This window comes from Columba livia, chromosome Z, assembly GCF_036013475.1.
Source record: "Columba livia isolate bColLiv1 breed racing homer chromosome Z, bColLiv1.pat.W.v2, whole genome shotgun sequence".
In the NCBI taxonomy this organism is placed as follows: domain Eukaryota; kingdom Metazoa; phylum Chordata; class Aves; order Columbiformes; family Columbidae; genus Columba; species Columba livia.
This window is the reverse complement of record NC_088642.1, coordinates 13,592,004-13,716,036: the sequence shown is the minus strand read 5'-3', so window position 1 is coordinate 13,716,036 and position 124,033 is coordinate 13,592,004. Positions and strand designations below refer to the sequence as shown.

The following is a 124,033-nucleotide window of genomic DNA, read 5'->3' as shown; positions in this document are numbered from 1 at the left end:
TCAATGAAGTCAGGCCCACCCCAGGACTTTGAAAAGGCATGCAAGAGGAGCCCTGTGCAAGTTCAGGAACGGGGTGGGATCCCCAAAGTTGAGCCTTCATTGAATCATATGAAGCAGTATAGTAACAGCATAAAGATCATGACTGGGGATGCTGTTATGGGTAACAGCATCATTTAAATTGAGTGTCTTTTACACTCAAGTATTGAGTCTTTATAATTAGAGTAATCAATAACAAACCATGCTCCTAGAAATCTATGCTGATCAACAGCACTCATCGTTAATGTACATGGTACATTTTGATGACTGTTACACTAAACTAATTGTGTAGTAGTAGGACTAGCACAGTTAGATTAGTTCCACAGGCAGGAAAGACATCAAGGGCAAGAGGAGCTAATGGAGGAGTTCATCGTTTTGTTGCACCCAGGCGATGCTGCCGTTTGAAAGGGAATGGATGGAACAGGCATTACCATACCTCAGAATAGCCAGACCAGGGTTTTGATATTCTTGTAGCCACAAAAAAAGTGAATGTACATTTTAAGATCAGCTGTAATTGTCTAATTATCATTATTATTTTAAAAGAAAAACAAATACTTGAGCCATCACAAACTCATGTGGGGAGACTTAAGGCTTGATTCCAGTTTCATTTACAGTAGGATCAAATAACTGTAACTTCCCTGACTGTAGTGAAATTGCTCCTGATTCGCAGGAGTAAGTGGCATGAGATTAGTCTCAGGACCACTGCTGTACCTAAAACAGATTTTCTACCAAAGCAGAGATAATACCCATTTCAGACATTTTCAGAAAATCTGTTCCCACCCACTCAAAAAGTTTGAAATCTGACCTATAGAAGAAAGTAGACAAAGCAGAGAGAGTTGTAGAAGTAGTACAACTATTCTGCCAAACATTTTGCCTATAACTTTGTAGACTATGTATTACAAAAGCAATTTTAAGTGAATGATTATGAGCCCAGCAAACGTGTTTGTTTTCACAATACATTTCCATCTGCCTTTTGTGCCATAGTCATTCTAAGTTATTCTTCACGACTTAAAAGGTATAGCAATAAATAAAACAGCATTGCTAGAGATACCTAAAAAAAGATAAGACATTAAAAATAAATCAAAAACCCCCAACAACAGATAAACAGTAATTCACAGCATTAAATGGGCCTCAGGACCCACATTTAAAGGAACCCAAAGCAGTATTAAAAAAACCCTCATAAAAATTAAGAGTGCAAACATATACCTATTAAACAGAAATAACCTAACAATGTAAAATTGAAATAAATTATAAAAAAATAAAATGAGGTCATAGTTCACTACATTGTGAAACTTAATGTCAACCATAATGGTAAATCATGCTGACCAGCACATATATCCATTCTGGAGGCCTTCACACTGTCTTTAAATTCAGATTTGCAAAACTCTACAGTGTAACATGATTTTTTTTTAATTGGGGTAAAACTTCCGAGACTGAAAAATCTAAACTGTCTTAAATCACAGAACAGTGATGCTGTTCCTCTGCAAGCAGCCTAGAGAAGGAAAGGAAGGGGGAGAGGAAGGAAGAAAGGAAGAGTAAAAGAAAAGGTGAGGAAAGAAGAAGGGAAAGAAGAAAGGAAGAGTAAAAGAAGAGGAAATGAGAGAGGGAGGGGAAGGGAAGGGAAGGGAAGGGAAGGGAAGGGAAGGGAAGGGAAGGGAAGGGAAGGGAGGGAAGGGAAGGGAAGGGAAGGGAAGGGAAGGGAAGGGAAGGAAGGGAAGGGAAGGGAAGGGAAGGGAAGGGAAGGGAAGGGAAGGGAAGGGAAGGGAAGGGAAGGGAAGGGAAGGGAAGGGAAGGGAAGGGAAGGGAAGGGAAGGGAAGGGAAGGGAAGGGAAGGGAAGGGAAGGGAAGGAAGGGAAGGGAAGAAGAAGGGAAGGGAAGGGAAGGGAAGGGAAGGGAAGGGAAGGGAAGGGAAGGGAAGGAAGGGAAGGGAAGGGAAGGAAGGAAGGGAAGGGAAGGGAAGGGAAGGGAAGGGAAGGGAAGGGAAGGGAAGGGAAGGGAAGGGAAGGGAAGGAAGGGAAGGGAAGGGAAGGGAAGGAAAGGAAAGGAAAGGAAAGGAAAGGAAAGGAAAGGAAAGGAAAGGAAAGGAAAGGAAAGGAAAGGAAAGGAAAGGAAAGGAAAGGAAAGGAAAGGAAAGGAAAGGAAAGGAAAGGAAAGGAAAGGAAAGGAAAGGAAAGGAAAGGAAAGGAAAGGAAAGGAAAGGGGGACTTATTTTAGCTTATTGCTTATTCTATCTTATTTTAAGATCTTGTGAGGGTACAAGATGTAGGTTACACCTTTGTAAGTATTAGGAAAGCAACATTTCAAATCCCATTTTCTGTTGTGGTCAATCAATTCATTTTACCACCAGGGTGCCTTTCCACCCCTCCCACACCCCAAAAAAAGGTATTGGCAGTTGACTATTTTCAATAAATTTTACCTCAATATCCATTCTCACTAGAACCTTAAACAACATTAATCATTTATCTTACAAAACTACTAAAAAAATTGCCTTCGTCTGAAAAATTTTTCTTTGTATTTTCCTGTAAATTAAAACATTTGTTAAAAATTCATCTATTAAAAGTTCACGCAACACTAAAAAAAAGGTTTCTGTACATTTATCCCCATCTTAAATTAAACAAAAAAGGTAAGACAAAGGAAGTTTGAATACTGTACAGGCTTGCAGGTAACCTCTTTCATCACTCTGAATGTTTCACTAAGCATTGTAACTCTGATACTGGACACCATTTCAATCTTGCTTCCGCAGTACAAAAGAAGCTCTCAAAAAAATGCTCATCTTGCCTTATTGAGCTGTCCAGGTGCATCACTGAAGCTTTCACATGACTAACATAAGGAATTCATAGCACCAAGCCACTAGACCAGTCAGATAGGTTTCTAGTACCACACGTGCACACTCACACATCTTTACTGGTGTAACTATGATCCTACACAGATGTTTTATAAATTTGCTGTCTCAACATTAAAAAATAAGTGCATCAAGTTTCTTTGTACATTCAAGTCACTTTCTAAGGCAAATTGTCTACTGTATGTACTCCTGACCGCTTTGGTATTTTGCTTCAGTTAATCAGCAGTGGACATGGGTTTCACACATGTGGACTGGTCATTTCTGGCTGGAGTGAGTGGACTTTCACTGGGAGCATGCCTTAGACCAACAATTCTGCATGTTGAAAGAAAGATTTTAGACTTCATGCATATTTGGCCTATGATTGTTATGGTATGTCAGTATGCAGAGTTCAAAGTAAAGTGGAAAACTGCTGATGAACATTTAGGTTGTGTGTCCCTTCCTAGCCACATTCTATTTCTTTTTATTTTCCAGCTATTAGTGCTGCAAAATAAGGATCCCCTTGGGACAGCTCAGATTGATAAAAATTTCATTTTTATTTTCATGTAAGAGCATAAACAGACTGCAGGAAGCGATACATCTATTGCCATGAGACTAATGCAGATCTAATTATTTATTACTTTCTCCTCCTACCCATCCCTTTCTCTCTCTTTTTGTTTCTTTAGAGGGCAAATGCCTCTACCTGGTAGAAGTCAGTTGGGGTTGCTAGTGCATGGTTTCCAAATGTTCAGCGGAGGTGAAACTGGATCTGTATTTTCACAGTAATTTGAACCATACTATGGGAATACTGTTAATTTCCCTTAGCAATCAGCAAAGACTGAAAAAATATTAGTGACTTGCATCACCATGACACAGTATAACATTTGGCAGGTATATAGTTCAGCAGTTGAAATAGATGGGTCAAATTTTTAGAAAAGGTGTTTGCAAACTGAACAATTTCTGGAAACAAAGTTTTATCTTGTAGAGCATGGCCTCATTTTTACAGCTCAATCTTGCATGCAGGAAAAGATTCGTCTTGCATAACAACAGTGCTGCTGCTTGCCAGAACCATGATGTTGAGGTCCTGCTGTTTCTCATGGGTCTCTTGGTACCATTCCCTCATTACTTCAGAGTCATGGGTTGGGATTAAGGTCACCTGCAACACAAAACAGAAGAAGTCCTGAGGAATGGACAACAGAAACAGCTGATAAGGAAAAACATGTTTGTAAGAAGCCCCAGCCAACAAGAATGTTACTGTTTGGAAAACAGTGGGTCTTTATGCAACAAATACTTGAATATATGGATGGATTAAAAATAAATAAATAATCACATAGCTAAAATAAAATTACTGCAAAGAATAAGTTTATAAAAATAAAACCATGATTTTGTAAGGTGTTGAGATGCAGCTTTCCAGAGAAGCAGTAGTCTGTAATCTGCACTGATACTATTCAGATTATGACCAAATATTTTGTTTACTTATAGATCATGATGGAACGGCACATGAAGTTTCCAAGTGTACATGATTAGCATACAATCCATTAAACATTCACACTCTTTCCTGCTTACAAACAGCAATGTTTCCAAACTTGGATCATATACGATATAGTAACAAGATGAAACAGCCAAGTGGCCCTGTAAATCAGCTCCCAAGCATTCTATTCACCGGGAACAGGTCAGAAAGGCCACAAATGTGGGAGCAGCTGAGTACTGATGTCCTCACACATCACCAGTGAAACAAGCTGCCCAGCTTGGTGAGCCCATTCCTGGGCAGCTCTCGCCCACTCCAGAGGCATTCTTGCTTCCTGTAATTGCTTCCCAGAGAAGGTTACCTTTCCAGGTAGGGATACAACTGACGAGCCTACCTGCAGGTTACTCTCCCACTGTGCCTTGCCCTCCAGCAGGGAGTCCAGAACAGCCCTGCTCGGCTCCTCAGCTGCAGCATCGTTCCCGCTCACCACATAGTAGGATGACCGCACCCTCTTGAAAAACTCAACATCAACATTCTTGCTGTTGCTGTGGTTGGGAATGTACACCAGATCCAAATACACCGGAGGTCCTGGAGGGACTGCAGTAGATTTTGCCACCTTAGTATTCCCAGGTCCTTCAGAAATCAAACAGCAAAAGAAAATATCACAGTCTGGTTAAAAACATGCATTTATTAATTACCGTTATAACTGCTGAGGTGAGATGTGTCGAATTGTGGCATTACCCTTATACATCTAATGACAGGTTCCAGCTTTGTTGTGTCCCAATTAGAATAGTAATGGGAGGAAAAACCTGAAGAACTGTAACTATAGAATACAATAAAAACTCACTACCACATAACCAACAATTGACTAAATCTTTTCCAGTAATATACTACTATCACCCAACAATTACTGTGTAGGGCTGTTATTACTGAACTGTCATTCAATAAATGGTGGTATTATTTTCCAAGTTAAGAAGTACAGCCTTTCAGAAGTCTCAGGTATGCATGATTATAAAACCTAGGGCCACACAGCAAGCCATACAGATTAGAAGCAGTCCTGAGATTTGGAGTATCACCATATAGCAAGTCATGGTAGCTGTTGTGCTCAGACTGCTTCACATGTGCAACATGAAGATACTACACATGAGCAGAAAGAGGGGCAAAGAGGAACCTGGGAGGACAGGTTGTAAAGCAATTACTTCAGGAAACTGAGAACAAGTGTTTGTTTGCCTGCTGGATCCTTATTTGCATACACAATTTAGCAACTTATCACAAAATGTAGAGGGAAGCATGCTTTTGTTGTGGTACATAGTAGAGTACTTGTAAGAAAAGCTTCAGTCAAAAGGGAGTTCAAAATCCAACCAATAACTTTATCTAGGTGATCGCCATTTATGTTCTATTAGCCTTCTCATGTTGTTACAGAGGGTGAAGTTAGGTAAAAAATTATCTGACCAATACGCTCTATTTAGGGTCACATACTGTAAGGTCAGCAAAGTCCATTACAGTTGTCTAGCATGCCCTGCCATTCATCACAGGGCAATGTGCCAAATAAGCATCATGATATAATATTTCCTGAATTAGAGAGTTTTTACTATGGAATATATTACAAAATATTTTATCATCAAAACATCTGTGATGGATCTTTCTGCATTGTGGATACCAAGGCTGGATACAATATTAGACCTTACATTTCACACTTACATGTCATTATAAAACAGAGGCTTGTCTTCTGCTCTAGTGTATACCTTAGAAGCATGCCTTAAAGAAGCAGCATCTCATATAGAGCTAAAGTGATGAAGAAATGCACAGCATGAGGAATTACACTGCTGCTTTGAAATGTATCTGCTAACAGAGATATGAAAACAATGTTCGAGAAAGGGACAATGGACCACTCAAAATGGGGAAGCTAAAAACAGTTGAATGCTGGTTTGTTTGTACTGAATCCTAGACCTGGTCCTTGTAAAAAAGCTTACAACAGAACAACAGTCCTGACAACAGCAGAATCGAAGTATCCCCCAAACACTCTCTAACAAGATCTGCCAGGAAAGAGTGGTACAATGCCTTTTTCAGTAATCTAATTAATATTTTATTACTACTTAGAATACACAACAGTCATTCAAAATGACATTAACTTTCTTGATTTTCAGTCATCATTGATGGCCTAAGACTTTAACCGGATTATGTGATGAACATGGTTAGTTCACTGAAAATACCCTTTCTACTGTTATAATTTTTTAAATACTCCTTTTAAAAATTAATGCAGCAAAGTAATAAAAGCATCCAATGGCCGATAGTACTTTTGCCTTCCACGATATTAAACTGCATCAATTTTGTTAAGAGAATTGCACCTACTTATTTCTTAGGATAAATATATTGGTTCACTTTGCTACCAATTTCAATTAATCTAAAGTGATACTTTTAATTCTAGTAGCTGGTTAACAGTTTAGACAGCTAGTGTTAAGTTCTTTTTTCTTTATATGCTCTCTGAGCAAACTGACACATCAAGCTTCTTAGATTACAAAAGTTAATTTAATTAATTTCATGCATTTAAATATGGCCTTTACAGGCTGGATTTATATTTAAAGCCTGGACTTTCTTTAGGGATTTGCTACAAACCACATTCTCAGCTGCTATAAAGGCAAACTAACTTCGCTGCCTCAACTGAGAAAATCTTAACACTACGGAACTGCTATCTGTCTTTACCTGGGGTTGCAGTCTTTGCTGACTTGGATGTTGTTGTATTTGCTGCATTCTTAGTGTCTTTATCTTTCTCTTCCACTCGGGACTTTACTTCTGGAGTAGAGATATTTTTGGTTGCCTTCTCCACAGGCTCCTTCTTTTTTGAAGAAACTGTTTTGGAAATTTTGTCTAAAGATTCTTTCGTAGCTGGCTTTGGTGAAGCCCCTTGTTTTGATTTACCATCACTTTTTTTAACAGGGGAAGATGACTTGGTCTTAGTACCCTGCTTTTTCGTCTTTGTCTTTTCTTTGAGGTCCTTCTTCAAAGGTTTACCCAAATTCTGATCAACAGGCAGAGCCTCTGGATCAACCATGGAAACATCAGGGTGCCTAGGGGAAGGGCTGCGATCCTGCATTGGGACAGGTGGTGGGTCAATATGTTTGTACGTAATTGTCTTGTCTGTTGGAATGGTTTCTGACTCATCTTCAGAGTCAATGTTAGCATCTGCAGTGATGGAAGGACATTCCTCCGTCTCAGGGGGAACATCTGAATCAGTCTGAGATGGGGCGGACTCGCTCACAGATGTGGGAGGGGTTTCATCACACTGCCGCCCTTGCTGCTTTCCCCCAGAAGGTGGCTGGCCTCCCCCAGATTGAGTTAATGGCTTCTCTTGATCTTGAGACTGTTCTTCACTTGCAAACCACTCAAGAGGGTTTGGGTTGATAAATGAGGGTGAAAGTTCAGTTTTGGGATGTTTATATTCACAAGAGGACACAAGGCACAAGTCAACATCTTGGCGGGATTCTGCTAACGATTTTCCCGGAGTGAAATGTGCAGTTGTTTCATAGGAATAGCTAGTAGCTTTGGGTGACCTGGTGGCTCTCCCAGTTGTCTCAAATGAGTAATCTGTGACTTCAGGTGAACTGGAGACTTTCCCAGTTGTCTCATAGGAGTAAGCTACTGCCTCTGGTGACATGGTGGTTCTCCCAGTTGTCTCATAGCAGGGGCTAATGGCTTCTGGTGACTTAGTAGTTTTCCCTGTTGTCTCATAGGAGTAATCCATAGTATCAGGTGATCTGGTAGTTTTCCCAATTCTCTCATAGGAATAATCTGCGGCCTCAGGTGATTTGGTGCTTTTCCCAGTTATCTCATAGGCATAATCTGTGGCCTCAGATGATTTGATAGTTTTCCCTGTTGTCTCATAGGAATAATCCTTGGCTTCAGGTGACCTCGTGGTTTTCCCGGTCATCTCATAGGAATAATCCATGGCCTCCGGTGACCTCGTGGTTTTCCCTGTCATCTCATAAGAATAATCTGTGATCTCAGATGTCCTCATATCTTTTGTCATTTTTTCATAGGAATAATCTGTGACCTCAGGGGACCTGGTAGTTTTCCTAGTTGTCTCATAGGAATAAACTGTGGTCTGAAGCGACCTAGGAGATTTTCCATCTGCCTCATAGGAGTAGCTAATATCCTCTGGTGATCTAGTAGTTTTCTCTGTGGTCTCATACGAATAGCTAAGATCTTCTGGTGACCTGCTACTTTTCTCTGAATCTTCTTTTTCTGGGCTGAGTAAATGTTCTGGACTGTGCTTTGTTAGAGGTTCCTGGTAACCAAATGCTTTGACAGAGGACATTTGCAGTGACAATGAAGGTGTGTGACTAGCTGATACTGCTCCTGTGATTTCAGGAGGTGAATCTGGAAAACTAGGAGAGTACAGAGGAGAAGATTCCCTTGGAGTTAATGGAGATAGGTCAGACTTTGGTGACAGCTTTTCTCCTAGGCTCTGAACCTTTTCTGAGGTAAAAGAATGTAGTGACATATCCGTGGGAGGAACGGCACCTGAAAAAGTTTCCTCTGGCAGTGGTGAGGTTACCTGGGAAGGTGTATGAGCTGATGATGTTGAGGATGATGCTTCGATTTGAGAAACCGAAATAATTTCTGAAATATCTTTCTCCTGAGAGTAAGATGACTGCTCCACAGGGGAAATCTTCCGTGCATAAGTAGGTTCCTGTATATCTGAAGGACTATAATCTACTTCTGTTGGTCCATTTTCAGATATATGTTGCATACTAGTGCCTAAAGTAGGATATTCTGGAGATTGCCTGCTAAAGTCCATTGCTAAAGACTGCTCGGGGGACTCCTGACCAAATTCTACTGACATAGCTGACTGCTCAGGAGATCTGTGATCATGCACCAGTGTTCTTGATTTTGCGGTTTTAGGTGAGAAATCTGGTGGAGAAATTGACATGGGCCTTGGGCACTCCTCCTTAGACGGAGACATTTCTGTTTCCTGGAAAGTTGTTGGTGTTTGTACGACTGACACTGAAAGGGAATCATCAACTTCCGTAGAGTGTGGAGATCCAACCTCAGCATGCAAGGAAGGAGATACATCATCAGTAGTTGGCTCTGGAAATGAACTAGTAGCGACAGATGCTGTAGAGACAGAAGCTACCCCTTCTATATGGGAATATGTGTCTTCTGCTACAACCTCATCAACAGGAGTTGCAGACTTGTCAGAAACAGTGCCTTCAGAAATGGACATTTTGGTATCTTCTTTTAAAGAACCAAACTGACTGATATCTATTTGAGTAGGTGAGAGATCACCTGCAAACTTCCTTTCATCCAAGGCCAGTGAAGACTGCGAGCTGCTGGGCTCTGTATCCTCCATTTTCCTCTCTAGGCTGAAGCCTTCCTTAATTACCATAAACTCCATGCTTTTTTCATCTTGTTTTTCTTGAAAAAGGCCCACGGAGCTGGCTTCAGAAGCTGGGCTCATCTGAACAGGTGATTTTTCTTTTTCAGGTTTGCCCTCAGAAGGACTTTCATAATCTCTGGTGGGAAACTTTAAATCAGCACTCAAAAATGTATCATAAGCAGTCTCTGAACCGATGAGTGGTGGACTCCGTAGAGGTGAGAGAACCTTTTCAATAGGAGATTCTGAATCTGGCACAGGCTCATCCATAGGGCTTACTCTGGATTTTGCAGATTCATCTTTGACTTCAGTGAATTCAAAGCTAACAGGAGCTTCTGTTGACTTTTCACTGGTTTCAGAGGGAAGTTGACTGGACTTTTCATCAGTGGGAGACTGATAATAAGGTGTGTGGCCAGCACTACCAGCAGCAGATTGAGAAGGAGATGCTACCTCTAAGGTTTTATCTTCAGGGCTTGCACAGTGCTCTTCAGCAACTTCTTGATGCACATCAGGCAATGTAGAAATGGGGACAGGCTCAGATGAGACCTTGATCTCATTGGGAGTGAGCGAAAAGTTCACGCTACGTTCACTCAGTGGTGTTTTAGCAACAGGTGACGGAGGGGACAAGCTGTCAGCTGGACTCTTCTCTGGACTATGTTTTCCATCAGCACCTTCCTGATAGGGTTCTTTGATTTCCAGTTTAGCAGTGCTTTGGATTTCGCTTTCTTTCTGCCGGTATACATCTTGGAATGCAGATTTGCAGAATTTGTCTTCCTCTAATGAAGAGGGTGGTGAGATGGTAGAAGCTGAAGCATTATAATCTTTACCTTCTGTGGCTTCTGTTTTAGATCCTTCAGATAATCCATTAAATGCATCTGGAAGTGGAGACAGTTTAGGTCTGCCAAATTCTTGAGAGTACAGTGATGTCTCATACTTGGTAATGTTCACATACTCCTGAGAGGGTGACTCGCTTTCCTCATTGTTAGTTTCATCACTCATGACATCCCGGGGTGTTGACATCTCATCCATTGGAGTTGGTTCACTGGATATTTCAATGGTAGACTGTGTGTATCCTGAAGTAGCAGTGAATTCCTCGGGTTGATCTTCCCTATTTTCTTCATCAGAAACAGTGGCTTCACTTTCTGAGCCACCAGGTAATGTCTCATCATGGATAGAAGAGGCTGGTTCAACTGCTGGAGATTGAGGTTCTGAGCGTTTTGCTGGTGTAATTATAAGTAGGCCATATTTATCTTCAGCTTCACCAGCTTCTGCAGCTTTGTCTACCACAGCCATCACATAATCTTCTTCAGCTTCTATTTTTTCAGTTTCCTCTTCATCTCTGACATCTTCTGCTTTGTTTTCCTCCTCTTCTTCAGTCCCTTCAGTTTCTGCCTTTTCTATTGCTTCTTCCCTGTCTTCCTCAGCCCGTTCATCTGATGCCTCATAATATGCCTTTTCATCTTTAATGTTACCATCTGCTTCAGCCATTATTTCTTCGGACTTCTCATCGGCTTTTCTTGCTTTCTCCATATATGGCTTTGTGCTGTCCAGTGGTGTCTTTTCTTCTTCATCTTCACCATGTTCTTCAGCTTCTTCTGTCTCTGCCTTTTCCTCATAATCTCCTGCTTCAGATGATTCTTCTAAGCCAGTTCCTTCATCTTCAAACTTTTCATTGTCATCAGCCCTGTGCTTCTCCACAGGTTCCAATTCTTCAGGTGTCTGTTCACACTCACCCTCAGCTTCTGTGGTAGTTATGCCTTCATCGGAGGACTCAGCAGGTCCTTCATTATCAATTTTTCCTTTTTGTACTGTGCCAGTGAGTTTCAGTTCATCCTCTATAAGTGCAACTTGAGGCTTTGTTTCCTTTATTGTTTCTATTTCTTCAGCTTTTAATTCCTCAAAATCCTTGGTTAAATCCTCTGGTGAAGACATAAGGGATCTCTCTGCTTCGAGTTCCTTTCCACTGGCTGCAATTTCTGCAGCTGCTACAGCTGCTACAGTTGTGGCAGCGACTCCAGCTGCTGCAAGAGCAGCTTGTGCTCCACTGACTTTGATCTCTTTCTTCACTGTCTTAACTTTTCCTTTTTCCTTTGGCTTTCCTGCAGGTACTGCTTCTTTTTTAGCAGGTTCCTCCTTCTTTTGTGGTTTAGGTTTTGCTGCTGGCTTTTTGGCTTCAGTCAAAGGAGAAGGTGTCTTCTTTGTTTCTTTAGGAACCTTTTTGATATCCTTTTTGGTTTCTTTTTCCTCCTTCTTGATTTCCTTCTTCTCTTCCTTTTTAACTTCTTTTGGTGAAGCTTCTTTCTTTACTTCCTTCTTGGTTTCCTTCTTCTCCTCTTTTTTCACCTCTTTTTTAACATCTTTCTTGACATCTTCTTTTTTGGGCTTTTCTTCTTTTTTGATGGGTACTTTCTCCTCTTTTTTAGAAATCTCTTTTTTTGTTTTCTCTTTGTCCTCTTTCTTTTCTTCAGGTTTTGCTTTGACTTCCTTTTTCACTGGCTTCTCCTTTGACACTTTTGGTTTTACATCTGTACCTTGTTTTTCAGGAGTTTCAGATTTTGCTATTTGTTCTTCTTTACTTATTACATCTTTTTCTGCCACTATGGGTTTGGTCTCAACTTTTGTTGGTTTCTCTTTTTTCACTGGAACTTTTTCTTTGCTTTCCACCTTCTGAGGCTTCACAGGCTCTGTTATTTCTTCTTTAGATTCTTTTCTTACAAGCTTGCTTGGTGTTGTCTTTGCAGCAGGTTTGAGACTTTCCTTGCTGTCTGCTCGTTGTTTCAGCTTTGTTTGTTTCACAGCAGGACTAGCAGTGATCCCGGTTAGGTCTTTTTGTGTAACCATTGGTTGTTTAAGGAAGTCTAAGTGTTTGAGTTTTTCTAGTCCTTCTAGGATATTATATTGGGTGCTGTTTCCAGGAAACAGAACTCGGATTATTTTTTCTGCAGGATTAGCTGGGTGCCACACAATCAGAGATGAGACAGAGGTGAAGTAGGATAATGGAATGTCTAATTCTTGGCCATTTGGTAGCAGGAATTCAGCTTTATTTTTGTTAGTACCGCTCCACTGCTGCATAAAATATTGCATCTCTTTGCTATTTTTGACAGGATTAAGAACATACATCTCGAGCTTGCCAACTCCCAATTTCTGAAATAAAATGATGGGGTCAATAGTATTTCCTGCATTTCTCAAAAGAGGTTCTGGTTTCAAAGACAATTTATTTAAATACTGGAGAGTAAAACAGGCTTCTTCTACACTCCTTTTTACTTTAAGGCTAGGATCCAGATTCTTCAGGTTCTCAGGTACATTAAGGAATACAACTCCTAAATCAGGTGAGATCAGATTTTTCATCCAGTCACTGTTGGTAGTAGATCCTTGGGACTGTTCCTCTTCTAGTTCAGCTATCTTTCGCTGAAGCATGCTATTGATTCCTGGCAGGTTGTCATCTCCGATGTGAGTGAGCAGAATGGAATCTACCCTATCTAAGTGACGAATAAGTTTCCAAAAGCAAGACTTTCTTTCAGATCCTCCATTGATAAGAATGTTGAATCCATTCACTGCAAACAAAGCAGAGTCCCCTCTTCCCCCTGGGAAAATATAACAGCAGGGTTTGGAGAGTTTCAAGAAGCCTCCTGAGGTTGGAGGTTCCAAAATGTCGAAGGGTGATGGCACTTCTACTGATTCTGAAAGATACTCTGTGAATTCAGAGAGTCCTTCCATTTCAGGCAATATGGAGGCTGAGTTGAGTTTAATGTTAATAAAATCTTGAAGGTTGTGTCGGTCAAGGTTGGAATTTTTCCAGTCCCCTTCCTCAGGACAGAAAAGAGTTAGGCTGGCTTTGTTGGCAGGGTGTGTGGTGCTCAATAATTCACCAATCTAGAGTTATAAAACAAAAACACAAGAAGATGCACGTAAATTCATTTTTTTAATGACAATTAGTGTTAGGACATAATCTCTCCTGATCAGATTGATAAAAACTTTTTTTGCATTTGCCTCTGCATTGTTTACTATCCACCCTAGAAACTAAAGGAATCTGTTACCACAGCTAGTTTGTTGTTATTGTTTTTTTAATACAAAGCATGACCTTATTTCTGCTCCCTATTGCCCAAAGAATGACAGTACCCCAAGGTTCCCCCTTCCCTCATCCTCCCTTTACAGGAGAGTGGTACAAGCTTTTATACTGAGAAGGAATGAGGACTACAAGGCTAATGCTGTCAAAGCTCCCACTATCCCTACCAGTCTCCCTGCTGTCTCAATCCATCCAGAAGATGCCAGACAAGTATCTAAGGGACAAAGCACATTCTCTTAATGGGCAGAGAGTAACTGCGACCCAGAAGAGGCCAGCATCCTCCCGGGAGCAGCTGCCTTCCTCTTCTCTCATGGGATATATTCCACCACGCCATCGTTACTGCGTTTTTTTCTGCAGACTGGCTCCTGATATGCCAGCACAGCTCTCAGATTAACATGACTGGCTGCAGAACTGTTTTCCAGAACACTAAAAAATGAGTTATTGCTTCAGAAATGCAAACAGCTACAGGTTTTGCATTTCTGAGGCTATGAAGTACATGACTAAATAAAGAGCCAGAAAAATAAGTGTTAGGGTTAAAGGCTGAGGGAGCTGGATCTCTTTAGTTTGGAGAAGAGGAGACTAAGGTGGGGGTTTATTAATGTCTATAAGTATATAAAAGGTGAGTACCACGAGGATGGAGCCAGGCTCTTCTCAGTGGCAAACAATGATAGGACAAGGGGTAATGGGATCAAGCTGGAACACAAGAGGTTCCACTTAAATTTGAGAAGAAACTTCTTCTCAGTGAGGGTGACAGACACTGGAACAGGCTGCCCAGGGGGGTTGTGGAGTCTCCTTCCCTGGAGACATTCAAAACCCACCTGGACATGTTCCTGTGTGACCTCATCTGGGTGTTCCTGCTCTGGCAGGGGGATTGGACTGGATGATCTTCTGAGCCAGTTCCTTCCAATCCCAAACATACTGTGACTGTGAAATGGTCTTGCCATTACTTTGATTTAAAACTATGGACCACAATAGTTGAAGTCTAGAATAACTCCATCAATTTTGACAGTATTTGATAACATACTAATACCAAAACCAGCTTCTGAAATAAAGGCACAGAGAACAAGAAGTTCTATGCCATAGTATGAAGAGTTGTTGTTCTATTCCTGTATGAACTAAAAAAAAATAAATTTGATGGTCTCAGATTAGTAGACAAACAAACATAAAAAGGTATGTTATATTTTATAACTTGTCCCAGTTTCACAGATACTTTCATTTGATTTTTTTTACTGACAGTTAGGTTACATGTAGCCCATTTCTGTTCTATTTGCGCTTAACAAAGAGACCACCAAATGACATAAACTACTTCTTTAAAGGAGTAATTCAGACACAAAATGTCAGAACAAAGCATGCCAGCACAGCATCATGCAAAATACCCCAACATTCTTTGCAGACACTCAATTGTCAGTTCAAGCTGTAAGAAGAGTTTTCATAAAGATAATATAGATAATGCTACAGCTGAATAATTCTGAAGTCTTGGACCATGAGCTGAATCAGCAAAAGAAATGAATATATAAAAAATTAATGAGGTTTGATTGTGGTACAATTCATGGGGCCTCCACATGTGTATATCTCACTCCCTTTCTTGGTGTTACATAATTTATTTTCAGCATTTACCCAAAATAAAACTCAACAAAGATGCATTGGCTGTTATAAAAAAAAAATAAAAATCCAACCAATACCTAAATAAAGCAGAAAACAAAATTTTTCTATCTTCTTTTGTCAGCCCTACTTAACATAAAAAACGTCTGACAGGAGTACAAATAAATCTCACCCATATATCAGACATGGCTTTGTATGAAAAGGAGCAAAGGAGAAAAAAAAAGGAAAAAATACAAGGAGAAAAGGCAGGAAAGGATGAAAGATAAGGAAAATAAGAGAACCATTCCTGTTTTATTGAAGAAATAAGAAAAGAGGGGCAACACAGACCACAGTTCTGGAATGGATTTAGGATCTCAAGTATATTTCTTTTTCTGTGTCTCTGGTTAGGGTTGAAAACACATTATTAGAAAGAGAAAAAAGTAGTGAAAGATCACTTCCTCCAGATGAATAAATCCAAGTCTGTTGCATAAATAAGGATATAACATGAGTTACAGACTCTTTCTCACTTAGGGCAAATTTTCTGGCTAGATAAAAACATCATATGGTAATACACTGGGCTAATTAATATACTGGGCCTAGTTTTGAGGTTAGTCCTCTCCAGTTTATACTCTATCATATTTGGATTTCTGCTTAAAACTCCTAAATTCTTTATTTTCTACTAGAATTTGGCACTTCCAATGCAGACAGTGTTAAGCCACTGGCAGCACAGGCCAATGAAAAGTTGGAGAAAAATTATTGCAGACATAGATCACATCTGTTAGGAATAGCAAGCTCAGGAATACCCCAGAAAAGGCCTCAATATATTTCCATTTCAAATTCGAAGTCACTCTGGGAGTGAAGAAATGTATCTGCAAACCTGATTGTCTTTTCAAGCACTGGGAGATATCCGTTGAGGAATCCTCAAGTGTTAAAGGTGTCACAGCTGGTAAAGGCAAAGAGCAAGCTGGCTGCTCAGAGAAAACACAATATTTTTTTCCTATCCTGGATCAGAAAGGCTGAAAGAAAGGTTTTCCTCTGCTAGCTGTTGTTGCAGAGGCAGTGGAATGGTACATCTTCAGTCTTATGGCATGGAAGAAGTTGAAAACACATATTTGAAGCATTACCCGCAGGGAGTTCTTCAGGATAGAGGTGAATTTCTGAATTAGACTTCATAATACAACCCCACAAAGAGCATTTACTGATTTGTAAGTACATACCATGATCATAGTTCAGGTTTGATCTGGTGAAGTAAAAAGTGGCAGAGGCCAGAAATACAACTCTACGGAGTGCCTACATGTTTATGGAATTCATGTTGGAAAAGACCTTTAAGATCATCAAGTCCAACCATAAACCTAACACTGTCAAGTCCCCCAGGGTCAGGACAGGACAGGAATTCTTTACTGTGATGTCCGCTTACAAGACCACTAACCACCCTCTTCTAGCCTTTTTTCTATTTTTTTTACCAGTTTATAGACCACCTACAAATTTCTTGGTCACGAGACCCTTTAAACAATGTCACATACACAGACTGCAGTACACAGACTGCAGTATGGCATATGTGATCTTCCTTTGTTTTTGTGAAATCTTGTAGAAGCAGTGAGAGCCGAAGGCTTCAGAAACAAGAAGCTGGAAGCCAACATCTCCCAAGAGCCAGGGTGGCTGGTGACCCTGGTGCCAGCCGCAGAGACGAGCCAGTGAGCCTTACTCATCACCCACGGGAGTACGTCCTGCACACCCACCACTGCGGCAATACCTTGTCAGCTGTAACTCATGGCCAACCACCACCCCTGGCTGCTTTCCAGCCAACAGTTTTGTTTCCTAATTATAATGGCAGAGTTGGCCCCTAGTTTTGCATGTAGGCATAAATGTGTTACTCATTAGCCAGAGCTGCAAGGAACGTGGGTTTGCAATTTCATAGAAAAGTAGCTTTGCAAACTGCCAGTGAGTTTTAGACATTGTACATGTATCAGTGAGCAGGAATCTAGCTCCTTCCCCAACCCTACAACCATAGGCTGAAAAAGAGGCTTTGAGAAAAGGATCAAATGGATACAATAAGGTCAGCTGGAGCTCATGCAAACTTTGTTTTTTCAGTGCTGAACTTTAAGATCTCACCCCACTGACATGCTCCTAAATGATTTTAGAAACAAAATTCCTAGGGATGCAGCCATACAGTTTATTTAAATATATACCACATACAGCAGCCAAATTAAGTGTGACAGCTTGTTTACTAAGGGTTCCTGCCCTATGGGAGCTTTCAGACACAGTACATTAAGCAAGACAGCAAAATAACAAGTCACGAAACAAATGGCATTAAATACTGGTATACTTCATACTTATCTCTTTGGTACATAAAAATCACAGGATTTACAGATTTCACTGGCCAAATTTTAAGCACTACAATAAAGAAACATATCAGGTAGGTGGTGCAAAAAACCACAGCTATTCCAACAGGCAGCCTCTGTCTTATTTTATGTCACCTATTCGTTAGCTGCCACCAGGCAAGAACCTGATGTCAAGATCAATTTGACTGCTTTCTATGTGCACCTTAGATTAACAGCCTGTATATTTTAAACACAGCATTATTTCCTTCCCTTGTAAAAAAGCTCTCTGATTTTCTGTTTCTGGAAGTTACAATTTAATTGCTCAAATTAATATTTAATACTTTAGTTAAGCCGCTAAAATCAGATCTAAATTAAATTAAATAAATGTTCCAAAAGAAAGCCTAAAATGAAGAGAAAAAACCATCAGCATCCAGCTGCCAGCCCTAAATCTGACAACACAGAGACCCTTTTTAAGTCTTGTAGAAGCCTATGCCATCACATGACAATGGATGGAAGAAACTTTTCTGAACTCACCTCTTGATCTGTGAAAATCTCAATGAAGTTCTGAAAGGAGAATGACCCTGACTGAAGAATGAGTTCGCCTGTGTTTTCAAAGCATTGTCCAGTTAGTACAAGGAGCTTGTGTCTTGCAGCATCTGTGATCATTAAACGCACCTAGAATGAAGGAGAGAAACACATTAATAATGGAAGTAACCATGTGTTTCTGTATTCCACTGAGAATGTGTAGTTTATCTCTCCTAATTTAAAACATATTTTGCACCAGAGTCTCCAAGGACTGTCAAAACATTATCAAGTTTTAGTGTTGTTTACAAAAGACAATGAGAAAGGGTAAAAAGAAGGGACAAGAAGCAATTAGAGAGAAGGTCTGATGAATAAACCAGACTAATGACAAGGAAAACAGAGCAAGAAACAGAGCAGAGTAAAATTTGAATGCAAAAAACCCCATATTTTCAATGAACAAATACATTCATTGTACAACTCTTGCCGAATTTTAATATCACTGTATCAGGACAGCTTTGGAGAACTGTGTCCCATGTGCTAATGAGGGGCAATTGCATGTGTCAGACTCAGTTTTTGGAAGGGTGATCTTCTTTTCCTAGAGTACAGCATTATTTGCCATTCAGTTGCAAAAACATCACTGAAACATAACAGCCACAAAACACAGACAGAAGTGTCATATTTGAGCTGTCGTTCTTTTGTAACCTGGATCATCTACAAAGTTAAGGGACAATTCTGCCTCACGATAACCGTAAGCTTGAACTTCGAGTACTCAGTAAGTCACATGCACCATTTAAATCTTATGATGTCCCTAACTATGGACACCATAAGTTTTTGAGGTGTATGAGCCCGACACTGTTTTCAATATACAGTAGTAAGTAAAGTGGATGCCTGATGGCACAAATGAACTTGCTACTGAGAAATAACCTTCCACATTATGAAATAAGTCTTAACTACTTTAAAGTAGAAGCTCATTACTTTAATTGACCCTCACTACAGCTATAAATAATTCCAGGGGGAGATTTACTTGCATACTAAGAGAAATCCATATACTCAGAATACTTCTGTTGCCTGAATTCAACTTAAATTTAAGAACAAAACAAAACTAAAAACCTTTGTAAGATTCTGTACTGTTGCTTAAGTTTTTTGCAAATACTTCGAAAATCTTGTCCAACAACAAAATATCAATTCAGCCTCAGCTAAAGTGTAAATTTCGAGCACACTAATTTCTCTGTTTAAGGAGCAACTAAGCTAAATCAGAATAGTGATTCCAGAACAAGGCTATCCACACATATATTAAACTAAAAGAGTAGAGTCCATTTGGAACAACTCCACGTGATACTGCATATAAGCTCTATCTCCATGGAGATGACATAATCACCTCAGCTCTTCTAGCAAGCTATTCTTTCCATTTTTTATATTGATTGTTAAGCAATCAGTTGTTCTAAAGAGCTCCTGCTCACACCAGGGAGGCTGAGCCAGGGAGGCTCGACCTGAATCTCTGCTTAACAACTCATGTTTTCAGTACAAGTAGAAAAGAGGCACTGAATAGCATGTATCTGGAAAAAAAAATCCCAATTCTACCACATTTTCATTGTTACTTTATTGAATAAGCGACCCTGATACTGAGCAGCAGAAAGCTCCTTTAACTAAACACTAATGCTGGTCTGTCACTAATTGCGCTAAATAATTATAAATTCAGCAATATCCTTGCTGGATCAAGAAATCTATTTCTGTTTCAGACAAAAATATAGATAAGTGTAGCCAGCTGTCTGATGTGTGTCACTGAAATCTTGTCTCTCTTAGCTGTATTAAAACCATAAAAGAGCTGGCTTCCTCTTCTATGTTTTCTCTCATTGTTGGCAGCAGTGCTGGGCAGTCTGCCAGCTTATGTGTACATTCACCAGATTTTCCAACACTAAAATTATTTCCTGACTTGTGAATCACTGCTATGTGATTGTCACGTAGTTTCCCTTCAAACTATTTTATTAATCAATGATGAAATAGGTTCTGCAGAGCTAGCAAACTATGGCAAGAAGAAAAGTAAATAAATGCTTGCAGACTACAGAGCATAATATATGATACACATCAAAGACCTTCGAGAGACACATAAATTCTATGTCTGGGTATAATCAAGGCTTCCTGGAGGACTACCAGAAATTCATCTCCTGATTTCAAGACCACTCAGTTTCAGAAGAAATACTGCAAGGTGACGATTCTGTTCAGCTTTGCCCTTGGCTGAAGTCCCAGACTGTTTGAATGAAGTGAACAGAAAGATGTGGCCTCAGTCAAAGTTGAGGTAAAGATGGAGTGTGAGCAGAAACAGAAGCATCAGCAGATACACAGTTCTCTAGACTTCTGGATAGGTTCAAATTCCTCTTCTGCTGCAGTCAGGACTCCATGGTATATCACTGTCTCCCCAGATGCAACCTGGAAATCTCCTGATCTGTGAAACTAAGTTTTCTATTTGCCATAATGAGTAGAGCACATCTATTCCAACCTCTGATTTCATTTTCTTGCCTCTTTCTTATCATGTTTTTCTGGCTTGTGTCCAGTCAGAGTCTTGCTTAGCCAGTCAATTTAAATCTCAGATTGTAACTCTGGCCATGACCAGTTTGGCAAGATGAAAGCAAATAAAAGATTGTCTCCCACTGTCTAGCGAGAGGAAATTAACAGTAACCTAGCTAAACATTTTCCAGAGCCAAAGGAGTAAAGCCAGTGTTCAAAAGTCATTAATGGACCTCAGACTCTGTTCTTCCATGCAGTCATCCATCAAAGGTATGACAAGCAATAGCAACAGAAACAGCATGTCCCTACTTTTGGAAGGTTTTTTGGCTCTTCTCCTCCTCCACACACGAACACACTTTATAGCTTTTTAGCCTGAATGTCTGAGTGTATTAACAGCTACTACCCAGCTGGCCCCTTTGCTCCATACCAAGTACTTCTAATGCATTATAAGAGATTTTCATGCACATTATTTTAGTGAATGAGCTGCCATTAACTAAGCTGACTTATTTAAACTTTCACAACTTCAAAAATTTCATTTGTTTCAGTGTGCTTCCTCCTGTTTCTGTTTAATATCACTTAAGGCTGGTAACAAAACAGATTTTTCACAATGTATTACAAAGAGAGATGCTTCATTTCCCAACAGAGATCATACTATGTCAGTGCTCCCCAGCACTGGCTGGCAATGCAATTATCCCTGCTTTTTCAATCCTCAGTCTCACTAGTGAAATATGTCAGAATTGTCTTTGAGCTACACACTCAGCTCTTTGACTCTATGGAGTTCATGAGGAATTGTCACCCCTCTTTTGGGGCACTGTCCAGAGTCCACTGATCATGTCACATGCTTTTTGAAGAACAGATAGAGCCACCTAGAGCCACCACCACACATATGGCAATTCTTCCTGAAGACCTAAATTTGTCTCACAGCACCTGGTTTCTTTTCAGGCCCTTTTTCATGTGTAAAATAGTAATTAATGAACGAGCAGAAGGCAAGCATGTGCAGTTTCATCACAGCAGCCTCCACTTCATCAAGAAAGAAGTTTGGTGCACTTTGGGGAAAGGAATGCTTTTATCAGAGGTGTGTTTCCATCCTATGCCTCTGAGGTTTTATCAGGAGTCTGGAAAACTAGGGAGAAAATCAAGGGATGGCTGATGTTTCTGATGATATTTGCTCCTAACATGTCCTTTCATCCACAGTTATGACCTGTTTTCATCCTGCCCACATAATGGAGCTTTAATGACAGGTCCAGACTTACCTCAGTACTAACTGCTTCATCTGAGGGGTTGATCAGGACTACAGTTTCTAAGACATCACTTCTGTGGTGAAGAATCTTCTGACCTGCAAGCACAGAGAGAAAGAAGAGACAATAAATTAAGTTCAACCATAGTGTTTTAAAACAGCACTTTCCATCAGCTGTTTCTACATCCCGCTGTGTGACAGCTCTCTGGTTACCCAGAGAAGTGCACACTGGCCAAAGCAACTGCTGCACTGCTCATCTCTTCAGAAACACCCATGGCACATGATTATGCAGGCCAGGAACACCACTCCAGAAAGCTCAAGGTGAGGAAAACAGACTAGCTACAGCACTGGATCCTGTTTCTTCCCCTGGCAGCAAGAGTTACTGTAGCTCACCTTGGTCTCACAGAGCTGATGCGCGTCGGGGACTGGAGTAACTGTCATCAGGTGAGCGTCTGGACCTGTATTTCATGGGTGTATCTACACCACAGATCTGAGATTATGCCATCCTGTAACATGCCCAGGTGGTTTTAAATAAGCTTTTCCAGGAACTATCAGAGGATAATTGCAGCAGCAGGGAAATCAGCACGTGCTGCGAACCTCCCCTGCAAGAGCGCACTGAATACTTGGGCTGCACAGCGATGTTGCCCGTCACGCTAACAAGCACAGTTTGTGAGACCAGCTCCCCACCACCACCAGCACCATCCTGCATGGCACGAGTGTGCTCCCCATCACGCACCATGGGATTGCTCTGGAGCCAGGCAGCCCCTGTGCAGAACCCAGGTCTCTGGTTGCACCAAACCAACCAGATGAAAGCTGGGACCTACCCAGCCAAAACTTCCTTTTCAGCCTTCTGCTAATACTGATTAACACCAGGACACTGCAAGAAAATCCCTAGTGGGATGGTCAGACACTTGCCATTCTGCCCTGCTTCATCTTTCTCCTGCTTACAAAAGCTATAGCGAGCAATGTTAGGCAACAAGAGTGAATGGACATACAAAGTACAGCTGCCTCCTACATAAATAACATCTGGGCAATTTTGGAGAAGCCTCACAGCTAGCTTTCATACTCAGTATGTAGTCTGTCTCTTTACTTAATAGTGATATTCATGTGACTGGGAGTGGATGCCAGAAAAACACAACAGGACTCTTGATATTTTTGTCTTCTTATGGTAATTGGCAAGTTCTTATCAGGGTCTTTTTCTGTGAGAACTGCAGTGAGATTAATTAGCAGCCGTATTGTCATTCAGAAATCCAGACTGGTAATTAGTCCAAAAAAAACAGAAGAGCTGTCTCTTCTGAGCAAACTGCTCGTTGCAATATTAATCAATTAAAATAATTAATTAGACTTAAAAGGAACTACGAGGGACACAGAACAAGTCACCTATTTGCGAACTGAGGAAAAACTCCTCTGTAAAGAGACGCAAAATAAGGAGGCTGGGAATGGCCAGGCTAAAAGGAGCTCTGCATTCTTGGGAGAGGCAGACAGGCGGGAGCAGGCTGAGAGGGTGGGCAGCCAGCCTTTCCCACCACCCCGGGGCTCCCTCCCTGCTGCCCCCAGCCCCCCCAAAGGCAGCCCCCCACCAGGCAGCCAGCCCTGCCTGCGCCAGTGATGCCCTCCTCCTCCTGACCCACCAGGCTCGCAGCGTGCTTCATCTTTTGCTGTTGTTCTGGGGAAGCTCTGCATTTATAAGCGTAAGAGTTTGCAATCAAATAGTAGAAAGTGTATGAGAAGGAAAACATTTTCTCAAGTAAAATGTGAGATCAGGTTGTAGTTTACTGTCTTGTGTATGACGGTGCCTAGACTTGTGGATAATAATGTAATTTGTTTGAGGAAACCTGGTTTTCTTAACTTAAATTCTTTTTGCTATACTTGAAAGGAGACAGACTGTATATTAGGAAAGGGGAGGAGGGCCGGCCTCCGTCTGCAGCATTACCCTTTGTAAATCAATTTATTCTAATAGTGCTGCTTTCTTGCCTAACAAGAATGCATATATAAGGATACATTCGATAAAACATCCAGATGGCTCTGTTAATGCAGACTCCTTCAGAAAATGCTACATGATCTGATGTTTTAGTTATTTCCCTCAAATGAAGAGATTAGGCAGTTCATCAAATCTCCTCTTCAGTGTTGGGAAGGAAACAAAATAAATCATCACCTTCAGTTTCCACAGAAATTTCTCACTTAATAGTTGGTGACACGGAGCACAGACTTTGCTTCAGGCCAGACTAAGCCTCATATAAGATTAGATATTAACACATTAAACTCGGGTAGAAAATAAATGCAATTAGCCACATGCAAAGTTAGACAAAGATGCATAATGTCCACCTGACTCAGGGCACCCGCTTTGGACTTCACTGAAGCTGCTCCCAGTCGTGTATCTGAGTAGCTGGGAGGGATGTGACCTGAGGAGTCACAACTCTTGCTGACCAATAGGGTTTTACTTACACCCTATGCTCCCATGGGCCAGATGCCCATCTCCAGTGGTTGCGTTGTTTCATGCACCTTGAGATTGATCTCCAGAGGCAAGCATAGAGGTCTGCACCATGTTCATGATGCCTGTTTAGAGCTGTATGGGTGACTGCCTCCCTCTTGGACTTCCCATTATCAACATGTGTTATGGCTTATCAGAGGGTGGGGACCAAGCACTGGTAGGGTGTGGGTCACTACAAGGACTCCCATCCCACGTAAAACTTTGTACATTGGTGGCTATTTACTGCCATCTGTAACACAGTCCTGCATCACTCCTCAAGAAACAAAAAAATATTTCTATTATTAAAACTGTTTACAATTTTGTAAGAGCAGCACAGGCTTACCTAGAGTTCTTTCTTCAACTCTGAGAAAGGGTCTTTAACAAATGCAATCACTAAGGAAATGGTATTTTCCCAACAGGACAACATTGTATGGCAGAGCAGTAGTGTGCAACCTTTTTGCTCAACATTTCTGAGTACAGATGGCAGGGAAGGCTTGATATATTTTAATTCCTACTCAGGACAATAGCCTGTTGATTGATAAACACACATAGTCCCCGCTGCCTTTGCATCTGTGGCAAGCGAGAGATGGATGACTGAAAATATTACCAGCTAAGGATTTCATATATGTCAGCATATAGGAGGCCTTGGGAGCAAAGTAGGAGAAGAGAAAAGGAGTTTTACATTCTATTTCTATGCATCTAAGCACTAAAGGTCAAGGCATGGGCTAATCAGTCAATCTTTTACATTTAATTAAATTGGTAGAAGAAAATACACCTTTTGCAAAAAACGGAAGTAATAGATAGCCTAAGGAACACAACAAAAGTCTTGACCACTGAACAAGAAATCAGATGGAGTGTGGTCCTTGAGCTGCTAAGACTCTGAAAGACAGTATTGGGGTTTGTCAGTCACTATGCTGGAAAGCAATAACAGATGTTCAAGAATTGCTTCAACTACATCTGTTTCAGATTTATTAACACCATGTCTGATGAAGGTTATCAGAAGTTATCACATCCCTTGCACATGATATATTTAAAGCAATACATTCCTTTGGAAAAAAAAGGAGCTTTTCGCCTACCCAAGGTAAGTGCAGTAATCCATACTCTTTAAGTAAGTTCAAACTGCTCATTATTTTGCCTTATTTTTCTAGTGGGAACTTCAAATTTGTCCTTCAAAAAAGACATGTTAACCTTGTGTTCAGCATGGTTGTTTTATGTTATCAACAGAGTATTCAGAGTTGTAGATGACTGGTCATCTGGTGGTTGCTATTTCTTGTACTAGCAGAATAAATCTATATTTCCTTGTTTTCAATAGGAAGATCAATGGGCATAAATTGTCAAATAATGATATAAGTGTGACCTGCCCCAAACCTCCTCACTGTCAACCTAGAGGCACTACATTGCAACAACTCCTCCAGACCAAGGAGGAAGAATCAAGATCCCCCTCTACAGTAGATTACGACTTATGTGAAGAAATAATATGGAGCACTCCATCCCTTTCATCTTCTCTGTTGAGACTGGGCCACCAGAACATCTTAAGTTTCCTGCTGACCTAAATTGCATGCTGGAGAAACAGGTAAGTGTACAGCATTAAGCAAGGTAGTGGGTTTTACAGACAGTTGTCAAAGCAAATTGTGACATTTAAAAACTTGGAGTTCTCTATCTGTGAGTAAGAAGAAAATGTTTTGCAGACTTGATGAAGAAATGGCCACACAATGCCCAGGCACTGGACTGTGAGAGCAGAACTTCACAAAGCCCCTTCCAGACATGGTCTGAAATCCCTACAGGTGATGCTGGCGGTGCAGAAGATAATCAGTCAGTCTGGTAACTAGTTGACACGATGGGGAGTGCATAACACAAGCATAACTCCATTTATATCAGAGAAGATAGATTCACTGCCTCTAGGGTTCAGTTCAGCCCAATGACTTCCTAAATTTAAGATGGGTGCAAGGAAGGTATAGTCATTTTTTCCAACCAGAACTCATACATGTACAAATATTGGAATACTTTACACATTTCTGGGTGAAAATAAAATCCATACCTTCTAGGATGATGAGTTGGTGTGACAGCTGTGAACAAAAAGTCAGCTCTACTAACACTGCTGAGCCATCTGATGGTGACCAAGATTTGCAAGAGTGACACTGACTGCGAAGTGACTGTTTTCTTCGTACTTATTTAAACCTGCTTGCTCTAAACACAATGGTTAATTCAGATTCATATCTAATGTAACATGCTTTTTATAGAGAATGATGTGTCATCTCTGAAAATTTATGTTACTCTTTCTTGCATCTGATCTGCTGGAATGCTGAACTTCGTTGTGACTCTGCAGAAAGTATAAATCCTTGTTTCATCTTCTCCCCCTCCCTACATAAATGGAATTAATATTCAAGTTTCATATGGTTCAGCTGCAACCTGGTGACAGTCAAATGTTTTTCGCACTCACATCTGACTTGCAACAATCTATTAACTGCAAATCCTGAGAGGCAATGTCCTGCAGCATATTGCAATTTAGGATTTTTAAGTTCACATTTATTTAATGAAATACGGTTAGTTGTATATAATTTCATTCTAGTTCTTGGATACATCCTTATCTGTCAGATCTGATTTGGTTTTGTACTTCCAGGTAATAACAGAGCCCTGAAAATAGAAGGCTAGACAGATGAAGATGATGCAGCCTGAACAGTAACTTCAAGATTCAGCCTCCAGTTACTGTACATGAACTCGGTCTGCCAGCCCTTGGTCAGGACTTTTCTAAAGCAGAGAGGGAAAGCAAGCTGACCTGTTTGCACTATTATTCATCGCTGGATTCCCACCTTCCCCCTCAAACTTTGATCTCTAATACTTGCAGACTTATGAACTGAGCTGTGCTAGGAGCTGCTGCAAGAACTCCAATGATTGCAGGAGACTCCACTGCTTTGAGACCCATTCCCACTGAAACATCCCGAAGTATATTCAAGGCATTAAATCATGTTTTCACATAGCCTGCTTGATTAACAGACTAATTTTATTGACTTCTGACACTAAACAGTGATTTCTTGCAGTATTTGCCAACTTTGTGTGACATCTAATTTGTTCTCAAAACACAACCATTGATCAAGCAGAAGCAAACTGCTGGCCTTTCACTCCCATCTGCTCCTGACAGGGCAAATTGTTACCCTCAACTGTCATTCCTGACCTTCAGAAACAGTATTTTTTACATAATTCTCAATGCTTTACTATCCCAGGGCTCTATGAAGGACTGCTAGAGCACTAAAAATCTCTTCTGAACAAAGTAGTACTATTAAAAGTACCCTGAAAAAAAAAAAAGTTGTAGCAAATTAGTCTAAAGAACAACATCAATAAAAATGTATAGATTATATTTTAAATACCAACTCAAATAGGTATATCTGCCAAAAATGGGATAGACCACAAAAGCTGAACCAGGTTCCCTAGGGATTTCATTATTGATTTCACTGTGACTCTGGACAAGAGCGAAATGTAAAACCATGATTGCTGAAGACCTCAGTAAAATCAGAGTAAAAGGGATCAAGAAAGGACCTCCTGTTTATATACTGAACTTGCAACAGTAGTAGAACCTGACGCTCCTGATAAATGGGTCCACCTTTGACTTTGCTTAAGGAAAAATACATCCACTGGTCATTCAACAGCACCAATCTTTTTGTATTAGGAAGCAAAGCATTCCTCACTCGTCCTAGGATAACCAATTATTCCCAATACCTAAGATTTCGTATTTCTACTCAATACCCCAGTCAGCTGTTGTAGAGACAGTGGGTCCCTGGAAGCATCTTTGCTTTCTCGTTTGCTGCACAGTTGTCACTGTAATCAGACACAGGTGTCTCTGAACTCTGCCACTTCTACTTTGTCATTTACTATTCACATAGTGAATAAAGCTCAAATCCCACAAGCCATGTCCACTACTGTTTGGCAGCACTGTAATTTCAGTGAGAGGATGGCAAGCAAAGGACATAAATCTGAAATGGCATAGCTGGAATTACACTTTGCAGTCAGGAAAGTGCAAATTTATGACCCTACTCCAAGAAATAATCTCCTGTAATTGTAGGATGGGGCGTGGGCAAGGAAGTGTTTAGAGAGCAGGGCAGTTCAATATCTGGGCAGAAAAACAGAGAAGAATGGTGGCTGTTTACCAGATGGTCATGCAGTGTCCCAATGAGAACTGCCTTGTTCAATAGCCTGGCTGCAGTCAGCATGGCTTTGAGAAGCCAACACCCCACCCCACCCCATCCCATCCCTAGTGTCTGACACAGGCTCTCGCAATTCCTTTACCTGAAGTCACCACCTCACCCAGGAATCACCCTTTGAACCTTGAAATGACAGGTTTCAGAGACAACTAGAAGACTGCCACACTAATCAACATGGAATCTTCATATACAAAGTTATGTCTTATTCTTCAACTGTTTTGCCCTTAAAGTCTTTTTGCAAAAATTATGTAGTCTTTTCCACTATATTCAAGGCAATACATAGCACTTATTTATGTTCCACATAGCCAAACTTAAGAATATTCACTGTTCAGAGTGTTTTCCTGAATTGCATATTTTAGCCTTGTTTAGGAGTATTTCCACATATTGATTTTGTAGATTAAAACACTAGAGACACTGTGATCTCTGAACAACTACTTTAACAACTAATATTGTCTTTAGAACATATCTGATAGGTGTGAAAGGATTTTAACCCATAGAGATAATGAAAAGATTTCCAAAGTCATACAAAACCAGAAATCTGAAACTTTGGAAGCCAAGCAGAGTTCTAGACACACAGCCCTTTTGGTTCTGCAAGGCACATCACTACGTTGTGCATTAGAAAATACTAAATACTTAAAAAGCTAAGCAAAATGGATTATTTTTTTAGAAGGACATCCTAATGCACCTTTAACTACTTTTCACAACTGATTGCCTGGCTATTAAGTTATCTATATTATTTAACAAATAATAATGTTATCACTCCAGATCTTGAAACTCTAGCTACAGGTGGCAACAGAAAATGGAAACCAACACCCACTGAAATCCATGAGAAATCTGTCATGTACTATCTAACAAAAGCAAAGCATTTAATATTTTCCTTTCTTAGTTTTTATATTTCATCAGATTGATGCAGGCAAGTAGTCAGATGTGAGATTCTTTGTAAGCAGTTGTTTTGTGTTACACTTCTCCAGTACTAGTAATAATCTTAAAAAAAACAGTTAACAGCAAATTAATAAATTAATGGCTTGCATACTGTGGTCAAACCTATATTTTTTTTTTTTTTTTTACTCTAATCCTTTCATTGTCTCATTGTAGCTGCTCTCTTATCCTTAAGTTTCAAATGCATAGACAATGGCAAGGGTAGCTCCATGGTACGCTGCAGAACTAAACTGAGGATCTGGAGCTTTATTTTTCAGCTGCACAGCATGTTACCCTTATACTGCGTAGAAATTGGCAGCCAACACACGCCACGATGAGAGACTGCAGTGATGCAGAGCTGACTCATCGGTCCTGAAGGTCAGTGGAAGTCCTCATCTGAGCCTGCATTTGGGACAATTACTAACCAGGGATGAGAAACAGAACTGCGCAACATCAGACATCTTCCAGAAATTACCTTCTCTGTATAGAAATAACTAAATTTCTTCTTTTACTACTTGAAAACATCTCATCCCCAGAAACTAAAATAATCCTGAGCAAAGATGACCATTTCCCAATATAGCTTATTTGCAGCAGTCCCAACAATGTGATGTTTCAACTTTGCTTAGTTACTCAGAAAAAGAGTCTCTCTTTCCCTTCTCAACATGGTGTTAACTGTTAAACAGCCAAACTAAATCTTCTTTGGAAAAGTAAAACTTCTTTTTCAATACCTCTGTGGCTCATTACCTCACACTCCACTGTTTATCAAACAGCACCATATATCATAATTCACAGGACTGGTTAGAAGGTTAAATGTTCTTTTGTTTATAAAGTGCCCAGTACACTCACATTACAAACAAAACCATTTACGGTGCTGTTAAAGATGCTATGCAAATTTGTGAATCAAAGAAAAAAGGCTTGGGATGTTTTCCAAGAGCTGCATTTTTTGGAAAAAAAAAATATCAGATGTATTTTAATGATTTCTTATGACTGAGCATGATTTTTCCAACCTGCATTAAATAACATTGTATCTAATTCAAATCCAAGTGCACTCCATGGGAAAATTGCCACTGACCTCAATGAGGAGTGGAAAAGGTTCTCTGATTGTAAATACCAGCTGTTGAAAACAAGATAGGGAATGTCAGCATTACGGAATTTAAGCAAGTAGCCAAGATCCTTCCTGTATTTAAAGAAAACACGAGCTTAGTTCAACATACCTTACCTCCTTTCAAATGTTACCATTGCTTAAACCTCCTTTTAAGATCCTTCCATTTTACCTCCCTGTGTTGCAGTGCCTGGCTGTATCATCATGTCCTCACCATCTCAGCTGCCAGGGGAGGGAAGTTTGCTCATAGTTTCCCCTTTCCTCTGCAGCAGTTTCTGCAGATGCTTCCTTCCACTGCACTGCAACTCCCACCTTCATACGGAAAGTGCAGTACAGCAGCATCAGGGAAAAGCTGATGTAAATGCAAAATGTGCAGCAAAGGGATAAATACTGAAGAGAACATTTCAGAAAAAAATAATCAGAAGCCTGACTTTCCTCTTCTCAGACATCTCTACCTGAATACATTTTTATTTTGCTCCCTCCATTCATGGAGAAGTCTCTGAATTTTGATCATTTCAGAAGATCTGTGTTAATGTTTCCAAGTTGCCACAGACTACTTACTAATGGGTTTTCATCACCATAGCAGCTGAAGCCAAATGCAAGGCTCCAATTAAAACCCTCTGGGGGATATTTCTGGTCTTGGGGTCATTGCTGCATACACAACTTAGCATTAAGCTCGTCTGCCATCTCTGTCAAAAGTCAGACAAATCGATACAATCTAGAGGGGTTTCACACATAAGAAAATCGTTCTTTCCTTCAAGCAGATCTTCTTTGACATGTAGTTATTAAAATATTACCGTTTCTTAGTTTATATATATAATTTCTATCCTTCCTTCTAGTTCAATTCAGAGAATAATTTCATTGCCTTCACAGCCCATGAATAACGAATGACAGATCTGTTCCCAAGCACTACGGGCTGTTGCAGGGAGCCTGACACTCCAGAACAGACACTTAACTTTGCAGTACATAAAATCATTTATGGCTGAATCTTCCTGCAGTTTGGCAATCAGTAAGTTTTCTTGGGGGAAAAACCCAAATCACATAGCCTACCCTTGATATTTGTACTGTAACATTTGTTATGTACAATAAAATTCCAGATTTTTGCCAAAATACCTCCTTAAATATAATTTGGCTAGTTGTGGTATTTGGAGAACTGTGAAGGTCTTATTTCACAAGTAACATCACAGCTATATTTCTGTTTTCTGAACAAATCACACAATCATAATAGCTGTGTTAAAGTAGAAGAATTATATTTTTTAATATTTGCATTTTACTTTTGTGTGCTTTAGAAACTTCTCATTCTGCCAAATGCATTTTTACTATCAACTAATTTACCAGCTGTGAAATGTCCCTGAGCCTCTTCAACCACTGCAAAACCTAACAAGGTCCTCTATTTGTAAGCCTTTAATGAGAACCGGGTTTAAGCTTTTCCCCTGGCAACCATCTGGCTTCCCAGTCCCATGTGACAACTTGCCCAAAGTTGCTTTACATATAAAAAATGAAATAAACCCATGATGATAAGCAGTGTTGCTAACTGTTTTCTGAACTCAAATTCACTGTCCTGTTTCAGCCACAACCACTTTCCTGGTCTGAAAGAGCAGAATAACTGTCCTACCCGAAAGCAGAGATCTTGCTCTGCCAGGAGAGAGACTCGTTTGAAAGCTTCAAAACACCTTAACCCTCCAGTTCCTTACTGAGTGTGTCCAATTGTCTACCGTGATAGTTTTACACAAACTGCAAATGTAATATTAAATCAATTGCCTCCACGTACAATACCAGCAAGGAATACTAATTAGTCCCAGGTTTTACAAAGAAGAAAATGAGAAGGCATACCTGCTAGCTAGAAGTTTCAGCACAAAATGAACACTCTTTTGGCTTTCATTTCTGAAATTAAAACAAGCCATTAAGCAGTCCCTGAAGTTTTTTGCCTTAAATTTTCTGATTATGTGCCTAGGTAGAACCAATTGGACAATACTATAAGACTGAAAAAGTCAATGCTATCCTGTAATTAGAACAGGCTTGGAAATCAGAAACTAAATACAGCAAGCGTGAAAGCAAAAGCTGTTTCTCTAAATGATAAAAGTGGGCAGACTCCAGAGGCCAATCAAGAGCCTAACTTGCATACTTTTTGTTCTTTACTGTCCCTGTACACTCTCCCTGAACCAATTTCTGCATGGAAAACTAACTGAGGAATGGATCTAGTTCTGAAAACACTTATTTTAATCTTCGAGTATTTGAGTTACCATTTCTGATAATCCTTCTTACTCCTGGTCTTCTCCCTCGGAAGAAGCAGAGGCCCCTAGAAATAGTCCAGAGAGCCTCTGAGCTGGGGAGCTGAGGACTGCTCTTGCTGACCCACAATGTACTTAATGCTTACGCAGCCACCCGAATTTTTTACAGCTGAGCACAGAAGATGCAACTGGCGAAACAGCTTCTTCCTGTACATGCAAGAACAGCTGTGGAGAACTATGTCATCTCTATCTAGGCAAATGTCCACACAGCTCACAGGAAGTCCACTTCAATGCCCAGTGCACATCAAAACCAGTTGCTTTAAAGTGAAAGAAGGCGAAAGTTCACCCTGTCATGGAAAGGAAAAACATGTAAGTCAGTATGAGCTTTGCTTCAGGTTCTGTCTCTCACAGCTAAGTTTTCTTACCTTTTCCTAAACCCTCATTGGTATTTAGAAACCTCTAATCACCCGTTATGCCTCAAAAATACAAATCTCTGAAGATACATGATGTCACCCAGTGGGAACAGTCCTAAGATTTTGGCCTGGTCTTCTGTGAAATTGTTGGAGACCTTTAGCATACCATGATTACTTAACTGTAAGGTCTATTCTTCCCTTTATGGGCATGCTCAACTCCTATCAATGCTGATGAGTTATATGGACACAACAATGAAAGATTAAACTCCTCATTGTTTAAGAGGTAGTGATCAGCCCTGTGCTGCTTTAAGGAAAAACCTCATGGATATTGCAAGTGCTATGCGGAGTTAATCTCATTACACACTACTAATAGCATTTGTGGCAGTGTTTGCTTCTTAAATCAACCATAGGTGACCACCTGGTGCCCTGGAACTGGAAAGCTGCTTCCACAACACATGCACAGACCGGTCTCTGCTTAGGAGATTATTCTGTAAGCTGCTGTGAATCTGTTCTCCTGACACTTTCTCCCCCACTGCCAACAACATGTGGTTTTATTTTCGGTTTGAATATTTATGACTGAACAATAGAGCAGTTTGAATTAATTTTTAACTACACAAATCTTTAAAAAATTGTTTTAAAGAATCACGGATTCAAATACAAAGGTGTTTAGTTAGGAATGAATATATTGTGGTGCTTTTCAATGCAAACGTCACACAGGCTCGTCTTCTTGAGTTACGATATGATTGGCTTCACCTAGCACTTTCCAAAGGCAAAATTGCTGCATGGATGATTTAAAGTACTCTTCAAGACAGCAATCAGAGAAAATAAAGACAACTGTAACAGAGAAACTAGCACAATGAAACTCAAATATATTTTTAACTAGGTTGACTTAGTGCATACCAATTAATTTAGCAGAGTCATGTTGACTTAAACCAGCTAGTGACCTAGTCAACAAATCAGTTTTATGACAGAGTTGAACAGAAAGGCCACCAATCACTAAGCAACTGTTTGCAGGCACCAACTGAATAAGTAAAGGTTGTTTCATCATATAAATTTCATCATGCTAAGAAAAAAATTTACGATTGGCCACTCCTTTTTCCGTATCTAAAAGCTAGAAATTTACAGAAGTCAAACTTCAGAAAGAGACTTGTTCACACTAGGTTTGGGATCAAAATTAATTCCTCTGGCTTGCATCCAGGTGCGATGCTTTAGGGTACACACAGGAAGAATGGTGACCACCAACCTCTTAAACAAATTTCATCTTTCTAATTACTTTTGGCCATTAACACCAAGTAGCCTCCAGCGATGAATTGCCAAGATGAGACTTTAAAGATAATTGATACATTTACAAATATATCAAAACTGAAATCTTGCGGTGTGTTGGTGGAATATTATTAATAGAGCTGAAGTGTTGATAGGGACATAAGAGAAATGAGGGCCACAATTAAAATGGAAATACCAAAGAAAGAAATGTACCCTATTTTTATTCCGTATGTTTTAAAAGATGCATTGTATCCATATTCCACCAGTGGGTTTCATAACAATCGACACTGATAGTTTATCTAAAGTGTTAACTCTCAAGTGACACTGGGTGGATGATAGAGATGTAAAGGTCCTGTTTAATTCAGGGGAGCTAGAACAGTTCAGGCTTTCAAAGAGAGCCAACCCACTTTCTTATTTATAAAGGATGACCCTTCAAGTCTCTGGCCCCTGTCTCCAGCAGGCTCCAGGCTTTGCCTTTGTTTCTTGTGCACTGATTGCCCCTGGAAATGTGCTCCAGGAGTCCTCCAGTTTGGAGGCTCTCAGCTGTAGATTGTACTGCTGTACTGTTGCACTGTTGCAATTATCTTTATGCTGTGTTTCCCCAAATGAAACAACTGGAGAACACAAGAGCCAGGAAAAAAAAATAAAAAATAAGAAGTACAAACCAGGTCTTGGGAATTTCTTAAAAGAAGGTGACATGCAGAAAAACCAGATAACAGAGAAAAAAAATCTCAGGTCTCATATAATTGGGAATGACGGGTTGTGGTAAATTCAGTAGTTAGAATAAGGGCAGTTTTGTAGAAATTTTCTAAGTATAAATCATTTATCAAAAACCAGCATCTTCATTTTGATCTAGCTAGTCTCAAAAATTCCTTTAGGGTTTCCCTCCAAAAATTCTGCAGAATCTAGAGAGCAAAAGTGGGAATTTTATAGCAAGACTCCCTGAGATATTTATAAGTTTGAATACCATGCCCTTGGACATGCACACACACTAGGTGGTCCATTCCCAGATATCTTGAAGAACACCATGAGGAAAATCAAGAGAAAAGTGTTTTCCAGATTCAGATACAACTGTGTAATGTTGTGTGTAGTCTAAGAGCAGACGCCTACAGGGTAAATGAAGAAAGTCAAGTCCAAAAGTAGCATTAGAACAGTCAAGTGCTGCACAAATTCAGACTGAACTTGCCTCAAGCCACATTTGTCTTATGGAGAATGGTTCACAGTAGGTCTGGACATTTTGCATGTAGCTAGGCAAAATCACCTTTGCACAAAGCATGAGATTTCACCTTGTTCTAGTAAGAAAAAGAGCATTCTGTATTACCTACATTTCTTAACTCAGTTTCTGGAGAGTCCTGCTCAAAGTACACTCAGTTCAAAGGGTTTTTTTTTAATTTTCAACTGGTACATAAAATGACTCTCTTATTCAACTTGTAGCCCACACAGTGCCGCAAGATGTGCTCCATATCCCACACCCTCACTACCACACAGTGCTACCTAGACTGATGAAAACTTCACCCAGTCCTGAGAACCGTGTACCTTTTGAGTTTGAAACAGAACTGACACAGTGCAACACTGAAATAGCTGATTTATAAGCACCTGGAAAAAATAAATACTCAGCTATTATAAAACCAGCTGTTGGTTATAGTGGCTTTCAACACGCAAGCCTAGCAGTGTAGGCTAAATATACACTGCTACTCCATTTTTAATAAGTCATTTAGTAAAATTTCATTCATTTTTTATGAATGCTTAAGAAAAAAGTGGATATGACTGCTGGTAGGCATGGGGTAAGTGATAGTATCTTTACATACAGAGGTTATCTATTTCTTCCTATAGCTAAGAAAGACAAAAAGAAAAACATACATTCTTGTTCTTACAGTGGGACTGCACCACTGGGAACACTCAGCACTTATGCTAAGACTGCTCGTGTATGCCCACTGAAAGCAGAGAACCGGAAGACTCATTTACTGATCTGAAAGGCTTGGAGGTTTTAGAAACAAACCTAGGTCACCCTTGAGGAAAGCACATTATCACCCAGCTTGAGAAGGCCTTGTCACAACCTTAGGACAACTGACATCATGAATCCACAGGAGATTGTATCCCAGTTTTAAGACCTATCCTCTGTGATGGTGGGCACCGGGCTTGGCTGAGATCAGATGTGCCAAGGTGGGTAAGTTTCTTCCCCACCACTTCCAGGAAAACCTGGGAGGTCACAGCCATGCTTTCCAGTGCTTTAAGTAATCACTAACAGGGTAGGAATAAATCAGATGTAGATTTCAAAACAATGTCTCTGGCATCCTGTAGTTCCCAGCTTGAAGGTCTCAGAAAGATTCTCAGATTTCCAACAAGGTCTTCCTTTTCCTGTTTTCCACAAATATTGTGAGACAGTACATGTGCTTTTGCTTTTAATTTAGAAGATGATGGATCACAGGCTAGAGTCCAATCAAATTATAAGCACAGATATTTTCTGCTCTAAATATTACCCTGGCAATAATAATTCATACATTCATCAATAAAATCCTCATAATGTTACAATTGAGGGAAATATTTTACTTTTCATTTGCCAAAGAGTGAAAAAAAGAAATTAAAAAAAAAAAATCCAAGAAAATTGGTACATTTATTTACAAACTGTCCTTGGCTTGGTTGTTATGAAATAAAACACAAGTTTTTTGACAGAACTCTCTATACGATTTAATATATTTGTTGTTAGTGAATATTAAATCTTGATATGCAACTGTAAACACATCTCTGCTGTTCCCTCAGGTCAAAGCATGTGGACTTATATTTTATAGATGTATCATCAAGCCACAGCATGCTTGCTGTTATTTCAACATATTTATAAATTGTCCCATGCCACACTCCTTTGAATGCTGTAAATTGCTCCCATGATATTTTTAGTGATACTGAGAGTTCAGCTGGCATTGTAGTAATTCTTTTAGTGAATGAAACTCTCAGAAAGACTGTATAACATTCACCTAAGTGAAATCAGACAGTTCTTAATAATATTAAGGAATCATTTGTATTTTCAGACTATGTATCATTTTTCAAGCCACATGAGTTGTGTATGGAAGCTGTGTTGGGGGAATGATATATTAGTGACCATAAAATCAGTTAGTAGGTCTGACTTGAAGTTTTAATTATGCTAATACAGTTCTATCCATCCCATATAGAAATTCTTTTCTTCCTGTTGACTTCTATATATTAACATTCTTGTATATCAACACATCTATGAGTTGGTATTTCTTTCTCTTTTCTCTGAAGGCTGATCTATGCCAGTATTAATATGCCCACACTTTCCCCTTCTACTTCAAATATCTGAGCACTTATCACCTCACCATTGTCAGACTTACTATATATGCCATGCTACATCCAGGCACATATCCACTGTACCTATACACCCTCCTTTCTGTCATTTTAATCTCCAAGAAAAATACTTGTTGCTTATCTTAGCATTAGATAATATATTAAACAGTATGTTCTTTTCAATTACGGACTGCAGTACATATTCATAGCTTGTATGGCAGTAAATTCTAGACCTCTCTGAATAATGAAAAATCTTGATTCTTGTTCTGAACAACTAATTCCAGCATTTGCCTCTCTCCTGTTTGTAAACCCAAGGTCTGAACACCCATCAGAGGAACCACTGCCATTGACGTGTCCCAGAAAGAAACAGGAAAGCTGTAGGAAAACAGATTCCTCTGGGAAAGTTTGGTTCTCTCACCTTACTATGAGACTAAGGTAGCCCTCCACTTTATGCTGTGATATTTCATTTCCTTGGCATCACTGTCATTGCAAAATGTTGAATAAGTTTGTTCACTTGACCTTTTCTCCTTTCTGTCTTAATTGTAATTTTCAAGGAAAATCTCTTGTGAGTAGTAGGTGAACTGACACAAGTGTGCAATATAATAATATAAACGACTAACATCGAGCAGCGCGTGCGTCTCTTGAGGACAGTGTGCATTAGGTGCATCAAGGCAATGTACATGTCCATGACATCCTCTGGCTGCAGGTCCCTCAGGGAAGTGGACATGGGCAGTATCAGCACATCAGGCCGCAGATGTCACTACTAGTTACCTAAATATGTGTCCATGCCTCCGCTTTGCAGACTTTCCTCCCTGACCTCCCTCCCTGAACAGACTAGGGGAAGCAAAACTTTGTACAAATGTCCCTGATAATGCCAGTCTTGCACTGTATGGAAAACAATGCATTTCTGTTGATTTTTTTTTAAATGGAACTGAATTTTCACACCATGTTCAAGTTGGAAACTTTGGGGAAGGCAAAAAGAAGATGAGATTTGACACACTTCATCTACATCTGAAAAATCCTTCATCTAAGGAAAAATAAAAAAGACATTTTAGCCGAATGTAGATTTTATTGAAAGGGTATTTTCAATAAAAATACGCTTAACTAAAATCTGTGAGCAGCTTTGCACTCTTTAGTTTTAGTGACAGAAGTAAAAACTCTACTTTTGGTTTCCTTTCAGCACTCATTCCAGCTCACTTTCCTGGCTCCTGGGAGCTCTTACTTGCTTTATTCCTGACAAAACCCCTCCAGGCCATGGGGGTGGGGGTTAGTCCCTCTGTGCCGCATTTACATTTGGAGTGAGTGCTATGTTTCACAGCTGCAGCTGTCAGCCTACCCTTTCTGCTGTTATTTGCATTTCAAACAGAATCAATGGAAGCAATGAACTACAAAATAAATTGAAGTTCTGCACAGAAAACAAATGCCCTTTATTAATCCAACTCCGTTGCTAAAGTACTAAAACATGGAAAACTTGGTAAGATTGCACAGTCCCTAATGCTGAGCACCATTTCAGGGGAGATCAACAGTATTTATATGTCAAAAACTGCAATTTAAAAGGGAAGATTTTTCTACAGCTGGTGCTAACCTAGTTTTTAATAGGTAATCAGCTCTGTTGCCCATCTTAAACACATCAAAATGTTATTCCAAAACCAGTCCAACAGAAAAGAAGTTGAGGCTCAATAACTCTTCCTCTTCCACCAAGTATCTTAAGCTGCTCTACCAAATGTTTCACATGTTATAGAAGTCTGCATCTTCTAGCTGGAAATTAGATTTGCAATTCACAGTCTGCTACCTATCTCAGCCCTATTCCAATGTCCTGTAGGATATTTCTCACTCACAGTGATCCAGAACTCGAAAAAGTACTTTGGAGCCTAGAATCTGCACGTAGCACTGCAGGCAGTGTTATAAAATAGAGACTCCAGGGGGAGATAGAAAAAGGCTGCAAAATCAGAGAGAAGCTGCAACATCCCTATGCAAACTCCATAGACACTGTATGTAATTGCAGTTGGACACAACCCCAGCTATATGCTTCACTGTGGCATGGTAGCATGTCTGCAAGGCGTTCCTAGTGTGGGTCAGTCTGTGGGGAACAGAACCAAAGAGCACTCTCCCGTCTCTACCCCAACTAACCACTCTGGCCACTCCTGCTGTAAAGACAGCATTCAGTCATGCTCCTCATAACAGCCTCGAGTGTCGTTTAATCCATTTGTTCCTCCCTACTTTCAAACAGCACTGTGACGCACACCCCTCTGTACCTACAAATGATATATACCATTGCCTGTGAATATCAAAGAACATTTCTGGGGGAAAAAAAACAAAAAAGTATTCCCAGGGTACCAGGGTAGTGTGGGAGCACTGGGATTTGAAATGGCCATACTGAGCCTGTGGCTATGACATCAGACCTCTTAAGCTGATGGCTGGAACACTAATAACAGGAGTACTTTGTTTCTTAATGGACCTCTGGTTTCCTCAGTGCACCCTCAAGTGTGAATAGTTAGGTGTTACTCCTCCCCCCGACTCTTCTTCCCTTTTTTTAACTCTTCAGAGTAAAGTTAGGCCTAGACAAATCATCTTTGCAAAACATTGGCAGAACCCTTCTTGTCTGTGATGGGGAATCTTCAAAGAATAGCTAGATCCTGCAGGGAATCAGCTCATCTCTCTGTAGATGCTAGGATGCACTTACAGCTGTGGTGACTCAGCTAGACACAAAACCACAGACCTATCCACAAAGAATCTCTCGATATCTTGCAAAATAGTTTTTGTGTTACAAGCGAATTCCAACCCAGAATTAGTCTGTTTTCCACTTGCTTAGTATCTCCCTGGCTAATATATTTGCTAGTTTTTATCATAATTTTCTGAATGCTGAATAAAGTCATCACACATTTTGCTCCACAGCTGTACTTTGAATAAAGCAATGTTTGTATACTGGTTGTGTTTCTGTTTATAAAGTTGTTTAATGAACATTTTAATGAACATTTTGTTTTATAACTTGCTGTGCACAAGGGTCTTTGTTCCAGTTTTGGCTATTTTGTATGATTTGTAACAAAAATAGCAGAAGTACTACAGAATATAACATATTGTTCTTCTATACAGAGATAATTCGATGGTGTGTAGTTTTCATGCACTGTATATCACAGATGCTGGGAACAGGAAAACACCCTAAGTTACACAGAGTAAGGGCTGGTCCAGCTGGCCTTCAGACAACAGAGCATTTTCCACTGACTTCAGTGGGAGTTGGACAAACTTACTAGAGACAGAGAGCAATTAAAAACAACAGTCTATAAAATATGTTTTACAAGATAAAAAACAGGATTTTTCACAGTGCCAAAAATATTTTCACTTGCTAATTAGCAATTCCAAGCAAACTTAATGTTGACAGACTTTCAACGAATGAATACATTCCCCATGCACTACAATGTGAATTTTCCCATGGTTTCAAGAATAAGTTAATTGCGAGTTGGTGCTGGGTCTAATATTGTGAACTCAGGCATAAATTATTCATCCTCTCTCATATAGCTCTATATCCCATCTGTAAGTTAAATGGAAACTACCCCCACTCCCTGGCTCAGATTCCATCTAATGCAGATTGGCATAGTAACAGTGAATTCACTGTTATTCTGTGTTTAGCATGCACTTAGCAATAGGCCTAAGAAATCCTACTTGAGAATGTCTTTAGTAACCGAACAGCTCCTGTGGACTGAGTTTTGCAACATATGCATGCAGAACCAATCCCAGAATAAATTCTCCGGTTTATCTACCAGATGGATTAAGAGCTGCAGCAAATAGTACAAAGGAAAAAAAAAAAAAAAAGGTATTTCAGTATAATGCTTAAAACCAATTCAAATAAAGGCATTAGTCTAATTTTACTAATTTAGGTCCAAGTATCCATGGTTATGTGTGTCCTTTTTTATCATCTTATTCAAGCTTTTCTCAACAAAATCAGACTAAGGAGACAAATCAGAAGACAAAGGTAAAGTTTAACAAACTACATACTTCAAAGTATTGATTTTAAATCTCCGTAAAATGATTATGCTAAAGCATAAGTAAGTCCCTAAATCTTTGAGAGACAGGATCCAGGCAAACCTGTAAGTTCACTGAATGAGTAAGAAGCTCGGAAGAAGACCCAACCATGTACAGCTATTGTGATTTAAAAATGTTCTAAACATTTCAGTAGACAACCTCTTGTTTACATATCTATTAACCTCATCTTTTTATTGTGTCTTATGATAATGCTTAAAATGTATTTTTAAGAAATTTATTTGGGAAGGTGGTAACTATTTTAAATCATTACATTTTAACTCTCACAGGTGCTTACGTTTCTAAGTGTATGTGCAAATCACCACCCAGCTTGCCACCCTTCTGTGGTCCACAAAGAAACAGTACCTTCTAGTTTATGTTCTCTTCTGCTGTTGAAGACAAGTCCTATCATATTAGATACTTAACCAGTGACAACTTAAGGACAAGTGAAAGATGAAAAGAAGAGTTATTTCACTTCTGTCTCTCACCTCCCAGCATGTCTGATTCTATTCATGCCTGTCTTTTATGATCGCCTACTGTACAGCACACAGCTTATCAACTGACACAAAAAATAAATGCATAATAAATATTCTACAAGAGCAGAGAGAGGATTTTGCTAAATATAAATGAACTGCCTGGTCAGACTTCTACCCTCATCCCAAAGTGTAAATACTGTCATCTTCTGACATCTCTCAACTTCATGCAGTGCCATCTCAAGCACTACTAGCAACCAGTAATTAGTCTGATTCTCAGATGCCTTGAGTGTCAATAGAGAAAAAAAAGGCAAAAGTTCCTACACAGAGATATGTTAAAATCTACTGCTTCAGTTCTAATATTTACTAAATTGTTTGCAATGTTTTAATGTGCTGCTGTACTGGCAGCATACCAGAAGCATAAGGTTAAGCAGTTGCTTGAGGCATTGAAGAGAGATGGCTTGGCAGAAGCCTCAAACATCTCACATGCAGTATCAGTTCAAGCAGGAGGCATGAGGACGAGATGAAGAGAGTGATGTCTGGGAGGAGAAGAAATCCAATGCCAATGGAAAAGAAAAATAAAAAAGGGAAAACAGCATAAATGGATATTAACAGTATTTTTTTCCTTAGCTGTCCTATCAAAGGCTCAATGAACACTGACTGCAGAGTCAAAAGCTTCCAAATCTGACTTGCCCTAACAACCAGCAAAGGGCACCTGTCTTTGCTCTAGGGCATGGGGAATAGGACATAAGAAGGAAAAAGCTTCAGTTAAAGAATTTAAGACAATTTTTGATTTGAAATTTTTTGTGTGCTTTCAGATTTCCTGTCTTTTCCCACCTGACCTTAACAAAAAGTGAGGAGAAGAGGGTCTCCTACCTGGCTATTACTAATAGATAATATCTGATTTAGAGAAACAGGTACATTTAACATATTTTGAAGAGGACTGAGATAATAAAAACAGATCCAATATCATCCTGATAGTTTAAGCTTTCCTTTAAGTTTATATACTTTCAACTTGCAATGGAGCACACAATAATTCAAACCCTTGGATAGCGATAGTTTTTGTATTTCTAGACTGGGAACAGCCTGAAGGTTGCATTTTCCAAATAATTTGTCAAAATGGAAACATATTTTCACCCTTTGACATATATTTGGCTCACAATGTTAATCATTGACACAGATTTTATTGTTTCTAAATTTAAACTAGCAGGATTAAGATTTCTCACAGAAATCATGTCTTGGATTAAGAATATATTTGTAAGTATTATTCTGAAGGAGAATAAAACAAGTGAGATGAAATCACTAGGAATGTTATCAATTTTTATGGAAGCAAAATCTCATTTTTCACTCTGCTATTTTCCTACATTATATATCTTTGCTATTATCATTACTGTGAGAAATTTACCTGCACTGCTGCTCAGACTTCCAAAAAAAAAGGTGCTTAAGATCTCAGACAACCATCAAGACTGGATATAGTTAAAAATACTTCTCACTGTTTCTGTACTTTTTCTGTGGTTTTGCACAATGCAGATATGTCACTTGTTCACACTGTTCCTTCTCTTCTGCACTACAAGAGCTACAGAGTCTAAGATACCAGCACTGCATGGGACTTCAGAAATAGAAACACATTTTATCTGTAGCATGAATAAAACATAATTTACCATCAGCAACATTTCTGCTAAAAAGCCCCAAGCCTGATTGTCCCTGTGAGACTGGCCAGAAGAAAAGACCCTTCATGACATAGAATACCTTCCTGTAGAGAAAAGAGCATTGGTCAGCTATCTCTAGAGTACCACCTGCCACTATTTGAGATCTAGCATAGTTCTGGATTAATTCAGAGATGTGTGAGGATATGCTTCTCCTGGTCTCAAAAAGAGCCCAGGGAGAATTTGTGAAGGAGCCAATAGGGTCTGCAGCTGGAGTGTGAATTTTCCATGTGGACAGACCTCACGTGGGCACAAGCTCAAGGATGAACACTCTACTCATGCCACTGTTGCTGAGGAGCCTGAAGAGGTGTGGAAACAGCCTTACAGATAGTAAGAGACAGCAAGGCCTCCAAAGCCTTGACCTTCTGATCATGGATCTTTCACTGCCTCTGAAAAGGTCTTTTAAGTTACAAGGGAATAACATTTTAGTATATCAGAGTGCTGTTTAAACTAGCATTGCCATTTGGTTCTTACGAACTTGCGTCTCACACTCTCTTCTTGCAGATCGTCAAATTCACCCTGATCTCTTTAGCTGAAGATACATGATTAAGTACTGTCTGTCTAATTTCACTAGTTCTGTTTTAGTTATATTTCTAGTGTCCAAGTTGTTTTTTGTTTCTTCTACAAATGAAGAAAAAAAATTAAACTCTCATTTAAAATTATGTCCCTCCACTTAAAATTTTCATGTGAATCATCTAGTTCTGTCCTTTACAACAATCTGGTGGCCTTTTCTTTTATGAAAATTATATATTTCCTGTGTTTACAGGCTTAGAGTCTGACTAGATGGGAAACCCACAGAGGAAGTGGAGCGACATAAGGAAGTTATGAGAGAATCCAAGGCAGTGTTGAGAAAGGGTAACACAGGCAGAGGGCGCTGCAGACAGGGGATCCGCTCCACAGAAGAGGAACCAGGTTGGCAGCTGCCAGGGTAAGGATCCGGCACGCCTGGGAGTGCCAAGGGTTTCCAAGAGGACCAAGGACACACCATGGGCCTGGGGAGTGCCGGACTCCTGCATCCAGAATGAGGGCACACCTGGTTGCTCCATGGGGGGAACCACCTTCCCTGTATGTCTTTATTTCTGTTAGCATGCACTGTGCTGTGGTCCACATAACCATATGGGCCATGGGATCGATGTGACATAAGCAGAGTTACCTGTAGTTATAACAGCTTGTAGCAGCAGTGACTGGTCATAATTGATAATACATGGACCATCCTGAGTTCCTCTGATATTAATGACAATTTTCACAGCCTTCTTTTTACACAGATTCAGAATGAGCACAAAGGGAAAGCTTGGCTTCCCATCTCTTACATTTCATTAAAGAGGGAGGGAAAGAAAGATCAACATTGAAATAATTTTTAAGGCATCTTGTGTCAACTTTGGCATTTACATGGTTTATGAAAATTGTACATACAGGTATAAACTGCTAACTATTTATGTAGATTAAGCATTCCTGTGCAAGATTATTGGTAGCATGTATGGTCTCCCACTTGGGGACTTAGTCCCTGTTTCTGCATTTGATTTATTTTTTAACAAATTCAGATTTCTTTGTAATTAAACCAATTATTTAAAACTCTGAAGTATGTGATCGTGTCTAGATTTGCTGCAATTTATCCCTAATAATCGAGTTAGTACAGTAGAAGGAAGCTGTTAGCAAAGCAATGAGATAACAAAAAACCCCAACTATAAAGAAATTAAAAAATACTGTAATATCTCTACCTTCCAATATTATTGCACTGATGACTGGTCTGAAAAGGTTGTCTCACTAGTGAAATGCCACTCACCTAGTACAATTTTAAAGGTTTAAGTGTTGTAAGAATTCTCCTTTAGTAATCATTAAGCTAAAAATTATGTTTGAAGAGCACATGTAACATGGAGTATGTACTACACTGATTTTTCTTCATGGTAACACAAAAGCAATTTCCAGGTCTGATTCCAGTATAGGCTATTAATAAGTATTGCCTCCCGGGGAAAAGAGATATATTACTTTGGAAACAGCAAGATTTCCCTTGGGCTGATACAAGGGAAATAATTTTCGAAAGGTCTGGATTCAATAGAGCTTTTAAAAATAGTTTTCTCAAATAACAGTGAAATGAAGACAATACTAGATATGTTGCAGTTTGAGATAACCAACAAAACATTTTCCCTAGTAAGGAATAAGGCCCACTCATTGTGTCTCTGAGTAATACCCAGGAAAGGAAAGTTACCTCTAGTGTCCCTCATCATCTGCTTCTCCTCTTCTTCTCAGTCAGGATTAGCCCAGTTCTTTTCTAGGGCTGGCTGCAGGGTGGATGGACGTTCCAAGTCTAGTGATTTGGTGTGCTCTTGTTTTAAAAGCTATCTCAAAACAAACCTGGCACAAGAAACAAATCCATAATGTCCAGAGTGATTCTGGAGCTCTCTTCTTGCAGGCTTACCTGGATGATGTTTGACTAGAAAACATGGAAAAGTAGTGTGAAAACCTGGCTCCCATTTTGTTGACTTGTGGGATCTGTACTTATCACTGAGAGAGCAAGAAAGCAGCTGGTAGATGTGAAAACTGGGGGTCTCTGACTAACCCTATCTTAGGTAGCTGGCCATTCTAATTAAATGCTTGAGCCTGTCAGTAAATATAGCTATATGGCCAGGTATCACAGAAAGTCTGAGCAGACAGCAGCCCCTGCCACACACAGAGGTGACTGGGGGCATTTTGCTGGAAAGAGCACCCTTAAAGGCAGAAAAGGATGCATAAAATCCTCCTGTCTCTTTTCAGAGCTTCTGCTAGTAGCAGCACACCCACCCCCCCCAAAAAAAAAGGGGGGGAAAAAATGATGACATTTTGACATTAAAATATTGGAAAACTGGAATTGAAAGACATTCCTTCAGCCCATGTACTAGTAAATGATATGACAACAGTAAATTTCTGCCATTTTATTTTTTCATAGCCATGAGGGACATGCAGACATTTCATAGAAGGTGAGTAAAAGCCATCCAGTCTGTCTGTTTACCACTGATCTTCCCCTTGATATATTCCTCAGCCCCCATCGTGCCTCCCCTGAGAGCTGCTGTCACTAAGCCATCACTCCTGTGCCTCAGAGGACAGTATCTGCAGCCTCTGAGAGGCTGCACTGATGCTGCTCTATTCATCATCTGGCAGACAATGCTCTCACAGGCAATTCCATTAGCAATATCCATCTCAATGACAAAGTATGCCTTTTATGCGTCTGGTTTCCAACCACATAGATCTAAGTGTTTTGCTGGGCCCCTTTTTTTGACAATAGAAGTGACCAGCCTAGTGCAAGTTGTGTTTATTACTCATTTTTGTTCAAACAGTTGGGTTGTCGGAAAATTTACCTTAAAAAATGGCCTGTATCCTTTGACGACAATCACATTGCTTTTGCAGAACTGAGAGAACTAGTTATAAATATTCAATTTTCCACGTAAATTAAAAAAAAAAAAGAAATCTGAAGCTATATTTTAAAATATTTATCTTTGAAAATTAGGTAATAACTACTGAAAAGGGACATTTGCAAGCTACTGGAGATTTCCACTTATCTTTAAATTATTGTTTTTTTAAGGGAGAAAAGTAATCCAGTGAAAATTAAGTGAGCAATTTTTATGTGGATGCCTCCGGACACTATTAACATTCACAGTACAAAGTGTCACAATGCTTCATAATAAATTGATCTGAACAAAGCAGTAAATATGTACTGCCTTTATAATGGAGGAAGCATTTTGCGTTACCAATGTTTCTGAAACAAGCTGGCTGAACTGATTTTTTTCCCTAAACACATAGCCACAGGTTAAATAGTCAGCATTTTCCAGTGGTATCCTCCTATACAGCATCAGGCAAAATAACCCTGATTAAATTAATCAGTGTCTTCAGCTACTGTTGTGCTCATTATCAATCCTCTAACATTTTATGTTCTGAAGATATATTCTTAAGTGCAATAATTGTAGGCATTGGTTCATTAGCAAGTATGATCAACATGGGTTATCAAAAGCATTTTTCATGCATAACAAATAGAGCAAATTACTAAAATAATAAAAGAAATATCTAAGATCTACAGCAGGTCAATCTACATGATGTGATATTTCATTAACATAATTAGAAGCAGATTTATAATAACTTAATTTTCCACCTTCTTTAGTCTAAAGGAGACTAGATTCTCTGCTGCTTCCTGCAGAAAGCTTGTGCCCTGGCTGGCAAAATGTCAGGTGAAATTAGACTATGCAATGAAGAAAATGTTATTTTAGATGTGGTACACTCTCTTTAGAAATCTTGCTGATTGCACACAGGCTGTGTAATTACAGACACTCATGAATTGTACTTCATTAGAATGACAAAGTGTCGGCATTGGTGAGACTTTTAACTCACCCAGAATTAAATGAACACAACTCAAGTACAATTTTAGGATCATCATAATTAAAAAAAAAAAATGCAAGGAGAAGCTTAAAGGAATATGATACCAATATATCTGCATTTCCCTTCCCCTCCTCCCCCCCACCCCCGAGACTAAAATAACTCAGTATTTAATTTATTTTCTCTTGTTTTGGGAAGAGGAATTCTGTGAGTTTTAATGTTTTCTCTCGACAAAGAAATGTAAAGATTGCAATTAGGCGTCCATTGGAGGCTTCCACTGTCTTGTATGATAGGCAGAGTTGCATTAATTTTGGTTTTTGCATTTGAACCGTGAAACATTTTAAGTCCAGCACACTAAGTTTTCTGAGGGAGTTATACTAAAAGATGAACCCTTAATAGATGTTAATCAACTAACCTATGTCTGATGATAGTTCTAAGTTGTACAAATGCACAATTATTCCTTCTTAACTTAAGAAAAAGGTACTTATCTCTGGAGAACAGGAATAATTCCATAATGTTGGGGTTAATCCTGCCTTCACTGGAATCAAGAGCAAAATTCTGACTGATTTCCAAAAGGAGCAATTTTGGATGCAAGACTTTTCTTGCTACAAATTCCATTTATATTTGAAGACTACAGCAAAGAAAAGGAAGATTCATTTATGCTGAATTAGTCAAATCACCTGTATTCGCCAGTTTAAGCATAATTTTTAACTTGGTGATTGTGGTTCTTACTGCATTTTTTTTAAATGGCTACAGATTTACAAAGTTACATTACTGTGTAGTTCACAAGACATTAACCTCAAAAATGCAAATTTTAAAACAGTAATCTTTACAATATATAGTTTTATAAACATATATTAAATAATATCATATATGAGGAATATGTACAATAACATGAGTATCAAACTCAACCATGCAGAATACAAATTCCACAAAACTTAGAAAGGGAAATGTTTGTTTTCTGTACAAATTATATAATTTCTTCCTATTAGTTGATACCACAAAGTCATTCACCTTGACTTTTTCTGTTGAAAAGTTTTGATTCATGGTTTCTGTTTCAGGTCTGTTGTGAATCCTCACAAATGAACAGATCTTGCACATTCTTCCAACATCTTTCCTAAAGGGAAAACTGCTTCCCTTGCACACAGCACTAAAATTAATTTGAAAAATAAAAAGAAAAATCTGGGGGAAAAAATGATCAACAATGACCTGATCATGCAAGTTGTCCTCATGTGGCATTTGCTGGATGGCCACTGTAGACCTGGCTGCTCACACAGGTGTTGAAGAGGCTGGACCACTTCATACTCACCTCTCACATCAAATTTGGATAATCAGGATAAATTTTATGGAGCTGTATATGCATCTACAGCTGCATATTTCTGTTCAGGCTTGATCATTTTTAGGCAGTGCCTTAACCCACTTTACATTCTCCCTTTACACTGATGCGAGGGATGGGCAGTGGCCCCTGAACCCAACCCCCTCTATAAAACCTACATATCAAATGAGAATAGCAAGGCACAGGAACGCAGTCAAAACCAGAGAGAATACATGGTCTACCAGCGTTAATCCTTTTTAATATTCTGCTTCACACCAGAGAGGGTTTAATTGTTTCTTAAATGGCTCTAGGGCTTCTGAATGAGCAAACCTGTCTAATGGAGCAGACATTTATTTGAAAGAATCTTTGTAATAAATATTGATCTATCGTATCCATAGATCATTCTGGAAACACAGCAATCTCTCCTTGCCTAATTAAACTATGTTAATATGAAAATGCAGGCCAAGCCCATAAGGCACAACAGATCTACCAGAGTATGGAAATGCCCTGAAGTGGTGAGCTCTTGGAAGAGAGGCGGAGAGGAGCACGAATTCTGTCCGCATGCTAAGGAACTCCACCAGATCATAATCCAGACCAATACAATTTAAATACCCTTTCACAACTTCAGCCTCCAAGCCTTCTAACTAACCCTCAGCCATGAGATAAGCAGCCACACAGAGGCGCGGGTGGCACAGCAGAGGTGACAAAAGGTGAAAGACTAAAAGACTTCTCCTTGCCACTTCTCTTCCCTCAGGATTTGAAGGTTCTGTCAGTCACTAAAGTAAACTCAGAGGGTTAATCGAAATGTAATTTACTTCATATCCCCATGACATTTTAACTTCCACCCTGTAAGCATTCCTGGATTTAGGATTGGCAAGAATGTTTTAGTAACTGTAAGGCACACATTTCCACAGACACGTGGCAGCGCTTAGAAGCATTTCACTCTCACTTGACTTGGAGCTTTGTTAGACATGGCAGACAATATTTCACCAGCTTGGCTTACTCTTTGCTCAGACAATCAGCGTCCAAGAGGTTTAAGCCTAATGGAAGTCTGACAATTTATAGCTAACTCCAGCACTGCCCAGACTTGCAAGGAAACCATAGGACAGAATTGTCGGGCTTTATTTCTAGTGGCACCACAGCAACCCAGCAGTGCTGCATTTCGTTTTATGTAGAAGCGTGTTCCAAAGTGTAGACTGGCTTCCCACAACCACTTCCCTCCAATTGTCTATAGGTGGGATCTACAAGTCGCAATTCTGCAACAGCCCTTCAACATTTCCCTAGCATACAACGGGGTAGATCTGGAGGGATTCTTCCGTTTTCAGTAGAATTACTCATAATTTATACCTGTCAAAAGCAGAATTTCTCAAAGTGATGCAGTAATCACAATTTAAGACAAACTACTGGCTATGTTTTGGGCATTTTGAGGGTTTTTCTTTGTTGTGTGGGTTGTTTTTTTTTTTTTCATAAGTGGTAACAGACAGCTGCTCCCAGGGAGCATCCAAAGCCCTGCTACTTTGCCCACAATTACATCAACTGAAAAGTACTTGAATGTCCATTTACCTGTATTTGCATGTATCAAAAGGTTTTACCCATGCAGATGTATGCAGGTGTTCAGTGTCATAAAATGGTCCTCATATTGTTGTTTGGTTTTGTTTGGGTTTTTAATGAACTCAGAAATCTGAAGGAGTTACACAAATTGGTGAATGGCTAATCTCAGCTTTTCATCTTTAGTGTTATCAAGTTGAGTGATCCCTGTAGTGATTACTTTCTAACATCTGGCTGGTAGCTTATTTGAAGAGAGTTGGTGGCCTCATTTTGAATTCTAATGAAGACCATGCTGCATAAATCACTAATGTTATATTCCCTGCTGGCACACTTGGCAAAGCAGTCCTCGATGGGAAGCTAAAGCACGACAAAAGGAATTAAATGTCATTATGTCCCTGCAACTGAATAATCCAGATCAGGGATTGTCCACAGCATCTGAGTGTGACACTCATAGTCAGTCTTTATGTAGTTGAGGGACAGAGTTGAGGAATAAATTTCAGGTCTCTTGATTTAGGACACATCATGTGTTCTACAGTCACTTAGAAGGCTGTGATTTTTTTTGTTGTTGTTCATCCCTAAGAAAGGCAAAAGGCCACACAGGGATTTAACTTGTATGAACAGGTATTTTTAGACAGACAATACTGAAACGCTTTGTCAAACTACATGCTACTGTATTCCTATATTCCTAACAGACAGTCAGCACAGACTGAGACAGGGGAAAAACCTGAGATACACTAAACTTGACAAGTGAGTCTGAGTCTACTTGCATAGGTCTCAGGTCTTTTATTCCACTCTGTGCTCAAAATTCACCATGGAAGAAGAGGCACTGCCACATGTCTCGGTGTGATTATGTTGCAGCTTCAAAACAGAGGAAGCTCAGGTCTGTTGGAAACATCCTGAAAATACAGAGAATACACTATCTGTAAGGCTGATTTCGCCAGATGTATCTTACAGCGTGTGTTAATTTATGCAGCTATTTATGTAGCTATGTGTATAATGATCTTGCTTTTCCCTCTACTGGCTATGCAAAGTTAATGTAGTGTTATACATTATCATAAATGATCACTATCTGTGGTCTTCAAACTGAGACAGCTCTTGTCCTGCATCAGCTATACTCTGCTTTTCCTCCATTGACTATGAGACACCTGAAGTTTGTTGAGCTCATTTCACACTGAGGGATTCGTCTTTCGCATTCAACAGAGAGGAAGTGCCTGAAATTTAAACTCCAAGCGAAATCTCAGAGCAAAATAGAAGCATATGTCTCACATTAAGTACTACTACCCAAAAATACTACAGAAATATTCATTCTGACTTCAGCATGTGCTCGTCTACTGCACTGAAGTGAGTATGGACATTGAGAATGCCATCTACTGGCAAAATAAAGCACAAGGGAGCATAATTCTGTGGCAGGCAATTTCCAAATAAGGGAAAGGGTAAGAAAATATAATGTGGATTGTTAGTTCGTTTGGGTTGGGTTTTTGTTTTGTTTTGTTTTATTGCTTATTTCAAGTTTTTTAGATCAATTAACTGAATGATATGAAGTTGAATTTTGTGTAGAAATTTTAGTGGGAATTAGTTCTATTAGTTCTGAACCTGAAAAGTATAACTACAACTTAATTTTGTACTGGAAAAGGCTAATGTTTGAAAAAAAATAACTGTTTAAAAGATAGAAATAATGAGAAAGTATGAATAAAGATGCAAGACTGCAATTGTTCATACTTTCCTATGCTTTCTTTTATTTCATGGGATCTCAAAATTGACTCTCAAGAGTTCTTTAAATATTTAAATATAAATAAATATATAAATATATATAAAATATATAAATAAATATATAAATAAATAAATATAAAAAATAAATATAAAAAAAATAAATATAGACTATTCAGAGTCTAAACTTCTGAAACTAAAATCTGAAAAAGCATCAAACCCTGCAGTGAGTCTGTTTGTTATTGTGCTGTCAGCTACAGCAACCATGATTCTAAGCTTTACTCGGCCAATGTTGATTCAGTCACGAATATTAATCCCAGTGGAGAATATCTGTATTATTAACTCCACTTACAAAGTAACTGTTGTCCTGGTGGTATGGCAAGGCTGATCCACACAAGCTATATCTCTGCTGGTGTGAAAATATGTTGTCTTTTTTTCCCCCAGTGATCGTTGATGAAATTGTGTCCAGTTTACACCTAGCCAACAGCCAGGTAACCCAGTCTATCTAATGAAAAGCAGTTGGTTTAATATTGACCTAGTGTTCTCTGACAGCGTCCCGTCTTCGTAAGTAAGTCAAACATGGAATTGTACGGGGAGTAATATTTGGTGGGGGTTCAGCAAAGACTTTGGTCTAAATCTAAATTGATCATTTCCTAGATTAAGGTAACAATCACTGACAAAAAGACAGCAATCTGCTCAAAAGGAAGACCAGCAAAAAGTTAGAAGTGGCAGAAGTAACATCCAAGATATTTAATAGCAGAGAAAAAAAACAGAAGTAGGAGAAAAAACCACAAAACATCATTTGTGCATTTGTGAGCAGAGACATATCTGACCACAGCTTTTCCTAAACTTTTATCTCCAAAAAGTAAACATTCCTTTGTTGTTGCTGTGGTGTGACTCCAAGAAAGGCAGCAATCCTTGAAGTGCCAGTTCTGACAATATGCCATTCACATCTTACCATTAGATTACTGCCACTTACTGTGACATGTAGGTAGACTGCAGGAAGAACAGCATGTGGAAGGGAAGAAAAGTGTCATCTAGGATGAATCCAAGCTTCTCTGTAGTCTTGAAAACATCTGCTAATATCAAGACTCAGCATTTCAGTCATTTTAGGAAAGCAGAAGGAATAGGATACTATGTTTAAAATAAGCCAAAGAAACAAACAAACAAAAAAAAAATCAGAAAAATGGGAAAAATAGTTTTGGATTTTAGTGTCAGAACATAGAGTTTTTTGTTGTATGCTTTGTCAATGCAAAAACTGCCCTTGCAGGCACACCAAAGCTCTCTCTGAAAAATGGCAGTAGGGTCCTGCCAACTCAGAGCTGTGGCGAAGCTAAGGGCTGGTGTGATTAGACCCTTATAATGCTCTCCTGAGAGGCTTGTCGCTGAGATCATTCTGCTCCCAGGGACTAAAGTCTGGGGCTGCACTGTCCTTGTAGAGGCACCAGCTTGTCTGGAGTTGGTCATACTTAGCTGCCTTGCACCACCACTCTTTCACTTCCAATGATGAAAGCAAGCTTTTAGCATGGCCTCTTCTTTAAAAGTCATCCCTGCCTTTTTTGTGACTGCAAGTCAAGACAGTAAAGAAGAAGGTATTACTGTGCCAGGACCAGGACGTTGCATTGAGCTGAACATACCACACACACTACTACCCACCTGAAAAGAGGCAGGCACTGTGTTAAAAACTCAAAGCACTCTAGGAAGGGCTGAAAAGCATGGGAGGACACAGGTGATTTTGTAGATGCCCAGCTGCCTCCAACATAATCAGGGAAAAAGACTCAATTTAGGAATGGACTGAAAGTTTGAGGAGCATCAACTCTGCAAATCAAGTAAATCTCCAAGTTTCTTCCAGATTCTCTGCAACAAACTGGTTCTTTGGCTTGGGATTTGCTTTCAGTTCAAACCAACTTAATTACAAAGGGAGAACACAGGCCATTGATCAATCTTGAGGTCAAAACTATACCTTTTTTGGTAAGTACAGCTCTAATGCATCATTGTATTATGTCGTTCAGTAGACTGAACAATAAATCTATACTGTTTAAGGAAACCTGAATGCTTTCCATATCCTCTTTCCTGTCATTACTGTCTGTGAATGGTTGTGGAGCACCCACACCCATTAGCATAGCCCAGTAAATGAGTTTTCCCCACTCAACAGCTCCTCATAACAGAATAATACTATCAGACCCCCTTGTTCAACACAAAATGAGAATGTCAGCAAGGTCTCCCTCCATGTGATAATCCTCTACTTGACATACAGTGACATTATCCCACCAAAGCTGGAGACAAATTTTAATTCTTGCTGTAATTACAGGCTTTAATAGTTATAGAGGGTTGCTAGATGCAGAGCAACTATTCCCACTAGGGACTTTTCAGGAATACAATTGGTGCAGACAGACTATTTATGCATTTGAGATAGTGCTATGATCAAAGGAGCCCATTCTGACTTTTTAAAAGAGCTATTTAAATAATACACCATCTCCATTTGGATTTCTTTTTGGTGACTTCCATGTCTTCCATATGTTGTGTTGAAAGGTGGTATGTTTTTCATTTGACCCAGCAATACATGTTGTAGGACACAATAAAAGGCAAATTAAAAAAACCAAAGACACACACATTTCAAGCTTTTTTATAAATAGTAGATTGAAATATAATAAGAATGGCATCCTGTAATACAATTATTGAAAAAATGTACAGAAAGATTAAAATATATGAAGTTGCTAGGAAATGTTAAATGTACAAAAACCTATTTAGTATTGAAAAACATTTAAATCTTACAAGTCTTTTAGAATCTGAGCTTTGCAGTTACTATGATAAGTTTGAAAAACTCCGTAGTCCTAGACAAATTACTATAAAAAATGCCATTAAATTATTAGCTTGCGACAAGCATTAAATCCTATCCAGAGATACTCTGGAAGGCATTGCCTTCTATATCTATTTAAAGTACTGGTCACATAGGAAATATATTTTAATTCATATTTTTTCAGCTTGTCTAAACTCTGAGCAGGTTCTGGAAGACCAAGAAAACTTCAGGACACAGTCTGAGGTTAAGAAAGCATGTTGGGTGGCCGTCGTGCCCATGCCAGGATGTGCACTGGATGTTTCAGAATCACAAGATCAGAAGCAAGAGCCCTCTAGTTGGTGTGTTTTCTTAGAGGTCTGTCAAACTTCATCTTATTTCCCTGAAGCTCAGCAATGGTGCCAGCCAAAAAGCATGGCTTGAAAAAAAAAAAAACAAACCTAAAATCAAGGCTTCCCTCATCCCTGTTTTAATATTTTTTTCTAGTCTGCCTTGTCTGTCTCAGGTGTCTGGGGAAATTTTCATTATGCCAATTTCCTCAGATCTACAAGGATCCAGGAAACTTCAATCCTTTCATAAGGGTCTTTTGAAAGGACTCATCCAAGACTGGAGTCCTGTTCTTGTTAATGGATACACATATAGATATTAAGAAACAAGCCTTTCTAGAAGAGTGTACTGGATCTGACTGGGATCGACTTAACTTTCTTCACAGCCACCAGTAAGGTGTTGTTTTGGATCTGTGTCTAAAAGAGTGCTGCTAACACACCAGTGTTTTGTCCGTTGCTGAGCAGTGCTTGCACAGCATCCAGGCTTTCTTTCGCCCCACTCTGCCCACCAGTGAGTAGGCTGGGGGTGGACAAGAATTTCAGTGGAGACAGAGCTGGGACAGCTACAGCAAGTTGGCCAAAGGGATGTTCCATACTATATGATAACATGCTTGAGAACAAAACCTGGAGTACAGGAAGGAAGTAGGGGTTTTGTTTCCAAGGTGGATGTTCTTCAGAGACTGGCTGGGCGTTGCTCTGCCTGTGTGAGGTGGTAAGTGATTTCTTTTGCTTTGCTTGTTGTTTTTTTTTTTTTCTTCTTTCCTTCACTTATTAAGCCATCTTTATCTTGACCCATTAGTTTTCTTGCTTTTGCTCTTATGTCTCAGGGGTGGGAGGGGAACCCAGTCCACCATAAAGAACTTCAAAGACCTATAAAAGCTCATTTGTGATGTAGGACATGGAAGCCGAAGCTGGGATCAGTCTTTTCTCCAGAAGAGCTATAGAACTGTACTAGCTTCCAAAGGCTGCCTTTGGCAGGGGAGAGCTTACTTCCAAGTGAAAGTCTCTGTACCTCATTAGAATCACTTAGAGATTACACAGACTCAGAATACAGCTTATCTCATTGGAAGTGGGTTTTTTGGCTGGTTGGTTTGGATGGGGTTTTGTTTATTTGTTTTAAATAAAACCCTCAACATACCGGAGTTCTGATGGGCAGAATCTCCCACAAACAAGAGATTAGGACATATGCAGTTACTATGCATATCTCCCGCTATGCAAGAGATTAGGACATAGGGACAAAAGACAGTGACTCACCTCACCACTACAGAAAAGCTCTCAAGTACCAAAATACTTAAAGTTGCAACATTAAAATAATACTGAAATTCACACAAATTTGTTTCTGAGTTAGTTATTATTTTAATACTTTTTTTTTTTAATCTTAATTTTGTCTTGTATCAGCAACTAATTTTGAATCATGAACAGACCAACGCCAACCAGTAGAGGAAACAGGAACCAGAAGATTCATGTCCTTGCATTCCTGAATCTACGCTGCACACACAGCATGCAAAACCCAGCTCATCTGAACCACTGGCTTTTCTTCTCAGCTGTAGGAACAGATTGTCACCAGCAATCATAAGTCAGAAGTAACCATCATGTCTTTTTGGTGGGACCATCTGGAGGTTTCATGTAAAACCATGGGCCTCTGTTACAGAACTATCCAGATTTCTATTTGTGACTATTACTGACTAACGTGTCTATCTTCCCTATCTACTCATAAGGACTGTGAGGTTCTATGAGACACTCACAGCAGCGCACAGACAGGGGCACCTGGATCTGCGACCAACACCAATAAACCTCTTGCATTTGTCTCTATGAGGCAGATGACAGCTGGAGCTCCTCGTGCTGTTGGAAGGCTGATAGCATCAGCCACAGTGGAAACTCTCATTCTGCATTTGGCAACAGGGATGAACATGTGCTCCCCATTCTACCCAGAGACAAGCAGTCACTCAATTCTTCTTCCCTGGGTCTGGTCCTATTACTGAATACTGTGGTGCAAATAAAGCACAATTTTTATCTTCTTTCTAGATGGATATAATGTTCACTTTCTCCCTCATTATGTGAAAATTTGGTCCTTGTTCTACCTTAAAAATACTAGATATTATATCCTCTAACCCAAAATCCAATCCAATTATTTCAGCAGTCTTTGTATCAAGTTTTTTCTCATTATGAAGTCCTGTTACAAACATTTAATATTTCTCTAAAGTGACTCAAACTGTACCAGAAAGAAGCAGAAAACACAGACAACTTTTTTTAAAAGCAAGTCTCAAAAATAAGAAAAACATACATTCAACAAAAATATTGCCCATGGCAACCAGAAACTAGATTTAAAAAGTGGCAATGATGTTCAGGTTACACGTTTATTATAAATCCATGATGTAAGAGATGTGAGGTAGGTCATCTGTAAATGATACTGGGCAAGGGTCAAAAATAAAATGTCATTTAAGTCTTCAGTTTCTGACATCACACATAGACAAAATGTTAGGAAAGAAAGATTGAGCAGTCATGTTAGGGACTAGTTAAGAATCATAATTCTGTAAGCTTTTGTTAAACAACACTTAACAAAATAACCCTTGTGAATATGCCATTAGGTATGCTAAATTGTAATTCTAATAAAGAGGAATGGGGATTCAAATTTCATAATGGAGTTAAAATTTTATCATTATTCACAACTAACTTAATCCCATGTCTCTGGTAGCTGCCTTGCACAGGCCAAAAACCTTTTTCCATGAAATGTGGGCTATTCTAAGACTGCTGAACTCATTGTATGTACTTGTGATCCAAGATATTTAAAAATAACCTCTCAGTCATTTTGCCAATTCACTCTAACATCTTAGCATCAGCAGGTACTGATGTTTTGGCAGAAATGTAAACTCATGCTAATTTTCTTTGAAGTCATTCCTAAAAGAACAGAAATGCAAGTCAGTGCAAAAATAGTTGTCACATAAGTGCAACAACTTATTCACTGAAAAAAGCAAAACAAAAAAAAAAGAAAATATAGTATGAAGTCACTTATTAATCCATCTCTGGAATTTTCGTTGATGCTGAGAAAGGAAGGCTTTGACAATTCATGCATCCAAACATATAGGGTCTTGCACTGTAATCCTCTCCTGCACCACCAAAATCCTAGCACACACACCAAAGCTCGTGAGTGGACCCCAGCCCATTGCCCTCACGCTGTGGGGCAGCCCCACGGCTTTGGCTCTGGACCGCTAGCAGCAGTGCCCCGCGGGGACACCATTCACAGCCACGACAGCGTGAGTCAGCTCTACTCCCTATTCAAGTCCTGTTCTGCCTCCATTTTCTCTCTTCCAAGGCACAAATACTTTGAGACACAAAAAAAAGTCTGGTAGCCAACTGAAATTAACCTCTCCAAACATATAATGAGCTAAAATTACTCCACTCAATAGCTATTATGATCCCTAATAGCTGAAAACTCATTTAGAACATGTCCCTAAATGTGTATACCAGACTACTTGAGATTTTAAGCAAAATTAATTCCTAGGTGCTTAGTGCTGGTGCTCTGATACCAGCTGAAAATTCCAGTCCTGACTTGTCAGCTCTTTTCATGTTCGTTTTACTTGAGCAAAACTTATGCCCAATTACTTGACAAATCTTAATGAATGGCAGTTTTCAGTAAGACCGCACTAAAAGCGCGCCCTTTTGGATTTTATCAGCAACTCCATGAGCTCTCATTGCAAGCTGCTAGGTGTGATATTAACTGAGTTTAGATCTGCTTTAACAAAGGTAATGGGACTATACACCACTTTGGCAAAGTATGAAGCTCTAGGTGTTAATGACCAAAATTCCCCCACAAAAAAATTTTCCCCAGGATACTAACAGTCCTGAACAGTAACTTTTGAAGTGGTAACTTCCAGAATGAAAGCTGTTAAGGCTTGTGGATGTAACAACAGTTTCAGATAACGATGACCTTATTTAGGAAGCCTGAAGAAGGCAAGCCTACAGCTAATGATGCAGGTGGTTGCCAAGGGGACACCAAATACATCTTACAATTTGCCAAGGTCCCCCTGGCCACGGGCAGGCTTGTAAAAATAAAGCGTTGAGCACAGGTAAGGAAGGATTCACTTAAGCCAGTGCAGTTACTAATTGCTGAGTTATGGGCAATGGGAGACCTCCTGGTACTGGTCAGAGAGAAGACATGTCTTCCGCAGATACATGCTCTTCATACCAATAGGACAAAGTACGAAGTAACCGCAGTGCATTGGTTGAGCAACATTTCTTAGAAAGTCAAGGGTGAATAGCTACTGAACAGCTATTTCAATAATATGAAAAACGCAACAGATTTCATCTAGACAACGGCTTGAATGTGCACCAATGCAACAGTCAAGTGTCCCCAGGTGGAAACTGAGGGACAAAACAGCAGGTGTGGAAGTCTTGCAAAAGGGCCCTCAATGGTTTTACCCTCCCACACCCCCAACCCAAAACCTATTTACTTGATCTTTTGTGAAGCTGCTTTATGCAGCTGAACTTTTTTTTTTTTAATTAAGATTGGTAGATACAGCTGCAGTTTCAACAGAGCTTTTCACAGTTCTCTCCACTTGCTCTGCCTCACTACCAGATACACAATTCATTGTCTGAAGTTTTTGTCCTTGTGATGTTAACACAAGATGGAAGTTATCAGTACATGACAGAAAAAGAAGAGGCAAGCACTGGAGTACCCATTTTAAGTCATGCTGCCTGTTGTCTTGACAACCAGTTAATAAGCTCTGTTACTCATTTTTCACCAGCACCTGACAGCAACATTTCTGCAAGATTTGGTATTATTAATGAGACTGCTAACTCAGCTGCTTTACAAGGTATCAGAAAAGATCTGCTGCCATTTCCATTCTGAATCCTATTTTTCAGGAATCATAAATCATCCATAAATTGCCCAGCAACCAAATATAGGATGCACAAATACCACTGACAATTCATTCCCTTGAAAAGAGCACAAATAGACTGTTGGGTTCCAGTCATGCTTTCTGCAGTATCAATATGTGCATTGCTATTCACTACACAGGGAAAAGGATGAAACCTCACATTCCTCAAGTGAAAACACACAAATGCTTTGACAGATATATTCTCTCACATGCCCCTCCTTCAGCATGGCGGGTGTATGGCATGGGGACAGGCTTGGCCTCACTTCCTCCAAGGTTCCTTTTGGAGAAAAGTCTTGCCCTTCCCATTGCTGCTGTGTTTAACCTCAAGCTGCTTGGGAAAGCATACAAACACGTTCTGACCCAGCACTGCAATTACCATAATTAAACATGATAATCAGGCTTCAGTTAGCAGTCAGACCTGACTACACCAAGAGCTGTGCAGACACAAGAGATGACTCTGCCCCTTCCTCAAGAGTAAACTGTCCTTATGTGGGACTCACACAAAGAGTTCAGTCTCAAAGGACTGAAAAAAAAGGCTGGTTTAATTACATCCCACAGACTACCCTGTCACTTTGGAGGAATACTTTCCTTGGACAAAAGATCACCTAGTTACCCAAATTCCACAGAATGTCTGAGTTTGGAACCATAGGGGAATACGTACTTAGAATCATCCCATTAGTATGAACGTTGACCATTTCACTGGTTGAACGCTCAACATTCAATCTTTGTGTGTTGTAGCAGAAATCAAACATTCTGACGTTTTATTAACAAGTGGCAACAAAAAAACGGTTCTCCCTTCCAAACAATAGAGAGGATACAAAGGAGCCTCAAGCAGATTCAACATCAGAAAACCACAGAGAGAAACTAAAATAAATGATCCTCTGATCTGTGCAGTGAGATTCCGGAGGTGCCAATGATCCTCCCCACAAAAATTTTAGGTAATAAATTGTTCAAGAAGGCTAGCTTTATTCCTCGATGCTCCCTTTATCCAAGTTCCAGGCTCCTTTAATGCTCTTTCAACATAGATTTTGGAAGCTTGTTGTTTAAAGATTGAGCAGTGGTGAAAAAAAAAACATTCATTACTGATTGTCACTGAGATGTTGATGAATTCCAGTCAAATGCAATTAAGCTGTAATTCAACACAATGATAGACTAAACAGGCAAGTCTAGAAAAACAAGAAAAAAAAACCCCAAACAACCAAAGATACAATTCCTAGAGAAAAATTCCTAGATGATTCTATAATCTTTCTGTTGAAAAAAGAGGTACATGATCTTATTTTATCATATGAAAGCAGAATATTTTATTTATTTTAATTCATGCAATTATATCAGGAAGTGTCATCTAAACAAGATAGAAACAGATGTTAGGCATGCTAGAATATTTTTTGCTGAAGGAGAGGTGCAGGATCTTTTTTCTCTCTGCAGTTTTGAAGGAAAACACATACATGTTAACAATGGGATGCATAGTATCTTTCATTCCTTAAAGATAAATTCTGCTAATCCCACTTATCAGAATAGCTTCTCTGTAAAACAAAGCAACTAGGGTCACTGAGAAGTTCAACTAGTTTAATGACATTTAAATTAAAATTAAATATAGGTATTCCAGGCCTGAGTTTACTTCCATGTGAACGAGGAATTACATGCTTTGACTTTAAATCTTCACACTGAGTATTGTTGTATTGGTTCTGTTGCTTTTCAAACCAGTGGAAGAATCATAGAGGTAGATAGTTTTTTCTTAGCTCTGGCAATGTTTTACTGTCTATAAATATGGGAAGATACACCAAAAACTGCTATAACTTATGCTACCAGAGGAAGAATCAGTTACAGAATACATTTCAGTACATTATTCAAAACCATCGAGATATCAGGATCTCTTTGTCAACAGTGTATAGCCACTACCCCTAGGAATGTGATGTAGTAGCATGCCGCATTTCATAGCCCTTTTCCACCACACTTAAAAGATCTTCCCGAAACTGAAATTTATAATACTCATCAGCACCAGGTTGTACTGCTCAATGTGCACATGGCATGATGATTTCACCAACGAAAGCAACCTCTGCTCCTTTGATAATGTGATTTATTTTTACACAAAAACAATGATTTCACTGTTGCTCACTCAGCATTTGTGTTAAAGTAATGCGATGTTAAAAAACTTACCAGTTGATTCCCATACAACCAGAATAAAATCAAAGTTTACACTTCACAAAACTGGGGTTTTTTTTTGTTTTGCTTTATTGTATGAATCCTCTAAAGGAAGAACAGGCTTGAAGAAAAGGCAGCAAAAGAGATTTAGTCTTATGAGCTATGCAAATTTCTAATTTCCTCATACAAGACAAAGACAGTTCCTGTGGGTATAGGCAGACCCTCCATCCCTTCACCTTTTCATATCAAGAAAGGGAATTAAAGCCCTTTGGGAAGAAACACAAGGCTTGAGCTGCACTTGCGCACAGCCCCGATTCCATTTCTGGTTCTATCAAACTGTGGAGCTAATCTTTAAGGTTAGTTTTTGTATGTGTTCTACCTACCACAATAAGCTACAGTCTCTGGGACTACTAGGTTGGTGCTACATAGAGAAACTGTTCAGACGAGAAGTGAGTTTTGCTTAGCTTTAATGTGGCCCTAAAAACTAGTATCTCCTACCAAATTCATCATGGTGATGTACACGAAGTTAACCTAAAGGGCTGATTATGTTTAGGTTGTGAGAAAGTTAAATCAAATTGTAATTTTTGACTCATGCTTTCAAATAAAGAAAAAAACATATTCATTGTAAAGAATCACAAATGAAAGTGGGCCATGCAATTCTACAACATATTTATTAATACTGCTCTTAAACCAACAAAACACCTTTGCCAAACACTTCCCAAAACTCACCTCGAACTTCAGGAGAGAATCGAGCTGAATGGCGAGAGACAAAAAGTTTCAGTTCTTGATCCAAGTTGCATTCGACCAAGTTTGTGTCCCATGATCGGATTCCTAAAATTCAAAATACAAAACATGTCTAGCTTGATCCATGAGCACTGGAAGTTTTAACTTTGCATTCAAGCTATTTGCATATTTCTAAATTCCAAACCCAGCTTCTCTTCTTTTCAAGGTATATAGCTATTTTTTGAGTGCTGAGTGCTCAAAAGGAAGAGTCTGGACAAGAACAAGTCGCAAGCAAGAGGAATTCTCCTTGACAAAGGGTGACCATTCTCTAAGGCCCCAGCTTTGAGACTGTTGGTCCCACATCCTAGTAGTCACATTATGAGAAGTTACTGTTGTCCTTGAATTGACTTTAAAATAGCAATAGACTGACTTAGACTGACGGAGGACAATTTAGTCACATTGCAGAACCATTGTATTTGTCACTCTGAGGAAAAAAGACAGCATCACCTAGCATGTTGCAAATTAATACTTAAATGTAAAGTCATAAATTGCTGACTTCTTCACCCAAAAGCTTTGAAGCATCATGCATTTTAAATTAAAATTTAAGTGATCTTTTATTTATGAAGTATCAAAACTCTAGTTTTGAGATTTATAAATGCTACGCTTGATCTCTTTTTTCTTTTAAAAGCTAAAGAGCATGTCTATATTCCCTACCATTTTCCCCCCAGCTACTTAGAAATTGAAACACATGACATGCAATCAAAAAATAGATTATCCCAAAATACATTTTTAAGGATTGAAATTTGATCGGGAAGGGAAAAAAAAAAAAAAACACAACATTGCAGCCAAAAAAGAAATTTATAGTTGCCTTCCATATAATTTTGATGACAAAATTTAAAAACAAACAAAACAACAGAAAGAAGAAACTAAAAAAAAAAAAAAAAAAAAAAAAAAAATAAAAAAAGCCACCACAGGAGAACAGGTTTACTATTTTTCTATAATTTTCTTGGGTTTAAATTGTTGTGAAAAATCTTATAATTTTGAAAAATAATGAGCAGGCTATTGCACTACAGGTAAGTCGAGGCACTGCTGTGATTTTAAGCAGCAATAATACAGTGATTTTTTGTTTGGTTGGGTTTTGGTTTGGGGTTTTTTGTTTGTTTGTTTTCCTAAAGGAAAGCCATGAGACTTACACAAATTATCTGGCAAGTGCAGAAGCGACTGCAGGTGGGGAAATGTGTGGCAGCCCCTCCCCACATGCCTCCCTGTGCCTTTGCATCAAATTGTTGAGTTAAATCGCTGTGGGGTATGGCGAGGAGATGCCTGAAGAGGTGTGTGGCCAACCCCTCACTGCGAGACTGGCGTTAACACTCCTGCTGGTAAATCTGTCAGGTTTCGGGCTACGAATGTCAACGCCACCTCCCATGCTATATTCTCCTTCAAGCAGTGGAAACGTCGGAACTCAGGCTGGCAGAGGCCATGTTGTATGGCTGAAGGATGAGGAGGAGAAAGTGAGAAGGAAGAGGAGAGAAACCAGATCTGCAGTGCTGGTCTCCCACTGCAGCTCTGGGTAGGTTCTCCATGCAAATAGGAACATCTGCATTTCAAGAGCCTGAAGCCTCTTCAGGGAGAATTCATGGAAGGCTTTTCATTGTCAGCAGCCCAGTCCAGGTAGGAACATGCTTACTACTTGAATATGCTACTGGCTACTAAATAGTTGCTATTCGAAACTCTAAATAAATTTGGAAATACAGTACTGTGTGTTTCATAACCACTCAAAAGAAAAATAACTGAATTACCAGCCACCTCCACTTCCTGACCGATGCATCATTTTTCAGAGGCATAAGTAGTGAGTCTCTTCCGCAAGCCTCCTTATTTTCATTTCTCAAAAACATCTTGGCCACATGGTGCATTTTTTGGGGGTAGTTTTGGCAGGCAAATACAGCTCAGCAAGCTTTAATGTTTTCCAGGTGTTCAGATATTTGAGAGCAAGAAAGATGATATAATACCACACACGTACAGCACATACAAAACTATGACTAGTAAACCGACATCAATCATGAAGTTGAAGTATTTTGAATGAATGAGTGCTGAACTTTAAGAAGCTAGAAGATGAACAGCTCACCAGCCTCTGATAGCAAGTTTGCGTGGGGAGAGTACAAAGCTTTCTGGAGGTCAGTTGAACAACATGGACTATGATTCAGCAGTGTTGCTAATGACAGGGCCTGTCCACCCTCCCTATCTGCTTTTGTTGTGAATCCAGACTAGCTGTATGGATAAAATTCTGCTTAGGTATAGTCAAGACTCCTGAGCCAGTCAATGTCCAAAATGCAGGACTCAGGGCAAGATACATGGGCCAGGGGCATGTGGGAATCATAGCCATCCCATGCACATAATAGATCTGGAAGATGAAGCTGGGATTTGGATAGAATATCCTAAATCTGCAGCTGCATGATTCAGCAGTCTGGATGCAAAAATTATACATGTAAATTATAAAGTAGCATAATGTATTATATACATTATATAACAAAATCAGGTTTGGGCAGAACAGAGGTAAACCTGGAACTAAATTTCAAGGTCAATCCAATGATGTAGATCAGTAACAGCATGAATGTAACTACTGGAAGCATGGCTGAACTGGAGCTATTTCTTTCTTTCTGCAGTCTTAGGAGTGCAGTGCCACTAGACACCAGACTAATCAGACAACAGGCAGGGCACACCCAGTAGCATCTGCCGAACCAGTGGAAAAATCTTGAAGGTCTCTCCTTTTATGGTGGATGGTGGGTTGGAGGGTTGCCCCCTTAGCAAAGTCACATCCCTAATGTTATTACTTAATATGCATCTCTCCACACCATTCCCTCTTCATAATATATTAAGAAATGACTCTGCATTCCACCAGGTTACGTAGCATCACGCCACTGATGTGTTATCAGCAGATGTTTTCTTTGACACGTTGCTCTGCAGTTTGGCGCATGAATCCACAGTATTCAGTGATGGTACTTGGAAGATGTACCAGAGAAGACAGTGAGGCAGAGTTATCAAGAACCCAAAACACATTTAAGGCTTTGTTGAGAATAAAGGTTGAAAGAAACAAGATTTTTCCAGACTACAGCACACTTTCCAAAGAGAATATTGGTTGAGCCCATATTTGCCTCATGCAGATAGAGCTTCAGACTGCCAGTATAGTCATCCAGAACAATACACCTCAAAATTCCATCAAGTTTTTTTTGTTTTCCTAGCAGACAAAATCTCAATCAGATTGTCTGATACCAGGAGCAGCAAGGTGACTTCTAACCCAAAATGCTGAATAAAAAGGTCAAAGTGTTCCCTCTGAACATCTAAAACTGTAAGTGGGTGTTATGGTTAGTGGCAGCAGGTAGCAACAACAGAGCTATGCAGCAGCAACTGTACAACAGAAGCTTCAAGAAGGGACTGAAGACCATCTCTTCAGAGGAAGGATGACATCAGCTGTCTCGAGGACAGTTTTATCCATTTGCTCTATAATTTTTAATAATTTAATTGAAACACAGCCAGTTCACTTATGGCCCAACTGAAAATTAGATAGAATTAGGGAAGTGCAATGCTGAAGAGGCTCTGAATGACAAAGCATCTGCCTCAGTAGTTCTCCCTAGGAGACAATGGTAGCAATAAAGATGAACAGGTCATGGTGAAGCTGGTTAGCTGTGATGAGGCAGCCCTTTACCACAGTCATAAAGAAGATGCACGAGAAATAGCTGACTAGAATAACAGTACTAGAAAAAGCAACAATAGAGACAAATGAGGTCCTAGCTGGACTGCTGAACCACACCTACATGACAAGGCTGCTACCAACTCCCCATTCCAGGGTATCTTCCTCCCCTCTAACAATGGCAGGTTTTTAGAAATCTCTGTTTTCACCAGCCCAGAACAAAAATATATGTTACAAAATCAGTTATCAATTGACTTTAACACAATATAGGGTCTGACAATAATTTTCTTTGTGCTTCATAACACTATTATTGCAATGAGGTTGTTTTATAATTTTTTTTTCCCTCCTGCATTCTGTTGTACCAGAAACCAAAACAAGAACTTATAAAAGTGTCATTTCACTTGCAACACTTTTCTGTATCACCATTTGAAGGAAAGGACAAGTAAACAGCAAGTCAAAGCAGCCCTTAGCCAGACAATAATGAGGCTGGACACTCAGGTATTAACGTCGTTACTCACATGGTTTTTCTTTATTGAAAGATATATATTTGCATATAAAGCTTGGATCCTGAAAAATCCTCCAGCCGAGAGAAAAGTCTCACCGCCCAAAGTTAGACACAAAGGCAGGGCTGCGCTCCCGCTCGGGCAGCCTTTGCCGCCGAGGAGGAAAACGCCCCGCATCCCACCGGTTTGGTTCGGCGGCGGGGACGAGGGTTTGCGGGGGGCAGCCGCCCGGCAGCCCCATCCCATCCCATCCCATCCCATCCCATCCCATCCCATCCCATCCCATCCCATCCCATCCCATCCCCAGCCGCGTCTGCCGCCGGTGCCGCAGCCGCCCTTTGTCCGCTCCGGGCTGCCATAGGGACCGCAGTGCGGACTGCGCCACGCCCACCCGCCGGTGCCTCCGGGCAGACGGGCTCAGCGGCGCCCCGGGCGCTGCGCTCCCGCCTCGGCCCCTCCGCCCCAACAATGGCGGGCGGGGGTCTCGCTGCCGGGCTGCACACCAGCCCGCTGCGGCTCTCTGCGCGGGGCCCGGCCCGCAGCCGTGGCTCCGCAGTGTCCGCACCCCACCGGGGGAGGGTGGGGCGGGGGCTGGTTGTGGGGGCGCTGCGGCGGGACCCTTGGGTAATAAAGAACCGCAGACCGCGACTTGGCGGCTCGTCTGCTCGTGCCCCGAGCGGGAGCGGGGTGGGTGAGCCCGGGCGCATCCCCGGGGTGGGGAGGCACCGGCGCGGGGAGCCGGGGCGCTGCCGGCGGTGCCTCCGCTGCCCGCAGCCTCACCTCTCTCGATGTTGGCGATGGCCCGCCGCAGGTGCTCCTCGGTCACCAGCTCACCGACGACCACCAGCAGGTAAAACTTGCTGTCCAGGAAGCGGTGAGACAGGCTGGGCGACGGGGAGGTCAGGCTGGGGATGCTGCAGGACGGCTCCGAGTCCACTTCTACCAGCACGGTGGCCATCGCGGCTGTCCCGCTCCGCCCCGCGGCTCTGGGGCGCTGAGGGGAGAAGAGCCGCTCGGCAGCGGGTCCGCAGGCGGCAGAGAGTGAGCGAAGGCGGGCGGGGAGGCGGCGGCGCTTTTATACCGAGACGGTGCAGGGCAGGGACCTGGCGAGGAGGAGGAGAAGGAGGAGGAAGGGGGGGAGCCGGCGCATCCCCGCGCCGCCGCCGCGTTTCCAGCATCCACAGCTGATGTCATCTGCGGCAAATCCACCCCGCGGCGGGCCCCGGAAGCAGGAAGGACGCGGGGGGCGAACAACGCCCGAGGGGTGCGCTCCGGGCCCGGGTCCCGGCCCCCGCCCGTGGGACACCTCGACCCGCTCCGGCCAGCGCGGGTCCCTAGCTCCAGGGGCTCCCCGCGGCCCTTGCTCCCAGTGCCCTTCGGGCGTCACCCTGCCGGGCTGGTCAGCCCCGAGATCGGGCTCTGCTGCCTCGGCTCCCCGAGGCCCTCCTGAAGTCCCAGCCTTGAAGAACAGCGGTGAGGAGATGCAGGTGATGACCCGGCAGACCTGGGGAGCTCCTCTGTGAAAGCCAGTGTCGGGGTTCCAGCCACACCCCTGATTCCAACAGAAAAATAAAGCGGTTCCACTATCCAAGACCAAGAGTCCTGTCTCCTGCACCTCACTGTAGCACTGCAGCAGAATTTGAGTCATAATTCCCCCACAGACACAACTGGGCAACCTAAATATTCTTGCTACCATTTTTTCATTTGAAAGCAGTTCACTTAATAAGGTACCTTAAATATAACCTTTCTGCACATATTGAAGGCCATGGGTATATGAGTTGTACCAGAAAAGCACTGGTTTTAGACAAACTGCTCAAACCCATACCCTTAAGGCTCCAGAGGTTCAATGGGCTTTGGGTAACTAATTTTGACCAGGCTCAAGCAACTCCAGGGAGCAATGGTATTGAAAAACATCTACAATTACAAAAACAAAAGTTTCATTCCTTTCCACATATCTGATCCCCAATACTGACTAAGACTGATTTAAGAGGGAAACTCCATCACCTCCCAGAAGTGTTCTGTCTTCTCCTAAAATGGGATACAGCAGTCAGATAAATCAGCCTGTCCGAGATGTTTCTCTCACTTTACTGACAGAAGCCAGGCACTGTTTCATACTAAGTCTCTTGATTATACAGCAAAAGTGATGTGGGAGAATTCTCACTGTGACTGAGGAAAGGATATAAACTTATACAGCCAGGTTTTTAAGATAAGCTCTGGCCCATGATTGAGAAGACATTTCCTCTGTGTGCAGCTCCTTCCAGTGCTGATTGCTCAAATTTCCTGCCAGTTACTCAGAAACACAGTACTTGTCTGGATGAACCAATATCAGACCTGTTTTGTTGTAATATGTACTTTGTTCCTGGACACACCAGATTCATTATAATTAACATGCAGGTTGTCACTGCTAAGTTATTTGTTTTACTTGGCTAGAGGCATCCGCAAAGATTGAGACACCATTGTTGTAGGTGCTGGTCCATAATGTTGTCTCTGCCTATAGCACCTAGTGTTTTTAATATTAATAGTTCCTATGTGTAAATACAGCATTGAGAGCCTTGGCTAATACGGCATGATGTATCTGCATGTTACATTCAAAGTAGACTACTTTTCTGAGCTGCCATTAGTCTGAAGGTTGTAGAGTGCAGACAAGCATTTTTATAGCCGTGTCAGGTGGCTGAGATGACACGGTGGAAATGAGCAACAGTGCTCGTTCTTCACTAGAGCTGACACTGCTGATAGAACAAATACAAGTAGGAATGGTTCTTCAAAAGTTGGCAAGGTAATCATGGGTACAGGGTACTTCTCTTTGGGTGCTTCCACTCATCTGAGTCCAGCTGTGACTTTGGTGTTTCCCTGCTGATTCTGGCAGTTTCCATGGGGCAGTATAGATGCCTATTTAGAAATAATGTCCACTCCTCTGTGGCCATGCCCTGTATGACCCCCATCCTAATAATCTATTCTAATTATGGATAGCCTCAAGAGTTGCCATGCGGTCCACAATGGGGGAGGCCAGCTTCTTGCTTGTCCTGCTGCAGTATGTAGCTTTGGGATATGTCTTTATTTCAGTCACTAACAAGAGCAGGTAGTCCCTGGAATGCAGAGGGGATTGCCATGAGGACTCGCTGCCCAGCTGCAGAGGAGACTGGAAGTCAACCCTGGACATAAAGGTAAAGCAATTATTTGCCTCACAACCACAACAGATTATGTGCATTACTCTCAGAAATGTACACAAAATGCATTATGTGTGCTTTTTAGCACTTTCTTATTTTTAAGAAAACATGAACACATATACATAATTAGAAAAGTGCCTGTGGAACTGAAAAGTAACAAGTGAAAAGAATGTATTGTACCAAAAAAGAAAATACAAGCAGGTAGGTAATACAGATGTACTTGAAATAACCTGCTGAGGCAGTCCTCTATTTTATATTCCACTGTAAAATAATATGCAGCTAGAATATGTATGATAAAATGTGAACAGTTACAGTCAAACTGTATTGTGATGGTAGATGTGTCACACGTTAAAACCCCGAGGACAAGAGGCTGCCAGTGCAAGAAAATGGTCTTGTGCTAAACTCTTTAGGGGATGTTGACCTCTGCTCTCATGTATTCACAAGCATGTGCCACTTCATCTGAGGTGGAGGTCAGGCAAGAAAAGATGCTGTAACCTTCTGGATGTGTCTCTGAGGAAGCTGCAGGTTCCCAGCTCCATGGTCAGTGTTCATGCTGAGACTTGCCCTGTCAGTATCTCACTTGGCCAGTTTTGTTTGTCATCATCTTTCCCTATCTGGAAACTCATTTAAATTCTGCAATATGGAGCATATCAACAGATCTACTGCTGGATGAAATGTGGAGCTGTGCTGTATAAAGCTGACTCAGTGCCATGTGACCCTCAGTGCTGGAAAGTGATACCAGCTTCTAGTGCAGCTCAGACACACTTCAGCACAAGAAACAGCAAAACTCATGCAGAATACAGAATATATCTTGCTGTTTTAAAGAGACAATGATTGGTATCCGCTGTATCTGGCTTTCTATTTGCTTTGTTTTGGCTTGGTTTTGTTCCTTTAGTATGTTCAATACCAAACTGGTGTCCCACAACTGAATATAGTAAAACATTACATGTAGAACTGTATTTTTCTTGTGGATCTGGTATTTCTTTTAAGTAAACAGGCAGTTTTAAATGAAGTGCTTGAAGTCTAAAACTAGAACATACTTCTTGGTGGTGCATGCCATTTGTTACTCACTAATATTCAGGTTTCATACAAGTCCTATCTTCAAGTTTCAAATGAGGTTTCAGTGATACGCAAACCCTCAGTCTGGCCCTTTGTCAAAGGCTAAGTGTCATCTCTAGAATAAAAGAAATGCATATCCATATGCATTACTTCAGACCAATTTAAGACCTTTAATGAAAGTGAAGTTGAAGGCTGTTGAATTTTCTGTCTTCATTGAGAGAAGTGTCAATATGAGGACTTCACAATGTGTCATGAAGCAGCTTCACGGAACAGGTAGGTTTTCATAAAGAGAGACAGTAAGGCATAACATATTTTAGAGATGAAGCTTTGCCAGCCTATATCAGAGACTACAGAATGGTTGAGGTTGGAAAGGACCTCTGGAGGTCATCTGGTCCAACTTCCCTGCTCAAGCGAGGTCACCTATGACTGGTACCCCAGAACAGCATCCAGACAGTTTTCCAATATCTCTCTGGGTAACCTACGCCAGTGCTCAGTCAGCCTCATAGTGAAGAAGTATTTCCTGATGTGTGATGATGTCAGGAATATGCCACTAATATTACAGCAGATAATACCCATAGAATTTTGCACCTCACCTGATGCCTTCCCAATATGACCTATGCTCACTCTCAATACTCCCATAAGTGACCCCACACTCCTTGTTTCCTGCACTCAGCAGCTCCACCAACCTCACGTGGTCCAGCATTTGCCTCCCAGAGTCTACTCTGCACGATGCTTCTTTAGGACAATTCAGCAGAGCATGGCACAGCAGCACAGGCATGGAGGGACAGTCACACGTTGCCCCGACCCCAGCAGAGCAGAAGTGTCATCCTGCAGCCACTGGCTATGATGTGACTAGTCAGGAACCCTGCACATCCCTGCAAGAACCTGGACCTGTGCTCATAAAGACAACTCCCCCATTTATTTTAGACAGGGAGGCATTCTTATCCTGAACAGAAGCCACCTCAAAGTTGCACTGCTGGAGGAGCTCCTCCTGCAGCAGTGACATGGCAAAGGACAGTGGTACCTCACACCAGAGAGAGCTGCACCTGAGTGTGTAGCCAGGGACTTGGGGACAGATGGTTGAAGAGAGGAAATACTTACTTCACTTTAAAGATAGTGAGCTTTATGTTTAACTACATGCTAATTAAAAATTACTTGGCCGGCATTAATTTCAAGTATTTTAAATTACATTACTTCAATTTTAATGATTACTTTTTAAATAGTAAAAGCAGGAAAGTTTTTATTTGCTTGTGGTGAAATAGTAATTTCATTTGGTATTTCAGCTGTTTCCTACTCCTCCCACTTCCCTTATAGAAAAGGAGGAGCTAAATATTTAAAAAAAAAAAAAAAAAGTGAGGAAAGTAACACTGTTGCTTTTAAAAATAACATTTTCTCTCACTGTCTCTTGAAGTGAGAGAATAATAACACAAAGTAACATTTTGCTTTAGTTCCAATGGAAAAAGTTAATTATTTTTTTTTTTATCAAAGTAGATTCTGCCTTTTTTGTTCAGTGGGAAAAGAAGCTAAAAGTAAAAACTGAGGTGAGTGGAAAATAATTTATTTAATTTTATTGAGAATGAATTTTTTTTAAAGTATTTTCCTCTTAGCTATTTAAAAAAAAAAAAAGCCCAAATTAGAAATTAACACCTTTGAATAAACTTATTCTGAAATTTGCTATGAAAAAAAAACAAAACGTAGTTTTTTAGGAAAATAAAATTGTTGCTTCTCTGCTGTTGGAGAGAAAATAGAGCTGTTTTAGTAATTACATCCTGTTTACTAATTAGGATGACAGTTAAAATTCAGTGATGAATTATAATAAATCCATGGAAAACAGCGGTATCCATAGTACTGCAAGGTTGGATGTATAATTGAAACATCAGCAACAAAACCAGTGGTAACAGAATGTGAACCAGCATCAGACAGTAGTTTTGAGCTTCCCTTGAGCCATTGCTGAAAAGTATGATTTACAATACAAAAATACAGCTCCGCAACCAAGCAAATTTCAAAATGCAGAAAAGAAGCATTATTTTTAACTACCTTTTCCAAATATTCCATTCAATTTTACTCAAGATAGCTTGAGCTTCTTTGGGGTTTGTGCTGTTTTTTTGTTATTGTTTTTATGTTTTTGTTGGGGTTTTTCTGCAGTTATTGTTTGGTTGTGGTTTATGTTTGTTCGTTTTTTCCCTAACTACCATTTATGTTTGTTCCAACAACATTTTGAATTCCAAATTTAGAAGGTCACGGTTTAGTTTTCAAAGCTCAAGGAAGGCAAGATTTATATTAGCCGGATCTGACATATTTTACTTCAGTCACCCTGCATACACACTTTTGAGATAGCAGCTATTGTATTGTCACTATGTAGTAAAATAACATGTATTTATAGATATACATATATAATGTACAGGACAGATGGTGAAGTCTCTCCAGCTGGTAGCTCTGCAATTGCAACTTTTTACATACAGAAGTATACTGCCATTGCATTCACTTCTGTGAGAAGACCTGAAGAAACACATCCTTTCCAAGCAAACTCATAGAAGTACATTACACAGACAGAACGCAATCCCTGTTTTGGGGTGATACGAAGGCTCTGGATTTTAGCAACACTCAGTCAGAGCTGTTTTTTCATATTTCACTGAGAAAACCCCAGTTCTATAAGCCATAATATGTCAGCTGTCTAACAGGAAATGAGTTTACTAATAAATAATGGAACAGTGTTTTCTTTTATAATATCTGGACATCCTTACCACAAGCACTGAATGTTTTCTTTGAAGGATTTTCACTGGGTAAGTTCAGTCACAGTAGCTTTTGTCATCATTGATAAAAAACACCTGAACAATTCCTTGTGACCCAGGGTGATAAAATAGTTCAGTGTTATATTCCTGCATTCACACGTTCTGTTCTTAGCAGCATTAAAATAGTTGTAGATGATTCATTCAATGAAAAGTTTTGTTCATCTCCAGAGGATGGTTACCTTTTCACTTGCCAACATCTCAAAGCTCTATGCTCAGCCTTCCAGTCTGACCACAACATTTTGCTCGGGCTCAGTTGTGTCTCAGTCTCATTTGATATTAACAAACTCAGTGGGGAGTATAAAACAGCTGTCCATAGCAACTTCTACTACACTACTTTACTACACTGTGGTAGAGGACCAGTAAAACTCTTAACTTCCAGGAGAAAACAGATAAACCAGCTTATAGTGCAAAGTACTGAGAAAAGTTATGAGTAGAAAAAGAGCCATGAATGAAAACAAAAGATCGGGAAACAAAGTACAAAGGGCATTGGTGAAGTTATAACAAAATGGACAGAGAGCTATTTTCTCCCTCAGAAATGTTGTCTCAAATTTACATTTTTGTTTTATACTCCGATCATGATCAGGGTTGATAAGCATTTTTGCCATTGTCTTTTTAGAAGATTGAATTAGGTGGCTAGTGTGCTGGTCTTGGTCTGAAGGACATTTCCAACAGGTAAAGCCCATGTTCTGCTAGCATCCTGCAGAGAAGAATGGTAAACATCAAGGACTGTAAAATATTTTTAAGAGGAAAAGTTTCTGACCAAGAATCGTATGAAATAAAGAAAGAAACATGTTTGTTTTGGCTGAGAAAGGTGCCCCAGGTATCATGCAACTTTCTCTGGTAATAAACAATAAATACATGGAAAACAATGGTGTCCATAGTACTGCAAAGTACCTGCACTCAAGCTTGGGGGCACTGGGGGAAAACTAGGGTAAGAGCAAAGGGGTGACTAGTAAGAAGGCCATGCCATTGTCAATGGAATTTTGAAAGCCATTAAATAAACGAAGGATGAGCAGCTGTAGGAGGAGATTTGGATGCATATAGTAGGAATCTAAACAAATATTAAACCTGGTCATGTCTCTTCCCATGCACTCTCCACAGGAGAATCAGTGTCCCAGATGAAGGATGGGAATTCATCATTTGTGGAAAAAATGAGGAGAGGGTGGTTTCTGGCAGGATTCTTCTTCAGCCTCCACCTTGCAAAATCAAAGGGACTACAAAAAAGGTAAGTCAAGGTGGGCACTGTCCAGAAGAGTCACTTCATCCCCTCAGACAAGCAGAATGATTTTTTGCAGCAGTGGTCGGCTGCATTCCCCATGGAGCAGAGCAGCGGCCATGCAGTCAGCATCTCCACCGTCTCCTGACCCCTGGGACTCCTGTAACAGCTCTCATTCACTCCTCTTGGCACTTAGGAAAGGAGAGCAGTACTGACTGCACTCACCTACCACCTCCAGGGTTTTAAGACTGAACAAACAAGTCCTTATGACTTAAATCCAATTCCAGTTTTTATCAAATGTGTGGGCTGTCCTGTAGAGGAACAGATTACTACACCGAGTATTTAAATCTATTGATGACAGACTAGATTTTCTGAGTTGCCTTCTACAGCCCCTGAGAGGGCACCTACAGACCACGTGCAAATCCCTACTGTAACCAACAGGACTGTTTGTCCAAAGCAGGGTCACAGCATCATGTTGCAGGCTTGCTATACAGTGTGCTTTTCAAGTAGTGCCAACATGCTCTGGCTCCAAGTCCGAAAGACAATGGGATGCTCTCATGAGTACGCATTTTCCAGACTCTGTGCACTGTGATCTCCCTGAACTCCACTTACTTTGGGGAAAATTTCTCAATATAGCTTGCAGACCCCTCCCTCCTTCTGTTTCTGCATCGTGCCACTGATGGCTTGGACTATCCATCCAGTATTGCACCAGCAACCAGTGCATAAGGATTTATACGGGACAACTAACCTATCTCAAATTTTTTATCGCCTTGCTGTCTGACCAGTGGTAGCCACTAGAATTTTCATTCCATGAGAATTTTTTTCCAGTGCCTTCCAGACAATTTTCCATTTAAAAGCTTATTTTAGAGTTTTGTTTTGCTTTCTGAGCATAAGCAGGAAAACATACAGCAGAATCTAATAAACACTGAAAGCCAAGCTTGGTTATTTTGGGCTGATGCATCTACAGTGATATTTTGCACAGATAATTTAATTAACAGTTCTTTTCATGATAAATAAACCAGAATAAAATCCAGTTCATCTTCCAAGAGCTGCATTTGTTCTCTACTGCTAATGGCAGTAAAAAATAATAAAATCTTATTTTAGTGAGGATAGTAGGGTAGGATAATAGGCTTGTGTAATTCTGAAAGAATGAGAGAAGCCCACCTGCCAAGGGAAAGAATGTATTAGAATGTATTTAACATTTGTCGCATAAATGTATTTATATTAAATCATGCTTGGCCTTCATTAGTCACCTGTTTTCTCATTTATAAACTACATATTTTCTTGGTTTGGGATAAATGTTTGAAATTCATGGGAGACAAGGTAGATATAAGAAGGATGAATAACTTTTTAAAATTATAGGCCATGTTTACTTTTGCTCTCTTCTGCTTGTGTTTTTGTTTGGTTGGTTGTTTTCTTGTTTTGGTTTGTTGTTGTTGTTTGGGATTGTTGTTTTTTTGCTTGGGTTATTAGTTGGGGGTTTTTTTGTTGTGGGTTTTTTTTGTTTGTTTGGTTGGTTTTTTTGTTGGTTTTTTTTTTTTTGTTTTGTTTTGTTTTGTTTTTTTTTACCTTGACCATTTATGCATCTGGTGTCTTTGGTTCAAAAAGCAAGATGTTGTCCCTATGCAAATGAGTGAGGGTGAGATTTCATAATATGAGAGGATGATAATTTTCCCTTTACTTTCCCTTTTGCTGTCTCCTAGCCTGAGCGGTCTCCTCGTCAGCTCTCCAGATACATTTTAAGCATACTGTGATAATATTAACAACGGGATTTTATTGTATAAGCATATCTATCATTTGCAAAGAATTTGAGATCTGGGCACACTGAAGAAAAGTCTACTGTAAACTGTTTTTTTCTCTAGTCAAAATAGACAGAGTGAAAAGTTTACTGTGTTGTAATAATATATCCAGTACAATATAGTAGTATAGCTCTCTCTGTTTTTGTGTTACAATGTCTCTGGCTTAGTATAACCTCATTATGCAGAACGCCCAGTTTACTGAAATTCTGGAAGGTGATAACAATAATTAAGCAATAAAACATGACAAGTAGTATTTTATTATGCAATCCCAGAATGCCTAGGTGAGTTGCTAGGCACATGGCCAAGTGCTTTGAACCACCTGGAAGAGTTATTTCTATACATTTCATAGGTAGTCATAGGGAATTATGTGATTTGCCTGCAGCTATGCAGTTATCCCATCCTAACCACCCTGGTAAGAGTTCATCTGCTTTGACTAGGCTGATATTGACTTAAGTAATAATGATCAGTGATGAATACTGCTGCTGGTTTCATGGCTGATGGGGACAAACACATGGCCCAAGACATAGCAATAGGCCATTTGTCCCCAAGCAGAGCCCTGAAATGCAGATGTGGGTGTTATTACAAGCTGAGACTGACTACAGGTATTTCAGCTTTGGAGGAAGCACCAGAAAAATGCAGTATCCTTGGTTAAGTGTAAGCTATGTCTAAGCAATAAGATGTGCATGGGCCACATGATCTAAACGCATGCTCAACATTTCATAGAGGCTGTCACAACGTGTAGGGTTCTAGTCTTCTTTTTTGAAATACTTAAGATTTTTTTTGCATTTAATTGGGTTAACCTGTCCTAAAAGGTCACATTTCCAGAAAATGGAATATCCTCAATATTGACACCTCATCCTCTTATATGTAGCTTAATCAATTGTTGCTTTGATTTTCAAATTTGGTTGTGCACCTTTCCAAGCATTAGCTCACACTGGATCTAATCTGGGGAATAATGAAGTCACTGCAAAATTATCTCTTGGTTTAATGGGGTAAGAATTAAAGTCCAGTTGTTTTACAGCTTCAGGATACTACCAGATGAAAATTTGTAGCATTTCTCTAGTCCAGGCCACAGTAACTGCAACTCTTGTCTTCACTGCAGCCTTAATAACATAACAGTCTATGCTTGTGCACTACTACTGATGCTGCATACGTGTGGATTGGGTAACAATCACATCAGGATTTCCCAACAACACCCATTACAAATTAAGTCGTGAAACTGCACTGTGAATATCGGGAAAAGTCATGCCAAAAAGACACCAAACTTTGGTTTCTATTTTGGGGAGGAAATCTCTGTCATCTCCCTGTATCGTCAGACAAGGACAAAATGTTGTTCAGAGCAGCAGCCTAACTGGGGTGGTCAGAGCAGCACTCTGCAGGAGCAACCCTTTCACCCTTTTCCTCCCCTCCTTACAGTGGGGACTGAAGATGCTGAGCCTTTCCATTCAGGACACTAGATTAGATGCCTAAAAATTAACTGTGGTAACTAAAGTTTATAACGTTAACATTTTATATCATATATAGAAAGTGACTGAGTTACTAATTTTGACTGAAAGCTAAAGTATAATACTTTTCAGTTGTCAGGCAATAGCAAGTCACTGGTTCTTAGAAGATACTGGATATCCACAATTGTTGTGTCAAGGAAGCCCAGCTGAAGAGAATGAAAGCTTTTTCACTTGTTCAGTGGACTTACTGCTGAGTTTCTTCTAAACATAACTGTCTAAATAAAAAGGTAGCTGGAGACGAATCTCCTGATTCTGCTTCTTGAAATATTCATTGATGACCAGGATGCCCTGAGGGAAAAAACATTGATGTATACTTTATGTGAAAGAAAGCTCATTTACTTTGCCTTTTTTCCTCCTGCCCTCGTGTCATATTGGTAGACACTGACCCATAACCTCATCCCATAATATTGGTTTTGCTTTGTTCTCACCAAATGTCACCTGGTTCTCCAGCAACACACAGAGCTCACAGCCATTTTGCAATGCAGGTCATTCTATAAAAGGTTTGCTTTCTATCAAATAAGTGTCACTGGTATAAAAATTGAAATATAATGAAATAATGGAAGGTACCTCAAATGTGCAAACAATACCTGAATAATTAATTGCTGCACTAATATATCTTCAGTACAAATTATTTCCCTCAGACATACCAGCACTGCAGTTTAGTTCTTCCTGTTTTCAAGGTGGGGTCTGCACCACCACTTTGTCATCACTATGGTGCATGGGACAACTAGAGTATCAATAAAGGTTACTTAAATATTGTTAGCAGTTGGGGTGGTCAGGGAGTTGAACTCAACTCTGCAAGAGCTCCTCTGGCCTTCACTGCCTCGACTATATGGAAAGGTGAGAAAGACACACCTTACAGCTGAGGTCTCTGATAGAGTGAATATGTACTGAGCAGTATGTAAATTATGCTGGATTTCTAAAAATCATTGTCTCAGAGCATGAAAGACAAAGTTAGCCCAATCCCAGAAAATAAGTAGATTGTGTCATGTGTTTTTACTTTCTCAATAAAAAAGCTTGACAGGACTTTACTAAGCTTTCAGCTAACTCCAGTTCTGTACAACGAACCAGTGACTCACAGTACAAAATCATTAATAATGCCTTACTGGGATACTTATGAGTACTGTCCAATAAAGTGTTTGAAGGAAAATTGATTTTCTGTTCTTAAGTCTAGGGTCTATAAGCAGTTTTGCCTTGAATGTTGCCTCTGGAACATCATTTTGTACTGCTTTTTCTACACTTCAGAATGCAAATTTAGTAAATGCATTAACACAAAATTCTATGCATCGGTTACAAATGAGCGATTGCAGATTATGTTTATTTTCTTTAAAAATATATCTAACAAATATTGGAATGGAGTTGTTTTATAAATTAGCAATGTTCACGGTTAAGCAAATAGCTGCAACTCAGCTTCTTCTCTGCCTATGATGTTACCCTTTCAGAAAACCCATCATGTTCTTTTCCCATTTTTATGCTAAGTGCTAAATGAGAGTAGTAATCATCCTTACCCAGGAGGCCTGACTGGGTCCAGTATTGACTTTATTCCCTTTGTGAGTCTGTGACTGATGGTGAATATGGTAGATTCCTTAAAACAATGTATTGATCAACCTGGTGATAGGAACAGAGCAGGATATAAAAGAAGAGCAAAGCCTCTAGACAAGCTGTCTAATTCCTGTAAGAGCTTTCAAACAACTCTTGCAAATTAGTCACTTTTTACATAGCAAAGTTTTGTCTTGGCAGTTTCCTGCTCCTTAGCCCTCAGTTCACCACCTATTTCCTGAACTTCACAGGAGGTCAAGCTTTTGGACCAGCTGCTCAGCAAGTCATCTTTGAACAAATTCCCAAGAGTTTGTGGGAAGGTCTTTCATCTTCATTGCATCATTTTTATTCATTATTTCTTTCCTGAGATTCCTGCTGATGACTCCTAACATAGTTACATATTCCAAGGTCTCAATACAACATTAATAGATTTCAGACTATGAGTACAAATTTTAACTCATATCCAGTTTCAGGCCAATAGAAGTGTGTTCAGCCGCAGCCACAAACACCCAGGCAGCTCTGATAATCTTTCAATTGCTTTATGTAAGGATTTGGATTGCAGGCACAGCATCCCCAGCTGTGTCCAGCTCCGGGACCACAGTGCCAGATGTGACCATCAATGCTGATCAGCCTGCTGACTCATGGGTCTGCACACACACTCCTTAACAAAGGCAGGAGCCAGCAGCTTTGGGGGGTGATGGCTCTTGACCGAAACCTCGGCTTGTCACCTGCTCCTGTGCTCTGAGCCACATGTACAGGTTGAGGAAAACGGTGAGCGTCTGCAAAAGCAAGCATGTGTGTCAGCACCCATAGATGTGTGTGCTGAGGGGACTCACTGTGATTTCATGCCAGTGTAAAAAGGACCAAGTTTGCTGAAAATATTGCTATAAACTGATGCAAGTCAGGCCTTTGTCAAACTCTAGGAGCATGAGGGCAGACATTTTGAAACTTGAGCTCCTGAAGACAGAGATCCGTATTTGTATCTAAAGCATACTCTAACTTTTAAGTGGAGTTTCCCAACGGGCTTCCTGTATCAAAGGAATCTTACTGTAGATACCTAAAAAAAAAATTCTGGCTGTACACATGCCAATATATATTTCAGTTAGAGAGCAGAAAAGCAGAAAAGATCGTGTGTTTAATGTATCCCACTGCCAACACAGTTGTCTCCTTGCATTATATTCTCTAAACTTTTTTTTCTTTGGAGTTCTGTAAATCTGTTATTCAGGTTTAAGTTAACATAGACTAAGTAACCGATCAATAATTGGTATGTCATGTATCCACAGGACAATGTATAGTAAATGAAGAGTCTCTCTTGAATTAGTTTCCCACAACATTCTCCTGGAGAAACTAGCAGCTCATGGCGTGGACAGTTGTGCTCTTTGCTAGAATTCACTGGACGGCCCAAAGAGTTGTGGTGAATGGAGTCAAATGCAGTTGGTGGCCAGTTCATGAGCGGTGTTTCCCAGGGCTCAGTATTGGGGCCAGTTCTGTTTAGTATCTTTATCAATGATCTGGATGAGGGGATTGAGTGCACCCTCAGTAAGTTCATAGATTACACCAAAATGGGTGGGAGTGTTGATCTGCTGGAGAGTAGGAAGACTTTACAGAGGGATCTGGGCTGGCTGGATCATTGGACTGAGGCCAGTTGTATGAGGTTCAAGAAGGCCAAGTGCTGAGTCCTGCCCTTGGGTCACAACAACCCCAGGCAGCGCTACAGGCTCAGGAAGAGTGGCTGGAAAGCTGCCTGTGGAAAAGGATCTTGGGGGTGTAGATTGACAGCTGACTGAACGTGAGCCAGCAGTGTGCCCAGGTGGCCAAAAAGGCCAACAGCATCCTGGCTTGTATCAGAAATAGCGTAGCCAGCAGGAATAGAGAACAGATTGTCCCCCTTTACTCGGCACTGTTTAGGCTGGTCCTCAAATCCTGTGTTCAGTTTTGGGCCCCTCACAACAAGAAAGACATTGAGGTGTTGGAGAGAGTTCAGAGAAGGGCAACAAAGCTGGTGAGGGGTCTGGCGCACAAGTCTGATGAGGAGCAGCTGAGGGAACTGGGGCTGTTTAACCTGGAGAAAAGGAGGCTGAGGGGAGACCTTATCGCTGTCTACAACTACCTGAAAGAAGGTTGTAGCATGGAGGGTGTTGGTCTCTTCTCCTGAGTAACAAGTGATAGGACGAAAGAAAATGGCCTCAAGTTGTGCCAGGGGAGGTTTTGATTTGATATTACGAAAAATTTCTTCACAGACAGTGTTGTCAGGCATTGGAACAGGCTGCCCAGGGAAGTGGTGGAGTCGCCATCCATGGAGGTGCTTAAAAGATTTACAGATGATGTTCTTAGTGACATGGTATGCTGATGGATTTGGCTGTGTTAGGTTTATGGCTGAATTTGATGATCTCAATAGTCTTCTCTAACCTAAATGAATCTACAATTCTAAAGTAACTCCCATATGAAATGTAGAGAAATATAAATTCCCACTCAATGCAACTGAAGCATGAAGCAACTTTTGAACCTTCCTGAGTCCCAACTCTTTCTCACTCTTGCTCTCCCAAGCATCAGAGCATCTTTGCAGTTGTCCTTCATTTGTTATACATCCTCTCTGATGTTTAAACAATAATATAATAAAATATGAAAGTACTTAGCTGCTGACTGAAGTTCTGGTCTTTTAATATACTGTCTGTGTGCTTCACTGTCTGTGTCGTCAGTGAAGCTCAAGGGGGAAAACTGAACATGCAGTATGGGCAGTCACTGACAAACCTCTGCATCACCGTGGTGGTGAAGGAAGCATCAGTGAGTATCAAGGAAACAGGTTTGGGGTTTGTGCACCTGCAGTGTTTTGGGACTCTGACTCAACTGCCTTCAAGATGTTAATACGAACTTCACACTTCAACTGTACTGTCAGCAGAGATAATTAATAGTATACATGGTTCTTGCTGGCAGCAATGCTTGTCCTGCGCTTTATTGCATATTTTGATATGGTTTTATAAATTTGAATTGCATGATAAATTTTGTTCTTTTAGTAAAACCGTGTTAAATAGCAAAATCCAGAGGAAATACCACTGAAAAGTGAATGTGTGAAATGAGAATGTTAAAAGTAAACTCCTTTTTTTCACTACTTCTAGACTTACATGTACTTTGTTTTTATAGATTTCTATTTCTAAGCATACATAAAAACTATAAAAAACATATAGACTTTTTGGCATGTTCAGTCTTCAGATAATACACTATGAAAGCTGGAAAGGCTTTTAAAATTTCTAACTTAAAAGCAGGCCACACATAAGAAAAATGTTTTTTCCAAACATGAAGTTAAATAAAGTTTAAATTTAATAAAATATGGTCTCTATCTTTAGAGCCCAAATTGCCGGTATTTTAGTTCATTATTACATCTATATATACAGGGCTTGGTAACCATAAGCATTATACTGATGTTTTATGTATAAGGTTTATTGACTTGCTTTCTCACCAACTCATTAAAGTGTTTTGTTTTGTTTTGTTTTAGAAGAAACAGATCTGAAAATAAACTAACTACTTGCTTTACATTTTCTTTCTCGTGGTCAGCTCTTTGAATGTCTACTACTCTACTTGTACAGCAGCACACAGGATAGCAGGTTTTAGCTCAGGGAAGTAAAGGAGCCAACAGTTTGACTGCAGATGCATCATTATATTTGACAGAGCATTAGATAAATATCTTGCCTTATGAAACTGAGTATATTTATCACATTAGGAAGAAGTTCTGTCCTTTCACCTCCAATCATGAGATTTTTTAAAATACAATGAGGGTTTTTTTTTTCTTAATTCGATCTTTGAAACTCATAGGTCTTGTTTCCAAGCTTTTCTCAAAAAACTTACAAGCTAGAAACTATTGCTAAATTAAAGCAGAGAGTCTCATATTCACAGTATTCCAGGAGTAGGCACTTTCCTTTGCAAGATGCTAAATATTCCAAGAGGGGTGATTTCCTTTATTTTGATCCTGCTATGATGAGACTAGCTTTCCCTTGCTGTGTTATCTGCAGCACTGCCACCTGACTACACCTACTGAGTCTAGCCAAGTGTTACACATACTGTTGAGCAGGAGACAGTCACAGGCTCACTACAGATTGCAGCCAAACAGTATACAATAATCACATTCTACTGCCTTTCTCTGTAACAGGGATGATAATTTGTCTGTCACTTCCTACCCTGCCACTAATACTCACAGTATGTCCAAGAATTTCATTGTATTTGCAAGAACTTAACTGTATTTGCAGCATCATCCGCTCTTCCCAAACTTGGCTGAAACCTGCCTGTAAGTCCAGAAGTCACAGGGAGAAGGAAAGCTGACAGACAGACGGGCAGCACGATCATGTCAGTCTCACACCCTTTGAAACCCAGGTGGAAATACAGCTCAAATTCCATGAGTCCCTGCAATTCGCTGTAGCACAGAAGGGCATTTGCAACATGCAATGGTAATTTTGGCTGCTTGGCAGAGCTGCAGACCAGTTTAGGTGGCATCTAACAAGGGCTTGCTCTTGCACATGAATTGCTCAGGTGAATTACGGCAGAGGGACCAGCTGGGGACAGAAGATGCCGTTTGATTTCTCACCTGTGATTATACGGTCTGTTAGCTTGCTTGTATTGTACTTGATGTAGTATTTATTAAAATAATTACCTGGAAACCAAAACCAACCAAACAAACCAATCACAATACAACTGTGATCAGTAATTGGGCTGCAGTAAAAACAGTTAAGTGCTACAGACAGGGAGTTGTGAGCCCATACAGAGTCTGGGGGAGTACAGAATTAACCTGTCATTTAAATCAGTCCTGTGAAATAAACAATTCAAGCAGACCTGACATTCTGCTTTGGGAAATCAGAAACTTGCAAAATTCATGTGTAATGATTAATAATGAGAGCGTGTATATGTATATTTACATGTCATATAAACCCTCCATCTTAGGGAAAACACTTAGCAGAAATCTCCTGCCAGACCTTATTCATGCAAGTTGCTGACTGCAGTGAAAGGGTGAGTGGCAGAGGACATTGTCTCTATAGTAACACCGTCACCAGAGGCTTGCGAATGGTGTTTCCAAGAGCTGAGCTGCACAAGATAAGTGGAGCTATCACAGCTCTCCTCTCCCCAGCTTTGGCCCTGCCCTGAATAGCTACACTGACTCTTGCTTTTCTGGCAGCTTAGAAGAAATGCAGCCTCTGACTATACTGCTGCTAGCCCAGCATGGCTTCTGCTTCTTTTTATCAAAATGTTCGGCATGGTGTGTAACACTGGAGAGCGTGGACAAACACAGCAAACATCTTGCTTTGAGTTTTAATTTACTATTATAAGCCCAGAGAAAATTGTCATCCATGAAGTCTTCCATAAGGCAAAAAAAGGGGAATGGAGTGGAAAAAAAGAATACAAGTGTAGATTTTTCTTCTCCTTAGTGGTATAATGATCCCAAAAGCTAGTTTGAAACCACAGCTCTGCAGGTGGCCACAGAAGACAACCACAGCCTGTACCACCAGGTTTTGAAGAAATTTCCACTTCGATTGCTGAGAAGAAAGTTGCCCTGAAAGGTGCCACACCATCAGCAGCTGCAGCCAAATATGCTCCTTCTCTGGAAGTTTCAGGCTTTTAGCTCTAGGACTCCATCCAACTGGAGGCTCAGCAGTGATGATAAAGCAGAGGTTACAATCAGCTAAGCTAGATGGAGAGTAATCTTTGATACAGGCAAGGAAGGTTGTTTGTCTCAAACAGCAGCACTTAAGATTTTTTTTGTATTGTTTGCTTTTTTCACATGTTATCTGGACCAGAGAAATGTGGGACCTTGAGGCTTCTCACGAGCAACTTGCTATTAAAATAGGTTAGTGTCGCATTCCAGCATCAGTCTAGTACAAAATAAGGACCATCTATTACAATGTTTTCATTCTTTGCCTCCTAAAAATATTGTCACCTCTTTCTGTTTTCAGTCCTCAGTCTTTGTTAATCCTAGCTGCTATCAGAAGGTAATGCTGAAGGATGGCTGAGCTCCCTCACGCAGCACAGGGAGCTATGCCAGAACAGATTGCAAGGAGAGTGATGCAGCACAACTCAGCTCCCTCCCTCCCTCCTCAAGATAGAAACTGTGCTTTGGAAAAAAACAAGCTTTCCCACTAGGCATGCTCAGAAGCCACCCACCGTCTGCTAATTATTGTCAGCATCCATTTATGGCCTGAAAGGTGAAACAAGAAGTCAAGCTTCAGTCTTTTTCTGAGGTACAATAGAGTGAATCACTATTTTTGTAGTCTTGAAAAACATAAATACTTCATGAACTACAGATAACCATTGTCTCCCAGCCCCTTTTCCTGCACTATGTTTATCATTCAGGGACCAACCTAAAATCCATCGCATATCCACCCCTGTGAAATGAGCTGTTAAGCTAAATGCATTTAGGTGAATCCCAGATTATAATAAAATTCCCAATATACTATACTTTGTATGAAAAAATACTTTGCTATCACTTACATATTTTCTCCTGTAAGAGCAAATTTCTTCAGCCCTTTCTCTTGGATTTTTAAAATGTCATAATTTTTCAGTGCTGTTAGTTTAATTCACCATTGGTAAAAAAACCCTGAGAAGTGCTACAACAGTGGTAAATCTTATCACCTCCACCAGAGTGCTGAGGGGATTTGAGACTGGGCAAACAGCCCCCAAGGTTATTCCTGAACACAGCAGAGTGTCAAGCTGACAAAACAGAGGCAAAGGTTACTTTAAGGGTAAGGTCACAAGTAAGTGTGAGGACAAAAATAGCACATTCAGAGAAATGCAGAAATTTTAGAAGCCAACTAATTAGCTGAACTGTCGAGGAAAGACTAAAACCGACCAAATTAAAACAAACTTTTTTTTTTTTTTCCATTTTTTAAATTTAATTGCAGTTTTCTAAAGCAGAACTTGGACAAAGGGTGTTCTTGAGAATGCTTATTCAAGGAGCTTGTAACTCCGTTGTAGTCACTAGCAGACAGGAATATTGTCTGTTCATTTCAACACATGAGAAAAATCAAAGCAGTCTTGACATTAGGGTCAGCATATTAGGAGGCTCATCTGATAATTCAAACTACATGGGTTTTGACAAAGAATATTCACTGAAACTGATAGTAAAGTTTGTTCACTGTTTGCTCTGTAGCTAGAACAATTCTCATGTAAATTCTTCACTAAGAGCAGTTTACTCTCTAGTTTTCAACGGTCCCCAGTTGTGTTAGAAATGCCAGCCCAACACTATTCTGCTATTCCATGGAATGCAGCGTCTTCACAGCTCACACATGTTTTAGGTAAATGCATTTATTTAGATTTTTTTCAGCTGGCACAGAAAGAATTATTTTAACATCTCTTTGATGAAGAAAAGTCTATTGCAATGCACAAAACATCATTGCATTTGGACTTTCTCACGCGGAACAGCCCCACGACAGGACATGATCCTCGCTCCATACCTGAGGAGACACCACACAGCTTTGACATTTCATGGCTTCAGATGCTACTAATAAGCAATAAAGAATATCCCACATGAAGTCATGCATTACATGTAACCCTCCAACAGGCTGGACAGTCTCAATTCTATTCACCCTCAGAATGAATATATTAAGTACACAAATCTCCAAGCCCCCTTACTTAGGAATATTGGGGGCCAAATATTTATCTTCGGTAGTGCTCCTGTAGTCTCTTGAATTTGATGGATAACCAAGGGTCATATTCTGTGAAAACAAAGGGGAGAATGAAAAGAGACATCAAGTAAGAGCCATGCAGCCCCTTTCTTTTTTGTCATTGTCATGGACACTTTCACCCCAAAAAAAGTAATTAAAATAGTATATTTAGCTCTGATCTCTCACCTGAATTGTTTCAGTTAATGGGTCTTATTTTTTCATAATCAAAGCACAGTGACCACTTTGATGAATCAACTTTTGGCTAAGAATCAACTTTAGTCAAATAACAGCTTTGAGTTTCTAAACAAGTTCATGCAGACTGGGGTAAATAAAACTACAGATGAGGACCGGAGCTATCCCCAGGTCCATTAGCGAAAATAAGAACAACCTTGTGGTGATCAATGGAGTTATTTTGCTCCAGATGAAAATGGTTTGGCAGGGACACTGCAAAAGGATGTTAACTGAAATGTTTTTTAATGAGATAAACTATGAGAATGCTTTCTGTATTGTTTTAAATGCATGTTTGTTCACTTCTGTTTTCCAGTATGATACCTGATGTACAGCTTTATAACCAGTTGCCCAAGCACAGTATTTGATAGTCAGGACACTTGATATCCAGAATAGTGATTCAGTAGCTTGTCTCTACTGCTGTCACCTGAAACTGGAAAATACAGTAGAAATATAAATATAGAATAAATATTCCATTACTTCTTTTGCCAAGACTGCATTTAACAAACTAGAGGCACATGGCATTTTGCCTTCACTTAAACCCATTATATTAATTATTCCCTCTTTTCCACTGAAACAAAAAAAAAAAAAAAAGGGACATACTGGTGATAGCTGAGCTAAAACATGTTTTTAGGCTGCCTACATCCTTGATATGCGTGTACAACAGCATTCAATGTTTGAAAAAAATGAAGTGACATGAAGTTTACTCCGTATAAATATAGGCTTTTAAGACAAAACAATGGTATAAGATTGCGTAGGATGTTTTTTGACAGCTCTCCTTTAATTTGCAACCTGGGTGGTGCTAGAGCTGTTGGGTGGATGTAATCAGTATAACTCTGAAAATGACTATCCAGATCATTTCAATCTTGTCCTCAATCAGTTTAATGATATCCCAGGAGGCTGATAATGTGATTTCTTATGGCTGTGGCATGTCACTCCTTGCAATTTTGATTTTCATACCCTGCAGCCATGAGCTTATGGTCTAAGGTCCTGGAATGGAACACTTCCATACTTCTGCCATTATAGGTGTTTTTTTTCCTTTTCTTTTAAGACAGACTCACAGCCTTTGCATTGTCATTTTGCATTTTTGCATGTCATATAGCACTTTCTTGACTACGTATACTAGAATTGGTGTAAGTGGTGCTTGCCAATCCACAAAACAAATAGTTCACAGATGTGGTGAAGGCTCACTATTTGTTCATTTTGAATGAAGACTTTGAACCACAATGAGACCTTATTATTTGTCCTTTTTCTTTATTCCTTTAATCATGATTTTACTGACTTTGCTTTTTTTCACTCAAAAATAGCCCATTAACACAAAGTGCTCAGTGGTGTGATCCATTGTTTGGTACCAATGTATTGAATTTTTTCACACAATTTGGCAAAACCCAGACATCTTCATTTCACTGGGGTTCACTTTCCTGTCTCAGCTGGCGATACTGGTAATGCAATAACAAGAAAAAGTTAAATGCATACAGAGATCTTCCTATAAACAAGAGATATCCTTTGGCTATCAAAATGGAAAATAATAGTGTGTTTTATTGTTGAATGGTGTGTACCTTTCATATGTAATGTATGTGGGATAAAAAATAAAGGGTATTTTGATGCTATAACTGACAAAATGAAAAAGAAAATACAAAGGAGAAGTGCTTTCTTTCAAAGCACAGACATATATGCTTCATATCACAGTAGTGACACACTGCTTCACAGCAGCCACAGCGTCTGTGCCATGCTTCTGGATTAAAGTAATACAAAATAAATGCAATGTTTGGATTCCAGAATATTGGACACACCTTTTATGTCTTAATTTATGTACAAAAATCTTGCATTTCAGCAGATGCAGGAGAAGACTGGTGGGCATTTGGATGTGCAGTGGTGAAACATCAGGAACAGAATTACAAAGCAGTCTTTCTTCTGTCAGAAAAAACATTGCCACCATCTTATTGTCCAGATCCAATCACATCAATGTGAGACTGGGCACTGCTTTCAGAAGACATCGTGCTGATTTATATTAATTTATTAATCCAGTCCTTTGAGCACGCATTATTTAATTGCACACACAGACAATGTTTACTAGTGATCGGGACAGAAAAGTCATGAAAGAATCATGACAGAGTCGGATTTGATCCTAACATTTACACTGCTTGTCAAATTCTTATTCATGAAATAAGAAATGGTACAGACTTTCCACCTTGTGATGCTGTTCTGAGACTACACTGAACTGCTGAATTTTAGGATATGGGGCAGAAAAAAACCCTCTGCCAGGATTTTTAAAAGGGGATCTCAAGGGCTGTGATGTCACTTGGAGATTTCTGAAGAGCTGACTGATCCTTGCTCTTTAGAATTTAAGGCCTTCAGACAATAATGGCTCTTTGAACCATCAGGTGAAATAACATGCATTTAGCTGTCTGCTGTGTTAAAATGCCGTGTTCTTTGGGAACAACCCTGGTCTACTCAGTGCCATCTCATCTCCGTGCATATCCCCTGAAAAAAACCCACACAAACTCAACAGTTGGAAGGTTGCCCTGCAGCAAAGGCCTCTGATGATTACCCATAGCAGGCAGGACCAATGAGCCTGGTATGGGTAAAGAAACTCGTTCTGACATGCTCACTGAGAAGCTCCGAGTCTCTCTACATAGGCACAGAGATCCCGTCAGAGGTACTGCTGCATATACATGGCACCACACATGTACAAAACCTGGGCCCAAGGCCCTAGGATTGACTAGGATGGCCCTTCTGCTCTTTAGGTTAAGCAATATTTTAGGAGTATGCAACCAATAATTAATACCTGACAGGTGGTAAATAAATGAGCACACTGAGCTGTCAGATTCTCGTTGACATCAAAGCCAGTGGACTTATTCTGGATTCATACCATTAGAAGTGAGATCAGCATCCTGCCTGCTGTACGTGAAGCTACAGTAAATACAGAATGGAATAGCATATGAAAATGAAACATATGCCAGCCTTTTATATGCAGTTTGATTAACTTCAAAGTGGCTTCTGTAGCACAGAAACCGTCTCATTTACAAAAAAAAAAAAAAAAAAAAAAAAAAAAAAAAAAAATCAGGAGCAAGTTCATTTGCCTGGATATGTATATGCTAGTTGCAGTGTGGTTCTAAAGATAAGAAAAATAGCAGTCCTGTATGCACACTTTTTTCATCCTGCACATTGATGTTCTTTATAAGACACATTTTATTTCACAGTCTTCCAATATACCACTTTTTCCGTACTGTCTGAGTGGCTGTGTGCCTGAAGTCAGGCGTGTCCTTTGTTCTACAGGATGCGGGGGGAAGGGTATGCAAAATATGCTCTGTGTTGCCACACACACATGCACACAAGCCCTGCTGCTGTCTGGGAGCATGAGAGACCCCAGTGGCCACACAGACCCCTGCCTGTTTCCCTTGCATCCATCCCGCAGCTGCACCCGGGCTGGACAACAGCCTTTCTTTCCCACCCCACGATCTCTGCGGAAGCTCCACCAATGGCAACAACAGAGAATCGGGAATGAGTATCAAGTGATGCCTGATGCACGGTATATTGTTGGCTCTCTGGGTGTGCATGTGGGGGGACAGCAGGAGTTTGGTAGTCTGAATAACACCTCCTGGCAGTGCTTTTCTGCATTTTTCTGGGACACGAGGCTGGACCTTGCCCAGCTCCCAGACTAGTGTGCATGTGTGTGGGGGTGATACCCACCCAATATCCTGGGAAAGCAGAGAATCCATCCCCCAAAACACTGCAAAGGGGTTGGGAATAAAAATTCCCAGTGAAGTTCACCCTGTTTTCATAGTCACACTGAAGTCATAAATTGCTTAATTCCCCAATTTTCAAGAAAGTCTGCCAGAACAAAGAAAATACAATTTCTTAATGTAGGAAACAAGTGCATTGTGCTATATAAAACAAAGACACACTCACACAGATGTCACGAGCCCTTGCTGAATCCACCTGGCTAAAACCATATGTTTTCCTATGAAAACTATATGGAAAATATTTGGTTGGATTATTTAGTTTTGCTTCATCGATACACAGGAATACTTTATTATTATTATCATAATTCATTTGTGTTACATCATTACCCTTTATGCCAAATCTAGGGTGAACAGTTCAGTGCTGGATGCTGAAGAAATTTGAAAGGAAACAATGGTAACTACTGCAGGCAGATGAAAATATTGTTCTCTGTCTCAGTCATGACTCTTACTATAAAAGCCTGAATTCAAGGCCAATGTTTTCCCATCAACAATTGCCAGAAACACATAGATACTCGAGGAGGAGGATGATAAAGCAGAGATAATCTGAGCATGTGTTTACATATGTTATCTGTGCCCACAGTTTAATGCACCACGTGCCTCCTTGTTACCTGCATGTTCAAGATAGCACCGGGTTTCACAAAGGAGAGAATTTGCCCGACATATTTGGCTGAAATGGCTGTTTCCCGTACAATGGTTTACTAATGGTCCTCATTCTGCCCCATCATGATGGCTGCATTTCAGCTATACTAAAAATATACACCACACGCTTGCACTGTGGTTCTTGAAATACGTATAACGTATATGCTATGTAGAGAGACTAATATGTCTACATGTCTACATGTGTGTGCTATCTCTGCACACATACATAAATGCACATGCACACAAACACTTTTCTCTATAAACATGTCCCTTCACAGTAGGGTTGTTTAGGATGAACAGTCTTTTAAAGATGTATTAACAGCACATATCTAGACATTCATGAAAGAAATCTGGCAATAGAAATTAAAATTCTGGTTTCAGCACATTAGTTATTAATTACTATAATAATAATCTTATGTGCAAGAAAAATCCCCTTTTGCAGGATGAATGGGAAATTAACAAGTCTTTATATATTTCATGCATAAATTGCATATTCAGCTTTGTATCAGAAGGAAACAACCATATTGACTAACCACTCTTAAAACTACATTTGCAAGCACCTGCTTAAAATAAATCAGTGGCTAAAAATGTAATGGATGATGTTTTCACTTTTTTTTCACTATGGATTCTGTTTGCAACCTTCAGACCTGGACCCAAAGCACTCTCCCTGGAGGAGCTGAACCCATGGCTCCTTGGGCTGCTGGCTTCTGGAGGAAAGGGCTTCTCCTACCCTGAAGAACCAGCTCTCCCTGTCCCACCTACACATCTCAATCTTGTTCCCCCACCATTGACATTTTACGTAGCAGAGAGAACCATCCTCTAAGCTTTGAAATATGAATGAGCAAGAAGGGTCACAGACACATTAGGTTCCCCCAGCCCTGCAAATCCCAAACACAGTAGCCCAGGTTTGCTTCCTATTACACGCACTGATCAGCAGTGTAAGTAAATCGTTTTAAGGAATGCATGATATCCTAGCTCTCCATTCCCACTGTCATAGCTTTAGGTTTTTTGGTTGCTTACAAAAACCCTAAAGCTTTGCTCTGAGTTTTGAAGGCAAAATTTAGAGCTGAATAATTCAGGGCCCGTATGTTCATTATGACATTTCAGAATTGGCTCCATCTATGTTTTTGACTGCTGATTTGTGGTCCACAGCACCCTTTTGGCTTCACAAGAATCCTGGAAGATAAGAGACCACAAACATGCTACTTCCAGTTTTTCTGTTACCTATAAGGAATCATGGAGGTCCCATGCCTGGCACTGTACTTTACCCAAGGTATTCATTTATGCCCCCCCAAAAATCTCCTTTAAAAGCCAGGGTGGGAAAAAATATGGAGATCCAAAAGACTTCAGGGCATGCAACAACTGACAGGTCTGTGTGGACTTTGGGAGAACAGTTGAACTGGTCGCTCTGCTCATCACTTAAAAACAGCAGAGGTGCAGAGTCCATTCCTTGCACATAAATACAGAGGTAATCTCTGTAACAGCGTGCAGGGATGCCCTCTTTTACTCCAGTAGCCTCCTAGATGGCCTCTGTCTGCAGAAAAGCCTTGGGTTTCAGTTTTGTAAATGTCACCTTCCCCATTTCTGCTGCTTTGTTGTGTCTTACTGTATTTGATTTTTACTTTGTTGAATAGATCTTTCATAGTCTCGCAATGTTGCTTTCCTATCTTCCCCCCTTTTTCTTTCCTAACCAGACACTTTCCAAGATGCATTTTTTTTTTTTTAACTAGCCTTAGATACAGTCTACGGTGTCTTTTCTAACCACTATCTATTCGTTTGTATGCTTACTGTAGGCAGAATTTGAGCACAAAAACATTTGTGACGAATGAGGGACTTTAAAAATTGATCAAACCTCTCTCTCCCCCCTGTTTTTTAATGATTTACACCCTTATTTTAATATTGGCATTTTACTAAATGAGCTTCTTGACTTACTTTTTGCTGTCGATGGTTTCTAATGACTTTCTAATTGCCAAAATTTGTAGAGCAAATTTTGTTTAATAAAACTGATTATTGCTTTCTCAACAGAAGAGGACGTTTGCTAATAAGAGGGCATTTAAATAATCAGGAACACAGTCTTCAGGAGCAATGTGAGAAAACAGGGAACTGCAAGTCATCATGAATTTGTGATGAAACATTACCCTTCACCCAAATACTTCTTGTGACAGGAGAACCTGAGCTCTACAAAATCGGCTCATCAGGGCCATGGAGACTTTACTCACATGAAACAAAATCAACACATAAACAGCATCTCAGGACAAACTGAGAAAGCAAATTAATGAAAAGTGAAGATCTTAAGCCTGTGGCTGTAGCCTTTTTCCAAAGCAAGGCCTTTTTTCTGTAGGGCTTCAGAGAAGCCCAGGCAGCTCTCACACACTGACTGAATGCCATCAGAAGATGACTCCTATTTTCCTTCCCTTAGCTATAAAGATTTATCACATAGTCTCCCCCTCTCATTTCAAAAGTGTTGTACTTAACTTTAGATGTTCTGGGCTCATTTTTCATCATTGTATTTAGTGTCATCTACCAGAATCTTTGCAAACTCTCAGGTTTTCTTGCTTTATATTTTTTGGGAATTGCAAAACTGAAGATGAAGTATGTCCTAGAATATCTCTCACAAAGACTCATTAAATGATTAGCAGCTGGATTTAAATCCCAGTATGCCTAAAGTTGCTTGATAAAAAAAAAATATGATTATTCCATTTCTGATATTTTTGGGATGCTGCCACCTGCCTCAGAGCTTTTGGCCATTTGCTGTCACCCTGAAAGTGGAACTGCCACAAAAGTCAACGGGAGATTAGCATAACACTCAGTGGCAGATTTATCATGTTGCATCTCTAACACTAAATTTGTTTCAGGGGTCATAAGATTTTATCACTGTTCATATCAACCACAAGGTTTAATCACTGTTCATATCAACCACCCTTTGGCCACGTAACAGTATACTCCATGACTGACATAGCATCAAAAACTTGGAGCTCATTACTGAACCATCCATAGTAATTTTGCTATCGCTCACCCTTACGCAACTCAACTTTGGTATCGTAGATGTGGTTTCATGATAGCTCTACAGTTCTTTATAGTCATCACATCAAGTTGTCTCCAGCTTCTTTCCCCTGCTGCCTACTTTAAGGTTCTATTTGCAGTACTGTTTTCTAAACTCTTGCCTTTAAAACTGTGTATGAAACATACAAGCATGTATTTTTGCATGCAAGTGGGTATTCATTCATTCAAATTCATACATTCGTCGTTAGATACTTCCTAGCTGGCCTTTGCATGCATACACAAATGTTAATTCTGGAAAAAGAAATAAAGGAAGGTTCAGCATATGTACACATGAGCTCAAATACTAGTTTGAATCTCACAGGCATTTTGACCTTTAACACTCACCAGCTCAAATTCAGAGGCAGAAACATGCAAAAATAAAAAGTGGGGGAGGCTCTGTTTTCATCCAAAATATGAGCAATAAGTGCAACTACTGAAATTGTGCAATCATATAAGCACCAAGAGAGTGAAACTATGTCAGATTTATTTTGCATGAAAGCACAAAGTGTTTATAGTTCCAACTGAAACACAGAAGACATAATTACCATTCATTTGGAGAGATAAAACTGAAAATTTACCAAATTTTTTTTTACAAACTAAGTGAAAATAATAACTGAACTCTTGCAACTGAATCCAAATACTCACATCATAGTGTCTAACTCTTAATAAGCAGAGAATAACCTCTAGAACAAATATTAAATAAACTCTAAACTTGGCTAGTGAACATCCTCAATCCACAGTGGGGCTGCTAACTGGGATGTGCACCAGGGGCTTTCCGCTGTCGTCTGTGGGCTGCTCCTGGGAAAGCTGAATAAGAAAAGCAAGGACACAGTCAGATGCACAGACACAGACACACAGACACAGAAACACACAAACATGACATTTACCCAGGGAAATGCTCCTCCAGCACAGAACAGGAAGCATGTCTGGCTCTGCACAGAGTAGCCTGCAAGTCCATTTCCAGCTCACCACTTATTAACCCATGTTATTTCACCCTTACTTTCTACAAAGGTACTTGCTACACCTTCCCTTCTCATCTGCCTCACTGTTCAGTGTCCACGGGAAAAAACAACTGTATGATGTCTTGCACTGTCCCTGGCAGCGCAGAGATGAAAGATGTCATTTTTAAACAAGAACCCCTGCTGCTGCAATTTCAATCTATTGGGACAAAACAGAGGCTGACAAGCTTAAAACTCTTTCCTGCAGTTCCAGTTCTTCTTTCAGCATTTTGCTAGCTGAAATGCTGCTTTTCTATCTTTGTTATTGGGCTTGCATCCAATGTTTATATTGCATTACCAATATCTGCTCTATATTGCTTCTGTCACAGTGTTTTAGATAGCATACGTTTTCATTTTATAGCTCTCCTGCTTCCCTTTAACTTATGACCTTTATTGAAAATGAATGCATTTGTCTGCAGACTGTCAGGCGAAAGGGTTGAATCACATGGACTCGGCATCCGTGAAATGCTTTGCAATCCACTGCAGCTGTATCAGGAAAGCAGTGATAGGAAAACCATAAACTTTCTGAGATTAGAACTTTATTCCATACAACCCCAACTTTTATTTGGAAAGCCAAGCACATTTCAATCCCTCACCAGAATAAAAACAAAGGCTTGTTGGGAATAGACATCTTGATGCTTCCCTAACACATTTCTGTGTTGACTTTTCAGTTTTTCAATCCTTTCTTCATACCTGTCTGTCCTTTTCTTCATACCTTTACTGCTCATGCAATTCAACGTCCTCCTTAGTGGGTGCAAGGTACTTGCACAAAGTGTTTGAAGAGCCAAACTGGATGAGTTCCAGAACTCAGCAGCATTTGGCAGTGAGGACCTGACAGCAGTGCCAGGACATCACGTATTACAAAACAGAGGCAAAAAGCCATTTTGCTTTTATTTCAGCAATCATTAAACCCCAGCCACTTAGGTTCTTATGACATCTGCATTGTTTCCCAGCAACTTAAAGGATGCTCTCAGTTTAAGAAATGCATATTCAGCATGTGTCTTATGTTCAGAGAGGAGCAAGGTGAGCTCTGCACCAGTGGCCCTGACAAGGGGAAGGGTTTAACACCATTATCAGGAGGAGGATGGACAGGTGTGATACTACTATGTGTGTATGCCATTGCTGCAGACATTCCCCTAACAAAAGCCTCTGCACACCCAGATCTGAGGCTAAGCAAGCCGTTCCTGAGAGTGCCGTTTAGGAGACTGCACAATTTTCCAGGGGGTTATGTGGAAGCTGCCACTGGATTAAGTAATTTGTGGAGGGAAACGACAGGTTAAGCCAATCTTCTGCCTGCTGCTCCCCACCTCCCTCTGCCGCAGTAATGCTCTGGTAGTGTGAAGTGGCAAGGTTGTGTACGTTTGCCGTCATTGTGGGCTACAGGAGGATGTCTTTGCTCCTCTGAGTGCAGCAAAATGGAAGCCCCTTGGTGGTTTCCCCTAAATGGGCACAGCCTTCAGAGTGGCAAAAGGCTGAGACATGAAAAACAGGCAAGACCAGTAGCACGTGCCTTCCTGTATTTACCTGGTTATTGAGCTAGTGCTTAGGCACTCCTGCCAGCTATATGTCAGTTATTGACAGCTCTCACAGGTCCTGATGGCTTTGCACTGGTCAGAACAACAACAGCAACTTTACCAGATCTGAAGCTTTGGAGTTGGAAGGCCTTGAGATTCTGGGATAGGGTGTCTGGAACATGTTTATGTGTAATATTCATCCTCAGAACTCAACTGTGGTATTAGAACCAATGTTTGTCTTCCATTAGAAAACTATGCAGGTTGTTTCTGGTACTTCATGAAAGAAGTAAGATTCAGGAAAAAAAAAAAGAAAGTGTTATTTCAATGCAATCCTCACTCGAATTTTCTGTTTGCAGATTAACAAGATTACTTGTAGGCTGTGACATATTTTGTGATCTCTTCTTGGACTCTCAAGCAGCTTGATCACCTTGTAGCAAAATTAAACTTCATCTCTAAAGCATATTTATTGTTACTTGCTCTGCAGTTGAAATACCTAACCTTGTCTTCTCTCACTTTTTTTGTCACTGCATAAATGACATGCTTCTGGGCAGGCTTGTATTGATCTACAAAGCCATCATAAATTTTCCAGGTTCAGATTCAAGTTACATTAACTGGATAAGGCAAATCATTATAAAATGCAATATTCTCAAGAATCAATATATCTTGCTACTGGAACAGAAGAGGGTTTTCACTGCCTTCCTCCCTCTTCCCACTCTCCTCTTCAGAGGAAAGCAGGCCGGGTCACCACACAGAAGGAACAGTCACAGACTGGGTCCTCACTGCACCTGCCAGTGTTGCTTCTTCCCGTGGCAGCAGCATCCACAGTCTGGCTGCTGGACTCGGTGCAGCTGCAGGAGCTGGAGAAGGGCTGGGATTGGCAAGTTAATTCAAGTAGCATTGACAGAGCATTTCAGGCCTACCAGGCATCTCCCTGCCTTAATAGAATTGAGATGTGCCAGACCTGCATCAATCACTTGCCCAATTTCCTTTAGCATTCCCATTTTTAGTAGGATTGAGTGTTAAAATTTAATGATGCATGCCAGTGTTTTCTAATTTAATTCCCACAAAGGATTTTTGTTCTTACAAACAGCCTTCAAACATCAAGAAAAACAAGAGTGCTATTTTCGTTTTCGTCCTCTTTGTGCATATTGTTCATTATAAAATCACTACTGCGGGCATCTGGTCACAACAAAATCTCATTGCAAGACATGTTGCTGCATTGGACTTACTGCTAGTGCTTTTGCCATGAACAGCTGGTCACAGCAATTTTATCATGCAGTATGTATTCTATGGCATGTATCTGTTTCCAACACGTGGAGATGAAGTTTCACTACAGTTAATAAAGCTGCTACAGTTCTGCAGCTTTTCACCATACAGAGAATTCCTGCAAAGACATTTTTCACTTGGCCACAACAGTCCAAGTATTCTGGGTAACTGTGAAATGATAAAGGAACTGGTGCTTTACAGAGAGATTGGTCAGGATGAAATCACTGATTCAAGTGTCTGAACCCTACTTGTTTGCTTCAGGGAAGAATTTTAACCAAGGCTTTCAAAGCCACTTCTCTTTTATTCTTAACACAAGGAAAATGACAGTTCTCACAATGGTACTGGTGCCACTGGCAAGAGGAGTTACATATTTAACTCCTGTTCCTTTGGTCCCAATGACTTCAGAAGCGGCTCTGTAAGCATTTGCCTCTCTAACGACTGGGATAATTGGTTAGAAATCTCACTCCATGTATTCCTTTGCAAGTCCTATAATAAGCACCTATCAATGAAGAATGGTACATTTCTTTTAACAACTGAAAACACCAATTTAAAAGTAATGTCTGACTTTACTCTTAGTTGCCTTTATCACCTGGGCTAAGGTCTGGCATAATACAGTCCCAACAAGCACTAATTGAGTATTAGCACCAGCAGAGCAGCAGCACAATTGACTCACACTAACTGACAGTCCTAGTGGGATGTGTTCTCCCTTCCCCCAGCCATCCTGCCAATGCCTTCGCTGGAGGAAGGACTCCTGCATCCAACAGCAGCTTTGTTGCCTCAAGGACCAGTAGATCAACCTGCCCTGGACCTCCAGCCATGACCTGCCATCAAGGTTTTCCCCCATATGTGGAAGTGGCCAGTGTGACAAGCTGATGAGAAAGAACGAACCAGACAGTTGGGTCAGTATCTCACATCATGAGATGGAGACAACCAAATCTGGTTGTGGAGGCTGGTTGACGCCTCTGGATGTCCTCTAGTTCCACACCCAGCTCAATCAGGGTCAGGGGCAGCAGGTTTCCCTAGAGCATGTCCATTAGGGTTTTTAGTATCTCTAACAACACAGAACAATGTTGTTCCATTGTTAAGAAAGTAAAAGTCTCCACAGAGAGCCAGACTTAGCTATAAAACTTGCTTACCAGTCCAGTGTGTGAATGATTTTAGAAAGTACTACAGGCTGAGACAAATGATGTCTCATTAAAAATTTGAGAACTCCTTCTTCTAATACCAGGATATTTCCAGCTACTGCACCTTTCTGTCTAGCCTAAGACAAATACTTCTGTTTTCTTTTTTGGGACAGAAAACAGTTTTCAAAGCCAAAAATTAACTTTTTTCATGGACAGGGTGTTTTAACAGCCCACATGATGCGAAATGTCGTCGCAAGCAGAGTTTCTTATAATATTGGATATTTCTTTACTGGATGTATCAGACTGTATTACTATACTTCAGGAAAGACAGCTTTGGGACACAGTATCTTTGGTTATCTGTATGTGCAGGCTAGTCCTATATGCTACTTCCTACTCACATTGATAGGCTACCAGCAACCTATGTTTCCATATTTCCTCCACGCTCAGAATCACTCACATCTCAGATTTTTGCTCAGGTTATTCTCTGCAACAAGTAAGATTTTACTGAGGTGGAAGCATTCATAGAAGTGAGTGTGCCTCCTGTCTCTTATTAGTTTATTATTTGATGACCCCCAGGCTCTAGGCTTCTCCTTGTGACATACAACATGGTAGAGCAATTATCTCAGAGAGACCTGGACACTTACCTGCAGCTCAGGAAAGTGGTCTTTTAATGAGCCCTCCTCCCAGTGTTGCCCCCCACCCAGATGTACATCACTCAAGCCATATATACAACCTTCTTCTGCCCTTGCCTGAAGCAAGGGTTGCCTGTTTTGCATCCCATCTGACCTGCCTGCAAGGTCACTGGAACCTTATTACTTGGATGAAGTGATGTATTTGCACAGGGCAACCTGCAAAAGCACATTTCGTAAGCTGAAAAATCTTGCTATCGTTTTTCCTCTTCTGATTTGAATTTATGACAAAACCTCACTAGGAATTCAAAACTCAGTTCTACAGCATGGAAACAAATGAGATTTAATTGAAAATGGGCACTTTTGTACTTGCAAAATGAAGCCTGAAAAGTGTGAAAATGCAGTTGGTGAGGCATTATTACCTGGGGGGGAATGAAACAGACCCTAGACCTGGGGAGTGTTTGAAGTCACCACTCCTCCTCTACTATGCATTAGAAATGTGTAGATACAATTGCAATCAGCACAGTGAGGCTCAAATATCAAGAACTAAACTAGCTCAGTTCACTACCTGCCAGAGCACTATGCTGTGCAAGGAGCAACAAGAAGTGTGAACAAGGGGGAAACAAGCTGGAAAACCCAACTCTTTACGGGCACAGAAAATGCTGAAGTGACAGCTTGCTCCCGTATAGCGGAGAGCATGGGGTTACAAAGCAGACAAATGAGTCACAGCAGCAAAGTCTGTCGCTGCTGTCGTCTCCTGGGAAGACTGGTTGTGTTTCAGGAAGGTGATTTCTGAAATGAACACGCTGTTTCACATAAAAGCCCGCCTGTGCATCTTGAAAAAAATGCAAGGTCTCTCCAAGCTCCTCTCCAGCCTGCGTGTAAATCTCACAAAACACATCTGTGTTCAAATAAAGTCAGCTGAGGTGATAAATGTTTCAATAAATCACATGGCTGACTTCTTTTTTAGCGTGTCCATTTACAACCTGTAAACAAACCCAGCAGGTAGTAAGCCCACAAACTTTGGTATGAAATTCTTTATTTATATTCTCCAAATGCCCTTACAACGACAATATAAAAGTCACAAAAATTATACGAATCGCATTTTCTGTTCCTATTGCAACCAAACCAGTTAATGTTAGCAAAATTGTTGAAATGACACCATAGAGCTAGATTGCCAAAGCCAGCTTGCATTACCTTGATTCTGATACCACAGATGAAAGCTAGGTAGACTCCGAGAAATACTGAGAATCCCAGCCGTTAACGCTATTGCTTTTACCCACAAAGTATTTTCACCTCTGAGAAAGCAATAAGGCACTGAGTACAAAGCACCTTACTCCTGCCTACCTTTAGACTCTTCCCTGTGGATGGCTACAGCAGTGAGAGTATTCCAGCCCAGACCAGGCACCACAGACTGCTTTGTGTTGACTGGGCTCCAAGAGTTTGTTTGAGGCCCCAGGGAAAGTCTGTGTCAGAGTCAGGTATTAAAATCAGCTTCTCTGATTTCTGGGGCACTGCTGTAAACACTGTTTTTACCAGCTTGTCACCCTTTCTTCAGTATTTATGTGTGGGCATCTTATTAATCTAAGGTGCTTCTTTGTGAAGTGTGTCTAGAACAGGTGGATTTGTCATAGATGCAGAAGCAAAATAAAACATCAGACTGAAGATGAGTTACTGAGATCATAATTTCATCCACAACTCAATCTCATCAATTTAAAGGTAGTTAAGATCTACTTGGTTAACACACTTTTAAAAATTGTTATCTAAGTGCGTTGTATGTTTAGAGCAGCAACAATTTTGGTGATGCTCCTCTTGCCAAAAACCCACTTTGCAGCATCCCTTTTTCCTTTTCAAAGCTTTTGTCTTATCCTGTATTAGAATATTAATACATCAAAACCGGAATTGTCCTTCCGAAGGCACAATATAATTGTACTCAGTTTTAGCAACAGAACATCATTCAGCAACAATGAAGCTAATTACCACGAGAACAGTTCATGGCCAATGTGCCAACTTATCTTTTAAAGTGCCACTAGCAAAGGTATGTACGTTTTTCTCTGACTATTCCTTGAAATACACTCTTTCCTTTTGTCCTCATTTCTCATCATTATTGCTGCAATTTCACTTTATTCCCATGGTACCTGCAGAGAGCAAATTTTACATTCACGTGTTTGATACCTAAAACTCCCCTCTCTGAACAGAAGTATCCGCCCAGCTTTTGATCACAAACTATATCCATACAGAAAAGGCATGAAACGCAAAACACAATGAAGCAATGCCATGTGATTATTGCTGCAGTCAATGTGCCTCTAGTCTTAAGCACTGAATTCTCACAGCAAAATACTTGCCAAAAATCCAGAGTTCAGGAAGAAGGAGGAAATTTTACTGCAAAACAAATATAAGAAAATAGGATTATCTGAAACAAATAAAATAAATGCTACACCACTGAATTATTTACTCAGAACTAGCCAGGACGTATTTGGAGCAGTATTGCTTTAGAAGTGAGGTTAAATTCAATGTTACTGCATCCTGCACTGTCAGGAGGGTCATATCTCTTTGGACACTGTTTTTTTTTGGTTTTTTTGTGTGTTGGTGGTGGGTTTGTAGGTCTTGTTTTGGTTTTTTGTTGTTGTTTTTCCCTGTGACTAAAGTGCTTATACGCACTTCTTGTCAGTCAGCCATAGGGGACGGTCTGGTAGCTCTTGAAGCACTGAGTGACAACGTCAAGGGGGACACTGCTAACATAGTAGGAGCAGCCACAGAGAGGGGGAATTAAACTTGCACTGAGACTTTCTTTATTTCTCTTTTCTCTAGGAATTAGTGCTCAACAAGGCATTCGTAAAAATCAGCTAAAAACTTACCACAGGAATCAAGCACGTGATTTTGCTCTGTGCTCTGCCATAGAGTGCTCATGTCACAAAGCAAAAAAAGTGTTGCTGTTAAACCCCTATCAAATAAAAGTAGGGCAAAGATGTTGGAAGAGAACAAAGAGCTTCAAGAAAAAAAAAAAAAAAAGAAAGAAAAAAAAGAAAGAAAGCTTTCCTTTTTCCTTGAAACTACCAGTGTGTATCTCTCTCCCAAGGTCTGTAACTGCACTGTGTCACCCCACAGCACTACCCAGGGGTTTTCAGGAAGCCTAAGTGTAACACTGTGCTTCTGTTAATTTTCTTAACGTTATTCTGCTTTGTGTTTTAGCTCCAAGGACAGAGAGGCTGAGACAGCCGCAGTGCCTCAGAGGCAGGGAGGAGCATGCCTGGTGGGCAGGGTCCGCCCGGGGTCTCACCGAGGGTCCACCAGAGCCAGCCAAGCACCAGACCACAAACCAGGAGCCGGTTCAGCTAGCTGACTGATTTTCTACTTTCCACACCGCTGTTGAGCCTTTTCTGAACCCTCCCCCTCCATTCTAGTGTACAACAAAAGCTCTTTCACAGGGAGGGGCATTTCCAATTCAAGTGTAGCAAATCTGTGTATTCAGTATTTTTCTTTTTTTTTTTTTTTGGGGGGGGAGGGGAGATGGAAATAATCACACAACACCTCAGCCAGTTGCTCTAGTTTTGTCTGATTGCTGAGGAAGCTTTCAAAGGAAAGCAAGTAGTCACTATAGAAACTGCTCCATCACACAGTTGTTTATGCTGCCTCTGAGATATGGAATATCTTTTTTAATGAGATATTTGGGGTTTTTTTTTCTGCCTTTAGGAGACACTCCACAGTAGCAGCTGGGCTTTGTTGTGTGGGTTTGTTTATTTGTTTGTTTGGGCTTTTTAAATTATTATTTATTCTGCTTTGCTTTTTCACCATTGAATGGAGGACAATATACAAGGCTTTATCTGGAAATGCATTTCCACAAGTGATAAATGAACAATTGTCTCAGACTGTTTGAGCTTCATTTTAGCAACAACATAAGTTCTTATCACTCTGGAAGAACTCAGATTGCAGGAAAGTTATAAAAAAAGATAAGACAAAAATAGCTGTATTTAAGCAGTCAGTTCACACCTCATTGAGAAGAAGGAGAGGTGAAGAGATCACATGCACAAAAGTCCAGCAGGTCCCAGTTTGATGACTAGTAATTCAAAACTCAATATCTGCAGAGAAAAAAGCCCTGACTCTTTGCATTGACTTTACGGATAATTGAACTGTCACATAAAAGAGAAACCCTCACAAAAAAGCACTGATATGTGCAAAATACCTACAGACAATGAAATTTTCCATAAATACATTAAGAAACATACAGTATAGGTAACCTCCCAGGGATCATTCACCTTTAAACCACAGTGACCTATTTCTGTTTTATTATCCTCACACAATAAAGCTCAGAAGATATAAATCATTTGATGGCACAGTTGCTTAGAGGGCTGATGACCACAAACCCATTGAACTTACCCTTTGTTCAAATTCTCACCTCTCAGTACCCAGGTCTAGTTTTCTTTTATTTCTCCCCACTGAAAGGATGGAGGAGTATTTACAGCCTGGACTTCCTCTTTTCCCACAATGAATGCCTTTTTTTCTGTCAACTGTTTCCAGGGACTTCAATATTTCCATTTGCATGAATAAAAGTACTACATACTCAGAGGTGCGGGATTATTTCATGAAATGCTCTGGATGTTCTCCACCACCTCAGCAAAGCCTCCAGCTCAAAACCACCTCTTCCACCACCACCCCCAGCCTGCTCCCTGATCCTGTGCTCTCTTTCTCCATCCCACAGGCTCAAGCACCCTTGCTCATCCTCAGATAGTAGTCTCCCCATCGCTGCTACTGCCTCTTTATCTTTCCCAGTCCCTCTCTCTCCTGAAACTCTCCAGTGTGCCAGCTGCCCTCCTTGGCTCAGAGCTTTTGCCTGCTTAGCTCTGCCAGAGCTATCAAGACTTTAGTTTCAACAGAAGCTGCAGGCTACCCTCTGCATGCCCTGTGCCTGGTGCAGAAAGCAGCAGGCAGAGGGAGAAGCATCCTGGGGCTGGGACAGGCACGTTGTGCCCACATCATGGGGCTGGGGGCAAAGGGACAGAGACAACTGCCTTTCCTAGCACCAGATACCTGGATGGCAACCAGCCCAGGAGCTGGGCAAGGAGCTCTAGTCAGTAGGTGTAAAATCAAAGCAACCAACAGAACCACTCCACATAGCTGGCAACAGCTGGCCTAATGAAATGTACGTTGATTTATATTTCTGTCCTGCCTATAAAGGTTGTATTTCTATGTTCCACTCTTCCTCAGAGCCTCAACAGTTCTCACTCTGCTAATACCAAATCCAGGAATGGCTCTTTCGAGAGCTTTTGTGTCTCCATATTTTGTTTACATTCATCTATTTATTAAAAAAAAAATAAAAAAACAAATCAAAACACACAAAAAATACCTCAACAAAACAAAACAAAGGCTTCAGAGAGTACTTTGTAGTTTAACTTCTCAAAAATTACCATTAATCAGCCACAGGGGACTGGCTGTAGTTCGAATACTAGAGTGAAATATGAAGTACACAGATCCTGATTCTCTACCAAGCATTACTTCAGCAGTGTTTTCGGTCTACTGCATAAACCCTACCTATCAGTATAAATGTAGCCACGTAATACCTTTGTGGGTCAACTTGGCACACCCGTATTTAAAGCCTGCCTGCTGCTAGATCTCAAAGTTATACAGATATATGATAGACCATAACCTAAATTTAACACTAAACCTTGCCCCTAAGAACCTCGTCTAAATGCCTTTTAAACATCTCCAGGGATGGTGACTCAACCACTTCCCTGGGAAGACTGTTCCAATCTGAACTTCTCCTGGTGCAAACTGAGGCCATTTCCTTTTGTCCTATCACTTATTACTTGGGAGAAGAGCCCAACACCCTCCATACTACAGTCTCCTTTCAGGTATCTGTAGACAGCAATAATGTCTCCTCTCAGCCCCCTTTTCTCCAGGTTAAGTAGCCCCAGTTTCTTCAGCTTATTCTCATAAGACTTGTGCTCCAGGCTCCTCACCAACTTCATCACCCTCTGCACTCTCTCCAGCACATCAATGTCTTTCTTATCATAAGGGCCCCAAAACTGAACACAGGATTTGACGCCTCACTCAGCCTCATCAGTGCCGAGTAAAGGGGGATGATCACTTCTCTAGTCCTGTTGGCCATACTATTCCTGACACAAGCCAGGATGCTGTTGGCCTTTTTGGCCACCTGGGCACACTGCTGACTCATGTTCAGCCACTTGTCAATCAACACCCCCAGATCCTTTTCCACCAGGCACTTTCCAACCACTGTTCTCTGAACCTGTAGTGCTGTCTGGGGTTGTTGTGACCCAAGGGCAGGACCCAGCACTTGGCCTTTTTGAACCTCATACAATCGGCCTCAGCCCATCAATTCAGTTGGTCCAGATCCCTCTGTATGGCCTTCCTACCCTCAAACAGATCAACGCTCCCACACAATTTGGTGTCATCTGCAAACTTATTGAGAGTGGGCTCAATCCTCTCATCCAGATCACTGATAAAGAGATTAAACAGACCTGGCCCAAATACTGAGCCCTGGGGAACATCACTCATGACTGGCTGCCAGCTGGATTTGTCTCTGTTCACCACAACTCTTTGGGCACAGCCGTCCAGCCAATTCTTTATCCACAACTCTTTGGGCACAGCCATCCAGCCAGTTCTTTATCCGCTGCAGAGCACACCCATCCAGGGCATGAGCTGCCAGTTTCTCCAGGAGAATGCTGTGGGAAATGGTGTCAAAGGCTTTACTGAAGTCTAAGTCCACAGCATCTACTAGGCAGGTGACCTTGTCATAGAAGGAGATCAGGTTGATCAAACAGGACCTATCTTTCATAAACCCATGTTGACTGGGCCTGATCACAGCATTCTCTTGTATGTGCCATGTAATGTCACTCAGGATGATCTGGTCCGTAACCTTCCCCAGCACCAAGGTTAGACTGACATATCTGTAGTTACCCAGATCCTCTCTTCTCCAGCTGAACAGACCCAGCTCTCTCATTATTTCCTCATAAGAAAGATGCTCCAGATCCCTAATCATCCTTGTATTTCTCTGCTGCACACTTCCCAGTAATTTCTTGTCCTTCTTAAATGGAGGAGCCCAGAACTGGATGCAGTACTCCAGATGTGGCCTCACCAGGGCGGAGTAGAGGGGGAGTAAAACCTCCCTCAACATGCTGGTCGCACTTTTCCTAATGCACCCAGGATACCATTGACCTTCTTGGCCACAAGTGCATATTGTTTACTCATGGTCAACCTGTTGTCCACCAGGACACCCAGGTCCTTCTCTGCAATGCTGTTTTCCAGCAGGCCAATCTCTAATAAGTGCATGGGGCTGTCATTATCACCTCTGCTTCATCAGGCCTCCACCTGCTCCTTATCATTGTTCTTCTTCATCTTCCCAGTCTTCCCTTTCTTTCCTGAGCTCCTTTTTCCCATACCTGTTTGTGATGTGCAGTGTGATTGTTAGGGAATAAACTGCCTTAGCTTATTAAATTACTGAGTATACTGCTTTTTGTAGAATTTGTTTAGAAAGTGCTAACATAGAATTCACTTAGCATAAGTTAGCTTAGCTTAACTTCTGTAAGCTGTGAAGCTTTGAAACGTTCTGCTTTATAAAGTGAGAAAAAGGCCTGAGAATCTTCAAGCTAGAAGATAAGAGGAGCCACTTCCCTGGAGATAAGTAAAGAAACACAACAGTGTCTAACAGAATAATTTTTTGGCTATTGTCAAGAACTTATTTTCCTCAGTCACAGGTGAAAAATAGCAACTGAAGGTCAGAGCTTTACTTGACAGCCTGATGAGAATGAAGAGATTCAATGAGGAATGGGGAGACTCCAGACTCTAATTTTGCAACAGGCTTGGAGTGATGCAAGGGGTAGAGGGTAGGGAGGCTTTGATTGTGGGGGTACATTTGTCAAAGACTTTTTTACACTGAGGGCCCCTCTTCAGGAGGCACCCAGTTCAAGCTGCTCTATGCTGTACCTTGCAAATAAATTATTTATTTTAGAATATTTTCTGGAATCTACGCCTGAGTGCTACAGGAAACCTAAGGTGAAGGAACTTCTCTAACAGTGATGAAGGCTTGAGTATGCAAACCCTTAAGCGTAACTTGTCCCTGCTGTGTCGGGGAGAGAGAGAAAGAGATGAGACAAAGCCACATTCCTTCAAGGAGCTGGACTGTTTCCAAGTGTAGTCCCCCAACAAGGACTTCAGGTAAGAAAGGAACTTAGCACAGAGCTTCTGGAAAACCTAACATAACAAATATAATTAAAATACATAAAAAGGAAAATACAGTCAATGTCTGGGACAAAAAACTAGAAAACATCCAGTGCTGTCATAAAAACTAAAGAGCACTGAAAACACACAAAACAAAACATTTTCAAAGCAAGTGGTTATGTGAGAAAAAAAGAACATGTTTAACAAGTAAACAAAGAGGGAAACAATACTTACAACAAAAACAAATAACCAGAAGACTGTAGCAGTTACCAGAACTATGGACCTGGTCACACAATATACCTGGGAAATGTTACAGCTGAGTATCCTTTTGTAGTGAAGACAACATGGGGAAGCTGAATATTAGCACTGTCTGTATATAAACCCATCAGCTCTTCAGAGCAAAGACTGACTGCATTTAAACAGGAACACTTTCGGGACCCAGTAATTAACTAGAGTAACAAAATGTGATGTACAGCCACCTCAAGAGCAGGTAACTGCAACAAAGAGTGGTCTAGAATTCTGCTGTTCATGCATCATTGTTTTTTGCAGAATGTTATCAGAAGAAAATTCTACCTTCATTAAGAAGGAAGGCTGTCCTGGTTTTGTTAAAAACAAGTTTCTCTTTTAGTGAATTTGCCAGTCAGCTAAAGCCTTCTTATTAAATGCACTCTCCTGAAAGTTAGATACATATTTTGGTAATGGACGTAGGAATGGAATGTGAGTCATTGATAAGGATAACGATGCATCTCACAAGATGTGCAAGAAGGAGGTGACCAAAATCTGACTATCTGAAGTATTACATCCCATTCACATGATACTTCATATAAAAGTGGGAGATCACAAGGATCTCGTCCCTTTTCCTTATGGCTGACATTAGGACAGAACCTTGCAAGTCATCCCTGTGAATTGAGGCCTAGTGACAGACTGAATCCAGTTCTGGTTGGCTGCAGAGTCCAGTCCAGGACTTTGGGTGCCTGCCCCACATCTGCCAGGGCAGTTGCTGGGACTTTCAAGATTGGTTTTGTATATTTTGTATTATTTTCCCTCTTTTTATTAGTAGAATTAGTAAAACATTTTCAATTTTTCCAACTCTCTTCTCTCTGTCCTTCTTTTCCTCCCAATCGCCTGTCCTTAGTGGGAAGAGGGGGAAGGGGAGGAACTGAAGGGGGAAAGTGGGGGAGAGTGTGTTAACAATACATCTGCCATGGTTTTATTGTCACCCTGCAATCAAACCCTCAACAAAGGCATTTCATCTTCCTTTTAGAATTGCCAGCTACTTTTCTTTGGTTCAGAAGTGCATCAAATAAGACCATAAATCTCAGTGACCAGGCCGTAGCCTTATGCTTCTCTGGACAGCTGGCCACCAGCCCTCTCAGAAGCAGTGAACATTGTCATCCACCTCCAAGATTTTCATCATTGCTCTTCACAATCAAACCCAGATGGCATATGTAGAAGACTAGGCAGGAATACGTGCCAGTGGAGGGTTAGGTTGGACATTAGGAAAAGGTTCTTCCCCACAAGGGTGTTGGAGCACTGGAACAGGCTCCCCAGGGAGGTGTCACGGCTCCAAGCCTGACAGTGTTCAAGGTAAGCGTTATGTACTTACAATGGTGGAAGCAACCACTGGATGGTTGGAAACATATGCTGTACCTCATGCTACAGCTTCAGTACTGATCACTTTTGAAGCAGCTCGAACTCCTTCATATGCTGCTAGTATCTCTTTTTCAGTTGGAGTGTAGTTGGCCTCAGATCCTTTGTATACTCGACTCCAAAAACCTAAGGGTTGACCTCGGGTTTCTCCTGGTGCTTTCTGCCAGAGGCTCCAGGTAAGTCCATTATCTCCGGCTGCGGTGTAGAGCACATTTTTAACATCTAGTCCAGTCCGAACTGGTCCAAGGGCCACCGCATGAGTTATCTCACTCTTAATTTGTTCAAAGGCTTGTCGTTGTTCAGGGCCCCATTCAAACTGGTTCTTTTTACGAGTCACTCGACAGGGAGGGCTCACAATCTGGCTGTAGTCAGGAATATGCATTCTCCAAAAACCTACAACGCCCAAGAAAAGTCTGTGTCTCCTTTTTATTAGTAGGTGGAGACATTGCTGCAATTTTGTTGATCATATCCATTGGGATCTGACGACAGCTATCTTGCCATTTTATTCCTAAAAACTGGATCTCTCATGCAGGTCCCTTGACCTTGCTTCATTTTATGGCAAAACCAGCATCCAAAAGAATCTGAATTATTCTCTCACCTTTCTCAAAGACTTCTTTCGCTGTGTCGCCCCATACAATGATGTCATCAATATATTGCAAGTGTTCTGGAGCTTTACCTTGCTCCAGTGTGGTCTGGATCAGTCCATGGCAGATGGTAGGACTGTGTTTCCACCCCTGGGGCAAGTGATTCCACGTGTACTGGATGCCCCTCCAGGTGAAAGCAAACTGCGGCCTGCACTCTGCTGCTACAGGAATAGAGAAAAATGCATTAGCAATGTCAGTTGTAGCATACCACTTAGCTGCCTTTGAGTCCAGTTCAAATTGCAGTTCTAGCATGTCAGGCACAGCAGCACTCAGTGGCGGCGTAACTTCATTCAGGCCATGATAGTCTACAGTTAGTCTCCACTCGTCACTAGACTTACGCACTGGCCAGATTGGGCTGTTAAAAGGTGAGCGAGTCTTACTGATCACACCCTGGCCTTCCAATTGACGGATCAACTTCTGGATAGGAATCAAAGAGTCTTGATTGGTGCGATATTGCCGGCGATGCACTGTCGTGGTAGCAATTGGCACCTGCCGATCGTCAGCCATCAGCACTCCTGCAACAGAAGGGTCATCTGAAAGACCAGGCAAATCAGACAGCTGTTCAATTTTCTCAGTGTCCACAGCTGCTGTACCAAATGCCCACCTATACCCTTTTGGGTCCTTAAAATACCCTCTCTTGAGGTAGTCTATGCCAAGGATGCATGCTTTTGCCAGTTTTTTCCAGTTAGGCTCATTTCAGCCTCTACAACAGTCAGTTCCTGGGATCCCCCAGTCACTCCAACAATATTGATGGATTGCATTCCTTTATAATTAGAAGGAATTATCGTGCATTGAGCACCAGTGTCCACTAAAGCTTTGTACTCCTGGGGGTGTGTTGTACCAGGCCATCGTATTTGTACAGTCCAATATACTTTGTTATCCCTTTCCTCCACCTGGTTGGAGGCAGGGCACCTCTAATTTCTGTTTTGCACAGTCTCTGGGTGTGAATTAGAGGTTCCTTCAAGAGCATCAGAATCTCTTCTGCTCCTTTTGTAAACTGGAGCAGCCACCTTCCTAGGAGCTTTTCCTTTTATCTCACATACTCGTTCTTGAAGTTCTGAGGTAGGTCTTCCATGCCACTTATTCATGTTTTCTCCCCACTCATGTAGGAAGAACCACAATGAACCTCTTTTTGTGGGCTGCCTCTGCCTCTGCCTAATAGCTGAAACATAGGTTTGTGCAGGTCGTGAATGGTATGTGTCTTCTCTGAGTTCTTGATCTCTCGCAACAGCTTTTCAAACCGGTCATCAGATTTTTCACACAGTTTCTCTACAGCAGAGACACAAGCCCGTAGAGAACCAGCAAGGCTGTCCTCAAAGTTCCGGAGCTGCTCAATCACTTCAGCAATATCTTGTACACCTCCAGATGACCAGACCATTCCTGCCAATGACTTAGCATATGCAGGGGGTGCACTTTGTACAAATCTGCGCCACAGAGATCGTGTACAATTGATTCTATCTGGGTCTGTCCCCTCTTGGTTGTCTGATAAAAATAGATGATCTCTCGCACAGCTAATTCTCTCAGGAACTGAATACCTCTCTCCATAGTATTCCATTTCCCTAACTTGGATATACAATCTTCCTTGTAGGGAAATCTTACTTTCATAGCTGCCAGGAGTCGGGTCCAGAGAGTAGTGGCATTAGACTCTCTTGAAATTGCCCTATCAATGGTGGAATCTCTTGACAGAGATCCCAGCTGCCTGGCTTCACCACCTTCCAATTCAATTGTTTCTGCCCCATTGTCCCAGCATCGGAGCAGCCAGGTTAAAATATTCTCGCCTTCACGACGACTAAAGTCTTTTCTCATATCTCTCAGCTCACCTGGAGAAAAGGACCGAGTGGTGGTCACTTCATCTTCTCCCTGTCCTGATGGTGCCCCTTGGGTTGATGTTGGCCCTGTGCCATCATCTGCTGCACGAGTAGTCTTTCTAGTGACTTTCTTATAACCAGCAACTGATGCTGATATGGGTTCACCATAATTTGATTTATTTCCAGAGTCCGAATGACTGTCACAGTGATTACTGTGGTTACAGCAGCAACAGTGCCCAGTGTGTGAAGAAGGGGGGGCTGCCTTGTTAGCCTTTGAGGCTGGAGAAGTAATGTTATCTGCAGCGACCTTGGCAGAGGAACTCTGCGGAGGAGCTGTAGCTTCAGCCTGCGAAGCTGCCCTTGGGGGGGCAGTGGCTGCAGCGGCAGCTTTTGCTGTTTTGCTCTTTCTCGAGTGGCTCGGAGTGCTTTTTGCTAAAGCTTCCGAAGACGCACCGCAAATCTCAGGACAACAAAGACGCAAACCTCCTGTTGAACACCATTTCTCTTAGCAGAAGCACAAACTGACACACATTCAGCAAACCGGATAACACCATCACAGTTCTATCAAAACTCCAAGGATATTCAAAATTCTCTAAAACATTTGCGAACTGTCCTAGCGAAAAAACGAAAGTATTGTTAGTCAGCCTTTCTAAAGATTCGCTCGACCAATTAGCAAACACAGAGCCGTACTGCTCTTTAATCTCTCCTGGAGGCTTTTTAAGGTAAAGCAGAAGCGAGTAGAAATTCATTAGCGGCTGCAGTATAATAAAATAAACCAGTGACAAACCACACAGTATCATCATGACCATTGTCCAGTTCCTTGTTGTTATATAATGAATATTTCGATTTAAAAAGACGGCCCAACACAGATATGGAATCAGTGAGCACAATGTAGAAAATAACTGATACAACTTATGCCATAACATCTTTAAATCAGTGTAATTCACTTTGCCTTAATACCACTAAATAATGTCCAAAGCAAACAGACGCACGAGTATCACAACCCTATGAGTTGGCACCGTGCCAAGAAAACTGAAAGTTACGTCAGAGCAGTAGAAAAGCCAAAAATCTTCAAATTTACCCCTTTCTCTTGCCCCACGTTGGGCGCCAATTATCTGTTGAGGGTTAGATTGCGGAGTGACAATAAAACCCTGGCAGATGTATTGTTAACCCCCTCTCCCCCCCCCACTTTCCTGTTTTTGCCCCTCCCTCTCCCCGCTTCCCACAGGTGATCAGGAGGGAAAGAAGGACAGAGAGAAGAGAGTTGGAAAAATTAACAATGTTTTACTAATGCTACTAATAAGAATAGAGAAAATAATACAAAATATACAAAGCCAATCTTGAAAGTCTCAGCAACTGCAGAGCCGGCAACCAAAGTCCTGGATTAGACTCTGCAGCCAATCGGAGCTGGATTCAGTCTCTCACTAGGCCTCAGTTTTAGGGACAACTAGCAAGGTCCTCTCCTAACGTCGGCCATAAGAAATAAAAGGGAAAAGGAAAAAAGGGACGAGATCCTCGTGATCTCCCACTTTATATGAAGTATTCACGTGAATGAAATGTTATACACAATTGGTCAGTTTCTTGGTCACTTGTTTCTCGTCACCCCTCTCGCGAGATGTCGATCCGTGCTTACCAATAAGTTTGCATTCCATTGCTAGGTTTACCAAAACATGTGTCTGGTTCTCCAGGAAAATGCAGTTAATATGAAGGCTTTAGCTGACAGGCAAAATTCACTGAAAGAGAAACTTGTTTTTAACAAAACCAGGACACTGGGGAATTCCCTGGCTCAGCTGCAGGTCATGTGAAGATTGGTGTCCTGGCAGTGCAGCACCTGCTGGAAAATGCATTGAGGTGTTGTTTTTCTCCCCACACACCCTCAGCTCTTGGGTGTCTACAGGGACCTTTCACCTCTGCTCTGTCAGCTCATGGGCACTCCAGGGATTTACATAGCATCACAAGTATGTTTCCTTTATATCCTCTTTCCTAGCATTTCAGTTTTCTTCCTGGACTGCTCCTGTTTTCTTGTGCTTTAACAGATCTAGTACAATGTCATGATCTCATTTCCAAGTGGACATACCAGCAGTGCCTTGAATCCAGAAACTAATGGAAGCTACCTCTTCCTCATGCAGGACCCAGCACTTAAGCCTGTTGAACCTCGTAACATTGGCCTCAAACCAGTGATCCAACCTGCCCGGATCCCTCTGTAGAGCCTACTTACCCTTGTGCAGATCAACACTCCCACACAATTTGGTGTCATCTGGAAATTTACTGAGGGTGCACTCAATCCCCTCATCCAGACCATTGATAAAGAGATTAAACAGAACTGGCCCAAATACTGAGCTCTGGGGAACAATACTTGTGACTGGCCACCAGGTGGATTTATGTCCTTTCTCCACCACTCTTTGGGACAGTTTTTTAGCCAGTGAAGAGTATGGTCATCCAAGCCATGAGCTGCCAGTTTCTCCAGGAGAATGCTGTGGGAAACAGTGTCAGAGGCTTTACTGAAGTCCACATAGACATCACCCACAGCCTTTCCCTCATCCACGAAACGGGTTGATCAAGCAGGACTTGCCTTCCATAAACCCGTGTTAACTGGGCCTGATCACTTTGTTGTCCTGTATATGGTGTATGATGGCTTTCAGCATGAACTGAATTAACCTTTAATTAACACCTCTGTAGGCACATAACTTCCTTTCTCAGCAAACTGCACCAGACAAGACAGAAAACTAACTGGCCTCATAAAAGTTAAGGATCAAGAAACAGTGCTAAATAGAAGCAAGGACAGCAGATGCTGGTTTTATGGTAGGTTAGTTTCCAGTCAGAAGACATTAAGTGAAATGCTGCATCATCTCCACAAGTCAGTAACTTTTGCTGTAACAGGTGAAAACAGTAACTACAGTTCAGCCAATAGGTCAAGAGGAAACAAATATATTTGAATGGGTAAGTGAAAAGAGTACCATGGAGTGTTTCTAAAAATACAACCGATATTTATAGAAAGACATGAGCTAGCAGTTTAGCAACAGACAGGGGAGTCAGCGGCTCCTAATTTCCAGCCACAGCATCCTTTGTGGGCTTCAGCAAGCCAACCTCAGTATTGATATGAGGCATTTATAAGACTCTGCCATTTCAGTTCGTTCCACATAAATCAACAAGTTTGTACCCTCATGCACTTTCAGGAGTTTCTGGCGTATCTTCATTTTGTGTAAAAATAGCAGACCACTTCAATGGGCATTTTTGAACTTATTTCAGTTTTGGTAAAGAGGATCATTACGAGTTCCTTGGTAGTCTTGGTGGTGGTTGTTGTTGTTGTTTGGTATTGTTTTGTTTGTTTGGGTTTGGTTTTGTTTGGGGAGTGTGTGTATGGTTTTGTTGGTTGGTTTTGATTTGGTTTGTTTTTTGCTTTGTACATGTGTGTTTTTGGTTTGGTTTGGCTTTGGATTAAATAAATAAAAAGGAAATGAACAAATACTAAGCTGTCATTATTTGGGGACTGTGCCATGTCCAATAGATAACACTGCTCATTACCTTGCTGGATGTATAACTGTGAAAATTTGTGCATGTTTCTGAACCATGACACTGATGACAAATACAGTTCAGATTGTGATTGGTTGATTTATTTGACCTCTGCTGTAAAGGAGACATTACAGGACAGGGGACAAATGCTGCCCTTGTGCATCCCCCAGACTTTCCTGTAGTTTTTGCAAGGGTGGATGGACCATGGGCCTGAAGTCTGTTGGCCTGAAGCCTCACCAGCTCCCCAGCTGGGCTGCGACAGATCCGAGTTTGCCCTCACCATCCTGTTATCTTTGGCTGGAAGCTTGTAGCTGTATTTTATTCAAAAGACTCAGGCCAGGTACCCAGACAAATAATTTGGAGCAAAAAGCTGAACATGAGGCTCATCAGTGGCTATCCATCACCCAGCTGCACATTCTTACCTCTTGCTGCAAGTGCAAGGTGGCTTACATCTACCATGGGGCAAGTCATTACAAGTATCTGCAACCGCTAAAATCTCTCTGAGGTTTGTATTAATTTATCAAAGCATCTATTTATAGCTGAAAAATAATCTTCATATTTTTAGAGGCACATTTGCTGGACCCTTTTAGTGACAGCAGTCAGAGCCAAAATAGCCATCCACTTAAAAAGACAGGGAGTTTTTTCCATACCCCTCAAGTGAGGCAGTAATTTTTGCACATATTGAAATTCCATCTTAAGAGAATGCTATTCAGAAACTGCAGGTGTCCTGTTTCAGTCACATCCCATCGAAAAGACTGTGCCAACTCCTGCTCTGAAGGTAGCTGTGGACAAGAAGGGTAATCAAAAGCTAGAGAGAAAATTGTATGATGGATAAAGAGTAACTTAGCTTAAAAACAAGGTTAAACCTGGGTTGGCTTTATGGTCACAGCTGGGATACTTCTAACTTTGCAATGCGAGACTGAGATAAATTTTGTAGCAACAGCCTGATGCTGTGAATCAACATGTATTCTCTTGTGAAAGGTGATGGGAATTTTTTTCTGAAAAAAGTGCAAGATCTAAGCAGAAGGCCAAAATTTTCTAACACTTGTGTCAGATATAATAACAAGGATCAAAAGACAAGAGAAATGGCTGATTATATCAGCAAAGAACAAGTATAGGAAAAGGATTTTTTTTTCTTCTGGAATTTCCTGAAGAATTGGCTAAAATTTGTGATGACAGCTGCTCAAATGCAGGTGAAGTTACAAAAGTTCGCATGTGTTATGCATAAACAAAATCTTTGCAAGATTTTAAACATGATGGTTTATTGTTGTCTTCCATTGTAAGGTACCTGTAGGTTTTAAGGTTAAGTCCTAGAGAAAAATTACTAGATTTGAATTTACTCCTACAGGCAAGGATGGAAGTCAATAGATTGCTTGGATCTAACTTGAAACATTTTTGTTTATTAAGAGTTATCAAGAAAAAAAATTATGATTAAGAGGAGATAGACTGGAAACAGTGGCAAATAAGGACGGCAAACAACCACATCAGTTTAGCAAGTAACAGAAAAGCAGTACCAAAAATAAAAGTTAAAATAGAAGCTAAGTAAGATGCGACATTCTTAAGTGATTATAAATTACTTTAAAAGGTTACACAGTGGCAATCTTAAAGGTAGGTCAGCTCCAAACACTTGTCTGAAGGGATTCTTTTTGCTTGCTATGCTTTTACCATAGGCTTTTCTCTTTTTTCTCACCAGTGCTGTCTCAATAAGAGTCAACCCTGTGTCGCTTTGTTTCTATCACCAACCCTGACCCCTGTTCTTGGCTGCCATATATTTAATGTAATTGAATTAATTCCTGTTACCAGTGGGAGCTGAAATATTGCCCATTGGGGATTACTTTTGCTTCTCCTCTCTCATTGTGAGCTTGGCTGACGTGTCTTCAACAGAGGGGTTTCCCATGAAGAAAAAAAACATAAAAATTCTGAAAGTACAAACGACAGGATGGGGAGATCCACATGCAGATAACCACCATGGCTTATCTTCTTTAAGTGGTTCATGCCAGTTGCTGTTGCAAAAGCTGATTGACTGGAGAGTGATTTTTAGCAGTCAAGGTGCAGGCATTAGGTGGGCTGATTTCAGATGTTAATACAAAAGTATCATTGTTAAATGTTCAATAGATAGAGATAGAGAGATAGAGAGATAGAGAGATAGAGAGATAGAGAGATAGAGAGATAGAGAGATAGAAAGATAGATAGAAATAGACATTTACATATTCTTTCTGTGCTCACATTTGAAGTCTCGCCATCTGTGGGTTGGTGTGATCTTGGTTCATCACTTTCCTGGTAGATTAATTGCTGCATATCTGAAAACTTGAGCAAATGTGTTTTGTGAAGTCAAAGAGAGACAGAAAACCTACTACATGCTTCTCCACTGTTTCACAACATCTTCTTTCCTTGCTGTCTTGGGGAAATATTCCTGAGTACACTCAAAAAGATTCAGTCCTGCTTGAGAAACTCAAACCTATTGCCTTTGTCTCACAGATACCTGAACTCTTAGATTGAAAGAGCAAAAGTAAAACCTTGAATTCCGCTGCTGAGACACCCCATCAAGGCATTGCAGATATATTAGTTTTCTGAAGCAAAAATTGCACCTACTGTGTATTTGTGATTTGTATTCAGCTTCATTTGAAGTGTTAAACCCCAGCTCCACAAATACCACCTGGAAGACTGGAGAGGGTGAGCCTTGCACAAGCAGCAAACCTCACTCTGAGGAAGTCCTCTCTGTCAGGGACACCTGTTTGAGTGCACACAGTCCTGGGGAGGGGCAGAGGGATCAGTCTCCCATACACATGCTGCACTGAGGACTGCAGAGCAATAAACAGAAAACATGTGTGAATTTAACTTCTAAATAAGGAAGTGAAATACTTTGTACATTTAGGCCTGAAGCACAGTGGCATGGCTCATAAGTTCAAATATCAGAGAATCACAGAAATGTTGTCTGCAATGGCACTCTTGAGACCTCTCCTCTGATCTCCCACTTGAAGAAGGACTTTTTGCAGCTCTCTGACAGGTTGCAGGGACTTTGCCTAATGAAGCCTTGAAAGTATCCAAGGATGGAGACCCCTCTGTGGGCCACCTGTGCCCATGCTGCACCACCTCCTAATGAAGAAGGTTTCTGATCTGAGCTCTCAAGCTGCAGCACTGTGACCTCACCTCACTAAATGACGCTACACAGATGCTGTCAGCCCCACCACCTTAGCAACCACCCCTTGCACAACTGCAGGCAACTCTTAGGCTGCAGTTTAGACTCCTTTTAGCAGACTGAGCAAGCCCAGCTCCTTCAGCCTCCCTGTGTGAATTAGTACCTGAATGTCTCAAAGGCTCTCTGCTGGACCCTCACCAAGCTCCTCACATCTCTTTTGCACAGGGGGCTAAAACCCCTGCACAGCACTCCAGTTGCAGCCTCACCTAGGGCCATGGAGAGGGATGTCATAGCTCCCTGGGCTGCACTGGCCATGCTCCACCTTATGTGGCCCAGTACATTGTGTGCCTTCATCACTTACTGTCCACCAGAAAACATAGTAGGACAAACCTGAGAGAGTGGAAGACATTTAGCTGGAAGAAGAGTTATTTTCATACAAGCAGTATTCACTGATAAGCATGTTTTCTGCTGCTACTTTCATTCCAAAGTTCACCTGACAGGGGACAAAGACAACAAATTGCCTTTACAGAAGATATCAAGAGTGTGGGAATGTAAACAGTCCTGTAGACTTGTGCTAATCTCAGATAAAACCATTCACAGCTGTCTTTCTGTTGTATTTTTAAATTATCGTGGAGGGCGCATGGATGTGACTTCTGAAAAACAAAATTCTTCAGCCAGGCAGTGCTCAGGAGAGTCCATATTACAAGACCATGGAAATTATGATCCACAGCCAAAGCAAAAATGTCACCTGCCATTGTTTTCAAAGATTTGGTATGGAAAAGGTAGTTATATATTTCTCTAGTGAATGATATCTAACTGGTGAATTACTTCAGTTTTGCAGAGACCAAGAGCTTTGGTGAAGAATACAGGGAGACCGGAAAGCACTGTTGGAAATGCTTAGTCCCAGGGTTGCTGAAGATAGCAGAGGTTGCCATTCTCAAAGGCAGGGCTAGGCTATCTCATGCATGTGTGGGCACCAGACATGCTTATAACGTTGCAAAACCTCATCATCTCTCTAAATAAATGGTACACATGATAAGAAAAGATCATGGTATTTCCTTGTCTCCAGCAAGAGCTCGTTCATCTTATAACTGTACAATTCCTGTGCATTGATGATGGACCTTTGTGGCTGCCTGATAGAAACAGCACTCCTGATTGGGGTACAGGTGCTATTCAATAGAGACGTAACCACACTTTTTGTGTTTATGGAAGACCTGTGCACCAGCAGCAGGATATAAAATATTTGATTGTGTTTTTCAGTCATGCACTCATACTAGGTGTTAAAAATTGTGTGCACACGCTCACTGGAGAAAAACCTCTCCATCAAAAAGCGATTCACCAAGACAGAAAAAAATCACTTCCTTCATTTCTTATGCCAGCAGAATGTGGATGTGATGTCAGCTGCCTGGACTCACATGCCAGATGTGACCATGTCACAATTGCTCTGTGTTCAGTCTGATATTACCTGTCAGAAATGAGAGGCTGCCTGGTAATTCTTGAATTGAATGTGTGTGCATGTGTACATACATGTGAACGTTCACTCGATACATGTACGTGTCAAAGTTTATCAGTCCCTCAGAAATGTTTTCAGGTCAGAAAGAAAGGTGTTTTAAATTGAAAGTCTCATGTTCGAGTGCTTGCGACTTTCTGAATTAAATGTAATATTCAGAATGAATGTTTCACGTTCAGAGTCTCACCTTGGTTGTTTCTTTTCCCCCAGACATGTCAGTAAGATTTCACAAAGTTTGGAAAATGAGCTTGCACCATTCAACCAGGTTCTTCAGATGATTTTTCCTGTTGACTTCAGCTGAATTTAGATTTTAATTTTCTTTCTAAAAGACCAGTGTGCCTTGGTCATTGAGGATGAATTAGAGCCTATCAATGCTTTGGTAAGTCAGGGCTCCAGCCCCATTCTGAAAGCTACAACAGATTCCTTAGGTTCAGTGCTTATTGAATAAATCCATTTGTTCCTAAGGAAAGGACACTGAAAAACATGAGAGAAAAGAAACTGGGCGGCAATGGGGAAGGAAGACCCACAAGTTGTGGCCAGCACTCGGCGGCTTTTGCTGTCGCCTGTTCTGGGAAGTAGGGGCACACACGAGAGCAGCACGGGCTTGCCTCGCTGCGGGCACGCCAAGAGCTGCCAACAAAAGGTGCCGAGCCCTGCAGGCTGAATCCCTGTTCTCTGCTGTGTGGAAGAAAGGGATTACGTGCTTCAATGAAGTGTACGTTTAGCAGAGAATAAAATGTCCTGGGGCTTTTAAAAATAGCTTCAGGCTGGGGGTTTTTGCAGCTCAAGGGAAATATGCAAGTGCATTTCAAATTTTGTGATCCTGGTGTGGTGAAAGATATCGGAAAACTTGCCACTTTCTCTAAAATAGAGTTCCACAAATGCACTCAATATTTTTGTAAAACCTTCATCCTGAATTCACAATATTTTAATATTAGAAGATGCAATGTCCTAGGGTAAAATAAGTTTTTACTTAGTCTGTTATCAGCATAATTTATGCATCACATGTGGACCCTATACCAAACTGGTTACCTCTCAAAAATTACGACTTTACCTGTTGATATGGATTATGTCAGACTTTTAGCTCCTATGATGGGCATCATGTTGTCAGTCTAGGAAGCAGCTTTCTGATGGACCTGTAAAAGAGCAACATTGTGTAGTGTTGCACACAACCATAGTGTCCAACGCCCCCCATGCATTGCCAAGCAGCGATTAATGACATTTATGAAGTATTTATACACATGGATGATTAAATGTGAAGTAAAGATGAAATAAAATGCCTGCTAAGCACCCAAGATTTCTATTGCCTAGATAGATTAATTAGAGGGAATTGCACTTGTATCTCAAATGGTTTTTTTAAAGTCACATATGGTTGAACAGAAGAAGAGTCCAACAGTCCAGAATTGATGTTAAGGGAAATATTGCTATGTACTCTAAATTTGAAGCTTAAGCTGATGGAATGCAGCCTTGAAACAGTTAAATATGGAACTGTTAACCACATTTTAAATTTAAGATAGAATTGTGATTTAAATTCTATTTTACTAATACTCTCTTGTTGCTAGATATTCAACTGGAAGCTTCAGTTTTTGTTTTATCAGGGAAAAATACCCAATGGTCCCATCTGGGGTTCCTAGAGAAAGGTGTACAAGGTGCGAGGGGCACACAGGGTACACAACCTCCATAAGGACATTCAGGATGTATGAT

At 40.6% G+C, this 124,033-nt stretch overlaps 1 protein-coding gene across 1 annotated transcript; it reads right to left on the bottom strand.

Moving 5' to 3' along the window:
* Positions 1–3,392: 3,392 nt before the first annotated feature.
* Positions 3,393–69,175, bottom strand: MAP1B (microtubule associated protein 1B). The gene is made up of 7 exons (XM_065047275.1): positions 68,765–69,175; positions 63,800–63,901; positions 21,945–22,027; positions 18,199–18,339; positions 7,026–13,569; positions 4,717–4,955; positions 3,393–4,010 (listed from the first exon to the last, which is right to left on the bottom strand). The coding sequence occupies exons 1-7, from the start codon at positions 68,940–68,942 to the stop codon at positions 3,855–3,857; spliced, it is 7,443 nt and encodes a 2,480-aa protein (XP_064903347.1). The 5' UTR covers positions 68,943–69,175; the 3' UTR covers positions 3,393–3,854.
* Positions 69,176–124,033: the final 54,858 nt, after the last annotated feature.

Coding starts and splice junctions, on each gene's coding strand:
- MAP1B (XM_065047275.1), bottom strand. CDS start 68,942: ATGGCCACCGTGCTGGTAGAAGTGGACTCGGAGCCGTCCTGCAGCATC. Junction 63,902..68,764: donor CATCGCCAACATCGAGAGAG/GTGAGGCTGCGG, acceptor TTTGAATTTTAG/GAATCCGATCATGGGACACA. Junction 13,570..18,198: donor AGATTTTCACAGATCAAGAG/GTGAGTTCAGAA, acceptor TTATAACTCTAG/ATTGGTGAATTATTGAGCAC.